Source organism: Haliotis asinina, chromosome 10 (genome assembly GCF_037392515.1).
Source record: "Haliotis asinina isolate JCU_RB_2024 chromosome 10, JCU_Hal_asi_v2, whole genome shotgun sequence".
NCBI classification, from domain to species: Eukaryota; Metazoa; Mollusca; class Gastropoda; order Lepetellida; family Haliotidae; genus Haliotis; species Haliotis asinina.
In genome coordinates this window covers 49,205,003-49,332,790 of record NC_090289.1, presented here as the reverse complement: position 1 = coordinate 49,332,790, position 127,788 = coordinate 49,205,003, and the positions used below count along the sequence as shown (strand labels likewise).

The 127,788-nt window shown below is 39.6% G+C and overlaps 4 protein-coding genes, 1 long non-coding RNA gene and 1 pseudogene across 6 annotated transcripts; 4 read left to right on the top strand and 2 right to left on the bottom strand.

The window, feature by feature from the left end:
* Positions 1–10,412: 10,412 nt before the first annotated feature.
* On the top strand, positions 10,413–17,493 carry LOC137297865 (peroxisomal trans-2-enoyl-CoA reductase-like). Of its 2 annotated transcripts, none has more exons than XM_067829833.1 (8): positions 10,413–10,721; positions 11,383–11,522; positions 11,913–12,078; positions 13,063–13,144; positions 13,640–13,736; positions 14,089–14,196; positions 14,758–14,872; positions 15,773–17,493. In XM_067829833.1, the coding sequence occupies exons 2-8, from the start codon at positions 11,394–11,396 to the stop codon at positions 15,853–15,855; spliced, it is 780 nt and encodes a 259-aa protein (XP_067685934.1). In that variant the 5' UTR covers positions 10,413–10,721; positions 11,383–11,393; the 3' UTR covers positions 15,856–17,493. The 2 variants fall into 2 exon arrangements, with proteins under 2 accessions (XP_067685934.1, XP_067685933.1); XM_067829832.1 differs by having other exon boundaries at positions 10,414–10,552.
* An 8,011-nt stretch (positions 17,494–25,504) lies between these two features.
* LOC137299129 (protein disulfide-isomerase A5-like) lies at positions 25,505–65,066 on the top strand. The gene is made up of 27 exons (XM_067831659.1): positions 25,505–25,600; positions 42,046–42,175; positions 48,574–48,661; positions 49,365–49,433; positions 50,244–50,289; positions 50,396–50,488; positions 50,749–50,809; positions 51,491–51,558; positions 51,962–52,053; positions 52,710–52,778; positions 53,452–53,656; positions 54,035–54,116; positions 54,618–54,630; positions 56,459–56,524; positions 57,168–57,307; positions 57,476–57,546; positions 58,110–58,238; positions 58,481–58,673; positions 59,216–59,283; positions 59,855–59,936; positions 61,017–61,029; positions 61,356–61,424; positions 62,130–62,269; positions 62,730–62,892; positions 63,046–63,114; positions 64,026–64,273; positions 64,879–65,066. Exons 1-27 carry the CDS (start codon positions 25,520–25,522, stop codon positions 65,028–65,030), a joined length of 2,700 nt encoding a protein of 899 aa, XP_067687760.1. The 5' UTR covers positions 25,505–25,519; the 3' UTR covers positions 65,031–65,066.
* An 8,909-nt stretch (positions 65,067–73,975) lies between these two features.
* Positions 73,976–76,738, bottom strand: LOC137298449 (uncharacterized). Its single transcript, XR_010957750.1, has 3 exons — positions 75,925–76,738; positions 75,310–75,445; positions 73,976–74,910 (listed from the first exon to the last, which is right to left on the bottom strand). It is a non-coding gene; the product is annotated as an uncharacterized lncRNA (long non-coding RNA).
* On the top strand, positions 74,042–87,953 carry LOC137298448 (uncharacterized). The gene is made up of 4 exons (XM_067830716.1): positions 74,042–74,196; positions 81,471–82,732; positions 86,009–86,039; positions 87,595–87,953. Exons 1-4 carry the CDS (start codon positions 74,145–74,147, stop codon positions 87,834–87,836), a joined length of 1,587 nt encoding a protein of 528 aa, XP_067686817.1. The 5' UTR covers positions 74,042–74,144; the 3' UTR covers positions 87,837–87,953.
* Positions 87,954–92,015: 4,062 nt separating this feature from the next.
* On the bottom strand, positions 92,016–101,931 carry LOC137298740 (uncharacterized; annotated as a pseudogene).
* Positions 101,932–103,199: 1,268 nt separating this feature from the next.
* Positions 103,200–109,820, top strand: LOC137298739 (IgGFc-binding protein-like). The gene is made up of 4 exons (XM_067831017.1): positions 103,200–103,290; positions 106,633–107,876; positions 108,465–108,495; positions 109,579–109,820. Exons 1-4 carry the CDS (start codon positions 103,200–103,202, stop codon positions 109,818–109,820), a joined length of 1,608 nt encoding a protein of 535 aa, XP_067687118.1.
* The last annotated feature ends 17,968 nt before the right edge of the window (positions 109,821–127,788 follow it).

Sequence of the window (127,788 nt, the reverse complement as noted above, 5' to 3'; positions counted from 1 at the left end):
CTTAACATCATCAGTTTGCTGGTGTGTTCTGGTCAATCGGCTGATATTCCATGAATGACGACCAACATAATATATTGCCTCAATGACATGCCAGCATTACCTTTGCTAATAATCTTTGAGCAGTTGCCAGTTGAGCTCGAGGAGGTCCCATATTTGTTTATCAGCAACGACATCAGTTGTTTTCGAAATGTACACTTATCAAGTCATCGAACTGCTCACTGAAACTTGAAGGTCCCGGGGTCCCAGGGTAGAATAGGTTGCTCTTGCCGTTGATCACTGGATTGTCTGGTCCAGACTCGATTATTTACAGATCGCCGCCATATCGCTGGAATATTGCTGCGTAAAACTAAACTCACTCACTTAATGACAATTTCACGTACTGCACGTGATGTGCGCCTTTGATCCAAGCACGTGCATATCTGAAATCAATGTGGTCAAAATAATCGTGCACACAAACATAACTGTGATGTGGATGTATATGCCCATACGAGGGTTGGCTGAAACGTTCTAAGCCTCACTGTGAAAAAAAAGTTACAAAGTCCACGTTTGTAATTTATTTTTCTACATAGTCCCCTTCCAAATTCACACACTTTTGCCAGCGATGCTGCAAGGCCCGAATCCCGGTCAGGAAGAAATCTTCTTCAGCTACCCTGAAAAAATCAGTCACAGCTGAAATGACGTCATCATTACTTGCAAAATGGCGAGCGGCGAGTTCCTTTTTCATTTTGGGGAACAGGTGGAAGTCAGGAGGAGCCAAATCAGGTGAATAAGGAGGATGGTCAATGAGTTCAAAGCCACAATCGCGGATTGTTGACATGGCCACCACTGATTTGTGAACAGGCGAATTGTCTTGGTGGAAGAGGACACCTTTAGCGATCATCCCTCGTCGTTTGGCTTTGATTGCTTCTCGCAACTGGTTCAGCAGATCAGCATAGTATCTGCCGTTGATAGTTTGACCTTTTTCAAGATAATCAATGAGCAGAATACCCCTGGAATCCCAAAAGACTTGGCTTTCTTCGGAGCTGGTGAATCAGGATGCTTCCACTGTTTTGACTGTAGTTTTGTTTCTGGTTGAAAGTGATGTATCCAGGTCTCATCCATGGTTACAAATCGTGCCACAAAATCATCGGGATCTGCTTCAAAACGACGCAAATTGTCAAGGGACGTCTGGAACCTGACACGTTTCTGTTCTGCTGTCAAGAGCTTTGGCACCCATCTTGCAGAAACTTTCGTCATTCCTAATTCGTTGGTGATAATATGCTCAACCCTCTCATGAGAGATGCCCACTACACTAGCAATATGTCAAGTAGTCAATCGTCGATCATCCATCAACATATCGAGCACTCGCGTGATGTTTTCTGGAGTGGTTGCTGTTGAAGGCCTTCCTGAGCGTGGGTCATCATCAAGGCTTTGTCTGCCACGCGTAAATTCTGCAGCCCACTTCTTTACTGTGGAAAATGAAGGAGCATCATCCCCTAGAGTGGAGACCATGTCAGCATGTATCTGTGTTGGGGACATCCCTTTCTTTTGCAAGTACTTGATGACTGCCCTGTATTCAGTTTTGTCCATTTCTGATGATTTCAGAGGGTAGGTTTACCAAAAGAGCTGTAGTTGAGATAAAACTATTAGTACGTTTGTAGTTCTTGTGTCTATGATTCACTAAATGATTGTCCTCATTGGTGGCAAACACCTGTCTCTACCTGGTGGGGAAAAACCACTCAGGCTGAGAACTTTTCAGCCTCGTATATGGGTTGAGAACAGTGTTTTATTGAAGTATCTCTTAATATAATATGGATAACCATATTGTTGGTCTTAACATGGTTGGACTAGACCATCTTTAATTTCCAGACAGTCATGTCTCCACAACTGTAAACGTGGCCAGAAATTTTATATAATTTTCTGCTGTAAAATCATATTTCTTAATCATTTTGAGATTATGATATGCTTGTATTATGATTGACATGAAACACAACGTAAAGTAAACAACGTCATATGTGATTGTACTCCTGGCTGCATGTGACATATGTTTACTTCCCTTGCGTTTCAGTGCCTCACGTGGTTGTTTGAATGATTTTACGTACGCTTTATTAGTATTCCGCTTTTTGTTTTCGAATCCGATATTATCCCTACAAACTTTACAGAAAGAGATTTCCACACTGCCCTGGTTCCCATTTGCCAACCCGTGAAGAGGTGGGTTAGAATTGATCTTCAGTTGCCGACGCTTGCCATGAGGCGACAGACTCGCTGACTTCACTTACTCACATCATCATATCCAATTTGTGTAAATCGATGCTCGTGCTGTTGATCACTGAATTGTGTGGCCCAGACTCGACTATTTACAGACTGACGCTATTAGCTGGATATAGACAAATAGGCACTCGCCCAGTTGCCGCATCTACATAGTTTTTTACATGAAGAGCATTTAGTGAGAATTTAGGCTGACTCAGTAATATATGATATGCATCTATGTAAAGATTTGAGGAAATGTATTTTAGTTAGGGGTTTTGACTTGAATTGTCTCTCGAGAAAATTCCGAGTCCTAGCCATTGTTGAATGGAAAAACTGAAACGTCCACGATGTTGACTTTTAATATATGTCTGTGACAAACACGAAATTCACCAAATCTCCTATTCCCTTAATCATCAATGTTTTGTACCTATGCTGCACACAATGGCTGGAGAGTTTAATGATTAAAATATTTACTTCTTATTCAAGATGAACATCCAGCAGCTTCAGTACAGGGTCAGTTTGACGTAACCACATAACGATTGTTCTGCGCTTTCATTTTTACCTGTGGCTTCACCCATAAACATCCGCAGGCAACGTGGTTAAGGACAGCATTCGAAGTTAAAGTCGGTCCATAGGCATGAAGCCCATTGAAAACCCCTCAGACTTTTTGCAGCTCTTGTCTGCTGCAGGTTTGTATGGCTGACAGCGTAAAGTACGATTAAACTCAATTTTTTGGTACTCTTTTTACCAGTGCATATGAAAGACTTCTGATTACTCATTAACGGAACACCATTTTTTCAACAAAAAAAGCAACTTGTGGTTAATTAATACCAAGCGCTCAAAAGTTGCTAAAAAGCCGTCTGATTCTCTCACGCCCGCAAACGAAACCGCAAACTGGTTACGTAACTCTGTCGCCAGAGCCCTACAGTGACGTCATAGAAGGAACGAGTTTCAGTCAGTTATATAGAAAATGTGTAGGAATCTCGTCAGTTTGCTGACTTCTCGGCGTCTCCAAAGACATGCCGAATTGTTGTGTTGCCGGCTTGCGTCGGCTTGCGGTATACCCAGGTTCTGAGTCCATCGTCTGTGGTGTGGAGGAATACATCAAGGAAAGGCAGGTGTTGGTTGGTCTCACACCACAAACGATGGACTCAGAACCTCAGTATACCGCAAGCCGATACACACCGACCAGTACATCCACTACAACTCCTGCCACCATCCTCAGATCAAGCAAGCTATCATCACCACCCTTACCAGACGTGCCAAAGCCCTCTGCCATCCTGATGCCCTAAACAGTGAACTGGACCACCTCAGAAAGACATTCACTACACTCAACGGTTACCCTGTCCAACTCGTCACAGCCACCATCAACAAGGCCCTCAAGGACCGAGAACCCCGCCTCAAGTCTTCTCCATCTCCCATCAGGGTAACCATACCCTACCTTGGCCCCATGAGTCATCAGATATCACGCCTCATCAAGACCAAAGCCGGCATCGATGTCACCTTCTCCAGCAGCAAGACCATCGAGACCTACCTAAAAGCTAACGGTAAAAGACCCAGCTTTGAACACCCTAACCCGAGAGGATGCATCAGCCAGATCCCTTGCAACTGTGGCGACCTATACATTGGAGAAACGCTGAGACCAGTCAACACCAGAATGAAGGAACACCAGACCTTCGTCAGCGAACTCGACCAGAAATCGGCCCTCTCCGAACACATTCTCAAGAACCCTGGACATTCAATTCGATGGGAGGACACTAGGATACTATCTACCAACAACAACAACTGGCGCCAAAGGAAACTACAAGAGGCCATCGAGATCCGGGACAGAAACAAGCAATCAACCGTGACCAAGGAGTGTACCTACCAAGTGCCTGAGACTTTGTTGATAAATTAATCTCATCTATCTGTGTACATTCCATCTATGTAATTCATTAGTGTTTACACAACAGTGTGCCAATATATAGCCAGTCTACCCGTGTACATCCTTATCATCACCCTTATCATCCTTAATCTTCATCCTATCAGGTGTATGTCATCACCATTGGCTTCCATCCTTAATCCCCAATCATGTTCATCGTCCTTAATCCCCAATATGTGTTATGTAAACATAATCTTACCATTGGCTTCCATCGTTGTTATCATAAATGTCGGCTTCCTATCAGTGCTTGTTTATACTGTTTATACTGGCTTCCATAAGTATTTTTTTACCACTATATATACATCCTAAAACATGCGCACGTGAAAGGTGTAAACTGTTACCTGCATGTATTATGGGCCAGTGGCCTCCTTACTGAATAAACTGTCTGTCTGTCTGTCTGTCTGTCTGTCTGTCTGTCTATAATGTCTTCCAGCTTTTGTTAATTCATTCCACTTGTTACTTTGTTATTGTTTACTTGTACATGTAAATATCGCTCTGTACCCCATTGTCATTCACCTGATGAAGGAACAAGCATTAACTCCGAAACGCTGTGTTCTCATAATAAAGAAGTTGATATCCATAAAAATCTTCATTCTTATGTATTTCACTTCTAAATCCATTCAAAGACTCAGTCAATGTATTGGTGGTTAATCTTTTGAAAGCAGGGTGTTGTTTTTACATAGACACAGATACGACAGAGTGTATTCAGTATAGATTAGTAAATGTACATACATAAACACCACATTTTGACAAATCCCACATTTAAATCCGCATAAAACTAATAATCAGCGTGTTATCAGTTAATCCTTTGATCGATCCAGACATAAGAAATGCCAAATGGGGGCCTTTGTCGGGTGATCTAAGTGGCGTTACCACTAATTATACCTGTTATAAATTCATTAACTGAGCATCACGTGAATGATGACAAATAACGTGTAGGTTTATAAAACACGGATTACACCAAGTGATTTTGACAGAATCGTCTATAAAAACAAGGATTGTAACTCGGAAACTAGGCAAAGCATGAGACAAAACTAAATGATAGTAGATTGTGAGAACATACAGCTTTCATTTTTCACAATAGCTGTCGCGATTTCATGTTTGTACAAACCTGTAAACGAAATAGTTTACCCCCTGAAATGTAGATGAATTCTGCATAGAGCCTCTTATCTATACCTTCAATCACGTCACGAAGACACGCCGCTCTGATTGGTTGAAATTTGTTTCACGCGGAAATGTAATATACGAGGATCCAGAATCAGTAGCAAACATCTTACAGAATTTTTTTGCGAGTCAATCTACTGTCCCAGATCCGGATCGCGCGCTTCCTCCCCCAGATATGATAATACAAAGTAGATTAGACTGTATTGAGTTATTACAGCGCGATGTCCAAGACATATTGCATTCTCTTAACACTAGAAAAGCTACTGGCCCAGATGGAATTGGAAATACCTTTCTTAAGCTCAGTGCTATTAAATTATCATTTCCCCTGTGTGAGATATTTATCAAATCGCTTCACGCAGCAGTTTTTCCTCAGATATGGAAAAAGGTATCAGTAATTCCTCTACACAAGAAGGGTTCAGTAAATTAATGTGGCAACTACAGACCTGTTGCCCTTTCAAGTTGCGTATCTAAAGTTTTCGAAAAGTGTGTTCATAAATACTTGTTTAATTATTTTAGAGATAATAATATCATTGGTACAATGAAATATGGATAAGAGCAGTGTTCTGTGACATAAGTAAAGCATTTGACAAAGTATGGCATAGGTGACTTTAAATAAATTACAGACATTTGGAATTAGTGGAAAAGTGATAGAATGGTTAAGTAGGTATCTAAGTAACAGAGTCCAGAAGGTACTTATAAACGGATACAATGCTAAATATATTCCTATGTTGGCAGGAGTTCTTCAGGGTTCAGTTCTAGGGCCTCTATTATTTTTAACATATATTAATGACCTTGTGGATAATATTGATTGTAACATACGTCTTTTTTCTGATGACACATCTTCGTACGTAATAATAGAAGATCCTGTTTTAACAGCAAACAGTGTTAATGACGATTTACAAAAAATATCAACTTGGGCGAATAAATGGCAAGTGAAATTCAACCCCCAAAAAACGGAAACAATTCAATTTAGCAGAAAACGGATTGCCAGCCCCAGACCCCCTTTATTTATGCAAGGGATTTCCATAAATGAAGTTGATGAACATAAACACTTAGGTCTTATATTTCAAAAGGATGCTAATTGGGCTGCTCAAATTAATAATATTGTAGATAGAGTTACTCCTATGATAAACTGCTTGAGAAGTTTGAAATATCGTTTATCACGTAGGTCACTTCAGATTATGTACCAGTCTTTCATTCTGCCGTTATTTGACTATTGCAGTCACGTTTGGGACAACTGCAACTCTGCTCAGAATACCGCTTTAGGAAAATTACAGTTAGATGAATTAAGGACAATTTGTGGGGCAACAAGAGGAACAAGCCATATGCAGAAACTTAGTATAATCCTCTTATTGGGAGAAGACGTATACAAAAACTAACCCTCTTCCATAAAATGATAAACGACAAAGCACCAGACTACTTATGTACTCTTGTCCCAGACAGCATTTCGTTTATTCAAGATCCTTTTTATTAAGTACAGTAGATCTTTGGAATGCTTTACCAAATGACGTTAAAATGATACAATCCCAAATATCATTTACTGAAAAAGTAACCTCACAACCTGGACATACATTTAGATTTGATGTGAATTATGGAAGTCGATTGTGTCAAATTATTCACTGCAGGCTTCGTCTAGGCTGTAGCGATCTGAACTATCATAAATTTGAACGACATCTCTCAAACGATCCTTCCTGTTCTTGTGGCGCTCCTCGTGAAGATGATGCAGAATATTACAAACATGGATACAGCTTAAAGACAATCTTATATGGAAATAGTGAACTATCTGGTCTTGATAATCTAGCCATCTTAAAATCTGTCTACTTTTTCGTCATTGATTCTCGTTGATTTAATACTAAATGTGGTTGAGAATTACTAGTTCTAAGAAATATATTGGTTGTTTTTGAAGCATTAACCATTAACTAGTTTCATGTGCATTATTTACCTTGTGGTTTGTCATGTGACTATCCTCTATTAGAACTTTGGTTATTTACTTTTGTAAAATGCATTGGAGAGGCATTAACATAAGCTTTTAGATTGTTTGCCAATCCATTCGTTTTGCACGAATAAATATGTTTAAACCAGTTACACACACACACTCGGTAGGGTGAATTGGCAAATCGTGCCAAACTGACCCTTAACCTAAATTCCGAAATCATTTTATAAAACGGGAGCGTCATTCAATTATCAGGTGCTCTGTTTAATGCTAACGGGCTCTTTTATATGAGAGTCAACCGCATAAACTAGCGGCAGGTCATTCATTGATAGGAATCTGAAATTGTCATGTTTCAAAGGCACGTGGGGAAAGGATCCGAATATTTGTCTCGTAATCCGTCCAATCCTTTTCAGTGTGACGAGGGTGCGAGCGGCTGACAGTTTTTTTTTTAACATGCTTCACAAATACATAGCAACTACACGGCCACTGCGAATCCGAAGTAACGGTGTCGAGTGCTCGGCGTGGACGTTGAAGACAGGGGTTATGCTTGCAGATCCGAATGGATCCGTGAAAATACGTGTTTCAAAAACCAGGCACAGAACTTTATGCCAGAATAGGCAACGTCAAAACTTAAGTCGGTTCATCAATCCAAATGCCACGCCTGCTGTTTTAGTATGCAGATCGAAGAACGAGAGACCAAAATTAACGCTTCATACATACATACATACATACATACATACATACATACATACATACATACATACATACATACATACATACATACATACATACATATTCGCTGAGGTTTTGTCTGGTATGCCCAGAGAATACACCTAAAAATGTAATATCGCACGTTGTCTATGACGCAATGGGAGGGGGTGAGAAGTGGGGTATTGCAGAAATTGGGGGATGGGTTGGTTGGGTGTTTGTGTTTGGAGAGGGGTCGGGGTCGGGGAGTGGGGTGAAAGGGTTGGGGGAAAGAAACTATGCCTACCTAATTAGTTGATTGTGTGGGATGAATGTCGGGGGGAATTTATCCATCATCTGACTACTTTCCTTATGTGAAAAAAAACCTAGTCACAAGTTGTTCCAGTGTCGACAAATAGAGGTGTTTTTTCCGTTCCTTGTAGAAAAAAAATATCTACCACCTGCAGACAAATCTCCGAAATCACAATGCAACAGTCCGAGAGATCCGAATTCACAACTGACGCGTACCGCGCAGCGCTGCGCCCTCCATAACACGGCCCGTACAAGTGATAGCCGCTAATTCACACACGGACGGATTGAGTTGGTCCTACGGGGACGTGCCTCTTTAGGATCCGAAGCTACGATGAATTTACACATCTCACTGTTGGATCCGAAATTAGACGCAAGCCGCTTTACACGACAAGAATTTGCATCAAGCGAGCATAAAATCCGAATAATGGTCCCTCTAAGCATGATTGCCTCTTCCCAGCTGCTTAGCGCGTGCAAGAAGGTACTATGTCCCGATCTTACACATTTTCACAACTACTTTCATCAAATCCGTAAAATATGTACCTCAAATGCAGACGAAGCTCCGCAGAAAAGTAGTACACGGAAAATAATAAGGAAATAGCTTCGCGGGTCCTCACAATGTGAGCGTAGTACGCCGGCGCCGTCACAGATCCGAATGTAAGCAGAGTGAAGTTGAAAGCCTGATGGATCCGAAATTACGATGGCGTGGTGCGCGCAGGTTCTCTCAACACTAGCAAGGCGATCGGGATCACCTTAGCGGGATTTAGACCGGGAATAGGGGACGGGATTTTGCTATATGAGCGGGATGATGATGCTGAGCAAGACGCGCGCGAGCTGCTGAATTGGTTGGGCGCGTAGCTTGACTCTAGGTCACGCAACCTCCACGTCCTTCCGAGAGGAGATGCGCGATGGCTGATGGCAGAGATAGAAAGACACTTTGCGATAAAGACAAATACTTACTAAATGTGGCTAACACGACAGTTTCAAAGTAAATATATGTTTTTTGACATTACTAATTTTAGTGAGAACCAATCATACCATTTGTAAAACTGTTTATAGGTTCAGCTTCACGTTTGCCTTCAAAACTTATAATGAGCAATTCAAGCTTGGCTTGTTGTTATCCACGTGTATTTCAATAGGAGTCAGAAACTTATGGAGAAAGGTGTCTTTTAACAGTCAAGGGAGTCAGCACTAATATGATGTGTGAAAGCACTTCGCTATATATAAGTTCAGTCATCTTAACTGACCAAGGCGTTAAAACTTTATTACATCACAACCCCATGTAATAATTAACGTAGCTTTACCGTACAGTTATGCTAAGTCACACCGCACGATAGGTTTGTATGATGCACATAGAATGATAATCCCTACAGTATATCTTATTTTCAAAATACCTGTCCATTTTGTTATTTCATTCATGGGGAGAGATAACACCTTGAGTACGACCCAAACAGTTCTAACACATGTAATTAACCTGCATTACTTTTTCTTCAGATATTTATTACTGACGGGTGTGTTTTGTGAATGCGTGAAACAAGAGCATGTATGTGCTGCACTGTTTCAAATTGGTCATACCACCCCGTAGGTGTATATTTCACACACAGACCATGCCATTTTGTCGTGCAATATCCGTGATTAAGACAAAACACATTTCAGGTGAAAATTGAGAGGGGTCGCAAAGGTGTTTAGGCTTTGCTGACTTTCTAGTTTTTAGTTATTTTGAACATTCTGTTATCAGAAAATAGACATAAACATAAGGCTATGCAAGGATGAAATGTGTATATATAAATTATAACGGGAAGACAAAAATACCCGTCAGTGAGTTGGAAAGGAACCATCTACACCCAGCAGATAAGACGAGCAGCAATGCTTTTGATTACAGTGGTAGAGAGGGGACGATAAATGATGCATGTTAACATTTCATATGTCATATGATGATCCAGTTACTGATAAAAGTTATGCGAGTTGAGTATTGGGGAATATCAGTTTGTTTACGTTTAAACAGGGATCATCTACACCTCTATATGGTTTCCCTGTTTTAAATAACACAGAAGGATAAAACAATAATTATTATTATGTAAATCAACTCGCAACGCACAAATTGCATACGTATCAATTCAATAATCGGTCCCTTACCGAAAAATTGCTTCTCCCCGTATCACGTGATACGTCTTTGGTCAAAATGGTGGTTCCAAGTTCAAAAGTCGCTAGTGTGTTCCGAGCTGGTCTTTTTAAGGACAAAGTTGCTGTGGTAACAGGAGGAGGAACTGGAATAGGAAAGGCCATAACTCTTGAACTCCTGTATCTAGGTTCGTAAAGGGGTATCGAGTCAGTGCGTAGCAGCGGTAAAGACACCGATCGGAGAATTCTGCTGACTTGGCCAAGAGCTGCGACGGTGTCCAACAATCAAGTCACAATGCACGGTCACGACCTGACAGAAGACCTCACCGTGGCTCGCGGCTATTGCCTATGCCTACCGTAACAAGAATTATGTTGTATTGGTTTGAAAAGATGATGTATGATTGAAGAAAAAGTTGCAAGTAAATTAGTTGCCAAAACGAACTCTTGCTCTCAACCCACTATACAGAGTTCTGTCCCTTAGATTTGCCAGCGACATGCAATCGTTGGAAAATCATCTAATCATCCCAGTCATGATCGTCACTTAGCAGTAGTCAGACTCACTGATTTGTTAATATATTTCAGAGTGTTTAAGATGAATAGATCGATGTCAAGATGCAATCAACTTTGGTTGAAACTTGATTATGCATATAGAAAATGAAATACCGATGGAATATTGCTGTCTGGCAACAAACATCAAAATGCAAGGATGTAGCTTGTACATGATGTAGGCTCACTCGACTGTCATCTGTAACAGTTTTCTCAGTTTAGATCTTCTTACAGTAAATTTTAATATGCATGAAACTAATTTGATAAATCTGTAACATTTGCCTCTCTCTGAATTTTGGATTCTCTTTTATTGATTTTCTTTTTAAGTTTCATGTATCTTTGCAGTTCTTTTAAAACCCTATCCCTGCAACTATGCATGATGCAAAAGAGAATGCATCTTATGGAACATTTGATTAACTTTAACATCTTCTGCATGAGAAATGATTCTATTATATTTCATCTTGTTATGAAGGATGCAAGGTGATGATCGCATCTCGCAAGACGGAGCGACTGGAGAAGTCTGCGGTGGAAATATGCAAACAGATAGATAAACAGGGACGTGGACCTGCACAGCTGAAACACATGCAGTGCAACATTCGAAAAGAGGATCAGGTCAGGTTCATGATAATGTCAACATGGTTTTAGTGTAAATTCTTAATATCTAGCTGTGTTGTCTCTGTATGGTATCTGCAGGCATCAGGAAGTGCACAAAATGTTATTGATTAATCATTGTTTTGAAAGCTTAAGACGACTTTGAGTTTGTTTGAGTTTTGTGGTTAAATCTTTGTATTTCACTTATGAGGATTGGGCACATGACAATTGCGTCATGACAAGAAAATGTCAAAAAGAGTGGGGCAAAGATGTTAAACCAACTATTTTTCAATGTTGAAGATGGAAATCTTTGTTGTATGTTTTATCTTTCCATCACATTTTATGTAGCAGAGGAAATGAACAACATGTGACCTAAAGCAAATTGTCTGATCTGTTTGAGCTTGGTTTCAGGTGAAAAATCTGATGTCTGAAACACTCTCCGCTTTTGGTAAAATAGACTTTCTTGTTAACAATGGAGGAGGACAGTTCCCAAGTCCAGCCTCCAACATCTCCCTGAAGGGCTGGAACGCTGTAGTGGAGACCAACCTCACGGGGACATTCCTCTGTTGCAGAGAAGGTACATATCATAGATTTATCCTAACATAATCAGAGGTTGCTGTTGGTCCCAGATCTGCTGAAATAATCGTAAAAAATCTGAATCTTAATATCATTTTAACTGAAGTGATGGCAAGGCACATATGACCTATATTTTGCTGATGAGGAGAAAAGACATTAATTGTTACATCAACATTTAACAAATTACTGTGTATGGAAGTGTATTGCTCTGTTTTAATTGTATTAGTACTGTGACACTGGTTCCTGGTTCCTGATGTGCACACATTGAAACATCATTTACTAATCATTCAGTAGCAATCTCAGCAACATATACAGTAGAAGCTGTCTAAACCGGCACACATCGAGACTGAAGACATAGTCCGGTTTAGACAGCATGTTGAGCTGGTGATAAATGTACAAGCCACAGATGGAACTGAGGTTTTATGCTGGTGTTGACAACTTGCCAGTTTTGACAGCTTCCACTGTACATATTTCCATCTCCCGAAAACTGCCTGCAAAATGATCCTCATTTTGTCATCTCTCAAATTTTCTAAAACTGTTACTGGTATGTTGCTTCTGTAGCCTGACATTTAATCCCTCAAATCAAATTGCTCTCTATATAAGTGTGTAACCACAAATTAAGTATAGATAATCCCAACAGAATAATTCATCATTTCAGCCTTGAGCTGGACTCCTTATTTAATTCATCTTCTACAAGTGGGAGACAGAGAGCCTATAATCCTATGTGCTCGCATTTATCCAGTGGTTGGCATATCTCTCATCAGAATACGTCTTATGTATTGCATTGCAAAAAGTTATGCAGTAAAAGCCAGTCGGGTAGCCAAGTGGCTGAAGCATTTGCTCATCACATCAAAGTCCTAGGTTTGATTCCCACAAGGGATTGCTCACCATCATGTTGCTGGAGTATTGCTCAAAGCAGCGTAAAACCAAATTCACACTCACTCATTGTGCAGTATTTAGACGTTTTTTCTGTCAATGGTTGCAGTCTACAACCAGTGGATGCAGGAGCATGGAGGGGTCATCGTCAACATCATCGCCGACATGTGGAAGGGCTTCCCATCTATGTGGTGAGTAAATTACTCCTATTACAAGGCTGACATTACGATACCAAAGTCTGTACATGTTCATAAGTTGTCACATTACAACTCTCTTGACAGTATTTTGTTCTTTTGTGCTGTTTTTTAAACCCTTATGACAATGTAATACTGCTGTTCTTGTTTACAGCTGATTCTGAAATTGGATACACTAATTACTGAAATATTTTTTAGAGCACATAAATTCCAGTTCTCACTCACTCTCACTCACTCACTCACTCACTCACTCACTCACTCACTCACTCACTCACTCACTCACTCACTCACTCACTCACTCACTCACTCACTCACTCACAGATGTACCAGAATATTACATAAATGTTTTCTTTTGACAAAATGTTTTGTAGCACTTCAGCACTGACTTAGTTAAACTGTTATAAGTAGATTTATATAATGTATTCCTTTTCATTATTTTATGCCTTGATTTATGGACATTTTCAAATTTTGAATACATTTGTCTGTATGCAGTCACACAGGTGCGGCCCGATCAGCTGTGGACAATCTCACAAAGTCGCTGGCCATTGAGTGGGCATCTAATGGTGTGCGGGTCAACGCTGTGGCTCCTGTGAGTAATAATGCCATCGACTGTGGTATTGTTTATTTTACATGCAATTTCATATCAGAATCAGAATTAGGTTGTACCTTTTAACTGGTTTGAGGCAGAATGTATCCTGTAGCAGGTTAGGTACATGTTTCATGTAATTGGTTTGAGACATAATGTATCATTTAACAGGTTTTGTAGCTAATTGTGTCATGTGACAGGTTTAGTACAGTGTCTATCATGAAACCCAAATGATTCAGTATGTATCATTTAAAAGGTGTGGTACAGTATGTATCATGTAACAGGTTTGGGACAGTATGTATCATGTAACACATTTGGGGCAGAGAATGTTATCAGTATTGTCTTATACTTGCAGGGAAGTTCCATTTTCTCAGAAACTGCTGCTGCCAACTATGGAGATAAAAATATTTTCTCCCACAACATTCCTTTTGTGCCTGCTAAACGTCTCGGAACTACAGAGGAGGTAAACCTTCACAGTCTGCTTGAACATACTTCAGTGTCTTGTTGGAACAGAATGACAATCACTGCTTTATTGATTAAGGTGTAACACCTTCAGCTTGTCAGCCTATTGTGTGAACTGTATTGATGATGGTGTTGATACTGATATATGACATCTATATTTAGTCATATCCAGCAATGAGGGAGGTGAGCATATTACCTTCAAGCTTTGAGCTGGAACACTGGAGTAAGGCCCAGAATCTGTCGGAGTTGTGAGCATTACTATAGGACCTATAGACTTCAAGCTGATAGCACCAGTGCTAGACCTAAAATGTATACAAGCTGCTAGCCCCAGTATGTGAGTTGTCAGCAGTGATATTGAACCTACTAGCTATATTGAAGTTATAGGCCATAGGACCTACACACTGTCATTTGTTAAGCACCAGTGCTGGACCTAAAGGGGTACAAGCAGCTGGCAATAGTACAGGTCCTACAGACTGGAGTTGTGAGTACAAATACAGAACCCAGATGCTAGGATTGTAAGATAGCAACGGGTAAAGAATGTCATGTTTAACAACAACCACAGATATCTGGGGCTGTGTGTTTCCTGCTTTCTCCGGCTGCATCCTTCATCTCAGGAGAGAGCCTTAAAGTGGATGCAGGATCAAGCATCTACCCCTCTATGACCTGGGAAATACCAGGTGAGTCCCCTTCTGTTGCCTGGTAATACCAGGTGAGTCCACTCTTTAACTTGGGTAATACCAAGTGAGCCCCCCCAATACCTTGGAAATACCAGCTGAGTCCCCTTCTGTGACCTGGTAATACCAGGTGAGTCCACTCTTTGACCTGGGTAATACCAGATGAGCCCCCCCCCCCAGTACCTCGGTAATACCAGGTGAGTTCCCTTATGTGACCTGAGTAATACCAGGAGAATCCCCTTAGTACCTGGGGAAATATCAGGTGAGTCCCCTTCTGTGATACAGGTGAGTCCGTTCAGTACCTGGGAAATACCAGGTGAGTCCCCTTTTCTGGCCTGGGTAATACCAGGTGAGTTCCCTCTTTCATCTGGGTAATACCAGGTAAGTCCCCTCAGTACCTGGGAAATACCAGGTGAGTCCCCTCAGTACCTGAATAATACCAGATGAGTCACGTTCTGTGACCTGGGTATTTACCTTGTGAGTCCCCTATTTGACCTAAAAAATACAAGGTAAGTTCCCTTTATGATCTGCAGAATAATGAAGTGAATCACTACCTATTTTTCACCTTGAGAATACTGGACTAGTCCCCTGAATAATCTGGAAAAAGGTGGATGAATGTCTACTTGTCTCTGACCTGCAAAATACCTGATAAGTCTCTGTCTGTCTATGAGCTTCAGATGGTTTTTCTGTTTCATATACTCTTCATTTTTTCCCCAAGAGTATAATATTTTTTGTATTTGAAATAGTATTATTTCTTTCTTTTTTTTCTACTTTCCTGCATTTAAGATTTCTCAGGACAATAATCCATTGTGGATGGATTACTTGGTCTGGCCTTTTGAATAATTCCGACATTACTGGATAACATATGACTTATCGATCCTGCTTGCAATTTCATGGTTTCAGAGCACAAGAAGCTGCCTGCATATCGCTGGGATGAAGATGATGATAGTATTGGATCTCAGAACACCCCTAAGTCCAAGTTATAACATATGATCAATAGTCTTAAAAATATTTCCAGTATTTGACCTGCTGATATGTCTTAACCAGTATTTCCCAGAAATCAAATGCAGCAGCTTTTTTGTTACTGTTTCATACCCATGCTTAAAGTGATTTAGGTGAAGGCATCTTTCAGAATTCCTTGAATACATGTATATTAACCGGATAACTACATGTTATACAGCTGTGTATAAGTTCGATGAAGGAAAGGTAGTGTTCGGCATGGCATTTAAATCTGTGATAATAAGAGTGTTTGTATTGTGACAGGTATTTAGGAGTGGAAGTGTGTGACAGTGACAGACACTGATTTTCCAAGAATCTAAAGAAGATATTACTCAACTTAATGTTAGGGATCGATTTGATTCAGGGGAGATAACAATATGAGAGAAATTGAATTGAACTGTGAATGAATTTTAGAGTAGATTTCAGGTGGAATGATAAAATAACAATGAAACTAGTAATTGTTTTTAGCCAGTATACTTGGGCCTGAAAATATATTGCAATATGTATGATTTAAGCTGTGTATTGCTGTAGACAACTGTTTCCAAAATACTGTGCTGTTCTTCCATTAATGTTTTTTAATGAGATTTTTAGGGGTATTTGTTAACAGATTTACACAGTCACTATGCATGGGAAGGAAAATACAAAGAAATAATTAAAGGTTTAGACATAATTTGGGGTTAATTTCTTTGATTCAAATCTGAGAATATTAGCAGTCATTTTTGTTTTAAAACAAGTAAGAAGAGACTTATGTTTAGAAGAGCACCATTAGTCTTGCTTTAGAACATTGTAAAAATGAATTAAAAATGACTTCAGATTACCAACTGTGTCAAACTCTTTGTCACATGTTCATAATTTTCATAACATAAGTCTAGCATTGGTGAAGCTTCTTATGGGCAATGGACTGTCACAAACATAGTCTTGGAGAAACTTTCTCATATGTCACATGTGTACTGGTGGTGCCAAAACTCCAGTCAGAGTTGTATTCCTTGAGGGTCACTTGGGTAGTTTAGGAGGTAAAGCAGTTGCTCACCACACTGTGATATTACTGGAATATTGCTAGAAGCAGTGTAAATATGTATCCCATCGGCAAATCTGCAACCAATTATTATGATGTGTATTCCTAGCATGCCCTGACCTGCTGTATATTTTTTGCAAATGCTTGCATGTGTGTGTGTGTGCGAGAGATGTTCCAGCTGTATAGCACCAGTCTGGAAGTAATGCAGTTAAGACCAGAAAATCCAGCGAATGTGACAATGGTCCTTGACGCTGTGACTGTATTTTTGTATAGTAGGGAGTGGGTGTGTTTGTGCATGGGGGAAGGCATTTTGGGAGTGAGCATGGGTGTGTGCATGCATGAGTTTGAGTGATTGACATAGATGAAATATAGTATGAAAATTTGTCACATTAAATGGTGGCTCAATATGATATTGTCCTAACACCAATGTCACAGGATCAGAGTCGTCCCCATTGCCTCCAGGCTTTAATTAATGTACAGATCAGGCATATTTCTCCTAAACACTGGATGGCAGTATACCCAAATCACTGACTGTACAACGTTCATGCCTTGTTTTGTATTGAATTGTATAGACTATGTAATTCAAGTTAAATTAAATACATGATGATTATTTGCTGACATTGGGTGTCTTCATTTGGGTAATGGTGTCTGACAAATCTGAAAGTCATCAGCAGTTACAGGTAATAGGGTGGCATGGTACCAGTGCCACACTTCGTGACTGAGCTCTGATGTGCATTAACTGTCTCTTAGGATAAGCATTGGATTTGGGGGACCTATCCATCCTGACCTGGTCTTCAGTAACCCATGCTTGTCAGAACCGGCAACTTAGGTGTCAGACTCACTGACTTGATTGACACATTCATGTCATGATATCCTTTTTTTGATCGATGCTCTTGTTGTTGATCATTGGATCATCTGGTCCAGACTCAAATATTTGTGGATCGCCACCATATAGATGGAATATTGCTGAGTGCAGCAAGAAACAAACAAACCTGCCCATCCCAGCAAGATCATAGCTGTCTGCAAAACTTGACAAGTTGTGGTTTGGTGTGCGTGCTGGCTAAGGCACCAGGCTATAGTGACACAGTGGGTTTGAGATGTCCAGATCCAGCCCACCTGTGACCGGGAGTGAAAACTTTGGAGTCAACTTTATGTGCAAACTCTTTCAGTGTTGTTACAACCTCTAGTGTACAGTTACACAACCCTGTGCACTTGAAAGAACCCACGAATCCATATGACCAGATCGTGGCCACATGAATACGTGCTAACACTTAGTACAGCAACGTGCAGTAAACTTGGATAAAGTACTCTGACTATGTGTCCCGTCCACCCAGCTGTGAATAGGTACCTCGTAAGGATGAGAAAGTCACAATAACTCCTTGTGGCAGCATGAGTTGCATGCATGTTCCCCACGGATTTGAGATTGATAATACGATGTACGTTGAGATTGACATCCAATGATCGATTGAAAAGAAAATATTAGCCCAATGAGCATGAACTAGCTGCGTGAATATGTGCACTGTGTTAATATCCTATGGCAATTAAAACAAATAAGCAAGGGGGGATTAGACAGTCCAGAGATTTTTAAGCAAGCCGAGCACACTGTCGGGGCAGGTTGACACACTTCCAGCCAAGTGACCCAGCCATACTTTCTCAACAAAGTCACAGCCTTCCTTTTGATAAGTATGTATGAAAACATTAATACGTGGAAAAGTTTATAGAGCGTCAGCCGGCGGGTCGCCAGTTCTATCCCCAGTCGCTACATGCCAAAAGACGGCTCTGAGCGTCTATGCGGTGTACATATTAACTGTGGCTTGATATTGCATTTAGATAGTTCTGCAAAACGAAGCTGGTTAGAATTGGTCTTCAGTAACCCATGCTTGCCGTGAAATGCGACTGACAGGATCCGGTGGTCAGGCTTGCTGACTTGTTCTACAAATGACCTCGTATCCCATTTGCGTAGATCGATGCTTAATATGATGTTGATAACTGGATTTTCTGGTCATCTACAGAGAGCCATTATATACCTGGAATATTGCTGAGTCACACACACACGCACACACGCCAGTTCACGTAACCATATATTAAAGTACTACCCGTGGTGAATTTTAAAAAATGAAAATGTCGCAAAAAATTGTCACGTTCGCTACATCGGATACCACAACTAAAATGAAATTCTCAAGAAAATGGGGTCGACGTCAAGTATGTATTTCCGCGTTCAAATGTGTTTTTGAAGTAGTTGTCTTTCTTCCTCTTTCGAGTAAATCACGATAAAAACAATCACACAATATATTTCCTGGTTGGGGAAAGTAGAAGACACTGCAAAAGAATAGGTTGGCTTCTGCAGATATTATGAGTCTATTGATCTACATCCCGCACTAACCTGTACCTGCATATTTTTTTAAAGTTGAAACTGATTACACATGTAGTTAAAAGAACTTAAACTGACGGGCCACTCACATCATATGGCAAGTGCCTTAGAATGAAAGAAAACGATTTCCGCCCCTTTCACCGTTCTTGCAGACTGGGGTGAACAGATGATAGGACAAGGGAAAGGAGACAGCGTGTCACAACACAAGAAGATCGGGCGTCACAACGCAAGAAAAAGATCGAGTGCCAAAACACATCGAGTGCCACAACACAAGAAGATCGAGAGTCACAACACAAGAAGTACATCGTGTGTAACAACACACCAAGAAGATCGAGTGTCACAACACAAAAAGTAGATTGAGCGTCATAACACAAGACGATCGCGTGTTACAACCCAAGAACAAGGTCGAGTGTCACAACATACCAAGCAGACCGAAGGCATGGTCGATTGTGACAATACAAGAAAGGGACCGAGTGTCACAGCACTAGAAGAAGATCGAGCGTAAGAACGAAATAGGAAAACAGAGTATCATAACACAAGAAGAAGACTTAGTGTTGCAACACAAGAAGAAGATCGCATATATAATTCACCAACACAAACAACCGGTCCGTGATGACAACGTCGACGACATCAACAACATTGAGTTACAACACGGTCAATGGTCGTTTAAGACATCTGTATTTACTTCAGGTATCACAGTCTGTCATCTTCTCGTCCACATGTACTAAACCCAACACTTCTCAGACAACAATACTCGAGGATTGTACGTTGACAAGCAGATGGAGTGTCTTCATGGATGAAAGTCTCTCAGTTCTGCATCGGGCTGATGTGAGAGAAGAGGGGATAGCCTGTGACCAGGAGCCGCCCAAGAGATCCACCCATATGGACAAGTTGACGTGATAGTATGAGACTTTTAGTGAAACTTGCAGAAGACTCGCTTTGTCCTCATACATGTCAACCATAACGCTCACGAATGTAACGTTCAAGTTCTCTAGCCTGTCACTTTAACATTCTGCCATGGCTTGCGTGTTCACTTCATATAAAACAGCTGAATTATTGCAGCGTTACTTGAACAGACAGACCGGAATTAAAAGGCAGACACTCTTCTACAGAATTAAGCTCCAACACACTAGAGTAATGGCGGTACAGTATGACTTCAACGGGCGTCGACAGCGTCACTATGAGGAGGAGCGGTGAGGTAGTCAAGTGGGCAAAGCGTTTGCCGGTCATGCCGAGGGCTTAGGCTCGATTTGCCACATGGGTACACTGTGTGAAGTCCATTTCTGGTGTCCCCCGTCGTGATATTGCTGGAGTATTGCTAAAAGGGACGAAATTAAAACCATACTCACTCACTCCTGTGACGACGCGTGGGAGCAAGAAATAGTGCAAGTGATATAGTACTTGCGTTAATAGTCATATAGAATAGTAGCAGTAAACATTTTAGTTTAATTACAACAAGAGTCCATATTTTTGTCAGTGTGAGAAGTCTTTCTGTAACCAACGTGTGCTTCGCGCACATTCCACGAGATTCGTTGTGCCATATCATACTATCCGTCCCCATTGTACTGATTTTATGTACAAGATAACCGCGACATAAGTACTAGACCCAGTCAGCCAAACGTAAAACTGTCGTCCACGTATTTCATTATCAATAAACCAATGACACTCGAAGCCCTTTTGTGGCTCAACGATGAATAAATGTACGTGAATACCATTTTGTGGGATTGGAAACAGTAGGAAACGAGATATCCAGTATGGGATGTGGGCGGCCAACATTTGTCTCTTTTTCTTAATATACTCTCTCTTTCTAACTTCTTTATAAATGAGACAAAGTGTGAACCGAACAAGAGACTATTTCAGATTCATACCATGTATTGCTTCATGTGTATAGATACTCCTTGCCAATCCTACTACTGTGTTGTGCCGTAATTAAGGCGATACGAGTCGCCCATTTCTTTGACTTTTACTTGCGCACCACACTCCCAGATCGAGGGACATGCCAGCAGTATACTGTAGGTTCGTTGCTGAGGTATGCGACACAAACCTAGGTGACATTGTCAGACATGTGACAGAACACACCTATCCCTAAGAATATGTGGCTCGTGCGAAATGTGTAAGCACCATGATGAACAAAATGACTGCAATCCAGATGCGTGGGCGGCTAAATACGTGAAAACGACAATTAAACTACATGCGTAGAAACAGACATAAACAAATTTATTTTTAAGTGTTCTCACCACATCTAACATGAACGTTTACATGCATAAATATTTGTGAACAAACATACATTTCTGACGGCAACTATGACTCATTTCCCTGGTAAAAGATATGAGGGCTGGTAAAGGCATATCTTCCTCTGTGACCTTGACCTACAGGTGAGTTACAAAGTGTGATGCAACTCTAGTCTCGACAAAGAGTGGACCGCTGTTTCCAAACTCTTTGACGTTTATATTCAGTAAAACATTTAAAGAAATGATAAACCGAGTGTATTCAGTTACTATACCAGTATGAATGACGCAACATGCTTTCAGGGCGTCATCGAATTTGTTAGTCGCTAATTGCTAAAATTACTATCTGGCATTTGGCATAATAGTATATAGCATATAATAATATTGTATAGTGAAGTCATTGATAAGCACTTAGAAGTAGGAAGAAAATGAGTTCGTGAGTCACGCCCATTTAGTTTGTATTCCAGTTATATCAGCATGTATCAGATGAATGTAGAGGGACAGTCCTACAAGATGAAGGTGTACATCGTGAAACCTATGTTCACATTTAATGAGGTCATAAACATAGAAATATATTCGTGGCGAACCCTTAGTTACGGCGTTCTCAAGCGCATGACAGATGGACATCGTCCTGCTGCGTCTGAGGCGAGGCCCCGTGAAAAGTAAACATAATATTAACAACTTATTTATATAGCGTCAAATATTCATGTGTCACTGGATGCTGTAATCGGAATCTGGTTACTACTACCTCGGATAACGAAGGCTATCTGTTGCGTGCTTGATAGTCACATGACTTTATGCTCAGGTACCAATTTTCTGCTGGGTGAGCAGCGGTAAATTTGAACAAACACGATACCCTAAGCTGAAAAAACATGTATGGCATATGCCTCGCTGGGTAGCAAGGCTGAAGTCATTTAGAAACTCCCGAGGTGCCAAACACGGTCACCCAATCAAAAACTCTCCAAGCTCGACGTTGCTTAACTTCAATCGACTTAGGACCCGAACTCTACGCACGCATGGCACAGGACCACACACCAGGAAGGATCGTGAGCAGTCTTTATGAACCTCACTTCACTGACACGACAAGGCTATTATAGATACTATCCAGAAAATGGTTCGTATCTTCAACCTGTAACTGAAGTGGTGGTATAGTCGTGTGGTTAAACTGAATGAGTCGGATTGAACAACGTTTTTACCGGCATCTCAGCAATATCAAGCTACCCAGTTAGCATTTCGAGTAAGGAAGCATTGGCAGACATTGGCCCAACGTTGGTAAACATTGGGCCAACGTTGGGCCAACGTCCGAATGGTGTCTGAGTAATGGACACAAGAAATGGGCTTCAACATTGAACCCATGGGAATCGAACTCGATTCTCCGCGTGATGAGCGTATGCTCTTAGCCGCTGTACTACTCCACATTCTCCCTCATCCTGTAAGCAATTCCTACATTTTTAAATGCGCGTTAATCTGTATAGTACTCTCGACTTTAATGAAATATTGACATGAATATATTAGTCCTGAAAGAGTTTTAAAAACCCATGCTATGGGAACGTGGTTTAAGGAACACAGACGTTTGGGTATACATCCATATAACAACAATGTGTTGTTTTATCCACAGGGGCGTGTCTAGCTTAGAAGTAACGTAAGAAAGACATGTACAGTGAGTACAGTGAGTGAGTAAAATATACTTGTATATATTTCAGCCATAGAACTATGGAGTATTTATATAAGTAGTAGCAACGATAATTAAAACGCATGCTGCTCCTCCCATCCTTTAACCTATTAACTGTGTTTTTTGTTTTACGATGACCTGAACTTAATCCAGGTTCAGAATGTGATAATAGCATTGACAAAACATATGCACCCCGCACTAACCAAATAACTCCGTCCTTGCATGCATGGTGAGACAGTCTGAATCAACGAAATTACAGCTTAAAGAAACAGAATCTTATGAATATTTGTAGGCTACATTTACCCTTTAAGACCATTTTATCTGGCTTATTGGGCCACTTATTCAACTGAAATATGTGACACATACAGGCGCTTATTCAGCTGACAATTACGGATATGTAAAACAATATATTTAGTTAAGAGTGTAACATTTCCATTGTACGGATGATCACAATATCATGATCCAATATACATTCCTGATATATAATTCAAATCGGAATTGGACCACACTGTTGATGCCATTTATACCTAACAAAAAAACCTCCACAAATTGAAGTTTATGATTAGATATGAGCAACTTGTCCTGTTAACGCTACGTGGGGAAAGCTGAATGACAAAAGCATGCAGTGTGACAATAAGAGATTAAAATGAAAGAAAAGCTGTCACTGCAGAGCTATGGAAATAAATATTTTAATATAAAGCATTAAAACATATAACATTACAAATATTCTAAGTTTATCAATATTCTTGCTGTTAAATGTACGTGTAAATTGCATTGAGCTAAATACATAAATAAATGGCATTTTAGTTTTAAGCTACTAAATCGTTCTACCTATAGCTAACATACCAACTAAAGCTATACACAAATATATTTAATCTAATCTGACAGATGCATCTGAAATTGTTTGATGTTTGTTTCCTTGCATAAAATTAAATATAAAGACGCGTCATTTAAGAGGGGAAATACAAACGGACACAAAACTCTTTCAAATCTTCAAAAGGTTCTAACCAGGAAATATATTCCTGTTTGTTACATCTTTTAATGAATCAGCGCATGCTTTTTTTTGTAAATATGCATTTCTAACATTTTCATTTACCGTACATAAACTAGGTACGTAATTTTGGGATAATTTGCGACTTCGATGTTTACAATGAAGAGCGAGTGTGTTTAGTTTTTTTGTCGCTTTAAGCAATATTCCAGGAATATCACGGCAGGGGACACCAGAAATGTTTCACACATTGTACCAATGTGAGGAATCGAACCGGGTCTTCGGCGCGGTGAGCGAACTCTTTAACCACAAGACTAACCCACCTTAATTACCATTACAGTGAGGGGATGTTCTCGGGGAATATCAAAAGTCTGCACCATATATAAATTTCCCGTCACATCTGCTAATAAATGTGACTGCACATCTTCAGGCTGCCCCATAGTAACGACGTATATGAACATATTCTTACAGTACAATTCTCTTGAGCTTTTAAAATCTGTCCATAAAAAGTCGCATTACTTACAGTGTTCGCATAAGGCTTGTAATAATCAAGCATCTATCTGGATTAATGCTATACAATTAACAATGCGTGTGTGTGTAAATTCTATTTTTGCATGTTGACAAGAACCGTATGGTGAATCTGTAACACAGTTTGTTGTGTTGATAGAACTGTTACGATTGTTGGGGATCCCGACCAGGATCCTGTTGGTTTCCTGGTATATGAAGCTCGATAATTTGTGGCGTCCCTCGCCATGATATTGCTGAAATATTGCTGAACGGCCGGGGCTTAAAACCAAATATATACTCACCGTAACAATTACCAAACATTTAATTCAATAATGCATTCAGTTTCGTTATGTGAGCGTTGGTATGTCACTTTTGTAAATCCAGATATTGACGTTTTGTCATAAAACTAAATAAATAGAACAGTAATTTTACCAGTAGATCTATCTAGATTCTTATCAAGTGTATCCATAGACTTTTGATGCATGATGACGGCTAGCTATTAAATATAAGTCGTTCTTAAAGCACCCGTTATTATTGTTTTAGGAGAGCTGTATGTACACACATACACTCACAGATAGATCTAATCTCAGATACTTTGGAAATACATGTACGTCTGAACCATGCCTTTGACAGCATTTTAGCTGAGTGGCGTCAAATAGGCATACTCGCAAACATAGTTAACTCGCTGAAACATAGCAAGAGGACTTTTTTTATTGATTTAATCAGTTGAATTGTGCATGTTGTGTCTTGAACTGTATCCGTGTAGTGCCACGTGGGTTTAATATTTTATCAATCAACGGATGGGCTGAGAGATAACGCAGCGTGTCCATCACCAATGGAGACTGTCATTGGCAATCTCGGGCACTGCGCATGCTCATAACTTGGAAACATAACGTGGCATCAAACATGGCGAAAGGACACACAGTGCTCCTGTTCTTCAGCATAATTCTGGTGAGGCATTTTCATTTGACAATGACTAAACAAACTGTACGTGTAAGCAGTGAAACACAGTATCATTACAAATGCAATTTCACTTTCACTGCACTCCCGGAATGCCTCGTGCAATTTCGTGGAAACTTAGATCGCGGTACCCCTGTGCACGACTAATCCCATGTAACAACAATCAGCCGTCATCTCTCGACTAACACGCTTATGTTCTGGACATTTTATTGTCATTGTCGTCGCGGTTGTTTATCAGGGCGAATGCGACGGTTCCGGATCAGATTCTTGTTTAATTTTGACCGTTGATAAAACTTTTCTTCATATCCATCGTGTTCGTTGACACACGAAAACGTGAAACACGTGAAGTACTACTATTATGACGACAATTTATATACATTCCACCAGCAGGGTGATATCTACGGAACCCAGTCGACTGTTCTTTGCTTTATGCTGAGAAACGAATGAAATAACTGACAATTGCACTATTGTCGTGTAACTTAAAGATGGTGCATGTTAAAAGAAACAGTTTGAAACTTGATATGAAAATATATATACACTGCCCTAGACTTTATTTAATGATGATAGAACTGTATACTGTTGTGTACAATCACACGTTTGATATGGTGTTATATAAATGTGTCAGCACTGAAATAGCATCAGTTTGTCTCGTACTCCCATTTGCAAGTGAACAAGTTTTTAGGTTCCATTTTAGAATTATTCCCCGATGCAACAATCAGCACAGTTGTATTGATTAGTACTGCCAGGCAAGTGCATACTGTCAGATAATGGGAAGAATCATGATATTTCAAGTGTGCACGGAGCAATGAAGATGTACATATGTACTTTTAGGATTCACGTTTGCTAACAACATTTCCACAACTGAACTATGTGCGTTGATATCTTCAAACTGATTGTCTTCAAATTATGCAATCTGTATCTTTGTTAATGAAGTCAACATTAGGGCTGTAATGAATCCATTATGAGGTTAACATGGTGCATATATATATTGAGTAACATGTATAATATAATGTCAGCAGTTCATATATTATTACGTTCACTGAAACAACAAAACAATTCATTGTTAAACTTGAACCATCTTGTCTTAGTGTTATTTTGTCACGACAATGACACTGACCATATTTAAAGTCAAATTAGATATAGAAAACTGTTGCCTGCTAACCTTCCTTGCTTGGATATTATGTATTTTGCATGTTTCACTTTGGTAAACTACTTGAAATTGAAGCAACAATACCCCCTTTTTAAGACATTCATGACTGTCGATTCTGGTAATTACGAATATTGCAATGGGATATGGTTCAATTCACCAAATACACATCATGAATTGTAAAAGCCCAAGTCAACATGAATTATAATTCTTGCAGCTATTATCCATTGACAATTTCTATGAAACTGCTAGTTTCAATAAATTTGGGCTTCATAAATGTTGTTTCACAAAATGCTGAATAATCAGATGAGATTGGTCAGTTTCCCTTTGTGACATTCTTTGAAACTGATAATGCTTATGTGATTGTTAACAATGGCTTGTATGGCTACAAAGAGTTCCATTCAGGCACCAAGAACTTATTTGCCATTGGCTCATGAGTACAAGACATTTTGAAGTCAGCTTGTATTTCAAGGCTGAAACTTCACTTAGAATCAACAAGATGGTTGTGAGCACATGTATTTAGAACTGAAATATGTAATCATCATATTCATCACATGGCTACAACATAACAAGATATTGTCAAGACAGAATCTCATTCATTGTGATGTACCCACAATATCCAGACAGTGCTGTTATCTGTTGTCTGATGTGTGATACACTGAACTGCAGTTTTCCAATCTGTGGTTCAAGTGACATGACCAAAGTAGTAGTTCTCAGACAAGAATCAAATATTCATGAATTATTTGAATAGGAGTGTTTTACTTGAAATCAGATTTCTTTCTGAAAGTGAGATATGCACAATGGAATATATCCAAGCCGTTATTGGGGCAATATGAAAGACAAGACATGACATGACAGCCAGGACCATGTTTCTTAAAGATATCATAGTGCTACAACTGTTGTCAGTATGTTATGGTATAGGAGGTGCCAATGCAAGAGAAACGTTATGAGTTCTCAGGCTTATGAGAGCTTTGTGAAATGGGACCCTTGCTTGGAGAAGGATGTGATGAAACAAAGTAATGTTCAGCAAACTTTCATTTAATTTAATTTGACAAAAATGAAAGATGCCTGTAAATTTGGGACCTTGGTTGGTTAGTATCCGGAGCCATCGTGACATGGTATCCCTTTGATACCTAAGTTAAATTTGGTTTTCGTCACTGTCTGGATACAGATTAGAACTGATCTCCTGCCTCTCTGTTGCCTGTCAATCTGTTGATTGTTGACCTAGCAGTTTTGCTTCAGAAACAATATTTAATAAATATGGATGAATAGAGATCATGCTGGCCTGTTATGGAGGAGTGTTCAATTTTTAGGAATGTGTATTTTGTCAAATCAGGGCTTCAACTTCCACAGCTTGGGAGAAAATTGAGATAGGAATATTATTCATTATTTCATATCTGAATTGGTAGATGGGAGACTGGAAACTCTAAAACTATACAGCCAGCCTGATATTGTTGATTCAACATTTGCTGTATAATGTACTCCCCCACATCTGGCCTATAAGAATGAAATTCAGACTGGGATATGATCTAGCTTCTGGTATTCTTATGCAGCTAGTGGATTGATTGAAGTGTAACATGTGTTTGCTCCTTTCAGCTGATGTATTGAGGTTGGCTAGTCTCTGGTCATTAAACTGTTTTGAACACACAAATTGTATTATATTAGTTAATGCTAACAGGTTTTGCAATTCCTTGTAATAGAGTGGCATTTCAAGGAAAATATACATCTTACTAAACCCCTCCAATGGTGAACTATCTCCTTTAAATTATAATCTCACACCCTTGACTTCTAGAACAGTTCTGTCATCTTCTAAACCCACTCCCTCAGCTTCTAAATCCACAAGCTTAACTTCTAAAACAGCCCCTCAACTTTTAACCCCACTGTCTCAACCTGAAAATAACACACCGTTAACTTTAGTCTGTCATACAGCCCTGAAGCAAATATATCCCAGAAAAACCACAAAAGTCTAGAAAATGTGGCAAGTCTAGATTTCCAGAACTTCAGGAAATGAAGAAAGTCTCAAGGCTCCTTTTCATACTATACTGGACAGAATAAGTTAGGGATATTGGTATTTTATGATTGAAATTTTATCAGTGAATCAGTGAATAAATTGGTCAATATTCATAATTTAAAAAAAAATTACATATATCCCTAACTATTTTTGTCAAATATATAATATTTTTAGCTGTGAACTATTTTTCTGTAAAACATATCTATTTCAGAAGCTAGTTGTTAGTGTACCTTAACTTGTAAACCCACCCTTGCAACTTTTCTCATCCAGTCTGTAAACATATAACTGAAACCCCTCAGCTTTGAACTTTTTACTTTCCCCACCCTTCAACTCTTGGGGATGGACAAAAGCATTAGTTCAGAAAATTCTTCCGAGTCACTATTAATCTGCTAAAGCCCTACATAAAGCAGACCTTCTTCACTGGGGCTCCTTTTCAACTGAAAAGGGTTTATTTGTTAGTATCAAAATTGTATATATTCAGTGACTAAGCATTAGTCTGTGTCACAGTGGACAAAAGGCCCTGGACTCCAAACCTAAAACACTAATGAAATGTCAAGGAAACCCCTAGTAATTACTGATTACTATGTAGTTACTTGTTTCCCTCCTGAAAGTGTTTAGATGGGGTAGCAAGTCACATCACTGATGTTCTGCTGTATTTCCCTTCATCTCAGTGACAATTGTACAGGGTACAATTTAAGTTTTTGTCACCAACTGCACCAGATGGAACCAATTAAATTATTTAGGATGCGCCATCAAAATATTTTCTCGACCGTGTTATGATTAATCTTGTCGCTGTCAACAGGCGATTCTTCATCAGCAGAGCAGGAAGGGTATTCATAACCAACTTCACTTTATCCAGGAATGTCATTACTCAATGGCTTTATCTATGCAATGATAAATTGTTGTTTTTTCTGTAGACATTTTTATTCATAAATTTAATTTCTTTTCTGCTTGACAAAAGCACCATTGCACACAACTTTATTGTACACACTGACGTCTGGCCTTCCATGAAATTTAACATAAGATAATGTACAGTGTGTGGTGTATGTGACTGATTAATGAACATGTAAACTGACTTCTTTATATTTTTTTGTCCTAGTCCTTGATTCAGCTGATAAACACAGCAAGATATGACTTGCTCAATAACATAAATTCATCCAGATTACACTGTTACCAGCACTGAGTGGAACCTGACAGTAAACGCTACCAGCACTATAATAATTTACCAACATAGCCTGGATATTGCGATCTTAATCCCTGTGGTGATACATTCCGGTTTGAAATTTTTTTACAAATGACAGACTTTCATAATTTTTAGTGTACTATGTCCAGTAGTGAAATTTTAGGGTTGTTTGTCAAATTAGTTATTTGTTATGATATTTCAAGCCTCATTGTTGATAATTATGTATGAAACAGTGCTTGCAAGTTGTTATCTTAATGGTGCTAAACATGTATTATGTATCTGTGAGCATCTTCAGGGCTCGTATTTGTTCATAAAAACAATTAGTAATCCAAGCAATAGGTTTTTGCGTTAAAACTCGGACTCTCGTGCATCAGGTTTCTACCTCACAACAGTTACACGTTTTCATGAGACGCACAGACATGAGCTGAGCCCCATCTAGCATAACACAATATGGCACACGCAAACGAAGAACCAGTTTAAGACAAACAGGCAGTATTGCTAGGGAGATAATTGCATGAATTTGTTAACACTAGCCAATAACAAAAAATACACGAAAAAAAGCAAACTTTCATAACAATGCAGAGATTATATTCACGTCAAGGTCTTTAAGTACAAAGTGTGACACCATAAAATGTTCAGAATTTTAAATTCTATTAGCCAGTACTTTACCTTTTTATGTAACCAAACTTGCTTCAGCTCATATTAATCTCGAGTCTCATGTATGACAGTTTGCAAATGGCGGATTTAAAGATCAGATGGATTTCACCTTGAATAATTAAATTTCACATCATATTTTATTGCTACTTTCTGCTCTATCGTCATGTTCATCATCTATTTTATGAAGCAGAAAGAAATTGCCTTGAAATGTTCTTAGAACATCATGGAAAATGAAAGAAGATCAAAGGCTCTGTTAAGTTCATTGACAAAATAGTTTAAGATGGGATTGCATGCATGTGAGTTTGGTTTAGACATATTTTTTTATTTCAAAGAAATCTGGATTGGTTAAAAAGCAAACCTCACTTATGTAAATACTTCACCAAGTAATGTGTTGAAACGGCTGTTTAGTACACATAGATAGTGCTAAACACAATTTATATTGCACAAATGAAATGCTTAAAGTCAGTTTATGGAAGTCAGTTGTTTTTGTGGAAAGTTATCATGCATGCAGTTACCCTTTCTACATAAGTTTAAAATTGCTCAGATGCAAACTTCACAGGTGATGCTATTATTTCTCCTCAGTGTGATAATTTTTCTTCATAACTGAGACAAGTTGTGGGATTTCAAATGCTTTCCAAGGAAATATGGTACTTGGGAGACCTAAGATTGTCCATGTTGGTGTAGCATTTTTGATAATCAAGTGTGATAAAGTTTCATTCCATAGCAAAAACATGATAGTGTACACCCTGGGTACGTTAATCACCATCGTTTGTAGGGGTGGTAGTGGTCAAAGTGTTCGCTCGTCACACCGAAGACCCGGGTTCAATTCCCCACATGGATACAGTGTGTGAAGCCCATATCTGGTGTCCTCTACCATAATATTGCTGGAATGTTGCTAAAGGCAGTGTAAAACTAAGCCGGCTCATTCACCATTGGTGGTTTAAAATTATGTCAGTATGTCCATCTTCTTATCACCATCAGTAATATATCATGCATGAATCTTTTACTCAATGTACATACTTGCAATTATTAGTCTTTCAAGGTCCTTCCAGGCCAAATGAGGTTGAAGCAAAGTAACGGTGTTGAGAACTGCATGTTTTGGTAATACTGATTGACTCTGGAATAAATCATTGATCATACATACTGATGGTTGAAGTTATGCACATAAATGCTCTGAAAGAAAGAAACAAACAAACACACACCTAACAAAGTCATAGATGTGTTGTGGTACAATGAATAATGCATGGCGTCCAGCGTGACGCAGTGAAAATATATTCTGCATACACACTCTGTGTTTGTGTGTACTGGTCACACGTGTGTATCACGTAAAGCCCAATAGTACAGATTTCTCTACCACATGACGCTAACTTGATTGGATAGCCGTTCAACACACATGTAAATCAATTTAATCAGACCAAGATCCTTTATAGATAAATTTTCTTTTTAATTCTTTGAAACAAAATGTTTCAGGGTCTTTGCAGACCCCTACATGAGGTGAACTAACAGTTTGTCCATAAAAAATCTTGGTCATTATACAACTTCTAAATTTATACCAAAACTAAAACAACATCATTTTAATCTGAGAAATTACACTGTGGTAACTATAGATTGAAAGTATTGAAGTAGAAATGTATTACATTTGATATGAAAGATACAGATGTGGAGAGGTTTGTTGTAGCAGGATCATGTGAGAAAATCTTCATCACCCTGATCACCTTGAGTGGTTTATCAGGATCTTGCAGTATCCTTGTGATCAGATGTTTGAGCTGCTCCACATTAAGCCGACTGGCCTGGCTGTTGAGTAAAGGAAATACAACTAACACTTGCACTGTTTGCTTATCTCATCTGACCTTGATCCGTGAATACTTATATTTGCATAGGGAGTCTCAACGCCTTTTTCTATGTCCTGCACCCATAGGTCAATACCAAACTGCTTTGGTCATAATTGACAGTAATGTAGGGGAACATTGGTCTCATTTCACTGATCAAGAACAATGAAATATATATACCCTATAGTCACGACTAAAATGTTTCATTTCACATATGATTAACAAAGATTGTGAGACCTTTCATTGTTTTGATGGTTGTTTAACACGTTTGGGCCGAGAAGTCGATGCAGGTGGTCAAGAAACCGAAATAGGACTTACATGAAAGTGCTGCTACTTATATGAATGGAAAGGAAACATGTTTTATCATCAAGGTAAGGAAAGATAACTGATTTTATAGTAGGCATTTAGGTTTATATTTGCATTATTCACCGTTTCTGTCAGGCAATCACGTTATGATGTCTGATTGCTTATTTATTTCATTTAGTTGTTTGTTTGTTCTTCAACACCACTCTCAGAAGTATTCCAGCCGTTTTACAGCAGTTTCTAAAGGATCAAGTCTGGATTAGAAATCCAGTGTTCAAAATCATGAGCATTGATCAATGACCATGTCTAACCCTGATCTTCACTGGTTTCATGTATGTGAAACAATGATGAAAAAAAGACAGTTTTATGTACAAACATTCTAGATTCCTGATTTCAATACTGGTCCAGGTATTGTTCAATGAATCTCGCTCATTGACTAATTTTAGCCATGAAACAGATACGTTTTCCTCATTCAGTGAGCAGATCTCATAAAAATTCTTGCATTTGTTTCTACAGTTTGTTTGGACAGTATATATGCCTGAATTTCAATAAAAAGTCACGTGTTCAGAAGACTGTATCCGTAAATGTGTGCGAATGCAACAAGTTAGCATTCTCCTGAAGTTGCGTTATATTGTAGTAGTGTTCACTTCATGTCATGGCATTATCATATTACATATACTGGTTGGCGATGGATGATCTTTGGACCACATGATACATGAACCAGTAAGTACGTATAACTATATCTGAAAAAGAAGACATTTAAATGCCATACATCAGCGGTTGAAATGCCTCTCTGCCCGACTGACCGCCCGGGACAGGTTATTTTCATTCAACAAGGACTGCCTTTTCTAAAATTCACCTGTCTGATGTTGGCCTGAAAATTTAGACATGTATATGAAGATATTCATCATATGTCAGGATATTAAAACATGATGAAGTGATCTATATATAACATGAATTCAAGTGTTAAACAAATCTGAAACCAACAGTTAATTCTTTTCTTTCATTTATATTAGTTTTTTTATAGCTGCCAGGTTTTGATATAATTATTTTAAGTAAATTAGTATTTTTTTGTTATCAGGGCTGGCAAATTTTACTTCTAACCAGCCTTATGGTCTACCTGAAATTTTTTTGAGTTTCATAGCCTGCGTATATCTCGTGCTGAGTCTTTCTTGTGTGGCAGTATTTGATTGGTCAATCTAGAGTGGGCATGTTGTGATCCCAGGAACCTTGGTAATGGATTAGGGGTCAGTGTATGTTTGGAATTATGCTAGCCCTGGGGTTACTAAGGAGATTGGTTATACATGATGAGGAGGAGATGTTTTGATGTACACTATATTTGGGTAGTATTTGTGCATTGGGGAGGGCTGCTTAGGGAGGTGACACTTTGTGAATTTGAGGGTATGAGAGAAAATCCCTGTAAGCTCTTCTTGATGTTTCAATGACAGCTTTCAGCAGCTACTCACAGCCTTATGTCACGGATATACCTGAAGAGTACTGATGGAGGGAGGATGGATGTTTTTTTTAATTTTAGGATTAATTATTTTACACATTCTTGTTAATAACAGACTAATAAGTTCTGGAACACATTTTATGAGTTTGGGAAGAACAACTGCATAACAGCCACATAGGAACAAGTTTAGCAATTCATCCTTTAATACCACCTCATGACTTAATTCCATGTTACTATGGTTACAGAATTCTCTCATCCATTACTGTAGCATGATCCCATATAAAGAAAAAGTGATGTTTTTACAATGTGGAAACCTTCAGAGATCACTTTTATATTTGTAGCCAGAAAGTGACAAGGGAAAAGATAAATGCATAGATTCAATAAAATAATTGTGATTTGTAGCCATTCAGAGATGTGGCACCGAGCTGTAAATCATGAAGTGTTTTTAGGTTGTCCCAACTTGTGTGATAATCCAAGATCCCTAAGGGGCACATTCATATCAGTGGAAGCTATTTATGTCTTCTTTCATTCTGAATATTTCTATGGGAAATCTTATATCAAATACTGTATTTAGTATAACATTACATTGCATGTTTTTTTTTGTGTCTGTGGGATCATAGAGGAAAGTGTACTCTTAGAACATTAGTGGATCAATTATTAGGTAATTATATTTCATGGGAGACCTGTGTTAGATTTAAACAATAAAAAAATTAATTCTAGAGAACGTTTTGTGCCATCAACCGATGAGTGATGAGGAATTCAATCCCCTTCATCTGGCACAGGTGAAATCTCCATTGTGAGCCAGCTGCAGTCAATAAATACCCAAATCTCCTTTGGTATTGATTGACACATGTGAAATGTGATCATGTGATCAATGTAAATACACTAATGAAATTTTCTTCTCTTTGTAACACTATTTGTTTCATCACTGTTCATTTCACTTAGGTCAGTTTCAATTTCTGGGTGAGGCTGACGATATCTATTTTGTATAGCTACTTAATTATTCATTCATGTTGTGCACATAACGGGCTGGTGCTTGGTTGATGCTGGCTGTCGAAATGTTTTTTTAGCGCAAGGTTCTACAATAGACCTAAGGCCTACCATAGACTTCAAGCACAACTTTCTAAAATATTCCGGCATTTATGCTTAGACTGTTAAATCAAGACCAGTTGCTGGTGATACAGGTTTACTACAGATAAAACAGGACGGACAGAAAATCTAAACATGGTATATCTTGTAGCCTTTTGTCAAGAAGGACTAGTTACGAAGTCATAGGACTGGCTAAAGGACTTGTGATATAAAGGATAATGAGTAGTTTAAAAAGACATGGCATGTTGTCAGCTGAAAGTCTGTTGTGGAGTCATAAATGGTGTCATGAAAACTGTCAGTTCCCAATTGGGCCTCGTTTCGGAGCAGAGCTCAAAAACGTCTTAACATCTTTCAGCAAAACATGGCAGATATGTGAAGCAGACCCTAAAGTGGTGTCTTTTGCTATTTACAGATTTTTGTCATTGATCATTTCCATGGAAAAGATACAGACAGTCTCAAAATGGAGGGATTGGCTCTGTTTCTGGAGCACAACTTGAAAAAGTTTTAGTATCTTAATGTTTTAGTTTCAGCGAAACTTGACAGATATATGACCTAGACCCCAGAGTCGTGCCTTTTGCTATTTACAGATTTTTTGGCATTTTTATTTTCCCCTGTTTCCATGGAAACAGTTCGGACTTGGTCTCAAAAGGGACCGAGGGGTTTCGTTTGTGGAGCTCAACTCAAAAACCATTTCATGTCTTTCAACAGATCTTGGCACATATTTGAGACAGATCTTGAAGTGGTGCCTTTTGCTGTTACATATACAGTCGAACCCCATTAACTCGGACCCGACATATCCGGAAACCCTGCCTTCTAGATGATTTATATGTGAAGAGAAACTTATGTTCATTAATTGTACTTGCTTAACCGGACCCCACGCTTCTGGACCTGGACGGCGAATTATCAAACCATTCTTATAGATTTCCATTCAAAAGTTATCCAGTTATCCGGATGGGGAGGTATGTGCAACGTGCATGTGTATGTGTCACGTCACTATTGTTTATCTCATCACCAGGTGATTTCACTTTTAAGCTATCGGAAGGCATTTGATGTGAATTGATTAATTAACCATCAAAACACTAAAGACTCGTGTCGCTTGAGGTTGTTCATTAGTATTTGGCGCATGTGAGAACATCTCATCAGTAATGAAAACACATGTTAAGTAGGATTAAGGTAAACTACACTGTAATTGTACTGTATATAACACTTATAAATTTACCCCTACTATCTGTCGCGATGTAAGTTAAAAATAGCCTGCCACATGGTCTAAGTCATGTGATCCCATCTGAAAGTTTAATTTCTGCAGACAGCATAAGTTCGACGTGATGTCATATGTTTTAGGGTGTTTAAAATTACAGAAAAAGAGTATGCATTTGGCAAAATAGAGACTTTTTGTCATCGATTTCATCTAACTTAGCACCTGAAGCTCCACACGCTAGCTACATGATTACGTACGAGACAACCTGACAAATGGTAACCTGCGTTCCACCTTCCATGTATTATCAGTACACTTGTATGTTATGATGATTTGCTGTTATTACTATTGACAGTAATATTACTGATTGATATGCGTACATGAAATTTTTGGGCTTTTCACTTTTTGCTTGTTGATCCAGTTAACCGGACATCTCGCGATCCAGACGATTTTCGAGTGAAACCAAAACGTCCGGATAAACGTTGTTCGACTGTATGTGGTATTTATATTTTTCATGATTTCCATGGAAATGATTCAAACTTAATCTAAGAAAACATCAAATAACTGTCAGTCATCATGATTTGTCCTGTCAAATATGTGGTAGTTGGGGGGATGTCATCTTCTGATGACTGTTGTTCATAATTTCTATGGAAACAATTCAAACTATTTTTAAGAAAGCATCAAGTAACTGTCAGATGATTTGTCCTTTCAGATGGGGCTGTGGGGATGTGTCATCTTCTGATGACTCTTTGTTCCTTGCAGGGGCTGCATTCTGAATGTTTCTCTATCACTGACAAACACGAGCCTTGGTGTATGTTCATTGTTGAAGTTGATGTAATTAGTGCATTGATTGTGCTGTAACATGTGTTGGGGCCAGTACAGATATGGATTGCTGACTCTGGGTGGTGACACCAAGGTCAGTATCATGGATCACAGTGGTCTGTGCCTAATGGTGGTCACGACCCAGCAGTACAATACACAATATGCAACAGCTGGGTATTACCTTAGGACTGAATGCATTGTCATTGATTTATGCATACTCCTCTTTCGGCTTGTAATAGGTTGTGCCATGTATAACAGGTTAAAAATGCTGAAGAATTATAGAGACTTCTGCAAATGATTGGTTGGTTGTTTGGTTTGTAGTTAAACACCCTAGTCAGCAGTATTCAGCTGTATCGGTCTGTAAGTAGTCAAATCTGCACCAGACAATCCAGTGACCAACAGCATTAGCATCTATCTACACTATTGGGACTCATTAATGTGTCGACCAAGTCTGCAAACATCAGACCACCCAATTCTGTTGGTCACCTCTTGTGACAAGCATGGAATACTGAAGACCAGTTTGAACCCGGAGCAGGGGTCTCGGCGAATGAAATATAAATGAAAGTTAAAAGATCATCACAGACAAACATCTCATATTTTTAAGTGCTTAGGGTTTCCAGTACTTTTTAATGTAACTAGGTACGTGACTCTGACTTTGTAAGAGATGTTTGATATATCTTAGTAGGCATAGATCCTATAAATACTTATTTCAAATCATGATTTTTGGGAATGCGATTGCTTGAAAACTAATGAAGCCTTCAATAGCCAGTAATGAAAAATGATGTCACCATTAACCTGTCTGTACAAATTAGTCTCTAAGTGTAGGAGAAAACACGCCTCTGAGGTTTTAGTAGACAATGTAAAACCAGAGGGGGAGTGATTTCCCGCCCCCGATGGTTTTACATTGTCTACCAAAACCGAGAAGTGTTTTCTCTAACATATATACTGCCAATGAAGGGTAATTGCAATGTAGATCATCATTTGAAGGTCACATGCAATGTAAAATACAACTTTACAGATTCTGATACCATTCAGTATGCACTTACCGAAACAAATCATCAAAGATGCCATTTCAACCTTTAAAGTTGAAAAAATGTGATTGAAAAAAAGCCTGCGAAATCGCAGTTGAAACGATTTACTAAATTTCCCCCAGCACTGGGGCAAAAAATGGTTTCAACTGCTGTGCTGCGCTGCACTGTGCCCATAACGCATGTGCAGTGAATAGGTTCGCGGAGCTTGAAACAGTATGCATGCCCGGAGAATGAGGTTGTGAGCAGCAGTCTAATCTTGGTTGTGTACACAAACAAGTAAACAATCTACTTGTTACATAAAAAAACTTTTTGATTGTGATAAGCAGCCTCTGTTACAGAGAAAGCTTAATGTCTGGTCTATTGACACCTATATGTCTGCCTTACTAAAGACAAGACAATATGCAATACACAGCTTCAGTCATTGACCACATACAAATTGAACTTAACATGTATCAGGCTATACCCCTTAAACAAATTTAACTGATTTATGACTCATGTACCTGATCCCTGTCTCTGCCATATTATATAATAAGGCAGGTGTGATGCTTGTACATATGACATGTCTCTATGTCTGTGGTTTGCAAGCAAACTGCGTCCATGTTTTGCGAATGACTGGATCTGACAGAAACTGGTGCAAACTTTTGTCAGTTTCAAGTCCTGCTTTTTGCTTGGACAAATGACAGTTAGTAGCCATGCAATACTTCACCATCTCTACTGAGATATTTTTTTATTGGATCGAATGCAAATTCTGAGAACATGTATTTGCAAAACCCAACATCTCCATATATTCATTCTTTATGGATAACAACTTCTTCTAGTGTATATGATTTTGTTTCACAACAGTATATGAATCCGTACTGAAATGACACATCAATATCAAGTACAATAAAAGAAGTTGTTATCCATAAAGAATCTTACTTTCTTGTGACTCGCCATACTTCTGAAATGCCCATCAAACAGATCATCTTTCTGTAAACACAATGAACCCTCAGCGTATCAGCAAATGAGCCAGCCAATCGGAGGTAGTCGTTACACTTGAGTGCACACCCACCTGCTATGACTGGGTTTGATCTCGAGAGGACTTCATTTCGAGAGAAGTAAGCCCAAGTACAAAATACTGCCCTTTTGAATCTTATAATTTTGTTTATTTGAATTTTTACTTGTAGCAATGTATATTATATGTCATGAATAAGTGATGATTGTGTTTTAATTTTGTTTGATTTTTTGGTGGCATGTGACCTTTAATGAAGCTACTTAACAATAACTGAAGTGCGCATAAAATCAATTTAATGAAGCACACTTTAGAGTTATATTGCAGGTCCATGAGCATATACTTTATAAAATGTTGATCCGTCTTCAATACCCTAGCACCCCTGTCTCCACTTCTCTGCTCTGTCTGTCTCAGTCCCTATATAGATCCATCAAGATTCAGGGTAGAATGGTCTTCTACAACCAGTGCTTGCCACAAAAGGTCGCTTGTGGCAATGCTTGTCGTAAGAGGTGACTAACGGGATCAAGTGGTCAGGCTCACTGACTTGGTTGACACATGTCATCAGTTCCCAGTGCAGATCAATGCTCATACTGTTGATCACTGAATTGTCTGGCCCAGACTCGGTTGTTTACAGAGAATCGCAATATTGCTGAGTGTGGAATTAAATTAAACTCACTTACTCACTACTAAGCAGCATATACTCAATCCCTAAGCAATCGAAATATTCCCTTCAGCAAAGAGGTTACTGTAAAATGTATAAATAATGAAGGTGTAGCTTTCCAGGATCTTCAATCTTATTTGGACTCCTTTTCAATTCATATGCAAGATGAAGCTTTGCACTACATCCCCTTCACAGCTCCTGAAATTAAGACTTGGAAGGGAAGGGATTTCTGTATAGAAATATTTTTATTTGACCTTATACATGACTTCATTTTGGGCACCATTACATGTTCTGTATAGATTGACAGATGCTGAAGCCTTTAGCCCTTGGCTGCATCAGCTGTGAACTGCAGCATCTCCTATGTACACTCAAAAGCTCCCGCCCACAAGAAACAGACGACCATTGCAACCTTCATGGATTCATATCCACTGACTGTCAACTACATTATTTGCACAGCAGGATTTAGCAAGCAGCAAGTTTTTTCTTCCTTCAAATTGAAAAGAAGCCAGTTGGCTGCTTGAAAATATTCTTTGGATTAGATCATTGAGGGTTAATAGAAACAGCCTTAATTGCTTGATCATTGGTTTGGTTGCACAGTCCTTCCAAACTTCAGTAAAATACCAAGATCAATTGAAGTTTGGTCTCAAACAGTGCCTGAAGCCAACCATCCTCAACTAAGGCGGATATTGATTTCAGTGTCAGTATTGCATTCTGTATAAATGAAGCCTGAACATATTGAATTTTGTGCTTTTGATGTGAAATTAACATGGTGAACTGGATGTAGAATATAGGTGTGTGTATTTATTGTGCGGCTGCCATGTTTATTAGTAGACAGGATAACATGAGTCAGTGTACATAACCATTCACGACCTGCATGCTCAGTTAAAGAAATAACGCGGGTCACATTAGGCTACTGTAGTGTTTACATCTGGATGGCATTTCAGCTTCAATAACCACTTTGATAAGAGGCAAGATTGCTGATGCAGCATTAAACAATGATTACGCTCTCACCATCAGCCGCTGATTATGATTGGATCGTTACAAGGCTCACAAGAATGTATACTGTTCTGAAAGAAATAAGGTGCATGCGATACACGCGATGCTCACGATAATTTTGATGTTCTCATGTCATCATATAGTTAATCTGCCATAGGAATGACTTTTTCTTTAAATCAAAGTCTTCAATCATGAAAACCGTCCTTGTCATCATTTGTAATTGTTGAATGAAAATGTCTGACTGATTGAACATCAACCGGATTGGTTTTTTGAAATACAAATATGGATTGAATACCAGTGAATTATGTGCATTGGATTTGTTGTCCCAAGATTTTCCTGTTGTGGAATCACTATACTTAAATGAGCAACATATCAATCATCAGGAATCTGATTCATTGTAAGGAATATCAAACCACTTGATAATGTGGTTAACATTAACTCACCAAGTGCAAATAATGATAATTTCTTAAGGAATGAACAGGAGAATGGACCATATGTATTTTTAAAATCTATTAAAATATATTCCCGGAATATCATTAGATTCTGTGTAATTTATCAAATTATTTATTTTTTGATCTTTATGTTATCACCAATATACCTATTATACATCAATCCTATATCTGTGTTTGTGTTACAGACCAAGTACTACATCTGTGTTTGTGTTACAGAGCAAGTACTACATCTGTGTTTGTGTTACAGATAAAGTACTGCATCTGTTTGTGTTACAGATCAAGTAATATATCTGTGCTTGTCTTACAGATCAAGTACTACATTTGTGTTTGTGTTACAGATCAAGTACTACAGGTGTGTTTATGTGTCACAAACCAAGGACTAAATCGGTGTCTCAGACCAAGTACTACATCTGTGTGTGTGTTACAGATCAAGTGCTACATCTGTGTTGTGTGTCACAGAACATGTACCATATCTGGGTTTGTGTATCATAGACCAAGTACTACATCTGTGTGTTACAGACCAAGTACTGTATCTGTGTTTGTGTGTCACAGACCAAGTACTGTATCTGTGTTTATGTGTCACAGACCAAGTACTACATTTGTGTTTGTGTTTCAGTCTCTAATCTCCACCCACCTGCAGGCCAAGCAGGGGAAGCCCAGCCTCATCCTCAGGGTAGACGATTACAAGGAATACAAGAAACTCCTCAGGACCAAAACAAACCTGCTGGTTATATTTGCTCAATCCGGTAAGTTATTTACTATTACCTTTGTGTGTGATAAGCAGATTAGATAAAATTTCACTTATGTGTAACAGAATGCCATTGAGGCTTATGGCACTTACAGTGTCATAAATGCTAGTTATCATACATAGGAGTTACAATGACCTTAGAACAAAGTAAACCTTGTACAATACCTTAACTTTGGAAGACAATCGCCATAGTCCATTTGGCTCAAAAGGAGACCAATGAATAGCAATCTAACTCAACAAACATAAACAGAAAATTCTCAGTGAAATGCTGATCATAATCAAACCATCATGCCAGCTCCATGAGGTTTTTGCAGAAATTTGTCCTAAACCCCCCAAGTTGTTTAATAATCTATCATTAAAATATTGACACAGTTTACTATTTGTTAGGAGGATGGAGTGAAGAGAAAGGCACAGCCAGGTGTGAGAGAAAGGATGGATATGGCACACCACAGGTTAATGATTAAAAACTTTCTCGGCTCTTGTGCACATGCTTCTTGAACACCTGGCTGTCCCTTTCTCTGCACTCCCTCTTGTAAGAAACTGTGAACTATTTCAATGTTTTTAATGATAGTTTGTTGAACAACTTGTTTATTTTTAGGACAAAAATTCTGCAAAAAAACTCATAGAGTTGGTATGATGTTTTCATAAAGATCAGCCATTCATTGGGTATATCAGTTTAGGAATGAGATTGCAATTCATACGCTTGCTTTTGAGTCAAACAGACAATAAGTGTTCTGGTGCAGACTGTCATCATATTTCAGGGATAGGTATTCATCCTCACCCTTCCAGCAACCACTTTATCAGCTAAGCCTGCCATAGCTTACCTTATGCAGTTGAAGGAAAACCATGTTCTATGGATAGTCAATTTCTTTATTGCAATGTGTGAGACGTTTTTGCAATATGTGAGACCATTATCGGGTATTTGCTAAAGGTATTAGTACCTACACCAAAATGTCTCACTTATTGCAGTAGAGAAGTTGACTATCCATGGAACTTGGTTTTCCTTACAACTACAGCTTCTAAAATGTCGCTGAAAGAACTTAAACGGTTGGTTGGGCAATAATGCATTTAACTTTCTGAAGTGAAATGGAGGTGATATGCATGTGTCAGTGCAAGAGGTGCTATCAAATATGCTGCTGCTGTTTGTAGGTAGATCTAGTCGTGCTGCAGGGTAAGTCACATCTTGGACAGTGGTCAGCAACAGGGCTACAGCTGTGGGCAAACACTTTTGCTCTTTGGGAAGCTAACACAATTAATTGTTTTGCAACAACTCATACAGTCCTTTCCCTTTTTTCTGTGGTGATTCCATTAAGAACTGCAACCTTTGAAACATTGCTGATTGTTTGAAACATTCTCGTGTCGATTTTGAGTGTGAAAAGTAGTAGGCAGGATACACCGGTTCACTGAGACACCTCTGTTATGACTTGTGAGACTGAGGTGGTAGGCAGGATACACCGGTGTCACTGAGACACCTCTGTTATGACTTGTGAGACTGAGGTGGTGGGCAGGATACACCGGTTCACTGAGACACCTTGTTATGACCTCTGTTATGACTTGTGACACTGTGTTGGTCATTATTTGTGAGCTGTTCTATTTCATCATACCCAAAACATGCGTATCATTGTTTGTACATCAGTCAGTATTCTAACACAATCAACGATTGTTCTAGCACTGTCATCCAATTGTCTAGAAGAATCAACCAATGGTGTAAATGTCAGCTATTGTTCTAGCACTATCAACCACCCGTCTAACTATATCAACCAATGATCTAGCACTATTAACCATTTGTCAGTCTGTATCAGCCATTGTTATATCAGCCAGTTGTCTCGTCCAGACTGTTTTGCTCAGGTGCTGCTGTGATATTACTGAAATATAGCTGAATAAGGTGTACAGACAACATGCACTCATTCAGTCAGTCACAGTTAACTCCCTTGTAGAAAGATCACAGCTGATTCTTTAGTTCAGAGTATGATCATGGTATAGACTAGTGGTTAAAGCCTTAGCTTTAACTGCAGAAGGCCTGTTTTCATAGGGCATTTGTGTGAAGTCCATGTCTGGTGTCCCCTGCCATGATATTGCTGTGTTACTGCTACTAATCACTCAATCCAGGTCACAAGGATGCGTAGAGTACATAGCTTATACAGTGAGTATCACATATACAGCAAGTTCTGTGGTCCATCCCATGTTGTATGTCATCACACCATGCAGTTATTAAATATTAAAATCTAATTAGGTTTGGGGGACATATGTTCGTTATCTGTGGTTCAACCCTTTGGCTGATCAAGGGCAACACATGGTTTTTCATGTTTGATGTACCATGCTGTGATTGCCTGACTTTGGGAATATCTGATGTATGATCAGGGGAAGAAGGTAATAGGAATGATGAAGAGTACTGGTAGTTCAGATGTGTTGGTTAGTGATCAGTATCATTTGAACTATGACCAAAATCCAGATATGCCAACCTCTTCGACATTTTATCCTAGTCACTAGAAATTTTAGCCTAAAACTACATGACTGCACTAGAAATTCTATGAAATTTTAAGAAAATTAACTGACATTCTGATATATGGGCAAAACCATATTTTTTGGTTTATTAATTACATTTTCTCCAAAAAGAGAGGAAATGTAATGCTGATAATTTGAAAATTTGCTGTTAGAGGCATGTGAAACTAAAGCTTTCTCAGAATCCATTGTGATTTTGGGTATTTAGTTGACTACTAATATTATAGTCAACCAACTAATTTTGATCCCTGAAACTACTATTTGCAACACTTGGGAGTTGGCATCTCTGAAGATGTAATGTGTCCATAGCATGATGTAACTTTGATGTAGTGTGTGTCCGTTGTGATGTAGCCTCACACTGTAACACATATTCACACAGACATGCACAGAAACACAGACATCCTCACGCTCACACACACATTCATACAGTGGTGGTTTTCAGATCATTTGAAATAATTGAATAATTGCAATGTCAGACCAAACACCTCCAAGCAATTGATCACATTTTCTTATAACACAAATGATTTTGGAAATACTGATTTTAGTTTTTGAAATATTTGATGATGGACCATATCTTAGAATATGTCAGGGCCTGAAAATATGCTTAGTTCTTAGGAACTCACTTCACTCACTGAAATGTTTATGTTAGGCTCTGAAGTTTACGTTCATGATGTATTAAAGGAGCAAGTTGTATCATGTTTTACTCATTTGCAATAACAACCTGAATAGGAAAATCCCCCCAGTTTTTTTCATTGATTGTTGGTAATGAGCCAATCATCAATATTGTGATATTTCACCCAAATTCCACCACACTCACACAGACGTGCACAGACTCACAGAGAGAAAGACATAGAGACACACTTACAGATATGTACACAGTACCACACAGATGTGTAGACACACCACACATTAACGAAAAGACCGTCTTTGTTAGACAAGTGTTATTATTGTCATACAGTTTATATTCTGCCCCACCCACCTCTTCAATGCTTATGCCAGTGAACAGGATGTCAATAAATTAGGATGTGTTTTTGTCTTTACTACATTTCCTTTTCACATAACACCAATCTGTTTCCCTCGGAATCAATTTATTCTTGAGGTATAAGAGGTAAATGTCAACAGATTTCAAACAAGTGACAGTTACTATGGTGTACATAGCCAAGACACTTTTGTGCTCTCTCACACTGATACAGACCTCCGTGTTTGCAGAAGACTTTTTGCTGCTCTAAGACCAAGTCTTGTTTTTGCTGTCTCTCCTTAGACACTGGCAGTGTGTTAGTGAATGTGCTCTGGGATTTAAATGCTTTGTGATTAAAAAGCTTGATGTCCCTTGAATATGTGTGCATTGAAGTTCATATCAGTAAATTGTGAAAATGTTTTTTCTCATAAATTTAAGACTCAAAGTAACTGTTTTTATTGATATTTGAAATGAGTATTCTGAATCATGGCATTCATCAGCTTAACAAACCTGAGGAGCCATTATTATTAAAACCTTACTGACTCATTCACTAACGCATTCACTTTATACTGTTAAATTCTGCTTACACTTATTCCAGTTAAGAGGCAGAGGGGTAGCCTAGGGGTTAAAATCTTTGCTCATTACTCCAAAGACATGGATTCAATTCCCCACATGTGCAAAGCCCATTTCTGGTGTCCCCTAACATGATATTGTTGGAATATTGCCAACAGAGGCATAAAAGCCAACTAGCTCACAAGACACAATTCCGTCCACTGACAACATAATTCTTAGGCATGGTAAAGTAGCAACAGTGCACTTGAACTTGGTAAATAACAACTCTATGCTTAAACTTGGTGAAGTAACAATGTTGTACTTAAACTTGGTATAGTAACAATGTTATACTTAAACTTGGTAAAGTAATAATGTTATACTTAAACTTGGTAAAGTAACAATACTATACTTAAACTTGGTAAAGTAACAATGTTATACTTAAACTTGGTAAAGTAACAATGTTATACTTAAACTTGGTAAAGTAATAGCTCAAGGCTTAAACTTGTTAAGTAATCACGCTATGCTTAAACCGGGTAAAGTAACAGTATAATACTTTTTAATGGTGACCAGTTTACCTTACCTGCTTATTCCAGGCAATATAGAGAGTTTATTAACTGAGTGCTGCCGTATCATTAATATCATATAAAGTGTGGAAAATGTATAATGCAAGCATTCAGCGTATGTGTTTATCATATAATGTCATTCTGAAAATTCCTCCAGAAATAGAAGCAAATGGTACATGAATCTGTATGAAGGGAATTGAGTATTCGCATAAGAATACTTCATGACAGCAACATAGGGTTAGTCATAATGATGCTGTCATAGCTCTTGTTTAAAAAGTGGTCGTATCTAGAAAGAACAGCAAGATTGGGCAGGGTTTTCTTGGCAGTGTTTCTGTTTTCATTGTTGGTGATCACCTCATCAATACCAGTTTCTGATGACGGATGGAATCAGTTCGTCGTCTGCCTTGTTGTGATTGATAGATTGAAATCCTTGGTTCATACCATTCTTGGATGATAGCCTGTCACACTTGCCTCATAATGTGTTTCTTGTTTTCTAAAGTCAGTGACTGCAGTAATGTTCCAAGAACCTCTGCCATTAAGTATTGCAGAATCACCAAGGTGGATAATGGGGGCTGCCGTGTTTGTTTGCAAACTTGCTCATGCAGTGTAAACAAAATCAACAAAATGTTAACAATTTAGGATTGACATGACATGTACTGAGTTTTGTGAAAGTAGTTTGTGTATTGACCTAACTTGCATGTTTATGAGCTATGGATGCCAAATCTATTAGATTGCTTTGTTGCACCAGTAACACCCTCCATTAGATGATAAATATATATCACATATTAATGAACTTACGTTTCCACTTCTATTAACTGTTTTCGTGTAGGGTGGTTTACCACATGGCTTACTGGGATAAACTTCTAGAAACTTGATGATGATTGCTGATAACTCCGTTTAGAGTTGCAGTACTGCTGAATATGTGATACAGGGTTTCTGTTTACATTCTTTATAGTTTTCATACAAACACTTTTTTGCTTGCGTATCATTGTTGATCAGCTTTGTAACCAGGTAGCTTGCTTCGTTACTTAGTTTTTTGTTTAATTTCTGCCTTCTTTTTCACAATTGTATTATATTCTGCACCAAGATGGAATGGGCTTGTCATGTAACCATGGTAACACAGTGTCAGGGTATATGTTGTCACTACCAGGATCACAGCACTGTGCAAATGTAACTCAGTACTGAAAATATGTATGACGAACTCATCCAAGTGCATCCTAAACCATGCATCACTAATCAGAAATGTGCCACAAAGAGTCACATGAATCTTGGTAATGGACAGTAGATGATGGAGATAGCTTGGCTGAGTTTTAATAGTTCCACCATTTTCTCAGTGATTGTCATAAGAGGCGACCTATGAGATTGTGTGGTCAGGCTTGCTGACGTAGTTGACTCATGTCATTGTATCACAGTTGTGTAGAATGATACTCATGACGTTGATCACTGGAATGCCTGGTCCAGACTTTGTTTACCTTTATTTACCGGCTGCAGCGATGTAGCTTGAATGTTAGAGAGAGTCGCACGCTGACTCTAATGTGTTATTGTCCATGCTGTCAGCCTCAGGTTTCCTAAAATGGACATGTTTCATTCCTGCTATTTTACCACTATTTTCAATCCAGACTTGATTACAGAGATATCCGGTATGTCTATAATTGATCATTTTTGTTGTTTAGTTGAACTATATATTTTTGTATGACTCATGTCCTATAATTTTCACAGGTAATGTCTAACTTGAGCAATTTATAATGAATGTAAGACTCTGTATGTATTGCCCAGTCTCTCTCTCTGCATAATGTACAAGCATGTCTTCACTTTCCTCAGAAAAGGCAGCATCGAAGTCCATGACATTATTTGAGGATGTGGCTGAGGAGGTGAAAGGAAAGGGCACTATGGCCTTCATTAACTGTGGGTAGGTGAACTAACAAATCGGAGGACTAATCGCTATGAAACAGTGATCAGTACAATCGGTTGTTTTGTTATTGGCTTCATCCATAATGTTGTGCAGAGTTGTGTCCCTTATCAGCAATCACTGATTCCCAGATTCACCCCGATTTTGATTGCAAAATTTGTCTGACAGCACCATACCCATAATCATAATTTAAGTTTGAGCACAATCACCAGCATCTGGAGGGACAAAGTAAATCCACCTTGTATCCTGATATTACGTCTTGAAAATGAGCATTAGGTATTGCTGTAATGTAGTAGAGAGTAGTTTTATGATTTCATCATTATTTGTAGACTGCCGCTATATAGCTAGAATATTGCTAAACTAAACTCACTCACTCAATAGTGAGTATCATATTGAATATTTGTGTTCTGTGTGTGTTTTCTTTTGTTTAAGTTTTGAAAAAATGAAGCTGAGATGTTGACACCTTTTTTATTAAGTACCAGTGCAGCTTTTGTTTTGATTCATTGGTCAGTAAATGCACAGTGCTTTTCCCACGCATGACATTTTGTGGAGGTTTCCTCAGATCCTCTAACAGAGAAGTATCAAATCAAATGTAACAGATCTGATTTTTGTGAGACAGGATGGTGACAAGTTGTTAGTTTAGTTTGTGACTCATTGCTCATTTCCATATATTGACTAGGATTAAAATTCTTTCTGTTTGCAGAGAGGAAAAAAAATTGTGCAAGAAGTTGAAGTCCACACCTGCAGCACCATACACCCTGAAGCATTTTAAGTGAGTACACTTATGTCACAGTTCACTTTCCTCATATTACACTCATGTCACAGCACACATGTCACAGAACACTTATGTGACAGTATGCAAATGTCACAGTACACTTATATCACAGTGCACTTCTGTCACAGTTTACTTACATCACAGCGCACTGGTGTCACAGAATTCTTATGTTGCAGTAAACTTATATCACAGTGTACTTATATCACTATACACTTAGGTCAAAGTGCACTTCTGTCACACTGTACTTATATCACAGTACATTTACATCACAGTATGCTAACGGCACAGTGCACTTACTTTTTTATTGCCATTTAAAAACAATTATTTTGACTTTCCGATCATCCATTTGTCCACCATAAGAATTACAGTCCGTGAGAATGAGTGTGACTGAATCTACAACTCATTAACCTTTCCGGTCTGTATTTCTGAGAGAAAAAACATAAAAATGTATTCCTCCTTCGTCACTTTTTTTTATCAGAAATTAAATAAAAGAGCCCTACCTCCCTCGTCACTTTTGATAAAAACATTGAAACATTTTGTGAAACATTTAATTTTATTTTATGCAGCCTTACAGTTCACTTATGTCCAAGTACACTTATATCAGAGTACACTTATGTCATAGTATGCTTGTGTCACAGTGCACTTATCACAGTCCCTCTTACATCACAGTACACTTGCCTCACTACGCTTACAAGCGGTACATATATTTCTACTCTGTTGTCCTTGTCAGATACAATTGATTGTCATGTTACCCTACATCCTGGTTATGTTAAGTATACCATAATATCACCCTCTCATCTTTTTCAGAGATGGTGATTACAACCGTGATTATGACAGAAAGTTGGTGTTCAAGGTAAGACTTCTTGTGGTATAGAGTAAAGGGCATTATGACTTGCATGTATCATCAAGGTTACGATACCCATCAAGATGCTGAGTTGTCTATGTGTTCATGTTTTCAGTCGATGGTGAATTTCATGTTAGATCCCACTGGTGACTTGCCCTGGGAGGAGGACTCCACAGCCCAGGATGTTGTCCACATCGACAAAGAGGATGTAAGTACTACAGCATCAGCATCACAACATTATTCTTTTACAACATGCTGAAGTAATGCAGTGCATTAAAGTGTTATCAGTTATCTCCCTTATGTATCACCCAATCAGCACCCAACACCACCAACCCAACGAGTCATGTGAATTATCGATTTACAGTATTACCTCATTAGTGATGTGTGGTTATTTGACTAAGCTCTTTAAACTTTAAAATTAGTTGTCAAGTGGAATATTTATTTTATTTCTAATATTTTCTGTTTCAGGGATTTAACAAATTGTTGAGAAAAGAGAAACATCCGATGTTGGTGATGTTTTACGCACCATGTGAGTAGAACATATTCTGGGCAGAAAGCCCAATGCATTAATGGACTTAGGTATAAGAAAAGTCATCCTATCCTATGGAATTTACATCATTTCAGAAATGGAGATCATCATTCAATCAGTATGAAAGTTATAAGATTGGTTCGAATAATCGAGATTTGAAATTTGTCTGTATCAATGCTTGCTGGTTTTGGATAATGCTAAATGAATAGCTCAGGATAGAATTAGTCAAACAAACATCTTCAAATTTTGAGGAACATTATATCAATATTTCACTGATTTCCTGACCTTCAACATATCCTCTGAGGTGAAAATGGTTTTATTACATCTCATCCTTCATAGTGCATGTCATGACAATTTTGAAAGGTGGGCCCTGTAATCTTGGTACAGATTAAGAATGATATATTGACTTAAGCAACATGATTCTACTACCCTATGTTATAATGAGATAGAACTTTAAATGAAGATTGAGTCAGTAAATGTTTGACAAGATTGTAAGTCAATGAGGACCTATTTTGTTGGTTTGCTGCTAAAGCTTACTTAAATTAAATTGTCTGCGTTATGACACCATGTTGGTCCTGTGATATATTCTGATGAAGTTTATGATGAAATAATAATATGTTTAAGGCTTAAAGATAATTGTAAGTGGATGTTTTGGGGAAGTAACTAAGGCGATATTTACAGGGTGTGGATACTGCAAGCGATTGAAGCCCGAATTTGCGTCTGCTGCCACGGAACTACGGGGTAACTATGTAAGTGTCTAGAGTATAATGTTCACTACGACAAAGGGACATTCTAGAATAGAACCCAAGTAAGTTATGCCTGCTGAAAGATGATGTAATTCCATTTCAGTTATATGATACATATAATATCATCAAACATGGTGTCTACTCTCTTTACTCAAAATGGAAAGAATGCTACCACACCACAATCATACTATGCACCTCAACACACCACACGTTTGTTTTTTGTTTGTTGTTGAACACCTGACACAGCAATATTCCAGCTACATGGCATGCGATTGGGAGAAGGGACGGAGTGAGTGTATGGCAGAATGGTGAGGCACGTATAATGATCTGTGGAATGTCCAGCTTTACTTAGCATTTTTCAATCAATTGTCATGTCATTGTTATGATGATAAGCTCTCTGTTGTAGGTGCTGGTTGGTATCGATGTCGACAAGCCCCAGCAGATGGCATTACGAGCTCAGTACAACATCACAGGTTTTCCAACAATGTACTACTTCGAGTAAGTTTTGTTCTTCATGTGAAATAGTTTGAAAGTGGGAGCAGCCAGCACAAATATAGTTGTGATGTGTTACAGCAGATAGAATGTGAGTTAGATAGCCTAGTGGTAAAGTGTTTGCTTGTCACGCCAAAGACCCTGGTTTCATTCCTTTCATGGGTTCAGTGTGTGAAACCTATTTCTAGTGTTCCCTGTCTTAATATTGCTGGAATATTGCTTAAAGTGACATAAAATAAACTCACTCATTCGCATCAAATGACAACAGATGTTAGTTGTTGTCCCCCTGCCTGGCATTCAGTGGATAACACAAGAACTGGTCGGCTTAGAGTCAGCATATTATCTAGAGCTAGGTTACTGCTGCAACATGGTATCTCACTGGGCTGGCACTATACAATTAGTATTAGTTGGGACTTGTACAAGCAGCCACACACACACACACACACAATGATGGTATATACTATTTGACAGGAAAGGTAAAGTGATATGATTGTTTCTGTATTTGACAGGAAGGGTAAAGTGACATGATTGTTTCTGTGTTTGACAGGGAAGGGTAAAGTAACATGGTTGTTTCTGTGTTTGACAGGAAAGGTAAAGTGATATGATTGTTTCTGTGTTTGACAGGAAGGGTAAAGTGACATGGTTGTTTCTGTGTTTGACAGGAAGGGTAAGGTCAAGTACAAGTATGGAGGAGAAAACACCAAGGATGGAATCATCAGCTGGATGAAGGAGTAAGTATTGTCATATGAACAGGTAGCAAACACCTTCATTTGTGATAGGTCACAACATCAGAGTCTGCAGTTTTGATGCTGCTCTTTGTATCTGGGTCTATCGTTCTGTTAGGAGATAAACCCTGAACCCACTTTACCAGGAGCTTCCACATTTGAGCCCTTGGTTATAAGGGGATTCCCAGTTTAAACCTAGATTATCAGAAGCCTACCTAGGTTACCAGGGGATTTCCCATTTGAACCTAGATTATCGGACATGTCCTAGGTTATCAGGTGATTCCCCATTTGGATCTTGGTTACAAGGGAATTCTTCATTTGGACATGGGAAAACTCACCAGCACTATTTGTTTGCAGTTAATTCGGTAAAAAAGGTAGTCTCAGTGACATGCCATTGAGAGTCCTTGGACCCCGATGTGATTATGAGATCTGGCTCTCATTTTATCATTTGCTGGCACCAGCATATTACTGGAATATTGCTCACTGCAGCAGTCGGTAAAATTCACTTTCTCAGCATGATCAATCACACTATACTCACATTTGTTTTCAAAAACAAACTTATGCTCATTATCCCATTTAAGTTTGTCATCCAGTCTCTTTTGTTTTTGTGTTGAATGTTGTTGATAGAGAAGCCCAAATTCAGCCTGTGATAGTCATACAAGAGTTATCTCCCTTCCAGCCCAAAGCCACCGCAGGAACCTAAGAAGGAAGCGGAATGGTCAGAAGAGGAGTCTGATGTTGTGCACCTAGATGATGCCAACTTTGTGGACTATATAGCCAAGGACCCTTCAGTGTTAGTAATGTTCTATGCACCGTGGTGTGGTCACTGCAAGAAGATGAAGCCTGACTACTCTGAAGCTGCCACGGAAATGAAGGAAGCAGGGGTGAGGATTTGTTTTGGGCATTGTCAGTGGGCTAGTGGGTCTGTCTGGTAATTGAGGCCTTTGATGATCACATTGAAGGTGTGGGTCTGAATTCGTACTTGTATACATTGTGTGAAGACCATCTTGGTGACTCATGCACGTCTGTTGCTGAGGTATGCTGGTATGCTGTGAAGTGCATAGTTGGCCCTGTTGCCTGTGGTGCAATGTTTTATTTGCAGTTGCACCCTTACCCATAGAAAGAGTGATGGTTGTTGTCTTTAAGCAAGATCAATCCTGATTTTAATCAAAACTTTGCGTAATAAACAATAATTGGTTTGATTAATGTTGGGACTGTTGATTGGGCATGCAGCTCATCTCACTCAACTTTACCTCTTTCAGATTAGTGGGACTCTGGCAGCTGTGGATGCTACAAAGAGCAGGAAGCTGGCAGAGGAGTACAAAGTGCAGGGCTTCCCTACAGGTGAGACACACATGGTTAGTTGGTTTGTCCACCTGTATCATGGTGGTCTGTAAATTATCGAGTCTAGACCAGATAATCTTGTGATCAATAGTTTGAACATCAGTCTACACAATTGGGATTGATTCTGACTTGGATTTTCATGGGTGGTGAGACAAGGGGTCTTTATGACATGGAATGAGTTACTTTATTGTGCAGGGCTTCCCTGCAGGTGAGACAGACTTCTTTTTCTTTTTTTCTTTTACTTTCTTTTACTAATGTAACCCTAATGTCGGTTAAAATATGGGCCCACCTTGAGATGGACTGAGTTGATTTAGGGTGCAGGGCTTCCCTGCAGGTGATAGCCATTGATGACATTGATAGCAGTGGTTCAGTTGTCTACAAATACAGGGTTGTTTCCCTTACAATATATGACCACTGATGTGACACAGCATGATGTTACTGAGACAGTATGTCTACTATATTCACTGTTTCTTCATTTCATATAACCTGGCCTGTGAACAGTCAAATATTTCAAGTGAGTATCGTTTGAATGTTGTTACTTTTGAACAGATTAAGAAGAAAAACAGGGTTCTCTGGGATACAGTCTTTCACTACTGTCTGATCTGCAATATGCATATAGTCATGCACATTGAGAATGTGCTTAGCGCGTGGAGTTGTATGCTTTACAAGCACTCATATTAGTGCATTCATATTACTTTAGGTTTTTACCACATAAAAGTGAGCACCTAAACCAGCAGTAGCATATAATCTGTGCTGAAGTTAGTATGTGAGCCTTTACACTAACTTTTCTGCAAACACAAGATTCATCTTCCAACTGAACTTATATTTGTATTCCGTTGAATTAACTTATTCCAAATTTTGTTCAGTATTCTTTGCTTTAATTTTGACAGAATTACTTTTGATTAGTCTTGCTTCTCATGCACCATGATGCATCATCATGAATTCTGCAGCACATTTTGTTTTAACAGTCACAGGGGTGGAAATAACTTGCCCAACAGGAAAAAGCACTGGAGTGGGATGTCAGACAATGGGTTATTTCCACCCCGAGTCAGTCAGTAGTCCTTGTCTCTAATAGACAACCTTGGTAGTGAAGTGTTGTAATACACTGAGGATACTGAACAACCTTCCATGTAGTACCAGTTCTTTTAAACAAGTTAATGATTTGTTATCAAGTGGGAACTCTACGTTTTATGAGTTTAGAGAAAAAGGTATTTCATGGAAGTGAGTTTATTGTTCAGTTTATTACTCTAGAAAAGTAAAGTGATAGAAACCGTGTAAACTCTCATCACTCTCATATCAATTTTCTGAGAGTCAAGCAAGCTGTAATACATTAGCATTCTGACGTCATCTGTAACCTTTATGAAGTCATATGTCTAGAGGTGTTAGATTAGTGTGATGTTACAGTAAAAATATTATACAGCATTATCTTCCGCGGGGAAGTAATAACAAACATTATCAAATCTAAAATAGCCTTCACTTGTTTTTCTCTGATGTGCAATACTTCACAGCTCATTTTGTGTAGAAGGTGTTTGTGAGCTTGTTACGTCATTTGCAATTTTGCCCATGAAAATATGAACTTCACTGAAAAAGACTCATCAGACATGATGACACAATAGTCACACATGTTCTCCGAGACCTATTTGTGATACAGTTTTAAAAATACTTTTGGTGGACAAAATCCTAATTTATGTAATATAAACAAATTATCTTTCTTTTAGGCATCGGCAGATTGTAAATCATATGCGGATCACTTTGGTGGAGAGTTGTTAACACAAATTCATTTCAAGCCTTGCACTGAGAGGCTATGGCTTTATGATATTGGGGAGAGAGACCACTTTAAGAATACAGATGATCATTGTCTTGGAACTGATGTTTATGTAAGAGCTGCTCTGATCATTGTCATTTCCTGTGTTGTGTTTCATATAATACAACAGAATGTCATTTCCTGTGTTGTTGTTGTGTTGCATGTAATACAACAGAATGTCATTTACTGTGTTGTGTTGCATATAGTACAACAGAATGTCATTTCTTGTGTTATGTATAATACAACAGAATGTCATTTCCTGTGTTGTGTGGCATATAATACAACAGAATGTCATTTCCTGTGTTGTGTTGCATATAATACAACAGAATGTCATTTCTTGTGTTGCATGTATTGCAACAGAATGTCATTTACTGTGTTGTGTTGCATATAATACAACAGAATGTCATTTCCTGTGTTGTGTTGCATATAATACAACAGAATGTCATTTCCTGTGTTGTTTTGCATATAGTACAACAGAATGTCATTTCTTGTGTTGCATATAATACAGCAGCATATCATTTACTGTGTTGTGTTGCAGAGATGGCCAGTATGCATTTGATGTAAATGAGAGGACCAAGGACAAGATTATGGAATTCATGAAGGAGTAGGTACATTAGCTTCTTATGTTCTTGGAACGGTGTGAGAGCCTAGTGGTTAAACTTTTCACTTATCTTGCCGAAGAATCAGGTTTGATTCCCCACACGGGTAGAATGTGTGAAGCCCATATCTGGTGTCCCCTGATAATATTGCTGGAATACTGCTTAAAAACAGCGTATTCACTCACTTCTAGATTCCTGAGTGAGCATGAGTTCCTGAAGGCCTATTCTACCCCAGGAACTTCACGGGTATCTAGATTCCTGTGGCAGAAGAGGAAGGGTGGTCATTAAAATGGTAGTCGCTGTTTTACTGCCTGGCAGGACGTATCAGCAGGATAAAACAGTTACTGGTCATCTCAGACCCAGTATACTATGTGAGAGTGTGATAATCTATGGTATCTCAGGTTGCTAGTCTCTAACAGTCTGTAATCACTTCTATAGATATCATAGGTGATACAGTCACCAAATCGTCTTTTACTGTAGGAGGACTTCATGTAGGTTACTATTTCTAACTGGCCGAACTTTAAGAACATATTTTCAAATTTATCTGAGAATGATTACTTTAGCTGACAAACTTGCATGTACTTACTGTTGTGAAATATGGGTGCCCTCTGTATTCTTGGTTCCATGTTCCCACTCTCTGTTGTGCAGCCCAAAAGAACCTCCACCACCCCCACCTCCAGAGCCTAAGTGGGATGAACAAGAAAGTGATGTAGAGCATCTAGGGGATGATACCTTTAAAGCCTTCCTTCGGAAGAAGAAACACGCACTTGTTATGTTTTATGCACCATGTAAGTATGAGATATATTTTCCCAGTTTGAATAAACAAAGAACAATTTCTTTCTGAAGATGTCTTCACACATGGATGATGCAACTCTGTTGTCCCAGCACAGAACCATTGTCAATGGCATGGTCTAAATCAACACTTGACTTGTACTAACCTGGGTGATGTCTTGCAGGGTGTGGTCACTGCAAGAAGGCGAAGCCCGAGTTTACTGCTGCAGCAAGTCAGTTCAAAGATGACAGCAAGGTAGGTACATTTGTCACAAGCTGGAGAAATTCCATGTTTGAATTCAGCAGCAACCTGCACTGCAGGAGGCCTTAAAATGGATTGGATGATGTAGGAAGGTGACTTCAGAGCTGGTAGTTGCAGGGTGTGGCTTTTGGTAGAGGTGGTGGAGGAAATAATGTCGCTGCCACACACTTTCAATAGCATGTCCATTATGGGTGATAAGAATCTTTACTGTGGTGAAATTCCAAGCAGTTACAGGCTGGTAGATTTGTTTAGTCTCGGAGCTCCTTTTTATTCTAGCGCATGATTATAATTTAGGAACTGTTTGTTCTGCACATATGCTCAAAAGATAAACCTTGTGATCTTCTGATACAATGAAGGGCAGTTGGGTAGCCCAATTGTTAAAGCATCCACTCGTGTTTCTGAAGACTCCTGTTCCATTGCCCACATAGGTACAGTGTCTGAAGTTCATTTCTGGTGTCCCCTGCCATGATATTGCTGGAACATTGCTAGAAGAGGAGTAAAACCAAACTCACGCTGAAACAATGGACTTAATCCTCCCTATTTGCCTCTTGTTCCAGGTGGCGTATGCGGCAGTTGACTGTACAATCCACACAGGAGTCTGTGGCATGCATGATGTCAGTGGATATCCTACATTCAAATATTTCAACTATGGGAAAAATTCTCAAAAATATATGGGAGGTCGAGAGGTAAGAAAAGTTATGAAACCACATACTTTCACCAGTTTTGCAGTTTACCATCTCTCAAGATAATTGGACTGTCCTAGTTTCATATCCTATCAGTAATGCACAACTGGTCTCTGAAATTGCTCCGTGCATCAAATGACTCCAAAGTCTGTCTCCTCCTTACATGTGATTAGTCAATTGCTGGACGAAATCACTTTGTATAAATTCCATTCTTTGACTGTTGTGACACCCTGTCTGTCCACCAGGAAGCGGACTTCGTCCACTTCATGAAGGACCCCCTGAACCCCACCCCCACCCCTGCTGCTTCCAGCCAACCACCCAGGGAGGATGCATGGAAGGATGTAGCAGGGCACGAAAACATCCACCTCCTGTCAGACACCAACTTTGACAGCTTTATCAAGGAAAAGAAGTCTGTCCTTGTTATGTTTTATGCACCTTGTGAGTAATGTCAAATATGTCACACCTCATTGTATTCCGGCACTGGTACCTGTGGTTTTTGTGGGAACCAAGCAATATGATGTGTGGGTTGGAACATGCTGAATTTTCAGGTGCACCAGTATCAGGTGCACCAGTTGTGATTATATGGGATGTTTGTTGAAAGTGCAGTAAAACCATAATGGCTTACTCAACAGAGTTCCATTAACTCTGAAGCTCAGAATAGTTGCCAGTAATGTCTTGCTTGTTGTACGAAGCAGCTGAATGGTAACAGGTGCCACCTATAATATCAAACACATCAAACACATTGTTCCATCAACCACCTGCGACCTCAGAAAGCTTTGTACTGTATTGCTTGTTACAGCATATTATGAGAATATTGCTGATATAGTTAAAGGCATTATAAATACATATGAAGGTGTAATGCAAAACATTCGCTATTTCTGTTTTCACATGTCCTTATGCTCATTATGTTGCTCTTTGGAAACCCATTTGTTCATGTTTGTTTCTGATGTCTTGTGTAAGAAAGTGGCTGGTGGTTTCAGGGTGCGGACATTGCAAGGCCATGAAACCTGCCTACGGGGAGGCAGCCACCCAGCTCAAGAAAGATGGAGTAAGTCAAGCTGTAGGGCATGCACTGTTCTAGAAGCAGAATACATGGAAAGGAATATACAGCAAATATGGTATCCTCTATTGATACCCTGGACTAAAATTATTCCCAAGCCGCAAGTGATTGTTTTGAGAGGTGACTTATATTTGGTCGAACTCCTGGTTTAAGGCATGTCATTGTTTAACAGGTTAACCGTATCTAGTGACATGCCTCTTGAATTCTATCACATTTTCGTCTGGTAGATTCAGGTACTGAATGCCCATTGGCCTAAGATGCTGCAGTATGCTGTAACAGTTGCATTAGACTTGGTTGGATTCACTGATCATTTACTTAAAACCAACAGTATGATTGGCCTGATATTCACAGTACCTGGCTCATGTGTTTCAGTGATTGGAGGCCATTGTTTGATATGCTGAAATACACTTTAACAGTTACTGCCCTTAGAAATAACAGGATCCACAGTTTACCCAAGTTACACTCCATGGTTGGCAGAATACCCATTCCAGGGGCATCTCTGAAGTGCAAGACATGTTTGACCTGAATCACATCTAACTGCCACACTTTCTACTTCAAGGTTGAAGGTGTCCTTGCTGCAGTAGATGCCACTGTAGACACGGCCATTGCAGGGAAATATGACATCCGAGGATATCCAACCCGTGAGTGGTAGTGTCAGTTGTTGATAGCACTTGCAAGAAAACACTATCAAGATGGAGGAACAATATATTTGTACAGGGGAGCTTTGAGAGCAGCAGTAAAAACAGTTTGAGATACTTTTCTAATGTGATTATTTGAATAGTTATGCCAAGGCTTGATCAATATCTCTTCTGCAGTTCAGACGTCCTGTGTAAAATTACACCAGTTGTGTGGGAAGAATTATGGTATTTTTAAGGGTCTTATGGTAATGTACACCCTTTCAAAATGGTTTGTACGCCCTGGCAAATCCGCCTACATAGTTTTTTATGCTTTGGCTGTTAACCAATCAGAATTTGACAAATTTATCTTCAGGGTTATACAGAGAAGTATCCAGTTGGATAAAGAACTGATTTTGATAAGATTGTGATGTTGTGGAGTTCCATCTGGTAATGGCCTCCTTATGAATGTTTCCACTAATGGTCTCAGTTTGTCTGCTTCCACAGAATGTATTTTTTATCAGTTACACAAAGACAGGTTTTAAATTATACATGGCTTATCTGTTAGTCCTGAAAGTTGAAAGGCAACTGTGCTTGTCGTAAGAGGCAACTAAGAGAATCAGGTGGTCAGGCTCGCTGACTTGGTTGACATATGCCATTGACTCCCAGTTATGCAGATCGATACTCACTGTTGATCACTGGATTGTCTGGTACAGACTCAATTATTTACTCAAGACCACCACCATATAGCTGGAATATTGTCAAGTGTGGCGTAAAACTGAACTCACTCACTCACAGAAAGTTGTAGATGTAACTGTGGTATTTTATGTACAGTGGAACTTTTACAAATTTAGTCACTGTAGCACATGACCAACTCCCAATTCTCCTCAAGACCTTCCAGTTCTTTCATAATACTTCACTATTTTATCATACCATAATACATTAGTTTTTGCAATAGAATGTAACTAACTACAGTAACATATTAAGTATTTGTTTTTAACATTAATTTTGCTTGATAGATGATCAACAGAAACAATGCTGAGCACTTAAGAAAATTAACCTTCTTTCCTTTCTTTTCTTTCATAATTTTTCCACCTGAATCTGCAGTGAAATATTTCAAGTAAGTATAAAAACTGATTAACTTGTAATGGTTGTGTGTGGTTCAGATCCTATGTGAGGTACAGTTTGGTCTGTCAGCGACACTCGTATCAGTCAAATGGCTTGATCCACTTCCTCTGCTACATCTTAGTATGGAGTCTTAACATGTTACAGTGGCAGCAGTTCTGTTCAGATATGGTACACCTTGAGCAACTTGTACTAATGTGTCATTGCGTCTCTTTCTATTCATGTACTTAATAACACTGTTGTGCATGTGATGAAACAATTTATTTCTGTTGCATGAAGACTGACAAATATTGTTAAAGCCTGTATTTGTTTATCTTACAGGGACGGTGCTCTAGCGTTTGAGTATTCTCGTAGCAGATCTACAGACGACCTTGTATCTTTTATGAAAAAGTGAGTGATGACTTCACAGTGCAAATTATTAGTCAATAAAGTTGAAAAGTTTTCCAAGTATTCTGTTAATTGGAAGATAATCACAAATTAAGGTACATTGTAATTAGAAATAAACTGAAAATGTTTCTGTAGCGTATAATTGGCTTCTTCAGCAATATTTTTACCTTTATTTCCAAAACTGAAATATAGACCACACACTTGACAGATTTCTGTTTCCTGATTGTACTGACAAAAGATGAACACTGGCTGCTGTATTATTGGGCTTGAATATGACACTGATTTTGTGTCGGCAACAATTCGATTTGTCGATACTCACTGTCTTTGTTGTATTATTGTGGACTTTATTTTTCAGAACTGACTTTTGAATTAAACTTTTTTGTTTTTATGGAAGTATAAAAGTAAGATATGCCTGCTTACCTTTTCCTGTTTTTTATTTTTTTTCTCTTCTTTAGCATTTTGAAGTGAGAGGACCATATTGCAATAAATGTGATGTTTCAATGTACATACTAACACCGTCATCATTTGCTTTGCATTAAAAAAGTTGTCTATTTTGGGCTTTTTCCCTCCATCTGCCCTCATTAGCTTCACAGTTTTGAAGTCAGTTTAGAAATTGCATCTTTTCACTGGTTGAAAAATGTGTAAAGCATTACCATTTCATGATTTAGTTTTCACATGGTTCAGTTTATTGCTCTTGTTCTATTTCAGCCCTACAGCTCCACCCCCACCACCACCCCCTGAACCAGAATGGAGTGAGGAGAAGAACGATGTCTACCACCTTACAGACAAGGACTTTGATTCTTTTATGGCGAAAGAAAAATCTGTTTTAGTCATGTTCTATGCACCTTGTGAGTATGGAAAGTGACACTGTGAAATACCAATAAAGATCTATGATATTCCTAATACCTTATAGCACCTGTGAAGATCTGGGTTGGAACTAGTCTTCAATAACCTATGCTTATCTTTAGAACTGATCAAGGATCAAGTGGTCAGGGTTGCTGACTTGGTTGACATGTTGACTGATCAAGACTTGAATATTTACAGACTGCTGTTATATAGCTGGAATATTGCTGCGTGCAGTCTTAATCAACAAAGAACCCAATACTGCCAGATGTTTATTGGTTACTGAACAGCACAACTATTGTAAATCTGATAGGTCTCAGACCTCCATTAGTTAGCCTTTCTTTTTGCACTAAATTGACACATTAATGTATGTTTGAAATTCTACTCAAGGACATGTTCTATTGAACTCATTCTCTGATAGTTTTTGTGGATGGATATGCATCAGTGATGATTCTCATACTTCAGGGTGTGGACATTGCAAGAAGATGAAGCCAGCATTTACAGCTGCTGCAGCTAGACTTAAAAAAGAATCATCCAGTGCTAAGCTTGCGGCTGTAGATGCCACCAAGTACAAAGATATCGGCCAGAGATATGGCGTGGCTGGTTATCCAACGTTGAAATATTTTGAGTAAGTAACTTGCATTTTCACTAATTTCACAAAAAATATGCCTTTCTCACCCATAATAGAAGCGATATTTGTCCTCAGAACATTCTGATAATGCCAAACCTAAATTCAAGATGAGATAGACACTGTATAGTGTATACATATTTTCTGTTTCAGACATGGTCAAGAGAAGTTTGACTATAGCGGGGGTCGAACAGAAGATGCTATTGTACAATTTTTGAAAAAGTGAGTAATCTTCATGACATTATCTTGATGTTGTACACAGTGGACTATACCTGCAGTCATTACACTGGCCAGAGCTTGATCAGTGGAGGAAGGGATATTAGATGGTCACCTGACAAGTATTACCATTTGGGATGTGTCCTAGAGATGTGAGGTTGACATCTGTTCAGAATTAAGGGTTCCCAGTTCTTACATTGAATTGGGGTGGTGCATTTCCTCATCACGGAGTTCGATTCTCCAGACAGGTATAACATCCCATTTCTGGTGTTCCATACTGTAGTATTGCATAAAACAACATAAAACTCAGCCTGCTTACTCAATTGGGTTGAATTGGTAGTGTCATTAACCTTTGTGTCTTAAAGCTTTTCTTTTTACAAAGTAAATGAATGTGAGATTGTTGATTGATGTTTATTCAGTTGGGTTTCTCCACTCCAGGCTAAACCTAACAAACTTTCGTATAGAGTCTTGTAGTGTTTGACTCTTCATGAGATACCAACTTGGACACACTGTTATGTTAATCCTAACCTTGCTGTTGAACCACATTTTACTTGAACTCATCTCTGGGGCGGCGTGGAAGACAGATAGTCAGAGTGTTCACTTGTCATGCCGAAGTTCCAGGTTTGACTCCCCACATGGATGCAGTGTGTGAAGTCCATTCCTGGTGTCCCCCAACCATGATGTTGCTGGAATATTGCTAAATGCAGCATAAAACCATACACACTCACTTTAGGTGTGTCAACACAAATCCTGTGCTGATGTCTCAACACAAGCCATTGTTTCTCCAGTATGTTAAGCTTGTAAGACCAGCATCTCTTCCATGTCAAGCTGATACCTAATCTTTTCTTAAGATATTGTTCAAGTGATGTTAGCCAGAAGTAACATGATATTGACTCAACTGCTTCCTCCTACTCCAGCCCTAAGGCTCCACCACCTCCCCCACCTCCAGAGCCAGAATGGAGCACAGTGGCATCTGCTGTCAACCACTTGACCTCAGATACCTTCAGTGACTTCATAGCCCAGCGGGAGTCTGTCCTGGTCATGTTTTATGCACCATGGTGTGGTCACTGTAAGCGAGCCAAGCCGGACTTCCAGAGTGGCGCTGAGGCCTTTAAGGGGGATAAGAAGAAGGCCTTTGCAGCAGTCGATTGCACCAAGAATACAGGTATGAAAACATCTACTGTCATCATTGATTATCCATCGATTCTGTGTGTTATGATTTGCTTCACACTTGAGCAACACTATGATGTCAGTTTGAAGGGTGTATTCTCCTCTACACATGTTTTAGTGTAATGTCACTCAAATGCAAAGGTTTGGTAGCTAATAGGTCAGGAGTTTTAATGATACAAGAACATATAGAAATATAATTCTGAAGATATCTGAGGCAATACAGTGTTAGTTCAAACTGTTTATGTATCATGTAAGATCATAATGTAATATTCGGCAGAGAGTTATAAGTAACTGATGTTTGCAAGTAGCCGGTCAGTTGAAACTGGTTATCATATTGCTGCATTGTTTAGAACAACACATTGGTCAAGATGCCTTCCAAGAGTTGATGGGTCTTTGATCATGCCTCTGCTACTGGAGGTTCAGTAAATGCAGACCTCTTTGACAAAGCTTGTACATTAATACATTGTTCACAGGGGAGTGAAGTAATATATTTTTGACGTAAGTGTACATTTTGTTTTTCATAAGAGGACCATGGTATACATGCAGTGATCAATTTTCATTGCAGTCCGTAAATAATGTCTCACATTTTTTTGTTTTCAGAGGTGTGTAAAAAAGAAGATGTGAGTGGTTACCCAACAATCAAGCTTTATGTGAATGGCAAGTTCCTCACTGCTTATAATGGTGATAGGACAAAAGATGAATTTGTCAAGTTTCTTAAGAATGCCCCAACAATAAAGAAAGACGAATTATAGAAATCCTGTTTTTAATTAAAATATTTATAATTTTAACCATCTTGTCTGAGTTTTGTTGTTTTATGAAGTGGACAGTTGAGGATAAGAAAACTGTGTAGTGCAATAGTGGCAGTACTCTCTGTTCTTCAATCAGGGTAAGCAAGAGAACATCCATTCTCCATCCCACTATCAGGGTAAGCAAGAGAACATCCATTCTCCATCCCACTATCAGGGTAAGCAAGAGAACATCCATTCTCCATCCCACTATCAGGGTAAGCAAGAGAACATCCATTCTCCATCCCACTATCAGGGTAAGCAAGAGAACATCCATTCTCCATCCCACTATCAGGGTAAGCAAGAGAACATCCATTCTCCATCCCACTATCAGGGTAACCAAGAGCGCCTCCTCTCTTGGCCCCACGCTCCTGGTAAGGAAGGATGCATATGCCCTCACATGACAACAGTAGGAAAGCGAGTCTTTACTCTCCACATCTTCATCATGGCAAACATGCTGAAGTGCTTTCTTAACCCTCTCCACTGACGTTCATGGACTGTCCAATGATGACAAGCATTTGGCATTGCTGTATAATATTAGTAGCATTGCTGAACATTTTAACGGAACATAAGGTTGTTTTTAAAATAATTTTGCACCTGTGAAGATCCGAGTTAGAATTGGTCTTCAGCAACCCATGTTTGTCATGAGAGGCGACTACTGGGACTGAGTGGTCAAGCTCTCTGTCTGACTTAGTTGACAGGTCATCATATCTTAACTGCGCAGATTGGCGTTGGTGCCATTGATCACTGGATTGTCTGGTGCAGACTAGGTTATTTACAGACTGGAAACATATAACTGAAATATTGCTTAGTGTAAGGTTAAGCAAACCTTAACAAAAACAAATTATATCATTACAATACTTTAGGACTTGTTTTAAGGTTGTCAGTCAGTCAGTCAGATGTAAGGTTAATGGTGATATGAATCAAACCTACTTTATCAAAACTTCTGTCTGATTTATGTAAGCAAGAGCGTCTCTATTCTCTGTACCAAAATTGGCAGAAGCAAGAATATCTCTATTCTCAGTACCACACTTGGTTTGAGGAAGAGCGTCTCTATTCTGTGTGCTATGATTGGTGGAAGTGAGAACATCTCTATCCTCTGTACCATGACTGGTCTAAGCAAGAGTGTCTCAGTTCTCTGTGCCATGATTGGTGTAAGCAAGAGCATTTGTTTTCTCTGTACCATGATTGGTGTAAGGTAGAACATTAATTCACAGAACCATTATTGGTGGAAGCAAGAGCGTCTCTGTTCTCTGTACCATGGTTGGTGGAAGCAATAGCGTCATTATTCTCTGTACCATGGTTGGTGTAGGTAAGAGTTTCACTTTTCACTGTACTATGATTGGAGGAAGAAAGAGCATCCATATTCTCTGTACTATGATTGGTTGAAGCAAGAGCGTCTCTATTGTTGCTCCTGTGATTGGTACAAGGAGGAGCCTCTCCATTCTTAGTATGACTTGGGTAAACAAGATATTTCAACGTTCTCCATTTTCACTAGAGTAAGCATGAAAGTCTCTCCTCACTACTTTGAGTAGAATGCCTCCATTCCCTGTTCCTCTGAGCCTGTGACTATTTCAGGCGTGACCAGTGATCCAGGAACGTGTCCACTGAATTGCGGATTTCACTAGCGTGACCCATAGATTAACATCCTTTCATGCTGAAATATGAGAAGTAATTATCTTTGTCACGGGATATTTGACCACTCCTTTTCACACGTGTTCTTCGTGACTGCAGCTTGAATATGCAGTAGCAAGGTATGGATTTCTTGGTTTAAAGACTACATACATCATCAAACCTCAGTTGCAAGAAAAACGTGAAATGATGATACTTGTTAATCTGTTGATGACTAGGCACTGGCCTGCTCAGTGTCCGGGCACGACACTAGTCATGTGTTCTCAGTGGGTGTTCACCGTGTCCCATAGCACGATGTCTGCAACTGGAGCCAGCAACATATTGCCCAACCCCGTCTACTTAGCTACCTGACATTCATGAGTTCGCAAGCCAATTTTTTCGTGTAAACCCGATAGGTTGCACAGCTCATATTTAGATGGTATTGCTTTCTCGCCCAAACTTTCTGTGAGACTCTAAGTGTTATCGTTTGACGTTTGATGATTTCAATAACTTCAAATCCGTTGCCATACGAGGAGATGGTAGCCGTATGAATTATGCAAACACCGAGCTGCAGGTACAGCAAAGTGCAGTTAACTTGGAGAAAGTACTGTGACTGGGTCCCGATTCCATCCATCTGTAAATGGATATATCCTTAGGATGACAAAACCACAATAACCACAGTGCGCTTGAAGTCGTAAAAAAAGTTGTATGCAACGGCAAGAGTTTTATACTCCCGTGGGAGTTGAGACTGATAAAACGATGTGCCGTTGAGATTGACATCAAATGAACGAGGGGGGAAATACCAGCACCTTGAGCAAGCAAAAGTTGCACGGAGTTGGTCTGTCGATTGCATGTGTGACTCGACACCCACCTACTAGCAACAGAGATTTTCATTTTAAATGTCCTTTATCGTACTGAGAACATCACGGGAGATCAATATGTTTGACACTATGAAACACGAGAATGAATGAGCTCAGTTTTACTGAGCACTCAGCTGTATGGCGGCGGTCTGTACATAATGAGTCTGGACCAGACAAGTGATCAACATCAAGACCATCGATCTAACCAAACCGGGGGAGCCAGACCACCCGACACCGTAAGTCACCTCTTACAAGCATAGGTTATTTAATGTCAGTTCTAACCCGGATCTTCACGCGTCACACACACGGATGGCGTGACATCAGAGAATGAAAACTGAAACTTGCATGGTTCAGCGACGTTTAGGCAACTTGTATATTTCAAATTAGCTGAAATGCACATAACGAACTTCTGTTAGAACGAACTATTACTTGTGGTCCCTTTGAGTTTCACAGATACACCGGTCACGTGTCATGCTTAACCATGACGAAAATCACTGACATAGGTGACCAGCTTGGTGGTTCAGTTACATACGTTGTTTAAACCCTATACCACCATGAACATCTCAGTGCAGTATGATCGATCAGTTAGTCAGACGTTTACAGTTTACCGTAATTACCAATGTCACGAACTATTAGCTCCTGTAGGAAATACAATTTGTCTTGCAGACTGGAAGTGCGAAGCATGAGGCCAAATGATTTTAACAATATTTCCTGGTACCAATTACATATATGTTAGATCAGTGACCTTGACGTTTGTTTCAGAGGAATACGCCTCTAACGCACTTGTGTATCTAGTCGGTCCTGTTAAGTTTCTAATTACCCCACGTTACTGTACATGTATTAGCAGTAAATGGTTAATTCTCTAACTTATGGAACCAGCATTTATACTGACAGGGACAACATAAGCATTAGGCGTCGGTTCATGGGTATCTGCATCAGAGAAACAAAGTATACCGGAGCATACAATTTGGACCACGTTTTCAGTCGTATTTTACAATGATGCTTATGTACCAGTGATATTGTGTCTGGCATCAATGAGAATCGACTTGTTTTAGTATTTCGAATGATAACGTATAATAGATGCACATACGCAATGCAAGGAGCGGACAACGATCCAACTTTATTCAAACGGCACTTGTTTTACTCTGTTTAAGTCATTATACCGAACCATTATAAAGTGTAGTATCCATGTTATACTACTACAGTGTATCTTACTGCTTGCCAAGTATCAGATGAGTCAGCGCAGTGAACGCTGTGCTATAGCATCTCATAAATTTTTCTGACGCCGGAAAGGAAGTAAGTCCTACACAGAGCTGGGATCATATGTCTTTGAAATATATATATGCAAACGACTGGAAGTATGTGTTCCAATGCAAAACGTTCGTAGCGCTACGTCATTCGCATGCCTTTGATAAACTATAGATTTGGCCTCAACCACTGACTGGATCACAGTCTCTTAGTCAGCAAAGAAATTTCGACTTCAATTTTGCTTGCCGTGGAGGCGACATTTAGCGTTTCCATTTTTGGTAACATAACTCCATCTTCGTCCAGTGTAACTCATGCAATGTAGAGTGTGAATAAATGAAGCATGAAGAAGTCACCAAAGTACTTTATTTTCATTTCGTTTTGTTAAGATATGCCCAGTAAGATTTGTGCGACGATCTGCTTCTGGGAATCACTTTCCCTCCAACTTGAAGCTGAAAAAACATCAGTTAAAGAAAATCCATAATAGGTTATTCAGTTAAGATCATATCATTCTGGTAGTGAAGCCAAAAATTCTGCCAGAAATTTCAGTAAGGAAAAAAATTCTCCAGAAATTTCAATAAGGGAAAAAATTTTGCCAGAAATTTCTGCTGCAAAAAAATATTTCTGACAGACATTTCTGAAGAAATGCAGTTTCAGAGCCAATTTGTGAGCTTATTAACCTGTGACCATACTTGAACATGTACGTTTGGGATTCGTCCCCTCGAGATCTTTCCAGTGGTATAAAATACGTCTTTGTAGCTTCATTTCTTCTATGTGTCAACTCTCAGCCATTCCTAAATAGTCCCACGCGTTTGTGACAAACAGCCGAGGCAAGAAATCTGGACGAATACGCTTGGTTGCACAGGTAGATAGGCAATTAAGCACGTGCAATACATGCTGACCGTTGCGTGAAATCAATACCGCTACTGTTTAACACGTGTCTCGTAGAGCGATGTAGTTCAGCAAAACACCATCACGACATATAGGTATGTAGCCAAGTTTCACTTACAAATCAAAGAGTCCAAATTGCTAATAGTTAAATATTTCAAATTACTATATAAATAATGTATTTTTCATCAAATACCACGTGGTTTCCTACAGATTTAGTTTCATTCAGAGCAAACTACAACACGTCAATATTTCCTAATACTTTTGCTGGGTTGAGTCCCATGCGGGAATCGAACCAGCACCCAGAGTCAGCCATCAGACTCAACCGCCGGGGTTTCCAAAAAATTAACTAGAGGCTAGACCCCTCTGGCAAGTGTAACTTGGCACGGCTCTCACGGCCGAAAGCTATGAACACCCAATGCCATTTAGAAATTAGTCAGATATTAAACATGTCACGTAACATACAGTCTAGTAATTTTGTTGGGTCTAGTCCCATCCAGGATTCGAACCCACACTCTCAGAGTCAGGCTTCCACGACAATAGAAGTCGTACAACTGGTAGTCGAGATCATGGCCACATGTGCTCTTAGCTTTCAGCACTTATGATAAAAAAATTAGTTATGTTATTATCAATGTAAACTACAGTTACCATTTTAATACGTGGAATCTGGTTTCAAATACAACAGTGGGTGGTGCTTTGTTAATGTTCAAAGTGTGGTTGGATAGAACTGGTATTCAGTAACCCATGCTTGTCGCAAAAACCGACTACCTGAACCGTTGAGGCTCGCTGACTTGGTTGGCTCATGTCATCGTATTTGCGTAGATTGATGCTCATGTTGTTGATCACTGGATTACCTGGTCCAGACTCGATTATTTAGAGATCGACGCCATATGGATGAAATATTGCCGTGCGACGTAAAATAAACTCACATGCCAATTTGCCACAGTCATCATAGACTCTACACAAACATCATTCATTGAATTTACGGAATTAGGGTGACTTGAGGAAATGCATTTTAGTTTGGGGTTTTGACTTGTATTTCTCGTACTCACTCACCCACTCGTTCATTCATTCATTCCTGTTGCGTTCATCCATTTTGATGTTTCAGCGATTATGAACATTCTAAAGATACAGATATATCAGTACAGACAGTTTCTGTTGTAAATAGCGATTGTCCAGCCGTGAGAATAGTCAAAGTGAACTAGAAGCGTAATTATATAGCATTATTACTACAAATAGTTGTATGTGCCTTGACAATTGGAAATAACCACAGCATGTGATGGGTATGCAAAATGTATTATCCAAATTTCGCCATGCTTTACATGGAAAGGTAGTCAATAAAGTGATGGTCCAGTTGAGTGCGAATATAACACAAGTCGGTTTTAACCAGTAGCAGTCCAGTGATCAGAGACAAACACATCAACACTCCTTTTTTATTACCTACCCAGTAATTATTGACTGACGGATAATATAACTGTTATGGAAGGGTTCAGAATCAATATTTGTAATCGATAGCATGCTTCTGGCACACTGTCGATGCACTAATGGCACTTTGTGACAAAAGCGTTTTAAAGGACCAATGATTGGATTGTTTGTTTGTTTCTTCTTTTTCTGGCGAAGAGAAGTACCAACCACCTAACATTCTTCGAACCGATGGTCTGCACCACACAACACGATAGGCAGGTCAGTAAGACGATACCCGGTTACGCTTTGTACCTTTCACACAGGCAAACAGTCATGCGTCTCTTGGGATCGGCTGAAAACATCGTCACCATTGACACAAAATTTCAGAATGGTAATGGCTGGAAGACAGAATTAATTTAATTAATTAATTATACATATCAAATGCATTTCACATGCATATAATTATCACGGAACAATGCGCGGTACCTTCTTGAAACCATCCCTAGTGGCCCCAGGAGTGATTAATATTTATGTGCACTTGAAACTTATGTTTGCATGGTCTGTGTCCAGCGTAAGTTTGCAGAATCTGCCTCACAGTTCCTGTACCTTATTATTTCCCCTAGGTATTTTCCCTTCCCTGTAACGCCCAAGCCTTAAACATTGCAGCTGCACTGAAAAATGATATTTATGGCATCAAAATTATAAGTGAGTAGTTCGATATTTTGACCCGTGCATTTGACACAAAGATGATAATTTGATACGGCGATTACTGAACCTGTTTATTTAAAAAAGCAATGGGAACAGGTCGGTATCCAGGTTCTTAAGCGTGTTTGCTCTTCACGACTAAGACCTCAGTTTGATTTCCCACATTCCCATGCCCTCATGTGTTTTGTTTAGTGCGGCTTTCTGTATTTGTCTTCACTCTCTGTGCCACCTCGTCAATTCTCTAAACACGAATATCCAGCTATTGTATACAATATCGCCTCAGAACAATGAGGATAAAAAATGCTGAACTTTACTTTACATATATTTAAATTTCAAGACGAAACATGTTCAAGACATTCCATTTCGACTTTCACTATGCCCGCCATTCAGCTATATGAAAGACAGATGTTTTTACCATCACCCAACTGTTTGTGTGAGAAAGTAATTACATCTGGTATTTGTTTAGTAGTTGTGCTGGTTCTGAATACTGAGACAACCATATTGACTACAACGTTTGTTCAGGGTTGCCCTGTGTTGGCATGTTTCGCTATTATTCTTTCAGCGTCTTTATCCTGAGAGATTTAAATGAGTTTGGTTGGGATCAGTATCTTCAATCACTAATATGCTTCAAGAATGGACCCTTCCCTTTAGTCAGCATTTGGTAAACATTAGGTTATTAATGTCTGTATGACAGGACGTATGATACTGGAGAGTGGCAAAGTTCGAATGCACTGTCTCCTTTCTTTAATCTATTTATCTTCAAGTTTTAGTTGGAAGATAAAGGTCACTCAGTCCGAAATATAGTAGTTGCGTACCACATGGTTTGTCAATAATGTGTTTAGATATTTGGTGTAACTTTCAAACAGTTATAAATATAACCAAAGAACTAGAAGCAGCGTGTATTACTTCTCCCTTCTGGTACATTGAACATATTAAATGATTTCTCGACGTTTCACACTGTTTATGAACAGGACATGTTGAGTTATAGACAAAAAGGGCAAATCTGAGTTAGTGTACATTAATTAATTACTTATTTTAACCCATACCAAATATTTTTCTGCATCATAATTGTTTTAAATGTAGAACATATATGTTTGGAAAGGTTCATTGTAACATCAAGGTCTTGCGATCGAATGAGATAATTCCTGTTATTCGCTGGTGGCATGTCCGGCACAATTCCCTTAAAACCACAAATTACGGGGCAAAAGACCATGCTTCAATGACGAGGATTTCACAGGCTTTGTGGGATACGTATTCGTATTGAAAAGTAAATTAACTGATCAGGGTTACAATGGCCTCCAAATAAGTATAATGTTATTATGTGGAGGTTTCCATATTCGAGACACCCGTGTCCGGTGCAAGTCCGTATTTTAGTTTCTGTGGGTTTTTTTGTGTGTGACAGGTGCCACCGTAACGTTCATCTTTTTCTGATATACATGGCATCATCACTATTTAATAGTGGTCCATAAGTACACATTAAATTAGGATTGTTCAAAGGTTTCTGCTTTTAGCGACCCGTGAAGATCCGGCGCAGAATAGACCTTCAGCAACCCATGCTTGCCATAAAAGGTGACTATCAGGAAAAAAAGAGACGACCAACAGGATCGGGTAGTCAGGCTCGCTGACTTGGTTGACGCATGTCATCGGTTCCCAGTTGGGCAGATCGATGCTCATGCTGTTGATCTCTATATTGTCTGGGTCCAGACTCGATTATTTACAGAAAGTTGCCATATAGCTGGAATATTGCTGACTGACTCACTCACATACTTAGCCCTAGACATATTACGAATAACTTTTAATCTTAATCCAGAAGCATATTTATGTTCGCTCTAAAACCGCTTGAGTTTTCATTTCCCCATATTTGTGATTATTTTTTTGTAGCTTTGTTTTTAGAAGTCAGTGTTACCAACAATATGCCATCCATTCAACCAAGTAAAGTATCACAGTATCGAATGATAGAATATTAGGTTTGATAGAATCTCTTTCCTAAAGAATCTTCAACAGACACCTTAGAAAGGTGTCATTCGTGTCCTTTGGAGATTACCATAGTGGTACTTCATACGTGTATAATACCATATGTTCCTGCTGCGCTCGGTAATAAGGGTGTAACCTTATATTTCTCGGTAATAAACTGATAAAATAAAGATATAACTTTAGATTACATTTCACTTCGCCTTTGGAATCACACAACAAAACCAGTGAAGTGGATACATCGTAATTGATTATATGAAGCAGATGGATAAACAATTACACACTGACGTGAGACAAAACTGAATTTGATATTCAATGGCGATGGATCAACTGACGGATCGATAGTTTCCAGAGTAAAGTCTTGTAGTGTAGCTGTCATTAGATAGAAGGGGGCATCATGGAAGTATGGGTGTATATGTTGGTGGTTGGAACTGTTCTTGGCGGTCAAGGTAGGACAATAAGAGACAATTTACTGACTCGTTTTGTTGCAGCAATCGCCATACTGATTGGTGAAGACCCGCAATGTATTTCACAAGTCTGTGCTAACCTGCTAACCACTTTGTTTTCACTGAAGCGGACAAAAAGTTTGAGTAAACGTTCGCTTCTTCAAGATTTAACGAAAATTGTAATCACCAGTATAAAAGTACTTTCGTCAAATGCTTCAAACTTTGAACAACCTTATTTATAGTTCTGGTCCACATGTTTTGAATATCGTCAAACCAAAGTTGACATGAAGTAACTTTCGTAAACCTTTTCGAATTGTACTACCTACCTTTTTAATTTACCAATCTAATTGATAGGTCGCGGTTTGACTGGCGCGAAGCGTCTCCAGACAGTACGTTTATGCACATTTTCGAATATATTTACTTGTCTGATGATCCTTTACTGGAAGACACATATTAGATGATCCTGCGCACTAAACGCATTTGTGACAAGAGAGGCGGTACAACGACTTGGGCGAGTACACTTGGCTGCTACAGGTAGCTTGACGATTATGCACGTGCAATACATGCTAATACCAGGATTCAAGTTGTACAGCTGTTACAATATTGGCGGCGTTGTCAGTGACAACTGTGTATGTGTGTTGGGGGGTGGGTATATATTTGTATCTGCAACTTTCCATTCACTCATAACTTCCCTCAGTACGTCAGCCAAGTTGTCAGCTGTAAGGAAATAAAGAAGTAGAAAGAATAAAAATTGTGAATATAACATTTTCTATCAAGTGTAGGAAATATTTCAAATGAGTGAGTGAGTGAGTTATTGTTTAACGCCGCTTGGGCAATATTGCAGCTATTAACGGCGAAATATTTCAAATGAAGGTGGAATTTAAAATTCAAGGGCTTTCGCTTGAAATTAACTGAACATAAATTTAAACGTTACAATTAAAAACTACTTTGATTTGTTTAAACAAAGAATACACTAACTGTCAGTGACTGGAATTATTTGAAAAAGTTGTGAGGTTTTCAAATAACAAAACAATTAATATGTAAGTAGTACCTAAGTTACAGGAAATTAAATTAATTCAAATAATACACATAAAAATTATTTAGAAATTAAATCACCTGTGTGGCTCTCTCCCAGTGGCCTTGTTTGGAGTACAAACGTTTCCAGTTTCCAATCATCCTTGACCAAGGATGCTGTTACTGTAACATAGTCATCAGTTGCGCGGGAGGTCCAGCCATCAGTAGTCAATGAGACCTACAAGTAAAAGAAAAACAAGTTGGTTTAAGCCTTACGATGAGAGAATATTTCAAAGGAAAAATGGAAACTCTACAGAATTTAAAAATTAAATTTAAGCAAAATATGTATTCTCAATTTCTCATCATCATATAAACTTTCTGCTTTTCATTTAAAATAAAATAGCTTTAATTTGGAACAGAGCTCTTCAATATTTTTCAATTGTATTGTTTTTAACAAAAACATCATTTCTTTGGAAGATTTGCTTATAAAATTCTGAACCTAACTCAAATAATGTTTTTGTGATTATTGACCATATTTCATTAATCATTACTTTACTAAATTGAGTGTTAATATTTATCATTAGAAAATTCAATATTTTTGAAAACATCAAAAGCAAAAAAGCTGAAAATTTGAAATTATTAATTGACTTATCTAATATTTATTAATTCATTGCTAGTTCATTAATCTAGTTACAAAATGAGTGATATTAGCCTTACCTTTACTGCTTTTTGCATTTTACTTGCTATTTCACTTCTAACTTCATGGTAGAGTTTTGGGACAATCACTTCAGCAAACTGTTTTCTCGATGGGACAGAATAGCGTGGTTGGAGTAAAGACAAAAGGGAGCGCAATTCGCGACTGTCAATCCAGGAAAAGGGGTGCAGTCCTTTGACAAGAAACAATGCCATTTCATGTGTTATTTGTTGTGCTTCGGTCGAATTCGATTTAAACTGTTTATTCCTGTTGGTAAACACATGAAGACTTTGTTGACTCGTAGAAGATGTAGTTGAAGAGAAGTCATGAACGCTCGAATCACCAACGCTGGCTACAGGCAGCTTGCTCGTTTTCGTTGCTATCGCCATGGGGTGATGTCGGCGAAGATGTGTGGTTAAATTTGTCGTACCCCCACTTGTTTTCAAAATAGATTTGCATTCATAAGAAACGGCATAGCTGGAATCAACCTTTCCATCGACAGCTTTGAGACCAAAATATTTCCAAACACTTGATTTACCATGCCGATTCGGCACAGCAACCCACTGTTTGCCGCCATTTTGGAAAGGGAGGTAAGTTACTTTGACTGGTTACGAGGCCGTTCATGTTTGCGCTACTTTCACTTTACAGGTTACACAACACCAAATGTTTTCCAATAGACTTCTATAGTAACCTTATATTTTTTAAAAAAATATCCAATCTATCAACAGCCATTCCATGTACACATGGGTACAGTCTGTCCTCTAAGCTACAATAAAACACAAGTTGTGGCCAACTTGTCCTGCACATTTGCCAAGCACAGGAAGCGGAACACATCAACCCCCAGCTCCGCACCGAATGTCACCTACTTCAAAATATATGTACACACATAAGCATAACCCATGGTGATAAAAATGACAGCACTAAATACTTAAAATTGTGGTCAGTTTTAATAACAGGGTGGATGTGCTTTTAAAACACATACACATCTTACACTATTTCATCCAATCACAGCTGTCACAGGCCTCTGTCCGTTTGAGTTGTTTCTCAACTGTCCTTGCTCGGACAGCATGTGATATTCATATAGTATAGTGGAACCTGTAGGACTTCCTGGTTTATTTACACTTTTCACGTAGTTTTTGCTGGTGTTTTTAGTCTGAAATTGTTACAGTAAAAACGTCCAATATATTGGAAAATTACACAAGTATGTACCGGTACGTATTGTGTTGTTTCTGTATTGCAATATACCGATATACCGATAATACCGCCCACCCTTAGACATGAGCATCGATCTGCGCAAGGAACCAATGACATGTGTCAACCAAGTCAGCGAGCCTGACCACCTTACGATAAGCATAGTCGCCTTTTATGGCAAGCAAGTCAACTTTGTGTGCAGACTCTAAGAGTTGTCACAAGCCCAACTGTACCGTACACATTCCTGTGCACTTAAAAGAACCCACCAATCCGTTGGTATATGGCCAGATGGTGACCACACGAATACATGCAAACACCCAGCTACGTGCAGTAAACATGGACAAAGTACTGTGACTATGTGTCCCAGTCCACCCAGTTGTGAATTGGTACCTCGTAAGGATTGGAAAGCTCCACTGAATGATGCATACTCCCCAGGGAGCTGAGATTGATAAGATGTGCCGTTGACGTCCAATAATCGAGGGGGAAATGAGCATGCACCAGTGTGTGGATATGTACGCTATATAAATACATTACCAATAACCAAAAATTGAAAAGGAGCCCCAGTCAGACCCGAGGAAGTCTAGATTTGCTTCATGCAATTCTTCAGCATTGCAGTGAGGGTTATGCACTAGAGAAAATGCTGTGGTTCAGGTACTGTGAGACAGATTCGCTCACTGCAGGGTTCTGGTTATAGAAGAATCATGGCTGGCGAGACCAACATCTTCGAATTCAGCTACATCAACATCTTAATTCGCAAGTGCTGAGGCAATAAGCTAATGAGTCTAATGGTCCTGTACCATGTTTGAGAAATATCTATGATGCCCTACATGAAATCTGTAATCTACGCAATTTAAGTCACTGATAGAAGAAAGACTCCTTTCAAACTGTATTTGGTAAATCTAAGAATTTCACTGATTTAATCATATTGGAAGACACATGGCAACTACCATTGCCTCCATCATTGTGACCGCGATAGAGGCATCCTGGTAAAACTATAGGCTTTAAACTGACAGGCGTTCGGTGTCAGATATTTGGAACTCCGGCCAAAGGTGATGTTACACTGTCTGGACATAATGGCCTTTTTGGAATGCTTTGGTTTCACTTGATGATTAATTGTTAAATGTACACATGATGTTTTGAAGGATAATTTCAGCTGGCCTTGATATTTTGCAAGTGTTTCCCCTACTCTTTCCACACCTGAAAAATCAAATTTCTAGAAATGTCTGTAAGACATACTATACAGAAATGGCATGACTGAATATGGATACCCGAGGTCGTGACCGTACCATTCTGGTTACACGGCGTTGAGAGAGGACAGAGCTTGGCAAGATACCAATAAATGTGGTTGTCATTTGGACCTTTATCTGATGTTTGTGGAATGTGATTGAAGATGATTCCTGCACATGTACCTCCGATACTGATGTTGTTAGTCTGCGAATCTTCCAAGTTACTTGGTCTATTTTTCAGTTGAAATTCAGGTCATTGCCTTTTACGAAAATAATATATTTTCAAGCCACTAAGAGTCAATGTTATTGTGCCTATGTCGGGAATCAAACAACGGCATTTGAACGGACAAGCGAACACTTTAACCACGAGCATACCCCATCATTATTTGATACTCTTAAAGAAATATACATTGGTACATTTATCACACATTCAAGACTGAACCCAGTTTTGTCACCATCTATCCACCATATTTTATGTTAGTGACATGATCTGCACACTGATGATTTAAAACACTTCTATGAATAATAACTCTTTCCAATCTTTACCCACTGTAGGTTTCCATTTATTTACCGTTTCTATTCCCAGGAACTTCTGTACGAAGGTACACTGAACACTTTCACCCAGTAACAATAAAGCATACAGACAATAGGTTTCGGCACTCTGATAGATTAATACGTACACATTATGTTCCATCATATTCGGATGCCAAAATGAACAACGAAATTATATAATGTATACAAGTCAGACAACAAAAAGCTAAAACGGAAAAACATGAGCAGCAGAATGCTATTAGGTAATAAGCTTTCAAGACGAGGTGTATGAACAGTTTATTCTGTTGGGTTACTAAAATTTGAGAAAACGTTTGTGTAGGATAATGCCTTTATTCCGAATCAACAAGATATCATACCAAGTGTGTGGAGGTTTAGACATTTACGACAGTAATCATTAATACATTCTAATTATCGTTTTTGAAAGTATAGATCACGAAATTTGTGCAGCTATGATCAGTCGGATAACTCATACAAGTGTGCACTTAAATTAGGGACCATCCGGTTCATGTCTGTGTGTACACATCTGTCTGTGTTTTGTTATAAGCAGTGTCTTCTCATATAAATGCAGTGCGTCTAAGGTCAGTTATTTAAACTGTAATGTCAGTTCCATAACAAAAAAAGAAGAATATATGATATTACCTACTGATCAGAAACACACACCCTCGCGCACGCACGCACACACGCACACAGTAGCATACATATCGCTCTGGCCTATACACACATACTGTGAACATTTCAAACAGACAGCATATGTTTGTCAAGGAAGGCATCCACGTTGATAGTGGTGCTCAATCATGGGTATCACTTCGCCATGTGTCACTCATGATCTCGGTACATTATCGCTAACGAACCCGATGTTGTATTACATAACCATTGAAAGACATGTTAAAGTAGTGTCAATCTTGTAACACTCTATTTACCCATTGCATCCATTTACGAGTGTACTAAACATACGACAAACATATGGTCCGTTTGGCTCACAAGCGGACCGATAAATTGTAGTCTAGCTCGAAAACTAATAGACGTAACACACTCAATGAAACTCTGATCATAATCAGGGTATGATACCAACTCTACGGGTTTTTTGCAGAATATTTTTCCTTAAAACAAAAATGTTGTTTAACAAATTGTCATTAAAATATTGACACAATTCAATATTTGTTCCGAGGGAGGAGTGCAGAGAAAGGGACAGCCAGGTGTACGAGAAAGCATGGAGACAGTACGGCACAGCTTAAGGAATATCATAAATTTCTCTGAGATTGCGCTTTCTCTGGCAGTGCCCTTCTCTGCACTCCTCCCTCGTATTAAACAGTGAAAGTCTTTTATCATTAGGACACAAATTCTGCAAAAACCTCACAGAGTTGGTATGGTGTTTTGATTTTGATCTGCGTTTCATTGAGTATGTTAATATGCTTATTAGTTTTCGAGTGACATTGCAATTGATCGGTACTCTTTTGAGCCAACCGAACTATAACCCTGGTCATACAAGATTTCAAATGTATTGAAATACATGTCCAACAATCACAGCATTTTCATATGTTACACATGCTGAAAAACACATGGAAACAATGACCAGATGTACACACATGTAAAATGCAGAGTGTTCCTTTATTTTAGTACCACTTTAAATGTGTGTAAATCAGACAGCCACATGATACGTGGATTTCAAGCGTTGTTCATATGGCCGCCAGATGACACGAATATTTTCCAACGTTAGTAAATTTGAGTAATACACGTACAGTCATTTTGTGTTGTTTGTCATTAACAATAAAGGAAGTTAGATTGACTCAACAGCTCCGAGTAACTCTTGAAACTGTACGAGTGCTTCTGCACTTGAGGCACAGGGAAATTCATTCGTTATCAGGTAACCACGAAAAACACTTTCTGTAAATGTTTTTGTGTGACTGAACTGTACCATCATTGTGCATGGCGCCGTGTGATCTTCCTTGTACAGACTGTCAAGCTGTATTACCTAATTACTGATTATGAAGTTGTCTTCCCGAACTGTACTTGCTGTGTAGTGTGTATTTATCAATAATACCACTGAAGAGCAGACTTGTACGGGTGTTTATTATTACTGACTGTATAGTTCTCCAGCTGCTTGTCACCATGCTTGTTCCATGTCGAAATGAGACAGTGAATGAGGTTGGTTTTACGCCGCAATATTCAAGCAATGCCACGGCGGGGGGACACCAGAAATAGTCTTCCTACATTGTACCCATGTGGGGAATCGAACCCGGATATTCTGATGCCAGCCAGGAATTGGGCCTATCCTTTGCCGCTGGTGTTCACTTTAACAGGTAATGACATGATCTCATTAATTCAACACCGCGCTGAGGGCTCGAAAGGAATGTATGTAAACTCAGACGAACAGTGCTAGAGCATAACCAGTGACCTGAACAAACTTGATTATTTGGAAACTAGTTGAAACGTACTGACACAAGTGTTTACGAGATTTCTGTATACATGACATAACAAGCGTGACTTACCCATTTATATAAATGAGTAATGGAACATGTTTGCTACCATGTGACCGTTGTCTTTGTACGACATGTATGATTGATTCGTTGTACTGATCAATTTGTAATTATCGGTTTCAGAAAGAACATACGTGACGGTATTTACTGAGAACCAATGGGCCACCTCTTCAAGCTCGTCCTCTTACATGTCCCTGTACATTACCTCATCGCGTACACAGCCAGTGACAGTTCAGGTGTTTGTTCCGCATCTTAACGCCGCAGTTCCTTTCAAAACCCTCACGCTTGACCCAGGACAAAGAACCAAGGTCACACTACCTGCTGATGTTCAGATGCCTACAGGGACGAGGACGTCAAACAGGATTATCCGCGTCGTGGCTTCCGACGATGTCACAGTATTGGCACAAAACGCCAAATCGTCGAACCTTGATATGTATCAAGTGAAAGAGATGAGTCAACTGGGAAAGGAGTATGTAGTCGTAGCTCCTGACTCTTACAATGCCCGATCTGCAGCTACGGTGGGAGTAGTCTCCCCTTTCCCAAACACTGAACTCAAAGTCACACTCCCAGACATGCATCCTGCCATTTCAGCAGAAATAAATGGATTTCCACAAATATTATCAAGTGCATTTTCAATCACACTGCAGGGAAACCAAGCGTTTCAGATTCAGTCTGTTAATGAACTTTCTGGAACGCACATTGCATCCAACAAACCCATTGCTGTTTTGACCGGTGTGAACAGAACAGAAACATCCAGAGGTCTCTGTTCAGATGGGCAGATAACTCAGCTTCTTAGTTTGGACAAAATAGGCACGGAATACATTGCTTTTGGGCTACCCTTGTCTGATACTAAAGACTACATAAACATTGTCTCTACACAAGCTGACACGGACATCTCATTTGATGGAAGTTCGACAATACTTACAAATGCAAGAGCGATAGCTAGACTGCGTATTGAACGAAATCAGTTCAAACTGATTGAAATGTCTAAACCAGCAGTCGTATCCATGACAACTGCATCAGGTAAATCAAGAACCATCCAGGGCGATGTGTCCAACTACATGCTTCATCCTCTTCCACTGAGGGACCTCGTCTACACAATCACAGTGCCGGACGCCACGGCTTTCTCCAAACCTCGAAGATATCTTGTGATCCTGGTTGAGAATGACGGCGTTAACGACGTTCTTTTAGACGACGTTGCCGTCACGGGAGCTTCATGGACACAAGTCACGGGCACCAATATTTCAGGCTGCTTCTATCCGGTGACAGATAATACGGAGACCAGAGTCCTCAGACATAGACGAGGAAAGCCTTTGGCTGTGTATATGCAGGGCTTCAAGACGTGTCATGCATACTCTATTGCATTTGAAGCCAACGAAAGAGATGTAAGTAAGCAAACTGAGAAATATGTTTGCAATGCTGTTGTGTGGAAGTATTTGATTTTGGACAGTTAAGTCACTGTTTAATCCAAAATATGCAACCGTAGAAAATAGAAACATTTTAGGTTCAACATATCTACATATACATATCTACATACAGATACATATGCGTGTGACCATTTTCGACCGACTTGACTTGGGTGAGTAGTTGAGCATTTGAGTAAGTGGGTAAGTTGGGTTTTACCCTGCTTTAAGCAACATTCCATCAATGTCATGGTGGGGGACGCCAGAAGTGGAGTTCACACATTGTAAGGAATCGAACCCTTGTCTTCAGCGTAACGAGCGGACGCTTTAACCCCGACTTGGCTTGTAACTGTCAGACGAGTGCCTGTCGATCATACTGTACATCAGTGTGTAATAACATTACAATTTCAATCTTTAATTACCCCTCTCCCATTTTATGTAGACTTCACTGTAATCTGTACAGCTTTATTGACTGCCTGTTTTCCCCTGGCAGGTCACCAGAAGGTGCTGTAGAATAACTCATGCTACAGTCTCCGCATCCAACCACACATTACATGCTATGTTCTGTCTTTTGCGTCATCACCTGTCCTAGTATTAATGTACAACTACATACAGTTATATTAAGCTTTTAAGGAAGGCAAAGGCAAGAGGATAGACGGATATCTATCACAAGCTGTAATTCGGTTCTGGCCCTGTGGAATTTGAAAGGTCCTATCAACACATCCACAAATCACCCTCCCAGGGGGAACTGTCTTAGTACCCCTCCGTAAATTAATACTAAAACAACCAACAATGCCCGTGATGTCATTTAAAAATGACAATACCCGGAAAATACCTTACCAGCCACATAGTGGATCTAAAACCGATAACGTGAGATTTGACCAAAACAGATCCACAGCACTTGCGGCTGTACCCCTCCTACTTCTCGTATATTCTGATGAAGCATTTATTTGACTCCACAGAAGCCAGATTCTTTAGCACCCTCAGCATTCCACATTCATCTGCTGGCACACCAGTGTTATGAAGTGTTGGATCCTCTGTCAACACATTATCGTCCTCAAACAAAGACAAAATTCATCTGATGTCGTTATAATCTCTCTTTTCCCTTGTTTGTATGTATTCCCTGTGTTGGTTACAAATGTTGAATTCAGTGGCTGTTTCATCGTAATCGTGATGTCTGCATAAGCTGATCTGTCAAGGAGTTTAGACTTTGAGGTACCCATGCCTTGAAAAATGGTTTCTACGTGGAAGTGTCATAGGCCGAGCCTCCCTGTCTTTAGATCATGTCACTGGATCATGTTTGATGACCGTCAGTGTTTTCCCAAACGGCAGCTGGTGAAACGTGACAACCGTCTCTGAATGGCCGTACTGCCTCAAACAGATACATGAATGGTGACCACTGGGAGCCATGCGAATCATTGCATTGATGGAGGACTGTTCTGGGTGGAATCCTTGCTGTATCATTATGCATGATCATTGACTATACTATGCTGGCAGAATATTCTGAAAAGCTTTGGATAGATCAAACTTCCAAGTTGGGTCCTCAGGTGATAACTCCTGATTGACGTCCTGTTCCAAAGACGTTTGAGTGAGGTAATCGACTGTTTCTGAGATTCTGTAACTTGCCTCGGGAATTTGGTTGATAGTCTGATTGCTGCAATGATCAAGGCATTTTACCGGGATATGGCATTCCATAAATAGTTTGACTGTGTTTAACTTTCGAGGGAATTTGATAACTGTATTCATTATACGTGTTATTTCATAGGTGGATTATCCTTGCTTGCGGCCTGATTTGCCGTAGACTGGTCTTCGCCGTTAGACATTTTCCATGCACATGCCATGACCTGAACACACTGCATAAAAACCGGGATTCACAGTAATACATCAAACAGTATTTGCAAACATATCTCAAGTAATGATGAACAACGAAGCAACGTTGATGTATGTCACCATGGAGAATTATTTTCTTTCTACGGTATAAACTTGTCTTCACGATAGCAATTAAAATCAGTCGATTTGGGCACTGAAAATCGTTTCTAAACTATCGACATATCTTGAAGAATATTACTGTCCATCCTTCTGTCCATCCATCCATCCTTCCATCCATCTACCCATCCAGCAATCGATCCCCCACCCATCCATTACGTTTTTATAGTGTTTCGGTCCTGTTCCACACTGACACACATGTACCGACTGTAATTTCTTATCAGGCGCGTGTCATTAACATACGTGTCTGTTCTGGTAACAACATGGGAAGCCGATGTGATGGGAGGGTAAGGTGACTATTGCAGTATTACCCCCTGTTGTTTCATCCCAACATATCTTGTGAACGGAGTGAATCAGAGTCGCTGTTAGAAATACTTGAACAGTACCACGGCATGTACACAAAAGAAATGGGTTTCACACATTGTACTTATGTGGGGAATCGAACCCGGGTGTTCGGCCGGACGAGCTAACGCATTAACCATCAGGCTGCACCAGTGACCCTTCTGAACAGAGGTATTACGACAATTAGCTCAGGCTTTATCCTTGTTTTTACACACAAATTTAGTAAAATCAAGATGGATGGCACAAATGCGCCTGTATTATTCAGTTTATTGAGAGTTAATTCTTATACCTTTCGGACACCCCCTTCGTGCATTAATCACGGCCGACGTCTTAAAAAACCTTGATTGTAGAATGACAGTTTTCAGCTATATAGCAAGGAATGTGACGTCATTCCAACATTACGCCATTGGAATGACGTCAGTAATGGGAATTCTATCTGAAGTGATCTTTGCATTCTGACACCGGCTTTAAATGACCTCGTTTATTTCTAACCGTATGGTTAATATAAACATATTGTGCCTAAATGACACCTAGTAGCTAGTTCAACAATTGCATAAACACTTTCACAGATCGGTTGATGTCCGTTAAGACCTGACTAGCTATTCTCAAAACGTTCGTAGCCCTACGAAGTTCTTAAACCCATTCTTAACACATTGGCTACGACCAAAGTTAAGAATTCTTAGGGCTACGAACGTTTCGAGAATAAGGGCCCTGAACCCTTTAACCTATCGTATCTGTTTTATGCTTCTGCCATACACGGCCGCCTTGTTCAGGTTTAATAACTGATGTTTGTTCCTTTTCGGTTGGTTACATGCTATCAATAAAGCCAACAACCCATGCAGAACTAAACGGTGCCCAAGCAACACTACTGACGTTTATTGATCGTGCTTCTATGATGTTATGTTATTTTTTTATTCCATTTCGTTTCAGAAACTTCCACCAGAAGCCAGCCAGTCTCAAGGTTTGTATTTTTAACAAAAAGATAATCAATGAGCATCTTACATTTGTTCTGTAAAGTGCATCAAGGGCGTCCTACACAAATCCACCTTGACGAAGAATATGCAGAATTAACTGACTACGAAATAGCAGCAGCATGAGAAGGACTGTATGGCAGAAATATGGTTTTCTTATTAATATTAATTTTACAATATCAACTGAAAGTGAAATTAAACGTTCTACCATATATACTTAATTCATAAAGGTGGCATCGGTATCACATTAGACAAATCGATTAGTGCGCAAAACCTATTTACCGCTGTCTGTCTTCAGTCCAAACCGTTCTCGTGGCTTTGACCGATTGAGTAATCGCATTAAGTATTTACATTAAGCGGTTACGCCGTGCTATAAATGAAATACTTACACTCGTAACGTTTTCCCAGCTCGGGCGGCACTTGGCAAATCGCATAAAAGGTTTATAACGGTGAAGTAGACGTGCGTGAGATCGGTAAGAACAAATGACACGCAGGGCTTTTCGGGTTGAATTTTACTTTTAGAACAATGGACCTAATCTTTGATGATAAGCATAGGGGTAGCTATAAATTCGCAAATGGAAAACTAAACAAATGGTTCAATGAAGTAATATTATGTTATAAACATTTGCATGAGTCTTGAAAACGATCTTCTTAAGACGTCCATGCCACCCTTCCAGATGGTCCCATAGTGGTTCCATGAGTGGACTGGTAGATCACCCTTGACCCAGAACGTCGTCGCGCGCTCCAGAGAGAACTTGTTTATTGTAGTCTCACCAACACATGGACAGATAATTAAACAATGTTGCCTTGGTAATATGCACTGACCACCATAAAAAGGTTAAAACGTATTAGGCCATATTGTATATTAAAAATGTATCATTTTCGCCTGTATCATTCAAATACTTTGAGTCTTTAAACTATAAGGAAACAAATCAGAAGAATACTATAGTATATATAATTATATATACATTATATTCATTTAGAAAACATTAGAAATGTGGAAATATTACTGTCTTATTGTTTAAGAAAATGATACTCCTTATTTACTAACTGGCACCAAAGACAGTATAGTTGCAAACCTGGTGATGTCTGTGTCCTAGCGCGAATTAAAGTGATAGATTTGTGAGTGTAGCTAGCATATCACATACCTAAATTGTTGAGCTGGTGTTTACCATCAGTCAGTGTCAGTCAATGTCAGTCAACGATTGTCAAAGCAAACCTCGTGAGTCCGTATCAACTTCATTGATTTCAGTTATGTAAGTCATCATGATAGAGAACACAGGGTGAGTTCATATCACTTATTTCGTTAGGTCGTTCAGAATTTAGTACAACCCAGAAAATTAATCCCTCAAAACAACAAGCACCGTCAGCTCCCTAACATCACAGTATTTTTACTGTCATAACAAATGTCTACTTCCCGGCAAGAAACCAACCTAAAAAGTGAAAAATAATTGTTTAAAATTGTAAGAAGAATTGATTAAAATTGTTTTAAAATTGTTTAAAATTGTTTGAAAACTTTGATTGCGGCACAGTTATCTGTTTCAGTTTGCTCTCGAGACCTTCGTGCAAACCCAGGAAGAAGAAAGACGTCACAGCGGATGAAGTTGCTCTCTGTATCGTTTCAGCAAGTTTGTTTCTCATTCTGTCTCAACTACGATGAATGTGAAGGCGTGAACTACCTAGCGAATGCTTTGCCGGTGGCCATCAACTGTGAGCTGCTGTTCACCGAGACTAATGGCCAAGAAGACATTGCTGACTGGACGTACTATCAGCTCGTGCCAAACTGACCCTTATCTTATCCCTCTTATTCTTATCTCTTCTATATTTCTAGGATATATTCCGCCCTTCCCTTTACTCATGACACCTAGAACAAGTTACGTCAAAAGATAATGTTAAGGGATCAAATGACACCAGCATTTTGTGGCAGTGAAAAATCACTGTAGCTACATGTATTTGTCATTAATATTTCAGGTTTGTGAAGAAGGTGATGTATTCAGTTGCGCCTTACGGGTTAGTCGTTATTTCAGTTTCAACAAAATAGTTACCATCAAAATTATTTCTTAGTGCAGGGACGTCTTTCTTCATATGCAGACAACTTATTCATTACAGTGGATGCAACGTGTCGATGTAGATGCTAACGCCGTTATTAAGCAAGTGGTGACATGTTGAGGCTAACACCGTTATTAAGCAAGTGGTGACATGTTGAGGCTAACACCGTTATTAAGCAAGTGGTGACATGTTGAGGCTAACACCGTTATTGAGCCAGTGATCAGGTGCTTGATAACGGTGTTGAAATATACATCGAAACATTTTATCCATTGGAAGGAAGAACTTGTCTATCTTCCATGTCCATGATACCAGCTTGTAAATGTCACACAAAGAAGTTATTTCTTAGTAATTCACTAGAATCACAGAGCTGAAAGTATTAATAATTAATGCATATTTTTGTTGAAACAGGTCATGTTGTGCTCTACTCTCCATTGTTGAATCTTACCATGACGGGTTGAACGTTAGGCGTTTAAAGAAAGCTGGTGATACGGTTCTGAAAACAATGGTAGATATTGATCCTTGCTTCGCAATAATAACCTACTGAAATCCGAATCTTTATAGGTGTACACATTACCGTTGCTTATATCAAACTTTGTGTGTTTGGAAGACATGACCCAGGGAACATCACGAATACATAAGATACTCATGTAAGTTCCTTGCCATGACTTCAAACATGTACTTCCCCTTGTAGCAATGGTGCCATATGTCACAGATATCTGAGCACCGCTTTGTCTCTCTGCTTCAGACCTCTCTCTCACCAATACGATTGCTTTATTTAAGCCAAGTGGTTTAAACATATTTTTATTTCAAAATGTGATGAAATCTGGATACGCGAACAAGCCAAGAAGTTCATATTAAAGCCGCTCCAGTACATTAAAGTGTTCCAATAGGTGGACATATCGTTGAAGTAGTTCGACGACAAAGATCAATAGTAGGACCAAATAACATACAACTGTTGCTAGGTGTTGGTTATGCCTAGTAATCAAGTCAGTTGCTGCAGAAGATCGTTTTACATCTAGCTTCTCTTACATTCAACATATATGCATAGATCATAATCACTGAAAACGGTTACTTTATGAAATGAAGTCTTGTAAAGGGGTTGAGAATATCACTATTTATTACGTTATTCAATGCATCATTGCCGTATAAAGTTGTTTTAACATTATATCCTTGAGAATAAAAATAGATAGTTGACCTTAGATTCGTATAGTTCTGACATTTAAACAGATAGTGGAGAACGTCTTCGTTATTATGACCGCATGAACACTTCGATGTTTCCGAAATGTGCCGCTTATATCTGTCCGCGTTTAGATCATTACAGCCGAGCTTGAGGCGACAGTGGACGATTTGACAGAATCTCGTTCCAACATTCAAATCAAAGTAGTTATGAGTTTCTGTTGGGCTTATCATTGTTTTAAATTGGCTGCGGGAAATGGCATTAACAAATCCATCAGGCAATGAATTCCACGACATAATCGCACTTGGTAAAAATGATTGTGAATATCTTTGTGTTCTGCAGTTAATAGTTTGGATAGAATTACCATTCCTAAGATTATAGTTGTATTGTTCAAATACTCTTCCTGGTACAAGGTTGTTCAAATTATCTGGAGTCAGACAATAATACATTTCATAAAACGTTATGAGCTTAGAGTGGTGTCGTCTTTCTTTCAGTGGACTATAATTGGTTTCCCTGTATAGTTTATCATGACTTGTGCCACGAACCGCGCCGCATATGGATCGTAAAGCGTCTGAATGCAAGTTCTCCAGTAAGTTTGCCTGTTTAATCGTACAATTATCCCAGACATGACTGCAGTAGTCAAAAAGTGGTAAGATAAAGGGATTATGAAAGGTATTTAGAGTTTTCCGAGATAAACGGTATTTCAAACGTTTCAGACAATTGATCATTGGACTATTTTTCTTTATCATGTCGCCTATATGAACTTTCCAAGAACAATCGCTTGTATTACGGTTAAAAATTTGCCGTGACAAACTATTTACGAAATCCCCTTGTAAACCAGCAAAACAGAACAAAGACAAGTTGTTTACGTTCAAATAATATATTGTTAAACCACGAAAGCGAGATATACCGAGTCACAAGTCAATATATCAATGCTGATTACAAATACATTTCAAGAGAGACAAAATCCAAGTCAGTGGGTCACAAAAATACAATATATCAAACTCACCAAAGTCTTGATGTTACTCCTAGGCCAAATGTAGAGATATCATGAAAATCAGGTAATATGATACACCCAGCCTTATCACCCATACTGCATATCTTGACCATGCTGAACACCAGTGCTTGTCACCACACATTAGACAATGTGATCAATTCTCAAGCAGTTTGTTTATGAACATGTGGACACTGTTTCAACAGTGGACTGAACCCAGTTAGTTTTTAGTAACCTGATACCTCCTGTTGCTAGTTCCACATCAACAAGAATTTTTGGCGGGTGGGAGGTGTCATACCAATTACTGAATAACACGTTTACTGCTGCTGAGAGATCCTAAAAGATAGGGACTTTTCTAACATTTGGCCTAGGACTAATGTGAGAGGGAACAGCTATGGCAAAATGTAATATAAACAAAGCGATTGGTGACAACAGATAATGTAGACAGGATTTCAAGTGTTGGCAGAGGTGTAAATCCAGCAGATAGGAATGAATATCAGTGAGAGTGTCGCCTCCCCACGGCAACCAGCCTATTTATATATAAACTAAGCCACTTCCCGAACGTTCGGGCACAAACTAACATCGTCAACAGTGTAGAATGGTCTCGAAACAGTATCCCGGAAGTGAAACATTGAAAACTAGGAGCAGGTAAATTCCGGAATGCCAGAATGCTAAAAGTGTCGACCAGATATTAAAACGAAATGTGACCCATAATATTTACTATTCAAAACACTAAACATTGTGACCCGATAATAATTAATACTTAATTAATAAAAAAAATATACAGGAAATATACACTCGTAACACTTGGAAGTGTAATACCTAGATGTTTATGGTTGTCAACTTTTTTAATAACTTCGCCATTCATTAATAAATTGGGCGTTTTTCGAGTGCATGTTATACTTTCAGTCTTACTAGGATTAAAAATAACTTGCCATTTTTAGCCCATCTGAATTTTTGCCATATGTCTGTTTAAAGTTGCGGCTGCTGTGACTTGGTCATCTAGTATCGTATATATCCTGCAAAGAGGCGAATGTTGTTATCTATACCGTCAACAATGTCATTAATATAGATGATAAACAGAAGCGGACCTAAGACGGAACCTTGGGGAACACCAGCTTCCACTGTTTTAATATCTGAACTCTAACCATTTATTACCACTCTTTGCATTCTGCTATCTAGGTAACTTTCGAACCATTCTAAGAGGGTAACCCTTGTACCATAAACATGAAGTTTATGAATAATGCCCCGCGCCAGTTAGACCAATATCATACCGATACCTTCACACCGGAACACACGTGTTTAATCAGGCGGACATGTTACGAAACAGGGGAAGGGGAGCAACCGCGGACATCATAACTGCCAACCACTACTAATATTGGCGTGACCACCTTTTTTCTCTTAAAGATAGGAGTTGGGTCACCCTTAACAGATACAACATATAACTGCTGTTTAACGCGAAGTTGTAAGGAATGATTAAAAGTCATTGACTTCACTGTTATAATAAGTGTCACTGGTATGAAACAACAAGAGCTAGAACAGTTTAAAGGAACCAACACTGGATAAACAAACGTCAGTAATGTGGGGATTATTTAGTCCCTTTGCATACTCAATGGGTCCAAGTAATACACACTTGAGCAACTAACACAATGTGAACACAAATACAAAAACTAGTAAAGAACCATCATAGGACAGACTACCCTCTGGTTCTTGGGGATTATTCTGCCCCAATTGAAAACACAAAACTCAAAGATCCAACACAAAATCCTGAAGGTAAGATGGACTCTTCCTGTTGCGCTTAGGACGACTACACGTCTGTGCAGGGTCAGTGTCTGGAAGAGGCTCTGGAGGCTGTACTATCTCTGAAGGAGGTTCCGAGCTTGGTGGAAGGTCATGGCTAAACAGGGGATCAATTTCACTGGGAATCACTGGGTGATGGATCACTGTGGGGTTCATATTAACCTCCTGATCTGTATCAGTAACAACAGGTACACTAGGCTCCTCTCGGTCTTCTTCCTGAGTGACCTGCGGCTCTTGAAGTGTAGGTGGAACAAGATAGCAATCTGAGGAGTGAATACGGTATGCTGTGTCGCGTAGCTGTACTCCAACAAATTTACGCACATCGCACCATGGGCCATCAATATTGGAGACGATATATCTTGAACGAGAACACGCCTTGTTTCTATCAGACTTCAAGTAGACAATGTCACCCAACTTTTAACACAGGAGGTAATGGAAACACGCCGTTGTCACTTTTGGCTTTGACACTGTGGGGATGGTTCTTCAAGCGAGAATCGTGTTGAGAGGATATCAATGCTCTGTCTGACATGGGGAATTGCTGGTGAGAAAATTGATCTCGTTGAGTCCAAATCTCACGAGCCGAAAGCCCGCCGTGACGAATGCGCGAGTTCAATGAGGCGACTGCTACTGCTAGGGCCGTGGAAGAGATGGCACCCCTTGATGGATCGGTTCTCAGAATTTCTAACTCTAGTTCTTGAATAGCTCTTTCAGCTACTGGGTTTTTGTTGACATTTTTGACGCGACCAATTTCAAGTGTCATTCTGTGTTTCGACAGCAAGGGGTCATTGTGTAAGGCAAGAAATCCTGGAGCTGGATCAACACGGACTACGCATCTTGGTCCATCTAGGGGACACATTCCGACACATAAGCGAACGAGAGCATCACGCAATGTGCAAGCCTTCTCATCCTCAATGAGACATGCAAGGGTAAATGATGACACACATTCCCTCAGGACAAAGATCATCTGACGCTCACGACGCATCACATCAGCTGCGTATGAAACTCCAACTACTTCTGGTGGCTCAGAAGTGGACTGTTCTAAGGTCACTACAGGTGCTTGTTTGAGGGCAGCGCACTGGTGACATGTTGAAGAGATGCGTTCAATTGTCTTGTCAAAATCAAGAGCATAGAAGTACCTATGAAGGACCTTTTTCAGTTGGTAAGCAGAGGGATGGTTGAGCTTGAGATGCAAGGCAGTTATGACTCCGTCGACAATCTGGCGGGGAATAATGATGCATTCTCTTGGAGGTTGCAGGGGATCAGCATACCTGACAACCAACAGTCCGTCTTTTGCAATTGTAGCAACAGCGAGGTAGCGTTTGATGTCTTTGATATTGGTCAGTTTCTTGGAAGGACGTGTACCCTGTAGCAGATGCGCATGGGTACGTCTTAGATCACCACACTCACTTTGTAAGGAACGCCATGTGGTGCGAGTCATGAAGGGTAGTCGTACTTTTCCGGACACAATGTCTTCGACAGAGGTACTCCTTGCAACGGATTCTTCCATGGTGTCAATAAAAGAGCATATCTGACAAGACTGATCTGAGCAATCTGGAGCGTTTCTGCTGGCAAAATCAGACGGGACATTGGATGCACCTGCAAGGTGATCGATAGTAGCTTGATACTGGCTCACGACAGATAAGAAAGTTGACACTCTCGGGCTGGTTGAGAACTCCCCTCGACATAACTTTCGAAAGGCAAGGACACATGGCTTGCTGTCTGTCAGCACATGAGACTTGTGACGAGACTGGATCAAATAAGGACTGAAATGCCGAATCGCAGCAGCAATCGATAATGCCTCTATTTCACAAGGTATCCATGAAACTTGTCGCGGTTTCAGCTTGGCACTGAAGAAGCCTGCCAGTTTTGTCTTGCCATTCCTGACCACGTACATTGTGGCAGCAATACCAGGCTTTCTCAGGGCTCCATCTGTCACAATCCACAATACATCATCTGAGCATGGGAGGGTGATTGTCTTGTTCATGGCTAATGACTTCTGAGCTGACTGAAAGGTTTCGACTTGATCAGTCGTCCAATCTATCTTATCACCCGACTGTCGTCCTGCGGTAAGAGCATCAAGAGGACCTATTGTGGGTGCACATTGGGGGAGAACGCGAGACAAGACCTTGTAAGCTCCAATGAATGACCTGAGGCCAGAGACAGTTTTGGGGAGACTGCAAGAAGATAGGGTTGCGATTCGATGGGGACTTGCTTGAATACATCCATCTTGCCACTTCCATCCAAGGATGGTGACTGATCGTGGAGCAATGAATGTTTTCTTGGGGGAAAGCTTTAAGTTGTTCTTCTGGAGGGCTTGTAGAACCGACTTCCAGTTGTCCAAAAGCTCTTCAGGTGTAGATCCGCCACAATACAGATCGTCAGCGAGCTTTGCCACTATTCCTTTTGCAATGAGGTCGCCAAGTACCCGACACATGAGTTCCTCCAAAGCAGTCTCACTGCCCGGCATTCCCATGGCTGATCGTACGTATACCCTGACACCTCCAAATGGTGTTGCCACTCCACAATATTTCATAGAGTTTCTCGATAGGGGTATTTGATAGAATGCACTGGATAGGTCTGTGGTGACTAGATACTTCCATTGACTAATTTGTCGCAAAGTAGAGTCCACATCCGGAAGCAATGACGGCTGAGGTTTGCTGTAGCGTCCCACATCTCCAAAGGATGTTACCAGACGGAATCCACCAGATGGTTTCTTGACCAAGAAAGACGGGTTTAAGTATTCCACGTTCACTCCCACATCTTCAGGGCGTTTGAATACTCCCTTTGACTCTAGATCATCAAACATTTGCTGTAACTCTACGAGACGACCTCTTGAATATTGCGGCAACCGTCCCTTCCGTTGGGGAGGTAGTACAGGTCCCATATTGACTGTAGCCTGGAATGGGCCTGATGCTCCATTGTATCCTTTCGCAATTGGCTGAAATACTTCATCATATTGGCAGATAAGTTGACGAAACTTGTATGAAACGTCCTCTGGGAGTATGTCATGTGGATCGACTTGTACACTGTCAGAGCAAAATCCAGTGGCATGGTGTGATGAGTTAGTAGCTGGTGTGTTGGGCTGGACGGTGTCATATGAATCTGTCGTCGTGACTCCACGTACAGAGCAAAAATGTTCGTTTTTCCTCAGAGTCTGAGGGTGATCGGACATATTCAGTATCCTTACACGACCGGACAAACATGGCAAAATGCTAGGGGGGGGGGGGGGGGGGGGCACAAGTTGGATAGTGATGAACAGGAACGTCTAGTGTCTTCACGGGGTTCAACTGCAACAAAGTGTTCATGTTTGTATTCCACGGGCACGGAAACCTCCAGGTATTCACCTGGCCATATGGTTGTTGCATTTTCAGGAGCTCTCACTACGACGGCTCTTCTCACCGTGTGTATGTCTGGGTTCTCATCAGACTTGTAACAAATGCTAGTGTTATCCGAAAAAATGATAAGCTTGAGTGCAGGGCGTATTGTAATGTCGTTTTGTGACAAAAAGGGTATACCGGCGAGTATTCCGACATCAAGAGACTCTACAACCAGACCCTCAAAACAAAACTCTCTGTTATCTCTGTGGACAGTGAACTTTGTTTCACCGACTATTTTCAGCTTTGAAGTACCATCAGCTTGTCTTGCAGACTGAGTACTCCTATTAATGGGGGTACCTAGATACCTGGCAGTATCGGCAGAGATCATGTTGCCGGTAGCACCGGAGTCAAGAGTGAGGCGAACGCAAATGTGGTGATAGAAAGCGTCCATGTATGGCGATTCCTCGACATGGACCCGTCTTGCCGATGTTGTAGTACTACTAGGGTCATTAGCAATAGGTGCATCTGTATCATGACATGTATTTTCCTCGTCACTGGAGGGCACGTCGTCCAAAATGTGTGCAATTTGCCGTGCTTTCATGATATACTTGCGATCTCGGTCGGGCAAGAATTTGCACTCACTTAGGAAGTGATTCACACTAGCGCGCTTTGCTGCTGTACAAAGTGGACAAGATTTGAACCGCTGAGTCGTGGACGAATGTTTTGTGTACTGGTTACGAGTGGATGTCTGAGAGCGCATTACTTTCACATCCTCTGATGTACGTATCTCATCTAGTAAGGAGTCTAAGGCCTGAGAAATTTCGGGTTTGATTGACGCTAATGTGCGTGAACGTAACTCCGTCCCATATCTCTGTTTCACTAAACGGGGGAGGTCTTTGTGTAACAATCGCAACCAAGTAAGCACTATTAGGTTTTCTACGGTAGGAGAGGCTTCTTCGTCCTCGGCAATCGCCTCGCCATGGTGAGTAATGCCTGAGTCACGTAGAAGTAAATTGTCCTCTATGAAAGCTGTCAGGCGTTGATACAAATCCTCCGGTCTCTCATCTACTCCCAAATGAATGTCACCAAAGTCAAGAAAATGACCCCCGGTTGATTGAAAACCAAAATGGAGGCGAATTGACTGCCATATGTACGGTAAAGAGGTAGAATTTTTCACTATGGTGTTTCTCGATATGACAGGGCAGTAGTTTGCGATTTGGCCGAGCATAAGTTCTAAAGTAGTGACTTTTTGTACTGCTGTTTTGCGTTGAGCGACAGCGACATTTTCTCCATCATTTGTAAAACCCCTGTTCGGGTTGGCACGAGATTTCTTCAGCCAAGTTACACCCGCTTCTAACAATGGGGAAAACGCTGCATCTGTGGACAATGTGTACAGTAAGTTTTGTTTCCAACCTTCGAAAGAATTAATGGTTTCATTTTTGGTAAGGATCCATTGTTTTGGAGCCCTGTGTGTTTGTGCCATTATGACAACACGCTGAACGATACTAATGTGTGCCTATCCAGATCAATTGCGACATTGACACCAGTGAGAGCGTGACGCTACGGTTTCGTCTTGAATGGGTCTTAACCAGAAAATTCTGACTTTACAGAAGGGTGAATACGTATCCACGCTGCCACCACGCCAGTTAGACCAATATCATACCGATACCTTCACACCGGAACACACGTGTTTAATCAGGCGGACATGTTACGAAACAGGGGAAGGGGAGCAACCGCGGACATCATAACTGCCAACCACTACTAATATTGGCGCCGGTTCCAATCTCTGTCAAGAGCTTTGCTTATGTCAGAAAATACGGCTCTAATTTCCTATCCTTGGTCTACTGCACCAGCGATAAAGTTATAAAGATACGTTAACTGATTTATTGTAGAATCGCCAGACACAGATCCAGATTGCAAGCTTCAGAGAGTATTATCTCTGAAGAATTTGAAGACATATTTAAAAACGCATTTTTCAAACGCTTTAGCTACACAGCTAGTTAGCGCAACAGGCCTATAATTTGAACACACGTGTTCATCACCTTCTTACGAAGCGATATTACCGAGGCTAATTTCCAAGATGAAGGGAAAGTTTTATTACGAATGGAGAGGATAAACAACTTAGTTAACAACGGCGGTAGAGAGTCAGAGTTTAATGTTAACACAATAATTCCAATGCCATCGGGCCCCGTGGCTTTAGATGTGTCTACGCTCAACAGAATATCACGAACATCTCCATTACCTATTGTAACTGATGACAAAGTATGACCGATTTCCCTCGGTTTGATATCAGGCAAACTTTTGTTAGGATCAACTACTTTCGATTGCTCTGAGAAAAACGAGTTGAATACATCAGCGATATCTTGTTCATTGTCATAAACGACGTCATCGCTGACAATTGATGGAAACGATGTTTTGCTGTTTGTTTTTTACATAACTCTTAAGTAATCGCCACCACATTTTAGTACCATATTATCAGCGTTATTTATAGTTTCGTCATCTTTAGCATCTTAGGCACGTTTTGCACTTCTAACACTTGAAACTATTTTGTTATGGAGCATTCTGAACTTAAACCAATCAGGACGGTTTCGGTTTTTTTTCAATCTGATCTGATTTCGTTATTCATCCAAGCCGGATCTTTAGTTCTAACTGTTATAGGTTTATTTGGGATATATTCATTCACGTTAAACAATATAATGATAATAAGGTTGTGAGATTTTCCGTAGTTTTATCAACGCTCTGCGAAGAATAAAGCGTATTTGAGTTTATCCCTTTGATACTTTCATTCATACCATTAACATCTGTTGCGGAATAATCATAGATTTTCCTTTTAAACGAATTACTTTATTGTACGGCTTCTATTATACTGAAAAATACCGGACAGTGGTCACTACAACGTTTGACAACGTCGACGTAGGATACAAATATTAAGTCGATCAACGTTTTGCTGTTTTGGGTTATTCTAGTATGATTTCTTGTTATTTGCCGAAGGCCGTAATAACTTTCTATATAGTCTACTTTTTATTATTACACTTAAGAATTCAATATTAAAATCACCGGTTATGATTGTCTGCATATTAAGATCAACTGCGTTACCTATTGATTCATTAATCAAATTCTAATATTCGGAACTCCAATCGGCGCAATAAAATGTCCCAATCAGATAGTTTCTTATTTTACATTTAATTTGTATCCATATTGCCCCAAGCCCGACTACATCCAAATCATTCATTAAAGAAGCACAAATAGTGTCTTTCACATAGACTGCCACACCGCGGCCGCCGCCACGAGTGTGCCGGTCTTTACGAAATGGAAGGTGGAAGCCAGGCATTCCTACATCGATGTTGTTTGAGTCTAAAGTTAGCCAAGTTTCTGTTAGGCATATAACATCATAGTCTCCTAGTTCAGTTCTTCAAACATCTGATTTATCTTTGAGGCTACGGACGTTTAAGAGGACAATCTTTTAGACATTTAGGTCCTGGGTTGGGATGGATATCTCCACAACACAATATCAATAAAGAAACCATCAACGAAACACGAGTACCATACATATATCTAAATTTGAATAAATGTAGATAAAGTGCAAATTTATATGAATGGAATGGAGAGCTGAAGCAAAAGTATCCACTGTCTGTCTCTATTGTGATATTTCAGCTGACATCAAAATCCATAAATTGGTAATCAAACAAACAAGCAGCGGGTAATGGTGGTACGTAACTGTATACTAGCCATACACCAACACTGTCAAAGGTTTCGCATATAGTTCTGTTTTGATTCAATGTCTAGCTACAACGTTTATTCTGTTATCAAATAGAACTGAAAACCAAAACATGAGAAGAGTTCTGTTATCAAATAGAAACGAAAACCAAATCATAAAAATAAGTGAGAAAAAATATTCATAATGTTCTCAACTGAGAAACCTGGATACAAAGAAAACTTCGGGATTATCGATCAGGATACAATACAATACATGCTTAAATCATTTACAGAGTTATAGCAAAGGGCGACAGGGAAGGTTATGAGGCACACAGTCTGCGTTAGTGATCCCAAAGGATGAATGTCTCTTTAATATTGTAGATGTGCAAAGTCTGCACAAACACATAGATGCATACGCGCCGATATACATACACTTATACATACATTCACACACACACACACACACACACACACACACACACACACACACACACACACACACACACACACACACACACACACACACACACACATGCATACTCACACACATGCGTGTCCAGGTGCATATATGCATAAGCATACAGACATGAATTTCAGAACAAGTGAGAAAAAATGTTCTTGATCGTCTCAACTGAGAATCCAAGATACAAAGAAAACTTTGGGATTGTCGATCAGGATACAATACAAGTGCTGAACAACATTAATAAAGGATGTTAAACTGAATGTCTTGTAAAATGTAAACAGAATCTCTGTGATGAAGACAGTAATATCTTCTCCGTTTGAACGCGACGATTACATAATGCATTTCAGAACGTGCATTTCCGACATAAGATAAACATCACAACTCCAGCGGTTAGCTATCTGTAATGGATTAGGATACCGAGTTTATGTAAGTACATTTAGTCTGTCACAATATAAGTAAGTATATTCATATATGCTTAAATCATTAACAAACGTATTGCAGAGGACGATACCTTGGGCGAGTTATAAGGTATAAAATCCCCATTAGTGACACAGTAAGCTCAGTCTTGTCAATACTGTCTATGTTTAAGATGTTTTGAGGTAATATGAAAATACACACACACACCTAGGATTATACACCCACATACATACACATATAGACACGTTATTACATGTATATACACAGGCATACTCACACACATGTACGTTCACATACGTGCACGCACACATACACAAGCACGCACACAAACATACATATAAATGTGTGTATGCACACTCACACATATTCAAATATACACACATGTGCATGCATAGGTATACACACGCATACATTCACCTGTATCTACATATAACCAAGTCTTTGACGGGCGTAGTATATAGACTGGTAAGTAGATAAACCCTAACTCAGAGCAGATACTCTCAGTAGATCAAATTTAAACATGGCAAAGACGTGGGAAAATACAAAAGATTGGACGACAAAAATGTTCCATGTGAGTAGACAAAACTGTTTCTAAGTAGCTTTACCGTGAAGGGAAATTGTACCATAGCAGATTAGAGGTTGATAGTGCCCAACCTAAGATGTTGGAAATAGCAAGGTACTTGCGAGGCAAACACAACCATTCGGTTAGACACAATGATAAGTATTCTCACCACTCAACAGCAGTTGTTGGACGTAAGTATAGGATAGAGTCAATTTCGGTCTGATTTTTATGACACAGAGTGTCATATTACGATAACATGATGTTGATACCTGTCATCTCAAAAATTTGTAAACTTAACATAACATAAACTAATATGTTCTGCTTCGATCTAACTTTGTTTTAGATGAATATTACACAATTTTCCACTTTCACTTCAAGCAGAATATGTCACCTGTTCATCCCTATAACTAAATAAATGACAAGACAGTTGTGCATCTACAGCAAATGTGTCAAATACAATGTACCTTTATAATAACAAGATGGTTGTGTCTTTTTAGTCAGACATTAATTGCTTTGTACAGTAGCTAATTATAATGGTCACATTATATCACAAAAGTTTAACAGTCAGATTGCATTGTCACATGTAGATCATGACGGTATCCACGTGAGAATGTTGATGACAGTTTGAACGACTCAAACATTGTTTTACTCCCAAGTACACATATTTCTTGCAAAGGAATATAATAGATCATGTAAAAGTCATGAGTGTCCATGAAAATTTACAGTTTCATTGATTCATCGAAACAGGTAGAAGCTCTGTGGTTTCTGATAGCACACTGAACAATTATTGTTGCTCTGTCTTCAGTATAATTGGGATACAATCCTTCGTGGGTTTGTTGTGTATATATTCCACAGTATAAGGAAAGGAATCACACTGTACATAATGACTTTATTACTTGTTTTCTTGGCTTAACTGTATTGTTATCTTCAGCCTGGTTTCACAGCATGCCTCCTTGAATTGCATGATGTTGGATACCTACCTCAATCCCCCATCCTTCATTTTGATTAAGAACTCTTTTCTTCCTGACAAGAGTTCTAGCTTCTTTGGCCAGTTTGGCCCTTGTTCTTGTTAGGTCTGTGCGATCCTGTTTGTAGATGTTTAAGCTTAGACCTCTGTGAGAGTAAGGATCGTTTGGAGGCGTTGCTTACAAACATCACGATGATGGGCCCAGCCGGGGTCTGTGGAGGGGGTGGGTAACGCGGTACCCTGTGGCTAATGTCGATGTCCTCTGGCGACAGTGTAACCCCGATCTTGGTGGCCCAGTCAAGGACCAACGTGTCGGTAACTTCCCCTTGTATTTCAGGAATACCAGTAATTCTGACATTGTTTCTTCTAGAATATCGTTCATTTCTATCTAATTTGATCTGCGAAGGTCCCGGGATGAAACAGGCCTTCAGCAACCACATCCTTGCCACAAAAAGCGACTATGCTTGTCGTAAGAAGAGACTAACGGGATCGATTGGTCAGGCTCGCTGACTTGGTTGACACATGTCATCGGTTCCCAATTGCGCAGATCGATGCTCATGTTGTTGATCACTGGATTGTATGGTCCAGACTCGATTATTTACAGACCGCCGCCATATAGCTGTAATTTTGCTGAGTGCCGCGTAAAACTCACTCACTCACTCACTCACTCACTCTGTCTAGTTTAGTAGCCAATTCGTCAATAATTTCGTTCTTTTCGTTGACTTTACTCCTAAGATCGGCAATGTCATTTTCATGTTGATTGTTTCTCTCTACCAATTGAGCTATCTAAGTCAGAAGTCAACATCTGGTGATAAACAACAGCATCGTTTGTGTACAGTTTCTGAGTCAGAAGGAGGGGTGAACACGTCGTCACGGTTACGTTTGCTGTTTACTGGCGTATTCTAAATATGACATATACACATATGTGTTCAAGGAAGTGTTTGTGATTTTCTGAGACAGTTCTTCTCGATGTCAAACATGTACGTCGCTGACAAAAACGTAGGAATGAGAAGTCAATAGTTCAATCGGACAACATCATCACTATTCGCTATCATCAAGACAAGAATTTGTCTTGTTATGACAATGAATGTGTAATAGTTACATTAGTGATGATATTTTCGCAACTTCCCTTTGTTTTCTCTGTACTTTGATGAAATCACATCAGGTTCTCAGCGCAGTGAGAAAGCACGTCCAGCCATTATGACGTCACCGGAAGTGTTGTTGAGCCAAGTGGAATATCAGAACAATGATTGTCAGAATATACTATAAAACGTCAGTGCAAAAGGAAACCAGCCTTGACCATTCTACGAAACAAATTCTTTTCGATCAAACGGACGAAAAGTATACTGAACAGCAAAAGAAATGTAACAAAATGAAATCTCGTAATTGTAAACGTTCATGTTTATGTCTTCTGTTTAAAAACCTAAGCATTTGCGTTTCTTTTGCTGTATAGTATATATGAAAAGATTTTACAGAATCCTTGAGCACAGTTAAAAACAAAGTTTACCATTTGATCTTTCCATGGATAATACTATGATGTCTAGCGTCTATCTTCCTGTTCATTGGTTACATGCGCAAAGCACGTTACACGCAAGTATACACTGAAAGTTTCCATACATAATGCAGTTTGTAGGCTGAAAAAATAGATTAAATAGATGTGTAGATCGGCCACGCGCACAGATGAGTCTCACGGTGTTGGAGTGATTAGATGGAAGAGGACGTCATGGGAATGGGAACCGCAGGCGGCCTGGCGATTCTGATCTATATGTTCATCGCCGGAACTGTTTATGGCGTTCAAGGTAGGACCTCGATGGCTAATTAGAGAATGACAATTATTTTTTCAAAAGTGAATATAGTTTCCATTAACCCAATAACAAAGTCTTCACAGTTATCTTTGAAAATTACATTTAGTATTATTTTCAGTATTTTCGTCGAGAAAGTAACATAAGCTTTGTTAGATTAAGAATGATGTGCATATATTCTGCTCAATAGAATCAGTAATTTGTGTGTATTGCGCTTTTAACAATCGAGTGGAAAAGATGTATCCAGTTATGCACATTTCAAATTGATGAATATTATTTATGTATTTTTCGTATGAAAATAGGCTTAATGAGACTTTCTTGGTATGAAACCAAGGTAATTTCTCGTTAGTAAACAGGCTTGTTGTTTTCAGTTTTAGCAGTGTTTGTTGACAATTGACTGACATTAGTCGATGCCAAGGGACAGTCTCTTCAGTCGGTAGTTATATGGTGGATAGTGTTTTGATGGAAAAAATGTAGTCACTACATGAACCTGAATTGTTCTTTGGTGTGATTCGAAAGTATACTGAAAACATGGCGGTGAACCTCCTTAATGGTTTGCCACTGTTACTCTGCAGACATATAGTAATATCTTGCCTCACACATGAATGTGGCTGTCTGATTGGCTGAGCGTTCTTCAAAACATTCAAATGTAGGCCCTGTCAATATTAAGAAGAAATATTACATCGCGGCGACTTTACTAAGACAATACATACGGGAAAAACAGCAAGATGCAAGATTCGAATCTGCTGATTCACACAGGGTGTGTGAAGTTTACGACCCGATATCCATGCTTCAAACAGTTCAAAATTACCATTGACATGTTCGGTAAGATAGAAAACGTTGTCCACTGGTCCCTCTATGACAATGGGTTGAGGTACCTTCGATGTTTGTTTGTGCTGACATCTATATTGAAAAACAGGAAGTCCGGTATTCCGTTTGCGTCTGCAGGCAGGATTATGCCACTCGTTGGAAACGCCCTGGGGTTGAACTGGAACTCCACTGTATACTTGTTCAGTGGAGAACTAGAGAAGTCTGAGCTCAACCATGCCTTCGTCTCCGTCATCGTACACTTCATCTTAAGAGCTAATTCCCCAGTCAAACATAACAAGAGTTGATAAATGTTTCTCTCTTTGTTGGAGCATTTGCAAAGAGCATTATAAATGTGTCTTCTTCAAAGAACTGATTACTGTCATGACAAACAACAATAACCAACGTTTGCCTTTAGATGCAAATGGAAATCCCGTGACACTTGGTGACCTGACTGGCTGGAAAACGGTTGATTTAATAGAATATAGGCTATAGTGAATGTGGCTAGAATTGTTCCGAACAAATAATAAAATCATAACCTCTAAAAATGTTATGACTCTACAACCCAACCTCAGTGATAGCATACACACTGCATTTTATGTCATATATAATTTATTTGTGAATTGAAATGGAATACATATCATAACCTCCCCAATACACCAACCAACAGATATAAGAAAACAGTGGTGGTAACTAAGCCTCCAATATAGATGCGCTTGCTGCCTTCATAAGCAACTGAAACCTTTGTTCACACTCGTTGACTCCGTAACGTATTTGTCAAATAAAGTACTGAACTTTTTTCATAAATCCAATTCCTCTTCTATTAAATGATGCAGTCAGTGGTTTATGTTTTAAATCTCTGAGTGAGATTGTTCCCGTGAAAGCATTAATTCTGTGTGTTATCTATTCAAATTTGGTATTTGCGTAAAGCTTCAATTATTAATGATTGGCGTAGAGACACCACAGGTTTTACTACGTGATGAGAGAGTTTACTTATTTGGATATATACATACGTGTATAGACGGGATAGACACTTTTGCATAGTAGAGATGGGATTCACTCATTCATAGCATGTACTGTTCGAATTAAGATACAGTAGAGGATGTTAAGGAAATATGGTATTGATACTTTATATCTTGTAAAGAGATAAATTGTTTAAAATTGTAACTGGGGCATATGACCAAGTTTTACTATAGTCACTGAACGTCCTTAATGGCCACTTAAATGAGGGGTCATAAAACCGCCTGTCCATCTCGTCATTTACTATGAGTGAGTGACTGTAGATTTACGCCGCACTCAGCAATGATCCAGCTATACGTCTTTAAATACTCGAGTATGGACCAGTCCATCCAGTGATCAACATCATGAGCATCGATCTGCGCAATTGGGAATATGTGTCAACCAAGTGACCATCGAGATTTTAGCGTGGAGTGTTCTCCCTCTTGCTACGTGGGCCCGACCAGTAGAATGATTGTGTAACGTAATGCCCTAGACAATGCATTTAACCATAATTACAACAAGAACTCTTTCAAGAAAAGTTTCAAAACACTGTTTGAAAAATAATGAGTGTCAAGTTTATATTTTTGCTGAGTTTATGTTAGGCCAATATTCTAACCCGGACTTTCAGTGGGACGTCTTTTACTGTGAATAGCCAGGGTGAATTCGCCTTTGTTTTCAAAACAATCCCGAAATCGACGAAGTGTACACCCAATGCAACGTCCAATGTCAGCTTTCTTCATTCAACCCTGACCTGTGAAGGTCCCTGGATAGAATGGGCCTTCAGCAACCTATGCTTGCCATAAAAGGCGACTATGCTTGTCGTAAGAGGCGACTAACGGGATCGGGTGGTCAGTTTTGATGACTTGGTTGACACATGTCATCGGTTCCCAATTGCGCAGATCGATGTTCATGTTGTTAGATTTTCTGGTCCAGACTCGATTATCTACAGACCGCCGCCATATAGCTGGAATATTGTTGCGTGCGGCGTAACACTAAACTCACTCACTGATTCAATCCTACCATGCCTGAAAAACAGCACCAAGTTTGATGAGAGTCTTGTTGTTCGGTGATGGTGACATGCGAAGACCAAGGATATATCACCTATGTTGAATGGCTGGAAAGTCAAACATTTGCTGGGCAATCGAGTATTCTCCTTGAATGGAAATCTCCGTCTTACGAATTATATATTTAGGGATGTATGTAAGATGTATGTTTAAAGTTACAACGGTCAAGGGTCAAGTTAAACGTGGCTTTGCATGTGCTTCCTTTGGGTACCCCCACGCACACACACCCGGATTAGTTCACCTGTAGCTGACCATTTGGTGTGATCCTCATTAATAGTAATTCATTTTATTAATGACGATGGCAGTAGGAATGACACTCTGGATTCTGCTATATGTTTTGTGTTTAGTTAAACAGTTCGCATAAAAGTAGATCTGATATTATCAGAGAGAATTATTAACAGAATGATCACACACATCCATCAACGTTATGCCGCCTGCGATACTAAGCATATGTCTTTCTCAATTTCAGAGAGAGTTTACGTGACGGTTTTTACACAGAACATGGTTGGTCATTCAACAAACATGCACCTGTACATTATCTCAACACGTACACAGCCAGTGACAGTTCAAGTGTTTGTTCCGTGCCTTGACACCGCAGTTCCTTTCAAAAACCTCACGCTTGACCCAGGACAAAGAACCAAGGTCACACTGCCTGCTAATGCTCAGATGCCTACAGGGACGAGGACGTCAAACAGGATAATCCGAGTCGTGGCTTCCAACGACATTACAGTATTGGCACTAAACGCCGCAGCATGGAACCTTGATATGTATCAAGTGAAAGAGACGAGTCAACTGGGAAAGAAGTATGTAGTCGTGGCTCCTGAATCTTACAGTGCCCAATCTGCAGCTACGGTGGGAGTAGTCTCCCCTTTCCCAAACACTGAAGTCAAGGTCACTCTTCCAGACATGCATCCTACCATTTCTGCAGAAGTGAATGGACTCCCACAGACATTATCAAGAGAGTTTTCAATCATATTGCAGGAAAACCAAGCGTTCCAGATTCAGTCTGCCAATGAACTATCTGGAACGTACATTGCATCTAACAAACCCATTGCTGTTTTGACCGGTGTGAACAGGACAAAAACACCCGAAGGTCTGTGCGCGGGTGGGCAGATAACTCAGCTTTTAAGTTTAGACAAAATGGGCACGAAATACATCGCTTTTGGGCTCCCCATTTCTGGTACTAAAGACTATATAAACATTGTCTCTACACAACCTGACACGGACATCACATTTGATGGAAGTACGACAATGCTTTCAAATGCTAGGACGATAGCTAGACTGCGTATTGAACGAAATCAGTTCAAACTGATTGAAATATCTAAACCAGCAGTCGTATCCATGACAACTGCATCAGGTATATCAAAAGCTACCCAGGGCGCTGTGTCCAACTACATGCTTCATTCTCTTCCACTGAGGGGTCTCATCTACACAATCACAGTGCCGGACGTGATGTCAGGCGCTCATAAATATCTTGTGATCCTGGTTGAGAACGACGGCGTTAACGACGTTCTTTTAGACGACGTTGCCATCTCAGGAGTTGCTTGGGTGCCAGTCACAGGCACCAATATTTCAGGCTGCTTCTATCCGGTGACAGAAAATACGGAGGCTAAAGTCCTGAGACACAGACGTGGAAAGCCGCTGGCTGTGTACCTGCAGTGCTTCATGTATTGCAATGCATACTCTATTACATTTGAAGCCAACGAAAGAGATGTAAATACACATATGTACTCAATATACTAAAATAATGAATATTAATAAAATAGTGTTTTGGTGAACATATATGACATTTTACCAGTTACGTACATAGAAAAGTATACATGTATTATCATTTTTATTGATTGTTATTGTAAGGATATGTTCAATATTGACTGAAAATATATAATGGATTTCCAATAAGGCAGCTAAATTAATTCACTGACTGATTAAGTCTGTTGCTGTCACTTTTAGAGCGGACCCGCGAAGGTCCGGTGTAGAATAGGTCTTCAACAACTCATGCATGTCATATAAGGTGACTATGCTTGTTGTAAAATGAGATTAACGGGATTGGTTGACACATGTCATCGGTTCCCAGTTGTGAAGATCGGTCCCCATGCTGTTGATCACTGGATTATCTGGCCCAGACCTGATTATTTACAGACCGCAGCCATATAGCTGAAGTATTGCTGAGGGCGGCTTAAAAATAAACTCACTCACTCACTTTTAGAGCTCTGTAACAAGAATAACAAACTGACATTGCATGTCGATATCAATATAAAAGTACGTCTTTTGTACTGATAATTGTGTTTTGTTCCGTTGTAGAAAGTTCAGCCTGGAATCACCCAGACTCAAGGTTTGTATCTCAGACTCACAAATCATATCTTAACAGACACGTAAATTTGTGAAGCGTTGAAGCATTATGACATATCGGCAAATCGGTCCAATTTAGTTGTTTACAAACTTTTATGTCTGTAACAAGTAACACCAAAACACGGCCTACACAGTGCTTTAAGTGTCATTTAGGATGTTGACTCGCAGAGTGAAGGTCCGCATAACTTTATAGATATATCTAGACTTTTTGATGTCGTTCTGTGACTTTCTTGATTTTATTCACGGTATGCGTGTGAACCAGTATCTGCAACGTCAGGAGTGCCTGGTAACTATGTTGACATGCTGGAAGCTTCTGAAGTCAGCATACAGTGACAAATATAATGATTCACAGATTGTCATTAGCAGGCACTGGAACAGGTGCCCACGAAGCCAAAAGTCTTCAGGTTCAATGAAACGCCAAAGCTCACTTCCAACAGCACAACTTCCTCTGAATCGCAAGGCCAACAATGGGCCCTTTCCAAGGCTGAACACGTTTGGGACGTCCATCACTATCATAGGACGTTGACCGCGATGGCTGTTGATAGTGAAGCGCTGCAAGAAGAGTGGAATATACTCTCTCAAATGGCCAATCGGGGACATGCAACATGCTTCACTGAATGAATGAATCAATAGATGGTTAACAAATCGTTGCAGTATTAAGCGTTGCTGATGCTCAGGCCGCCAACTGTCATGTTCCCTAACCTACCCCGATCTTACTTCAAGAACATTTGCAGTCAGAACATTAACTGTCAGAGTTAACTACTGGTTGTAATGCGCTGTCTATTTGTTTGTTAATATCATAGATGTAGTACCTAAATTAAATATATGTGCACTTCATTTCCAAATATACCATATATTCAAGAAAATATGTAAGTTTAGATGCAGATTGTTAACAGATAAAATATAGTTGACGATGGACATGATCAAAATAATACTTTGTGAGCTGGAATTCGCAAAATTTGCTTTAATTTTTCACAATCCCTAGTAACCGATCAGCACTAAGACATCATGAGGCATATTTTAGTGAAGAAGACATTACGGTACTGAAACTGCTGTTTGTTTTCAGTTTGCTCTCGAGATCTTCGTGCAAATCCAGGAAAAAGGAAGACGTCACAGCGGATGAAGTTGCTTACTGTATCGCCTCTGCAAGTTTGTTTCTCCTTCTGTCTCAGCTACGCGGAATGTGAAGGCGTAAACTACCTACTGAATGCTTTGCCGATGACCATCAACTGTGAGCTGCTGTTCACCGAGACTGATGGACAAGAAGACATTGCTGACTGGACGTACTATCAGTTCGTGCCAAACTGATTCAGAATATCTCTTGATAGCAGGTTGAGTCCAGTTCGTGCCCAACTGGGTGCCAAGATTGTGGTAAAAGTTATTTTTCTCCTCATTTCACTGTTCGCCAGTAGGAAATGGCTGATTGGTTTATTGCAGCACCATCACACACGATCCGCGTTCGTTTCGTTTTCTTTGTACGGAATGCTAGAGTTCACCATTCCTAGTTTTTGCTCGTCTTGGTTACGGTTGCCGAATAAATCGCATGGTTTTGGGAGATCGGTGTTGTGTACTGGCGCAAAGAGGTCAGAGACTCAGTGAATCAAAATCTTGTCAAGAAACGTTTTGCTTTATTTGTTTGACCAATACTGATATCATGTAATAGTGCTTGATTACAATATGCATCACATCACTTCGTTAGATTTAATGAATTATTCTCAACGCACTTCCCGATCTGTTTGAAGATTTGTGTAAGATGAAGATATTTTCACTAAGTTTGGTTTAAGTTTATATAATGATACAGTGAGTTCTTTGTCTGTTTTACCCACATACACCGAACAAAACTGATGATGAGAGATGATGAAGTTAAATTCCTAACTGTGAGAAAACAGACCGGTAGTGGAACAAATCTCGACAATATGAAAGTACTGCCAGATGGGGTTACATTACAGTTGCTAAGTTGTATCGCGAGTTGGCACCGCAGACGCCATACAAGGATTTCGTTTGGGAATTTCTCATACAATCGACCATGCCCGAATCGTCACCAACATTGGTGGCTTCAAGGCTGCAAGTTGGGTCTATCACTCGTTTAACTGAAAATGAAAGAAACTTGGCTATAGGAATTTTGGAAGCTGCAGTGTCTGTCCAAAATGTTGCCCGTCATCTTGACGGAAACAGAACCACGATTTACCGTCTCCAGCATTCATACAACGCTACACAGACTTAAGATGACCTTCCTCGGTACGGTCGTCCACGGGTCACCATCCCTCGACAAGATCGGCACATTTCCGGTCAATACCAGCTTGATCCGTACTTGTCAACCCCTTTATCTGACGAAAACTTAATGATGTCATCAGTTATTTGGCCAATGAAATGTCTTCACTCAGTGTTTTGTCTGACCCTGTTTGCATTTCCTGTATTTGATACTGAAAATTACAAACATGTATTCTTTATACTTGGTTTGGTGTGCGTTATTTGTGTGACTATATGTTGCATGGGGGCGGGGGGATTCGGGGGTTCTTTTATGTGCACAGGTTGTGTACTGTACACTAGGGGTAGTGACAACACTGAAAGAGTCTGCACACAAAGCTGACTCCAAGGTTTTTACAACCGGTCACAGGTGGGCTCGATCCTGAAACCTCCACCTCGCCTGATCACTAGCCTGACGCCTCAGCCAGCTCGTACACCACGCCACCGCATAGTTCATTTTCATCCGTTCTCACGAGAGTTCCAATCAACATTTAAAACACTTTCATGACACCACTAAGTCCCGGTCCGTTTGGACCCCTATGTATGATAACATAACTTTGTTATTTGTCGGATGCTTACTAGTTCTCTCAGGGGGTGTTTCCTCAGTTAGAAACTTGCGAAGCAACACGAAAGAACTAGCTTGCGTTGAAATATCGTTCATCTTTGACATAACATGGATGTTAGGTAACATGCATATTGTGTCGTGTTAATTCTCAGTTCCGTGTCTCAAATCCTGGATTCTGGTTCAGCATCTGATGAAGAGGATTATATTTTCAAACTTTTCGCCACCTTTCAGATTTCTTCCTTCTTGAAATGGTAATTCCCTAAAATAGCTGAGGGTATAAGAAATGTCTATGGTCATAGAAAATTATAAAGTGTTCTGTGTTACTATCCTGGATGGTCGGAACAATAAGTCAGTCCGCTGTGTTAGTGGCAGTTAAAACCAAGTGGCCTTTGCTTGAAAATTAAACCTGACCTGTTTATCTTAACATAAATTAAGAATGCAAACTCATATTTCTGCAGCTAAAGTACGTTTAGGAAAAATACTACAAACTCAGCATTTTCCACTAGGGAAGTTTACACAGTCAGCGGTAGAGATAACATTAACAAAAGAAATTGCTGACATTGCCTTTATATGTAAATCATGAAGGGTATTAACAACGAAACCGAATGTGAAAATAATGAGGTTTATGTTTGTGTTTTATGCCCCAGAAATTATATGGTGTATGAACAGATAAGTATGTTACAAGAATCAAAATATCTAAAACCAGTTCCTCAACTGAACATAGGTGGTGATGAAATAATGATGTTTTCAGTTAATTAGGTCTAAAGTCGGCACATTTTTGCTATTGTGGACGAAACGTACTCCACAAATGCCATAAAATGTAACCTGTAAGTTGACATTCTCAAGACTGCAAAGGTTATCGATGACATTTCCCATTTCGTCAGACGTTAGATCCGAGGTGTAATGCAAAGGAACAACCATGGACAACCAGGTAGGAACATATACATCCAACAAAGTTTACTCCTGAGTGAAATATCATAAATATGTATAGGAGAAAAAACGCCTCCGAAGTTTTGGTAGAGAATGTAAACCTGAGGGGTAGGGAAATCCCGAGGGGCGTAGCCCCGAGGGATTTCCCGACCCCCGAAGGTTTACATTCTCTACCAAAACTGAGGAGAAGTTTTTTCTCTTGCTTATAAACCGTCATTTTAAATATTGCGTTATAAGGAATTAGGACCTCACTATACCGCGAACATTCGGAATGACAGCAATGTCGCAACTCTAATGCACAAGTTAGAAAACGCACGGGATTTTCACGCAGTGCACGTGTTTTTTGTGAGTGAGTCAGTTATATACCACGTGGTTACTTGAATCCGCTCATTGCTAACCATGGCAAACCAGAGCGAAGACGAAATGTTTTTAACACAGTCGCAGTTTAAGAAAGATGATGACAATGCTGCTGCTGCTGCTGCTGCTGATGATGATGATGATTTTCTGTTCCGTTTCGCGGCACCTTTGACTGAGGAAGATATTGAAAGGAAATTATCTCGATGTGTTCCAAGAACGACAAGGTACAAAAATGATTGGGCGAAAGGAGTATTCAGGCGATGGCAAGAAGAGCGTCGGACGAGGTCAATGGATGCAAACATCGCGCTGTCGTCGTCCGTCTTGACTGAAGACTTGCTGGATATGACTGCTAAAGATATAAATACAGCCCTAAAGTATTTCCTATTCGAGGCGAGGAAAGTGGACGGGACTTGCTACCCAGCTGTTACTGTGTATGGGCTATTCACGGCAATAGCGTCACACTTGAAAGCTAACAAATCTCCTTACAATCTGATGGAAGGCGAAGAGTTCCAGGACAGCAGACAGGCACTGGACGCATGCATGCGTGAGAGGTCCACAGCTGGTCTTGGAGCAGACGTGAGAAAACCTACAGAGGTGATAACTCGAGACGAGGAGAACACTCTGTGGGAGAAGGGGGCTCTTGGAGAAGGCACGCCGCAAAAACTCCTGGACACAGTCCTCTACTTAACTGGTGAGTTGCATTTTGCATTTGATTTCCCTGTCGAAAAGTCGGATATTAGCAATTTTGGCATTTACAATCAAACCTTCACATCGAAAATAAATGTGATTAACTGGAACAAAATGCCCGACTTCACTTTGAGGCAAACCAAACCAAACAAAGTTTGGATGGATATTTTGAATCCCGTGTTAAGACCAAAATAGATAAACATTATATACATATGGAAATTAATTAAGCAACACCAAATTCAAAGACACATAAAAACTTAACAAAGTTTAACGAAGTAATTTTGATGATTGATTATTCAATTTTGATGTATTGACATACAGCATGAGCTTTTCATGGGTTGATATGACGCGCGTGAAGCTTGCACAGCGCACGTGCATTGCTTTAACCTCAACTTTCGAAAAATGCACTTTTTCCCTGGGGTGTTTACAAGCGCAGGTTGTCGATTGCATTCGGTTTTTCATTCATTTCAATGTCATGGCACGTAGGAAATCATCAGAGGCCACTCGTTGGCAAATAATCGGCATGAGGAATGCTGGTATGTCTCTAAGACAAATCGGGACTCAAATCGGACGACATCATTCCATAATTTCAAAACTTTTGAAAAAATACCGGGCCACTAATGAAGTTAAAGACCTGCCTAGACCAGGAAGACCCAGGAAGACCACAGTCCGGGAGGACAGAGCTTTACTGAGACTTGTACGGCGCAGGTCCTTCGACTCGAGCTCTCGGTTGAGACAGGAGTGGCTTCCAGGGAGACCCATCTCGAACAGGACTGTTCGGAATCGTCTGAAAGCTGCAGGATACCGGGCAAGGAGGCCAATCAAGCGACCCAGACTGTCTCCAGCCCATAAGGCAGCCCGACTGGCCTGGTGTAATGACCGTTTGCACTGGAACATTGCCTCTTGGAGGAAGGTCCATTTCTCAGATGAGAGCCGGTTCTTGCTGCACATGGTGGACGGTCGTACTCGGGTCTGGAGGCAGAGGAACACAGCAATGGCTCCACGGAACATCCAGGAGACTGTGGCCTTTGGGGGAGGTTCCGTTATGGTATGGGGGTGCATTTCCATGAACTGCAAGTTGGATATCATTACCATCCGTGGCAACCTTAACGGTGTTCGTTACCAACAGGAGGTTCTTGACAGGGCTGTGGTACCTCATTTTGAGAACCATCCTCTGGCAACGAGACCCATATTTATGGACGACAATGCTAGACCTCACAGGGCGCATGCTGTAAATGATTTTTTGCGGCAAAATGCAATTGACAGAATTCCATGGCCTGCCATGAGCCCTGACCTCAACCCCATTGAACATTTGTGGGACTTTATTGGCCGTCGTGTGAGGCAGAGAGACCCACCAGTCCATAATCTCAACGAATTGACGGCTGCCCTGCATGAGGAGTGGAACAGGATCCCCCAGAATCAGATCCGGAGACTCATCCAAGGAATGAGGAGGCGTCTGGAATCGGTGGTGCGTGCGCAGGGAGGACACACTAGATATTGATGAAAGTCGGTGTGCAGACTCTCAGATGACTGTTCTTTCTTTCCATGTGACATTTGTGTTAATACACCTGACAACAACGTCTGTGGATGAATAGTAAATTGTGTCCATTTTTTCATGAATTTAAGACAGTTTTAAGAATTTGGATTTCGTTGCAATAAAGCAAAGTCTTGATACTTTTTCCCTTTAAGTTGTTTGTCAGAGATCGTCTGTTGAATAAAAAAGTGTCAAACTATATCAACCCGGCATATTTTGATTGTCAGAACACTTCAAAGTTGCTCCAATAGAAAAAATTGGGGTGTTGCTTGATTAATTACCAGGTGTATATAATTGTGTACGGAATTTTATTTTCCAGGACTTAACTTCGCCTTGAGAGGTGGAAAGGAACATCGGAGTTTAAGACTACACCAACAACCTCAGATTACAGGCCCACATACAGACCAGAACGGCCGCAGGTACCTGCAGTATGTGGAAGACGTCTCTAAGACAAATGCCGGGGGAGTGAAAGACAGGAAACTGCAGAAGAAAAAGGTGCGAGCGTATGAAAATACCAAGAACCCGGAACGATGTTATGTGCGCCTTTTCATGAAGTACAAGTCACTTTGGTATGTATTAGATGTTTTCTGATACATTTCTGATACATGTTATACATTCTTTAGATATACCACTCATTTAATCACATCATGCGGGTGACTTGACCCATACTGCATGTAAATTGTCTTATAATTTTACTCCCTGATGATGATTGCACGCATTGGTTTAGGGGCATATAAATGACAAATGCAAACATTTCATACTTAATTGATTCTATGTCAACACAATTTAACTTTCCAGCCTACCATCTTCAACTCGAGCAAATGCGTTTTACTTCACCCCGATGAAGAAACCTAAGGATGGAAAATGGTACCTAGAGTCGCCCATGGGCCACAACACAATCCAGACAACGGTGAAGAGAATATGTGCTGAAGCCGGAATTGAAGGAAGGAAAACGAACCACTCGCTCAGATGCACTGCTGCTACCCGTCTCTACGAGGCAAACATAAGCGAGCAACAGATTTGTGAACAAACTGGTATGTAACTCAATGAATATCTGCAAAACACGAATGAAACTTGAAGTGACTGGGCCAAATTGCAATTTGGCGATTTTAAATGCTAGAACTTGTGATGTCAACATGTGTTATGGTTAACATGCTAAGATCCGGGTTCGAATCCCAATGATGGCCCCAAGCAAAGCGATTACAATATCATATAAATTGCTTTTCAAACGGTTATGTACAATTTGAAATGACTTATCAAGATGAATTCTTTTATTGTAGGTCACAAAAGCGAGGCAGTGAGGGTTTACAAGAGAACCAGTGATCAACAACAAGCAATGGCGTCAGATGTTCTCTCATGTTCAGCTCCAAAGAAAACTCAGACGTCTGCGACAGTGTCGGTTCCTACTTCAGAGGGAGATTCCGGTACAACACAAACTGTCGCTCACGGAAGTGTTACAATGACGTTCAATTTCAATTAAAACACTGTTGTCAGAGTTTTTGTTTTTCCTTTCCTGTGAATGCAGATTTCGGTGGCTGATCGCTCCAAACCGGTACTTTCGGGACGAGGGTTTACTCCTAGTAAAACCTGGGAATAGGTTTTACTTAAATCTAGTTAAACCTATTCCCAGGTTTTACATTGGGAGTAAAACCTCTTACCGGGTATTGGTGCAAGTAGAAAGGATAATGACCATTAAAGGCAGTGATCAGAATTAGGTTTATAAGCCCAGTTATAATCTGTGGGAGACTAATTGGACAACACCGGATGGATAATTGCTGTGCTGCGGTCAAAGTAAGCACCTCACCTCACCTCACATCACATCACATCACATCACAAAGGCAGCATCCGATGCGACCGGTGTTCATTATTGGGACGTCACGAGTGATTGACCGAGTGCTTCATGACCTTATTGACGTGTTTGTTGGTCAAAGACGGCAGTTGTATTGGCTCAAAGATAGAGAGAGTGATTTTAATGAAAAAGAACTTCACATGTTGTAGATGGGGAAAACTCAACCAGTACTTTGTGGCGGTCAGAAAGATGAAAAAGGTGATTAACTGAAATTGAATAAAGTGTATACTATTATCCAGACCAAACATAATATAAAGTGTGCTCCATCTACTTACTGAGTGCAGTCACTGATCTAAATTTCACATTTAGCTCAGACCTGCAGTCGACGACCTTTAGATGTAGACTCGTATCAAGTTCATATGATGAATATAAGACAAGAAAACTGGAAACCCCTGAGAACCCCAATGCCGATACACACTAAACGTTGAGAGACGCTCCGCCTTCTTCTCATTCTAGTAGCATAAACCTTTGTCTTACCTCACACATGAATGTCGCTTTCTGATTGGCTGAGCGCTGTTTTATTATTTTCATTGTACAAACAGATTTGTATCCGTGCTCCAAACAATTCAAAATTAACATTGAGGTGTTCGGTAAGATAAATGCGTTGTTCACTGGTACCTCAGGGACCATGGGTTGATGTACCCTCGATGTTTGTTTATGTCCGCTATCGGACCTACCCGGCTGGTTAAAATCATTGGTTGAGCTATGTTTCTACTCTGTGGAAGGACAAGTTCTGACGGGTGCAAGAGCTTGTCAGATACAATGGTGTGATTGAACTGCGATGACAACAAGAAGAGTATCTTTATGACCATCCATATCTGAAAATCGCCAAAAGAATTGACAAGGTGGCAGATGTTGTGAGTGTCATTATTCAGATGTCGTAATACTTCACAAAACATCTCATAAATAAGGTACAGCTCCATTCAGACGGTGATTCTTGTTTCAGTCGCCACGCCGATTCTAGTGATGCATTTGGTACATCACTCCCATGGTTTGGAATGTCATAAGTACTCCCATGTGGAAAAGAGCTGAAAATTAGGCCCGTACACTTGCATCTGGGTCCATACACCAACTACCACGATGGTTATATGCCTGAAATTAATGCGGTAAACTTTTTACCCAGAAAAGGACAAACGTTATGGATGAGCAACTCCTTTATGCTGCTGTTGCAACCCATGCTTCCCCCTGTATAAAGAAGTTCCTCATCCACAAAGCTGGTCCGTATCTGATTCGCGAACTTCTAAACATGCCACTCAAAGAAGTTCATTTTTAACCCACTCACTCAACTATCTAAAATGTTTGTACACACATAGCAGATCTACAACTTCACTACACTAATGTGGTAAACCATGGACACAATGCATTTCTGGATCCTGGAGAGAACACAAAAGAGTCTTGCACAATGTTCTTCATGATGTCATTGTACAGACAAACCGAAAAAACTGCAGGAGCTGGCAAGTGTCATACCGTTTCCATAGTGTTCCTGTCACGTCACATAACGCTGAAGGTCGAAATAGGTTTTGGTTTCATTGATGTTTTGAGTTCCTCGCACTCACAAATCGACGCAGTTTCCTTGTAGGTGCAGCTACAATGTAAACACAAGCTCCTTGCTATGAACTGACATTGTTATGGTTGCTGTGCCGAGTTATACAGTTGAGGTCAAGGACGGGTACCGTCACGTATTTTCTTTTTGAGGTCATCCATTGTTGTACTATGACGGAAGTCCAATCTATCCAGTATTAATCTTGTGTGTTACTTGGTTTTTGCTGTTGAGTTTAACTACGAATCGCTGGTAGTAATAAGTTTTACATCTTGAGAACGTATCATGCATATCCGCATGGATCTTGGGCTTAACTTCACATCGCATCGCATCGCATCGCATCGCATCGCATCTGATATAGGCTCCGTGGTGGAATAGGCCTTCAGCAACCTATATGTATGCTTGCCATAAAAGGCGACTATGCTCGTCGTAAGAGGCGTCTAACGGGATCGGGTGGTCAGGCTCGCTGACTTGGTTGACACAGGTCATCGGTTCCCAATTGTGCTGATCGATGCTCATGTTATTGGTCACTGGATTGTCTGATCCAGTCTCATTTATTTACAGACCGCCGCCATACACCTGGAATATTGCTGAGTGCCACGTAAAACTAAACTCACTCACTCACTCTTTCATGTCATATCATATCATATCATATCATATCATTATCATTATCATTATCATTATCATTATCATATCATATCCTATGATATCACGTCATCACTAAATCTTTAGTATATTACATATGGTATCAGGGAATTTTGAAAGGTAATCAGCGTTATAACAGTTGTAGCCTCACATGCAAACTCCGAACAGATATCATGTTTTTGTGTTCCAGGAAGTTATTTCTATTTCTAATACATTTTTCCAACCGATAGTTCCGTTCGTGCTATTTAGTTCAAAAAGTAATCTTTCAAAGATACTCACAACCTTTATCCACACATTTCAATACACCACAATTACCATACGTCGTGCCATTTTGAGCTCAATACATTTGATATTTTTCTTGACACATATATTTAATTATTGTATATTGAAACATTACTAGCCCAAGTTAACAACACTGGTACCGATGAATGTTACTGCAGTATATCCCATGCCCTTACAGTTCATGAATACATTCTTGAATAACATTAGTCTTGATTTTGGGTGTCCTGTAATAATTTCACCACTATGTAAACATTGTGACACATATTACGAAATACCGGAATTGCCAGCATAGTAACATTTGTCAGTTACCATTCTCATCCCAAGTATATTGACGCCATATATTCACACTATGTAATCATTTGTTTATTGAAGTAAATGATCGTCTTACACAAACACGTGAGGCTGAGAATTTCACCAGGAAAGACATGCCATTGGGTACAGTAATTAAATGGAGTTTAAAAACTCGTTCGTTGAGTTATCGACACTCAGGAAAACTCAACTGTTGTTTCATGTATTTCGTATTACAGGTATATTCATGACTGGTTGAGTGATGAAAAGGCAGATGCATTGTTATCCTTCAGTTTCACCATCAGATTCAGGGGTGTCGTTTCAAACTTCCTTGCTAATAGTATATTACTGTCAAGGGAGGTGCTATAAATTATACACTTGTACTTGCAAGCCGCCTGGATGGATCGTTTACACTATTTATGCAATTGTCCCGACGTTTCGCTTAACGTTTTATAGTTACGTCATGATCTTAGCGTTGGCCTATTGGTCTGAAGACGGACGGGTGAATGACTAAGGAGTGGTTCAGAATCCCCAAAGCTACATCGGGGTTCGTCATCTGCAGTATGTGTTTTCAGAAGCGCATTTTGCAATCTCAACTCCCTGGAGGTCATACAACTCGTACAGCCACACGGCGCACCAAGTTATTGTGACTTTCCCTTCTTTACGAGGTGCCCATTGACAGCTAGGTGGCCTGGGACAGACCTTTGTCCTAGATTACTGTTATTTACAGGAACAGATAACAATGATATAATGGGTTATGAACTTACTGTGTCTAATATGGACAGTTGTGATCAGATATTACGCTTACACTGAGACACGCTTGACTTCCCGTCTTACCTGTCTACAACTGAGTACAGAATCGTCTACATACATTCTACAATCCCTGGATGAATCCCCAGACAAATCTGTTGATATATTTTTCGGTAAACCATTCCACAGATGTGTACATAAATCTCAGAATCCGAAGACGAAGCTGTCTGCATCTCAGTGGGTGAATCTCAAGGCAATACTGGAACTGTGATTAACGACACGTCCTCTCCTGAGATGCACCATTACGTAAAAAACATATGAATTGAGTAAGAATAAAGAGACGGAGGACGAGTTCTAGACAATATGTTTATATTAGTCTGTGCAACTAAAATGATATTGCACGTACTGATAGGATGACGTTTTATACCACTATACATATCATTATGTGAGATTGTATTCAGGGAGCGAAATGTGTGACTGTGTTCTTCTATGGACAATGCTGTACATAGTGACACTACATGGCATATAGTGAATGGTTTAGTGAACACAGCACGTTTCTAACTGATGAGTAGTCACATACATACAAAAGGTGACAGTTAACTATTAAACTGGCCTTGTCTACAGAGCGCCCGAATGTCTTATGTCTAGGACGGCATTCAGCATTGTCCCGAGAAGGTTGTCTTGAAAAAGCATGGACCGGAACAGTGAGTGAAGTCATGAGCTTTGATCTCTGTATGTGTTATTTACTGAAATGAATCAACCAAGTGAGCTAGTTTTATCATATTTAGTGACAGGTAAGGGTTTACCTCAGCAATATGGCGGTATGAGTTGCTGAAGACCAGTTCTAACCCGGATCTTCACGGATTACGGGTGATTCGAACCACCTTGAAAGGATAGTACCTACTGACTGGCGATCGGCATCACGTTCGGTGCGAAACAAGGTCCCGATTCACAAGGCGTTTGTAGCGCTATAGCGTTCATCGGTCTTTTAAACCTGTGAGGATCTGGGATAGAATTGACCTTCAGAAACCCATGTTTGTTACTAACCGTGACTAACGGGATCGGATGGTCAGCGTCACTAACACATGTCATCGTATACAAGTTGTGCAGATCGATCCTCAAGCTTTTTATCACTGGATTGTTTGTTCCAAGACGCCGCCATTTTGATAGAATATATCTGAGTTTGGCGTTACACATCAACCAACCAACCAGCCATAAGCCTGTTATAAATATTAGAGTTAACGTTACGACAGCTTTTTTGGATCAAGGTGCAAGACTTAATTGTGTAAGTTCCCCCAAATGAGCCGTAGTTATTATCCAACAAAACAATACCATTGTATTGGTGAAGCACAAACGTGTATACAGTAACAAGAAGCTCGATAACTTTTTTGTGAAATGTGAACAAAACCGACATTCCCCAGATTCCCTGATTAAACAACGTGCAAGACATTTTTATATCATATTATATGAGTATTAATATAGAGCTAAAATCAATCGTATTTACATTCATGCTCAAGGCCCTTTGTTTTTTTCCTCGATCATTGGATATCAATCCCAACGGCACATCAAATTGTGCAATCTCAACTCCCTGACGTCACACAACTTGTACAGTCACAAGGCGCACCAAGGTATTGTGACTTTCCTTTCTTTACGAGGTGCCCATTCACAGTTGGATGGGCTGGGACATATAATCACAGAACTTTGTCCAAGTTTACTGCACGTTGCTGTACCCGCAACAAGGATGTAACGTAAGCGTCACAAAAGTGTCACATACTCTACATTTCGTGTGGATCAACTTACTTTGTTGCTGCAATAAACCATAGATTTGTATTGCATGTGTTCAGACAGTTTCATTAATAATTAAGACTGTGGCGAACAATAGTCACTCACTCATCCTTGAAGATCTGGGTTAGAATCGATCTTCAGGAACCCATGTTTGTCGTAAGGGATGACTAATGAGATTTGGTGATCCTGGTCTGGTTGACACATGTCATCGTATCTCTCTTGCCCAGAGAGAGATTCATGTTGTTGATGTCTGTATTGTCTGGTCGATTCAAATGTTTACAGGCCACCGCCACCGAGTACGACAAAAAACTACACTCACTCACGGCACTATTTTCCCGACATGGTCAGCCAGTGTGAAATAGAATGGAGTATGTTAACGTTTTATATTAGCTTAGATTCAAATGACGTTAAGTCAACATGCTTGAGAGTAAGGGTATTCTCTCCCGCAGTCACTATTGACTTTCAGACACAGACGTCTTTTGTCGAGATTGTCAAGACTGTCGAAATTCTCTTTTTTCCAGCAATTGCCTTTTTGTACACTACGGCCTTAGTTCATCATGTCTAGCATGCATAATTATTGAGTCCCATTTGTCTCAGTTACCTGGTTGTGAGGGGAAATTCTTTACACTGCTGAATAAATTATATCTGGAAAGTGTGTTGGAACACGAAAACTTACAAGGGACACACGATTCCTTGGTCCAGAATAGGTCATCTATTCCTGTCAAGCACATCTAATAAATGGTCAAGTATGCTGACCTCATTGTAAGTTCTTGTCTAGTACTCTTCCTGTCCGGTTGTTACAGGTATGCCCATTCCTAGACAATCACATATACTTTTGGTGAAAAGACTGAGACTCATAATAGCTTCAAATTCCGCAGGGATCCCATGCGCTCGTCTCCCTGTATACGCAGTTTGTTTCAAATGCATATGTGAACACCTTGGGCATTTCGTGGTTCATGCTTTCGCTGTACTCTTGAAAGGCATATTTTGCTGGGCTGGGGGGAGTTTGACTAAGTTGTAATCGGCCTCTCGCGTGTTGTTTATATTGACACTGTTTGGGTATCTAGATTTGTATGGTGCGCATGTGAGGACTGTCTTGTTTCCTGACTGAACTGTACCAAGTGGCAGTATGGTGTGTGTGTATCGCGTGAGCAGTTGCTTAGCTGAAATGATCCACAGTCGTTTTTGATACTATGTTTTAAACGGAAGTTTTGTGGAGCTGTCAAGGTGGCTATGTGGCTCTGTGTCTCGTATATACTGGTTGTGTTTGCTTGAACAATTGTGTCAGGAGTTTGTATATGTAGGTTGCGGGGATATCTACCGGGATTATTTATGTGACTCTACAGTTTGTATATTGGTTGTGAATTGTGACAGGATTGAACAATATTGTTTCTGTGACTCTACAGTTTCTAAATACTGATTACGGAATATTAATTGTCTAGCTTGGTTGAACAATATTCTTCATGTAACTTCAGTTTGTATATATTAGTTTCTATATATCCAAAGTTTCTATGAATTGGTTGGGGGTTGTCACGCTGGTTTGCAAAAGTGCTGTTCATGTGACCCTACAGTTTGTATATATTGATTATGGGGTCGTCTGGCTAGATTGAACAATTACAGTCGAAGATCCATGTGTCGAACTCTCATAAATCGATATCTCGGTTGTCTCGATATAATTTCTCGGTCCCGGCAAAATCCTTCATTATTTATCATTATTTGAACCCTTTAACTCGATACGGATGCCTCGATATTTCGGATATCTCGATATGATTTCATGGCCACGACAAGCAAAGTACCCTTTTAACTTGATATTTGCACGTAAAGTCGATATGTACCAACTTTTCTTGGACAAGAATCCATCTGAACTGTGACTGTCTCCATGTGTCAACACACAGGCTGCGGCATAAGTCAAAGGTAGCGTAGCGTATATTTAGCGAAAGCCTAATTGAGTTGTAGGTGTCATTTGTTTGTTTATCTAATTAGGATGTACTCCCAATTTCAACTTAACACTCCAGATAACGGATTATAGTATCGAATCAAATTAGTGAGAATGTACTGTTTTCTTTGATTTTCTTTCATGTTGTTTCATGGCATATGATATGCCCCACAATTGAATCGACCAGACAATACAGGCATCAACAGCATGAATCTCTCTCTGGGCAAGAGGGATACGATGACATGTGTCAACCAGGTCCTCCCTTACGACGGCTGAAGGAAGACATCTTGATGATTCATACCAATACATCAACGCTGGCAATTATTCTGGAGCTGTGTCGGTACCACTCTGATGCCTGAGTGAGTGGAGTTCAGTGGAGAGTTCAGTACTGGCGAGACATGCTCAGACTTTCTCTTCTTCACCATCACACGAACTGCCGAGCTCTGAACCTTCTATAGTCTCCTCAGGTGGTCATTTGAGATACCGACCCGTGAAGGTCTACCAGGGGTAGAATAGGCCTTCAGCAATCCATGCTTGCCATAACAGGCGACTATTTTTGTCGTAAGAGTCGACTAACGGGATCGGGTGGTCAGCCTCATTGACTTGGTTGACACAGGTCATCGGTTCCCAGTTGCGCAGATCGATGTTCATGCTGTTGATCACAGGATTGTCTGGTCCAGATTCGATTATTTACAGACCACCGCCATATATAGCTGGAATATTGCTGAGTGCTGCGTAAAACTAAACTCACTCACTCACTCACTCACTCACTCACTCACTCGAGATACCGCACAGGAAACTGTTACGATTCTTCAGTCTTTACAGTTACAGCAGCTTTGAATGAAATCAGATATCGGCTGCAGCTTACGTTTCTCATTTATTGCAGATTCCTTTGATGGTTTTGTCCATGAATAGGGTTTGGTCGAGTGAGATGCCGAAGCTTTTCACATTCTGAGCACAAATGATGCTTGTATTACCGACAGATATATGCTGAGCTGTGATCTGATTCTGACCTGCCCTTGGGCCGAGTAGTATGGCTTCGGTCTTTACCTCGTTTACCATCAACATATTCTTTGTCATCCAGGATTTCGCTGAAATGATGCTGCACCCCACCTCCGACATAATGTTAGCTTGACTCTCTGGTTTCAAACTGATGTTTTCATTAAGCTGTGCATCACCTGTATAGACATTACTCGGTACATCGTTTACTGCAAGCTGTTTTCCCAGAGGTTGGTTGAAGAGCAGTTGTCCAAGAACTAAGCCTTGTGGTACCCCTCAGGACAGGACAACTTCATCCTATAATTGATCAGTTGTTTTTGTTTTCTATTCGTCAGGATTCTAGATTCACATATTAATTATGGTTTCACAATGTATGCAATCATGAGTTAGTTAGTAATTAGCGAGTCAATTAGAGGATAAGTTGACTGACCTCTTGAGGACTAAAATGAAAATAAACTTAATAAATATTACATAATACATTATAATGTTTGTATTATATTTACAACCTTACATTGCAAGTATACATACAGTAATAAAGAACTACGTTGAATTACCATTTGGAACAGGGAACAGGGGAAATACCTTTTGGACACAGAACATAGACTCCATCAGCAGACGTTTCCCCTTCTGTGTGCCAGTCTCGAGAGGAGTGAACTTTTCTTCCACCTCCGTGACAATGTCAAAGTATCAATTAGGAAAGTATTCGTCTTCAATAATACACAGAGTTTTGTGTAATATAACATTTTATGCCATGTTTACAGTTTCAAATAATACACATGCCATGAATATTAAATAATAATAAAATAATGTTTAGCCATTTTGACCATTTTGTCGTGTTGACATTTTGACCTGTTCCCTTACCAGAATGCTGTTATCAGCTGGATGAAACGCTGCTAATAGGTCAAGGAGCTCCAGTGAGGCGAAATCTTTGTTGTCGACGTACATCAATAAGTCACTGACCACCTTATTGAGAGCTATTTCCGTGATATGGGAGGTTCGAATTGAAACTTTACTTGTAAGCCATGTTCTCTTTTCCATTATCTTTGAGACAGACGGTAGGTTTGAGAGCGGCCTGAGATTCGTCATGATGTTAGGGTTGAGTGTAGATTTCTTTATGAGGGGAAGGACAACGTCAGATTTGAAATCCTCAGTAACTATACCATGTCCACTATTCACCATGTTTACTACTAGTTTTTATACAAATACAAGAAGAAGTTCTTCCTTGCATTCCATCAACAAGTGGGTAGGACATGGGTCTACCCTGACTTTGAGGAAGCAGGTACATGTATATCGGAGATCTCCTTCCGTGTAAATAGTTTGAAGCTGGTACATGTACCCTTAGTGCCATGAGAGTATACATATTAGACAGAGGCTTGTGATCTGCCTTTATTCACGTTTTTCGACCATTCCAATGAAGAATCTAGAACGTATCCCAATAAAGTGTTTACACAGACAAGCAGACAAGAATCCACGAAAATCTCATAAATATTACACCCGCAACGCTCAGTTGACACAGTAAACCACTATCCCAACATTTCCACCAAGACAAGCATGGACCGTCACCCTTGATTTATAAATGAGTTCATAAATAATATGTGCCACTCGAATTGTTCTTTTTCATTTTGCTTTTTGTTCCCACGGAGTACCTATACTTTATAGGGTAGTGTATTGGGTACATGTTATTGTGTTGTATTTCATTGTTTCTGTTCAGATTCCATACAGGGCATTGCTGTCTTTTACGGAACCGTCCTAGTGCCACCGCCTGAATATTTTTGTCTCCTAATTAGGACTTAATATTTCCTAATTAGTACTTATTATCTCCTACATCTGTTAACTGATGTCATTTAATCAGATGTATATCACTCTGTTGTGTTTACATCTCCTCATCATCATTGTTTAATATATAACGTGTATTTCATTTACCTCCTTAATTGTATACACATGCACACCTCAGGCTTCCTGTAAATCTACTTATCTGTATATGACTCTGCTGTGTACACATCTGTTAACTGGCTTCACGTAATCCCTGTTATCATGGCTTTTATAACTGCATTTGATCTGTCCTCTGTGATTTGTTTGTATATACATATACTTGTCTTCTTCCTGTAAGTACTGGTATATATATGTCTTGTACTCCTGTCTTTCTCATCTGAAGAAGGGGCAAGAAATAGGACCGAAACGTCGTGTTGGACAATAAAAAGAAGTTGTCATCAGTATAGTCGTCTTATTATATTCAGCAACTTCTAAATGCCTCTCAAGAATCCAGTGATGGCACAGAGAAATGAAAACCAATTCCAATTCAAAACGTTGCTCCAATCAAGGTTGAGACAACGAGGGCAACCATCTTGCTCCAGTACAAACCTCTTAACTGTAATAAGTCCTAATTAGAAGATACTAAGTCCTAATTAGAAGATACTAAGTCCTAATTGGTATATATTAAGTCTTAATTAGGAGATAGCAAGTACTAATTAGGAAATATTAAGTCCTAATTAGGAAATATTAAGTCCTAATTAGGAAATATTAAGTCCTAATTAGGAGATAGCAAGTACTAAATAGGAAATATTAAGTCCTAATTAGGAGATAGCAAGTACTAATTAGGAACTATTAAGTACTAATTAGGAGATAAAAAAATTCAGGCTGTGGCACTAGGACGTTTCCGTAGTCTTTGGCCTGGGAGATATAAGTGATGTTTATTTCGAGGCCATTTCAGGAAAATTCTAGTGAATATTCCATAAAGTCTATTTTATGTCTGAAAGGGACATGCTATTGCACATTAATCGCACAGTACGTCTCGCATTACGAGAGTGAATAAGTGAGGTAGGTTTGTGCCTCTTTCAGCAATATTGCAGCAAATACAACGGAGAGGGACTCCAGATATGCGA

What these genes read in the sequence shown, in the direction of transcription:
- LOC137299129 (XM_067831659.1), top strand. Translation starts at nt 25,520, where the DNA reads ATGCTCATAACTTGGAAACATAACGTGGCATCAAACATGGCGAAAGGA. An exon ending in TACACCCTGAAGCATTTTAA is followed by an intron (nt 49,434 to 50,243) that starts GTGAGTACACTT and finishes CATCTTTTTCAG; the next exon opens with AGATGGTGATTACAACCGTG. An exon ending in CGATTGCACCAAGAATACAG is followed by an intron (nt 64,274 to 64,878) that starts GTATGAAAACAT and finishes TTTTGTTTTCAG; the next exon opens with AGGTGTGTAAAAAAGAAGAT.
- LOC137298739 (XM_067831017.1), top strand. Translation starts at nt 103,200, where the DNA reads ATGGAAGAGGACGTCATGGGAATGGGAACCGCAGGCGGCCTGGCGATT. An exon ending in TTGAAGCCAACGAAAGAGAT is followed by an intron (nt 107,877 to 108,464) that starts GTAAATACACAT and finishes GTTCCGTTGTAG; the next exon opens with AAAGTTCAGCCTGGAATCAC. An exon ending in TGGAATCACCCAGACTCAAG is followed by an intron (nt 108,496 to 109,578) that starts GTTTGTATCTCA and finishes GTTTGTTTTCAG; the next exon opens with TTTGCTCTCGAGATCTTCGT.
- LOC137298448 (XM_067830716.1), top strand. Translation starts at nt 74,145, where the DNA reads ATGGAAGTATGGGTGTATATGTTGGTGGTTGGAACTGTTCTTGGCGGT. An exon ending in AACTGTTCTTGGCGGTCAAG is followed by an intron (nt 74,197 to 81,470) that starts GTAGGACAATAA and finishes TATCGGTTTCAG; the next exon opens with AAAGAACATACGTGACGGTA. An exon ending in TTGAAGCCAACGAAAGAGAT is followed by an intron (nt 82,733 to 86,008) that starts GTAAGTAAGCAA and finishes ATTTCGTTTCAG; the next exon opens with AAACTTCCACCAGAAGCCAG.
- LOC137297865 (XM_067829832.1), top strand. Translation starts at nt 10,426, where the DNA reads ATGGTGGTTCCAAGTTCAAAAGTCGCTAGTGTGTTCCGAGCTGGTCTT. An exon ending in TCTTGAACTCCTGTATCTAG is followed by an intron (nt 10,553 to 11,382) that starts GTTCGTAAAGGG and finishes CTTGTTATGAAG; the next exon opens with GATGCAAGGTGATGATCGCA. An exon ending in AAGGGCTTCCCATCTATGTG is followed by an intron (nt 13,145 to 13,639) that starts GTGAGTAAATTA and finishes GTCTGTATGCAG; the next exon opens with TCACACAGGTGCGGCCCGAT.